At 44.1% G+C, this 142,723-nt stretch overlaps 7 protein-coding genes across 11 annotated transcripts in view; 3 read left to right on the plus strand and 4 right to left on the minus strand.

The window, feature by feature from the left end:
- Nucleotides 1-1,423: 1,423 nt before the first annotated feature.
- Nucleotides 1,424-22,514, minus strand: LOC118097836 (protein regulator of cytokinesis 1). The gene is made up of 11 exons (XM_035141095.2): nt 22,342-22,514; nt 20,873-21,005; nt 19,513-19,635; nt 14,226-14,459; nt 12,913-13,083; nt 11,207-11,359; nt 9,226-9,373; nt 8,826-8,962; nt 8,132-8,227; nt 7,128-7,268; nt 1,424-5,403 (listed from the first exon to the last, which is right to left on the minus strand). Exons 1-11 carry the CDS (start codon nt 22,362-22,364, stop codon nt 5,275-5,277), a joined length of 1,488 nt encoding a protein of 495 aa, XP_034996986.1. The 5' UTR covers nt 22,365-22,514; the 3' UTR covers nt 1,424-5,274.
- A 450-nt stretch (nt 22,515-22,964) lies between these two features.
- IDUA (alpha-L-iduronidase) lies at nt 22,965-71,899 on the plus strand. 4 transcript variants are annotated; one of them, XM_035140760.2, is made up of 14 exons: nt 22,965-23,288; nt 26,298-26,438; nt 50,499-50,581; nt 52,649-52,756; nt 53,793-53,888; nt 55,338-55,540; nt 56,487-56,666; nt 63,223-63,439; nt 64,595-64,801; nt 65,197-65,318; nt 67,036-67,161; nt 68,473-68,549; nt 69,698-69,798; nt 70,528-71,899. In XM_035140760.2, exons 1-14 carry the CDS (start codon nt 23,272-23,274, stop codon nt 70,623-70,625), a joined length of 1,776 nt encoding a protein of 591 aa, XP_034996651.2. In that variant the 5' UTR covers nt 22,965-23,271; the 3' UTR covers nt 70,626-71,899. The 4 variants fall into 4 exon arrangements, with proteins under 4 accessions (XP_034996651.2, XP_034996653.2, XP_034996646.2 ...); XM_035140762.2 differs by lacking the exon at nt 22,965-23,288 and adding an exon at nt 23,295-23,832; XM_035140755.2 differs by lacking the exon at nt 22,965-23,288 and adding an exon at nt 23,839-24,458.
- Nucleotides 27,714-41,639, minus strand: SLC26A1 (solute carrier family 26 member 1). Of its 2 annotated transcripts, XM_035140753.2 has the most exons (4): nt 37,974-41,639; nt 36,343-36,434; nt 31,769-32,380; nt 27,714-30,007 (listed from the first exon to the last, which is right to left on the minus strand). In XM_035140753.2, exons 3-4 carry the CDS (start codon nt 32,357-32,359, stop codon nt 28,505-28,507), a joined length of 2,094 nt encoding a protein of 697 aa, XP_034996644.2. In that variant the 5' UTR covers nt 32,360-32,380; nt 36,343-36,434; nt 37,974-41,639; the 3' UTR covers nt 27,714-28,504. The 2 variants fall into 2 exon arrangements, with proteins under 2 accessions (XP_034996644.2, XP_060125091.1); XM_060269108.1 differs by lacking the exon at nt 36,343-36,434.
- Nucleotides 71,900-73,958: 2,059 nt separating the features above from the next.
- LOC118075284 (purpurin) lies at nt 73,959-80,361 on the minus strand. The gene is made up of 5 exons (XM_035097188.1): nt 80,242-80,361; nt 78,730-78,866; nt 76,508-76,620; nt 74,975-75,187; nt 73,959-74,035 (listed from the first exon to the last, which is right to left on the minus strand). Exons 1-5 carry the CDS (start codon nt 80,359-80,361, stop codon nt 73,959-73,961), a joined length of 660 nt encoding a protein of 219 aa, XP_034953079.1.
- A 13,432-nt stretch (nt 80,362-93,793) lies between these two features.
- PDE6B (phosphodiesterase 6B) lies at nt 93,794-136,883 on the plus strand. The gene is made up of 21 exons (XM_035097189.1): nt 93,794-94,255; nt 102,006-102,158; nt 102,274-102,363; nt 102,630-102,770; nt 103,025-103,099; nt 103,182-103,246; nt 103,738-103,804; nt 104,124-104,171; nt 105,093-105,242; nt 107,751-107,894; nt 110,180-110,245; nt 124,733-124,879; nt 125,832-125,939; nt 127,567-127,676; nt 129,555-129,642; nt 129,908-130,008; nt 131,309-131,416; nt 132,980-133,043; nt 133,684-133,758; nt 135,233-135,316; nt 136,722-136,883. Exons 1-21 carry the CDS (start codon nt 93,794-93,796, stop codon nt 136,881-136,883), a joined length of 2,508 nt encoding a protein of 835 aa, XP_034953080.1.
- LOC132591263 (uncharacterized) lies at nt 111,051-114,420 on the plus strand. Its single transcript, XM_060269077.1, has one exon. The coding sequence runs from the start codon at nt 111,664-111,666 to the stop codon at nt 114,418-114,420; it is 2,757 nt and encodes a 918-aa protein (XP_060125060.1). The 5' UTR covers nt 111,051-111,663.
- A 3,271-nt stretch (nt 136,884-140,154) lies between the features above and the next one.
- The window catches only part of LOC132591269 (taste receptor type 2 member 7-like), a 4,403-nt gene continuing 1,834 nt past the window's right edge, over nt 140,155-142,723 (minus strand). Inside the window, exon 2 of the mRNA XM_060269099.1 lies at nt 140,155-140,271. Within this exon, the coding sequence (XP_060125082.1) occupies nt 140,155-140,271 (117 nt within the window). The remainder of the gene's footprint in view (nt 140,272-142,723) is intronic.

The raw sequence follows: 142,723 nt of genomic DNA on the forward strand, positions 1-142,723 counted from the left end.
CCTCCGCGGAATGGATCGCGTTCGTAAACCGAGGTTCCACTGTATTGGTTAGTTTTTTCTAATAAAGCTGTTCCTATACTATTTGGTACCATTGGTCCATGCTTACTCCTGACCTGACAGAGAAAAGGATGCTTCTGAGATCTCTACAGCTGCACTGGAAGAAACAGGGGGGTGGCAAAAAGGCTTGTTCTTGTATCACTAAACTATGGCTTAGCAGTACTTCCCAAAGAGGCCACAAGGCTTTGCTTGCTTTCAGTGACATCATTGTGTGGCCTAATAGACTTGGTTGCTTAACACTGTAACATCATCTCTTTCCTGGGTTTTCTCCAGCTGGGCGGGATCAGTTACAACCACATCAGCACCATCATACTACTTTAACAGTCATGGCTTGTCCCAAAGACTATAGATTGTTAAGGTTGCTGAGAGTTGCTAGGAGACCCCTATTGCCCTCACAGAGCTACAGTACAAGCAATTTCGTGTACCAATGCAAAACCATTTTCAGTGTAGTTCATTCTGACTGCTTTTCACAACGACTGCAACAGTGTCACTAAGTGGTGGGGATGGGAAAGGAGCAGAAGACAAAATGCTAATTCACAGGCCGCTAATTATCAAGAGCTTACAAGTTCATGTTGTCAACCTTCCTCTGATCCTTGGATGAAGGTCAGTTTATAAATTTAATAAAGAATAGTAATAATTACACGGAGACATTTCAAGAAAGGAATCCATCTTTGATCACTTGAAACTCTGCTAGGACCTCTCCGTCTGTAGAGCACAGACGCCATGCTCCCAGGGCCATGGGTTCGAGCCCCACGTTGGACGAAAGATTCCTGCATTGCAGGGGGTTGGACTAGATTATTATTGCTTTGGGTTTGATTTTATATGCTGTGGTCTTGTTTGTGAACTGCCCTGAGACCTCCGGGTATAGGGTGGTGTAAAAATTGAATAAAAAATAAAATAAAAAATAAAATAAAAAAGATAAACCTTATGGTCCCTTCCAACTCTACAATTCTGTGATTCAGCACAGACAAGATCAGATATGTTAAGCGTCAGCATAAACTCTCATTTATCCCAATGTTCGACTTTTGCCAATGTTCTCCAGTTCATCAGCAAATCCTCACCAACCTTTCACTGAGCAAGCTGTAGGTATTTCTGTTACCGAGAAACGGTCTTTTGATCTGTATTTGGCACCAATGTATATTTCCCCGTTACATAGTTAACATTTGGGACACTCAAATCCATTTCTCAATCCCAGTTTTAAAAAGTATTTTCCAACACTTTTTGATCCTGAGGTAGCACCTAGTGACTTATACCGGTGTAATTCTCCTAATCATATTTTTATACTGAATTTCTTGCTGCAAGATTATGGAAAAAAGAAAATTGAGAGAATAACAGATACTCTCTCCATGTTTATTATATTAATAGCCCATTCACAATTACCAACAGTCATTTTATTGACCGCATTTCTCTGAACACTTCCTTGTTCTGGTGAAAGGGGAAAAAATAAAGACAACTGCATAAATAGGATCATCTTACAGAATTCAGGAAGCTGTGCTAATTACTTGAGAACATAATTTTACTCAAAGTATCAGAAAGCATTTACATTCATTTGCTTCAATGTGCCATAAGAAAGCAGCTTATGCAAATTGCATATGCTAGTGAAGAATTAGAAGACATACTATACAAATCTTGTAACTTTATCATAGAGATTAAATGATCAGTTTGTCCTTTGGTCATTGTCCCCTTCACAGGAAATTCTTTAGTGGTTTCTGACTTCCAGTGTCATGGATACAAAACCTTATGTAACAGAGTCTTGCAAAGCTTCTATTACACAACCTTCACAATCCCATTAAGAAACTTTTTACAGAATTACTACAGGGTACTGGCTATTCAAATGCTATTTAAACATTTTAACAATGAAAACCTGCATTGTTAGTGAGCCGTTCTGTATTTTTTAGCGCGTACAAACCCATTGAGTGGAACCAAATGCTTGTTTTGTTGGACTTTGAAAGTCTGTGGACTATTAAACTTGAAGTGAACTCATGCATTCTAAATAAAAATAAAAAAAATCCTTCCAGTAAGCACCTTAGAGACCAACTAAGTTTGTCATAGGTATGAACTTTCGTGTGCATGCACACTTCTTCAGATACTACTTTCTAACTACTTGTTGTGTTTTCTACCATGCATCCTTCAAGAACTACGATCCCTCTCCCTAATGTTTGTGGAAACAATCATGTTGGATTTTGTTTTGAATAGTCATTACTTTAGTGCCGGTCTAATGTAAACACTGTCTGTTTAAGAGAAACAGGTGCAAGCGTTTCTCTTAATTGCTCACAGGCGTGGGCTCTGTTTTTTTTGTATATAAGGCTCTGCCAGAAAGCCTTCCTCATCTCTTTGCTAGATCTTGCAGTTTGATACATCTCGTTATGGATCACTCTCTGTTTGTTCTTAGTTTAAGAGATCCCTTTAGTTAAACCTTAGTATAATTACTTTGTTTGCTGATAGTTCTTGGGTAGTTTAATGAGAGTTTTGTGGGAGGTTTTGGATGTGGGAGAAAGTATTTATCTTTAGTTTAAAGCCTTTAGAGTCGGTTTGTTTTTCCGTTGAAGAAACCCAACAGTTTGTCTTTCATCTGTATGCTTTGACAAGCATACAGCTAGTAAGGGGTTTCACACAAGGCAGATTATACCCTACACTCTTGGTGACGTTTTGCTTAGCCAGGTCAACTTCTAACTGCGCATACATACTCTGCGTGAAGCATACTTTAAGGGGCCACTGGTAACTGGGTGATTTGTGTTTAGTACTCAGTCATTCCCAATATTATTTTTACTTTATATATTACATTTCAACACCTATTGGAAGGAGAAAATAAGAGAGGCCAACCAGAGAATATTGAAAAGCAAAGCCGCTAGTAAGCATGATCTTTATTAAACTGTTGCAACAGGGTGCTCACAACCACACGCTGGAGGCAGGAGGGGAACCCCGAACAATGGTGTGCAAGCCCTTATATAGACTTTTGAAATTGCCCACCCTGTAGCTCGAGACCACCCCCAAAGGCATCATATACATCACTGAAGGAGGCAGTCTACAACAGAAATCCTGTTTGGCAGGATACCCGATAATGGTCACTGATTGCTTTACCTGGGCAGCCTGGCCATTCCTTTTGAGATGTTAAATACTTAGTTCCTGAATCCAGGTCAAAGGCTCACCCTATTCATCATAGCTGCCAAGTTATCCCTTATTTTATCCCTTAAGTTATCCCTTATTTTATCCCACTGTTCAATGTTATTTTAAGGGATTTTCTCTTATGCTGAATAGGCTTCCTCACGAGAAAAGGGAAAACTTGGCAGCTATGTATTCATACACAAATACACCCTGAAGACAGGATTTGTGAGCAGAGACAATGCAGAGTCTTCCCCATTTCCTTCCTCACTGCAGATAATATCTGAGGTTACTGGAAGAGTCAAAATGGCTTCAGGATTGTTCTGACACTTATGTGTTTGCCTTGTACATTTATGAACGTTTACTTTATATATATAAGACCTTAGAATTTCTATAACAATATTTTCATCAAAGCAGAAAGTCTATTCATTGCTAAGTGTTCAGTGTTTTGTTCTCCGTTTCGTGTGAAGTAGACATCCAACAGTGGAATCCACACAAGCACACAATGTCTGGGGAGGCGGGGAAAAGGAAAAGTGGGTGAGGCTAGGAGGATGACGCATGTGCTGTAGCACTTTTCCCAAAGGGTGTCTCCCGGAGGGAAACATCTCTAGTTTATAGTGCTTCACGGTCAAATACATGGCTGTCTTACAGATTTTTTTTGAAGGATGTGTTTGTGGGAAAGGCTGCTTTCTTTATGATGCACTGCCATCTGGTGTTCATGAAATGAAATTGGACATCACCCTCCCTCGAGGGAGCTGCAACCCATGTAATATAGATATCCAATTAATGGAAACATTAGCAGAATTTTAACAAAACTTGTAACGTTGGATAATATGGATAGACCTAAAATATGGATGATGAAATAATATGCAGTTGAAAATGATAATAGGACCCATGGAGGGGATGGTGAGAAGTCTGGATATTCATAGAAATCTCTAAATTTGAGTATGTATTTGAGATAGTTTTTATTTGATTTTACAAGTATAAAGTTATAACTGTTAAAAAAAAAGGTCACCTGCCTTGGGACTTTATGGTGAAGGACAGGTAAGAAATCCATGGACAACAAGTTTCCTACAACTATCTAAATGGTATGAGTAAATTATTATTGTAATTCAAATCAGACTCTTGTTTGTCACATAACTTAAGATTACATATGAGCCAACCTGGACCCTGCAATTTTGTGCCTTCTTCATGAGAGGTCTGCAGGTTACTTCCTGCTTGCTGAATTCTCTGCAGAGATACTTGTCTGGCACTTTCATTACATATCCTCTTCTCCCAAGGCTTTGGCTAATTGTTTAATCTATGGCCTTTTAAACTGTGTGTGTGTGTGTGTTTGTTTTTGTTACTATGGTATGTAGTTTGTGTTTTAATTTTGTAAATTGTTTTGTGATCCTCGGATTAAAGGTGGTGTGGAAATTTAATTATCATCATCATCATCATCATCATCATCAGTAGTAATAGTAATAATAACAATTTAAAAAATAAAAAATTGTGCAGTAGCACCTTATAGACCAACTAAGTTTGTTCTGGGTATAAGCATTCGTGTGCATGCATACTTCTTCAGATACACTGAAACAGAAGTCACCAGACCCTTATATATAGTGGGAGGGTGGGGTGGGGTATTTCTCTGAAGGGTAGTAGGAGATGGGTGATTGTTTACCATATCCATTGAGTCAATCACCCAAGCTGTCAAAATGAAGGGGGAAGGGGGGAATGGCTCGGAGTAGGCTTGGGAGTTGTGGGCGGGCGGCATGCCGAATGTCACCCCCTTGGGTGAAGGCAACTGGGGCAATCCGCCCCCACCACCACCCCTTCCTACACCCCTGGCTTTACCTCATCCCAACCTTCAAGACATTAAAGACTGTTCTCACACCATCAAAAAACTTAACAAGAGCAAGGTAAGGGGAAGGAACAGAGGCAGGAAGGGTAACCATGGCAGATCACTATCTCCTTGATACATTTATGTATTCTGGATGAATTTCCCATACACACATACAGGGGTTCTGTCAAATAAAAGAAGGCAACTTGTCATTACAGTACTTTGCTTCTGGCTGATGCAAGCTAGTTGAAGAGGGCTACTTGTACTTTGGCTTCGAAGCATGCACACGATTTCTATCAGATAATTGCCTGTTGGACCGAAAGATTATTTACTTTCCGCATCTTGCTAGGAGGTGGCATGTTCACACCTCCTGCAGGTCTTTTATTAGCTGATTTGGGAGTTCCACATTCATCCCTCTTCACTGACTGCAAAAGAAAGAAAGTAATGTTGCTATAACTCTGTTAAACAATAATGCAATTCTTCAGTAGGCTCTCTGTTGCCTCTTTTGCCTCTTTCTACATTGGAGCAGCAGCTAACAGAAGGAGCCCTACCGAGCAAAAGCTCCACCCTGACACTTCCAAGAGATGTTCAGTATTTCAAAGGTAGCCCCAAAGGTGGAACTACCTTTGAAAGTGACCTGGAAACTGCAACTAATCCAGAATGCAGCAGCTAGACTGGTGACTGGGAGCGGCTGCCGAGGCCACATAACACCGGTCTTGAAAGATCTACATTGGCTCCCAGTACATTTCTGAGCACAATTCAAAGTGTTGGTGCTGAACTTTAAAGCCCTAAATGGCCTTGGCTCAGTATACCTGAAGGAGCATCTCCACCCCCATTGTTCAGCCTGGACACTTAGGTCCAGCTCCGAGGGCCCTCTGGCGGTTCCCTCACTGAGAGAAGTGAAGCTACAGGGAGCGAGACAGAGGGCCTTCTCGGTAGTGGCACCCGCCCTGTGGAATGCCCTCCCACCAGATGTCAAGGAAATAAGCAACTATATAAGTTTAGAAGACATCTGAAAGCAGCCCCATTTAGGGAAGTTTTGGGATGTTTTGAATGACTGATGTTTTAATGTATTTTTAATCTCTTGTTGGATGCCGCCCAGAGTGGCTGTGGAAACCCAGCCAGATGGGCGGGGTATAAGTAATAAATTATTATTATTATTATCATCATCATCATCTCAAAGTCCCCAGGGGCAGTAAAAAGCAATGCTGCAAGCATGAAGGATGCTGGTCCACATACATTTGCAGCCCACAGTTGATAAACAAGTGATCCATAACCTAGATTGTGTTCGGTCCACCCTTGAGAATTTGTAGAAAGGGTGTGGCACTTATATTTAGTGCTCCAGCACTTAACTTGTAAAATAGGACCTCTGGCTGCATTTCATAGGTTTCTAAGGAGCCAATGCACACCCAGTGATGCTTCAGTGACATAGTCAACTTTTGCATTCCACATATTCTGAACAGCTATGCTCTCCCCTGACAACCTTACTGTTTAGTACAAGCTCTGTCCTTGGGTGGCAAGGGTCAACAGTGCCCCAGAGGCCCTGTCTGCTTTCTACACATGGCAGCAGCAGCGTCACCATGTCCCTGTGGTCAAACTTCCCTCTTCGCACCAGGCACAGAGAAAAAGAAACACTCCTGCAGGGCTGAGAAAGAACGCCATCATAGGCTAACATTCAAGCACTCTGTGGATCATTTTGTGGGGGAAATGTAATGGTTCTGTGCTGCAAGGAAAATGAAAGCTTGCAAATCTATACCCAACCTGTTTGCCAGATCATTATACAGACAAGACACACGATTATGACATGGTCTGTGACGTACTGTATATAGAACATCTGTCATTTGGATGCGGGACTAGGCTGCTGGATCATGTGTTCCTTCCCCCTCAGTTGTAAACATTGGTGATGAACCACATTTTACGCTAGCCGGAATTAGCTCTGAATCTGGCTAGCTTCAAACGCTGGCTAGATCCTAGCTTAAGTGACTAACTTCGCAACAGCAACCAGACGAAAGTGAGAGCACACCAAAGAGAACATGGCAGACAGAGTCAATTTTTTAGTAAAGAACTGACAACACATCCCAAACATGGCAATCACATTTTTATCAAATAAATAATGTGCTGAATTAAGTGAATCACATGCAAAACTTACAATTTTGGGTTGATCTTTCTTAATTTTGTGATGCTGCAATTGAAGGGCCATGGAGTCCAGAAACCTCTGATTATTAACAAGGAAGTGTGAATTGTTTTCCTTCTCCCAGTCTTCAGTATCTTTCTTCAGTTCTTCCCCCAACTAGTTTTGGCAAATATGTTTTTTAAAAATAAAAAAATAAAAAAGTATACTACATAATTAAAATCTCAATGCAGTTCATCTAAAAATATTAATATAACATTTCCTAAAAACTAGATTAAAAGGGAAATAAAAATAAAGTACTTTATCTCATAATAAAAACTAAGCAGTATACAAAACAAAAATAAAATAAAACTTAAAGGAGTCAGGAAAAGCTTGAGTAAAGCTTGAATAAACCTTGATCAAGCCTGTTTTCACAAGGCATTCGGAGGTCATTACTGTTTCCGTCTCACAAATTACCCAAGGGAGTGCACTCCAGAGAGTGCGCTATCACAGACGTCAACTTGTGACAATTCACAGGTCATGGAATGGCCAGCAGCATCTCCTCTGAAGATCTTAAGGATATGCTCAGTCTATACCAGGAAGGTGGTTGGGACTTAAAATTTCAACCTTGAACTGGCAACCAATTTAGTCAATTTCAGGAAGACTTTAAACTTCACACTGCCACTATTCAAGACACTCTTCCAACTCAGTTTCCAGCTGAACAACTCACTTTCCTTTACAAAATTAGACGTTAGCTAGACCAGCCAAGAAACCACCAAGCATGCCAAGAACGTGAAATCATTTGGACCTCAAATTTGAGGTGCTGTCAATGTGCTTTCCAGAGGCAACTTTATATGCACAGAAAATACTTCCAAAGTTTATGAGATGAAAGCATTATCTACATGTCAGAACTGCGTTGCCAAGGAGTGTTAGTCAGCAAGGGGTTAAGTCTATTGTTTTACTTAGGTGTGTTCATGTGGATCAGGCACCAAATTTCACCCTAAATGGATGGAAACTACACAAAAAATGGCCCTGGGACTTACCTTTAACAATTGTTTTTGAAGCTTGGATCTTTCCCTTTCCTCTTTGAGTAAGGTACCCCCTCTGTTTAGAAGTCTGCTTGGATCTGTTGATTTTTTCTGAATACAGAATGAAAACAGGTTATACATTAAGTAACTGATTGTTTACCTATAGGACATGGGTGGACGAGTCTAAAAGCCCAGGACACAAATTTTTCACAGCCCTCTAGCGGCTATGGTGGCTCATTCACCAGAAGTAATGTATTTAGCATTAACTCTGGAAGCGTATACTGTACCCTCGATTCTGACCTAATTAAGCCTACTAGAGCAAAAACCTGAAGCAGACATGTTTTGGTTTGTGAACTTTGTCTTGGAATAAGAACATGTTTCGCTTCTTGTTGAGTGTGTTCCATTTGTAAATTGAGTCCCCCGCTGCTATGGGAAAGCACGCCTTGGTTTAAGAACGCTTTGGTTTAAGAATAGACTTCTGGAATGGATTAAGTTTGTAAACCAAGGTACCACTGTGTCTTGGTCCCAAATAATGAGACGAACTGGAAAGACCAAAGAGCAGCTCCAAAACAGATTGGGCTCCTACCCAAAGCTTCAGATACGAGTCGAATCTTGTGTCTGGTGCTCACCTAGATTTTACCCATATCTAAAAACAGCTTCATGTTTCCCTCTCTGCAGTGAGATAACATAAGCATTCAGTACTTCTGACCTCCAGTTCACCCAAACGCTCCCGGATGGCATTCCATTTGTGAACATTATCGTATAGGTGTTTGTTTTTCTCATAAACCTCTTTTATTCTCAAAAGTTCTTCATCGTGTTGACTCAACAACTCTTCAGAGAAATTATCTAAAGCAAGAAAGCAAGACTTAAGGTTTCTTTAGGCACATGACATGACTCTGCAACTAGAAGATGAGGATCAAATAGCAACTAAGCACTTTCACTGTGACCCAGCCCCAGAGGATTTAACAGAATTTTGCCTCATCAACCAGACATTCCGTTTTTTAAAATTTATGACAAAAAATAGTTTTACCCATCTTTAGTCATAAGTAGACACCACAGCATACAAAATATAGGCTTGTATTTGAAAGATAAAAGATGCAAGGAATTACCATTTAAAAGGGGCTGAAACGCAGCTCTTTGTTCCTCAGAATAAAAGCATTTTCCCCAGAAATCATGAAGTTCTTGCCTGACTCTGAAAGTAATTTGTTTTAAACTTTCCTTCTTCAGCACTTCCAGGTTCTCCAACTCCTCTTCCCACTAATGAAAACAAGTGTCTCATGGTTATTGCATTTGGCAATGGAGATCTTGCTTTCACTATTTCCAGACAATTACTCAGACTTCTCCATGACTACAAATTTGTTACAGCAAAGGCTGTAGCAGTGACGTACGTAGACTGAGGATATTCCTGAAATTGGAGTAATCTGATCTGACTGTCAGTTTGACACCAAGAGGCATTCACGTAGAATACAATTAACTCTTTAGAACTTTTTTTTTATAAAAAAAATGGCCATTTCCCCACACTTAAATTTAATGCTTCCATGTTAGCTGAGCTTAGAAGAACGGCACATGCTCAAAATATATTAGAGCAAGATGTTAGCCCCAGACAGTAAAATGAGATGGCTCCTGCATTATCTGATTTAAGGTATTACTACTTAGCTTTAAAGCCCTAAATAGCTTTGGGTTCAGATGCCTGAAAGTGTGCCTTTTCCTGCCTATGTCTTCTGGAAACACCCTTCTCTGGGGAACTTTTCTTTTAATCCAGCAGGTATTTTAACTGAAGCTTGATTCTATAGTTTTAAGCAACTACATACATCTCATATTAATGTACTGTATCTGAAGAAGAAATATTTTAAATACATGCAGCTGCTATTTCAGAAGCTTCAAAATTAAAATACCACTCACTGCAGGTGAGAGACAAAACTGGTGAGGGTCTAGCATCAAAGCAGATCCAGTGAAACAAATTAGGTGGTAAAGTCAGTAAAGATCAACATCTGGGAAAAAAACACTGGGTAGTAATCGACTAAGTTTTACTCAGACTAGACCAGGCACCCCCAAACTCGGCCCTCCAGATGTTTTTGAACTACAATTCCCATCTTCCCCGACCACTGGTCCTGTTAGCTAGGGATCATGGGAGTTGTAGGCCAAAACATCTGGAGGGCCGCAGTTTGGGATGCCTGGACTAGACTCACTGAAATTAATGAGCATGACTTAAGTTAATTTCAATAGGAGTGCCTTTTACCAGCTATAGCTGGTATGTGAACTACAGCTGTTCTTTTACAGGGGAAGTCTGGCCATGGTGATTCATGCAGAGATGAGGTCAAGACTTGATTACTGCAATGTGCCCTATGTGGGGCTACTCATGGCCCTGGAGGCTCCAGCTGCTGCAAAACATTATGTCTAGACCAGGGGTAGTCAACCTTTTTATACCTACTGCCCACTAATGCATCTTTCTTGATGGTAAAATTTCCTTACCGCCCACCAGTGCTCGATGGAAGGAGGATTCAGCTTGTGCCATAGAACCCCCTACCGCCCACCTAAAATCCTGAAACGCCCACTAGTGGGTGGTAGGGACCATGTTGACAACCCCTGGTCTAGCCTGTTGATAGGGAGTGACTATCACCAGGATGTAACTTTAGTGCTCCAAGGTTTGCACGGAGTGCCTGAACACTACACGACCAAGTTCAAGGTTCTTGTATTAATTTACAAGGCCCTTAACAATGTGGGTCTAGGATACCACAGGTACTGTCTAATCCCATATACCCTTGCCTGATCATCAAGGACTTGGGCAGAGTCAATGTTAGTGGTAACCCTATGGCTCAGATTCATGGCTTGTATCCACCAGGAGCTGTGAATTCAGTATTGTGGACCCAACTTTGTGGAATTCCCTTCCAGTTGAGGTCAGGCAGGCCCCCTCCCTGATGATCTTCCAGAGCCTACAGAAGACTTTAAAAAAATCCAGCACACATTTATACTGAAGTCTGCTTCTATAGTTTTAGCGACTCTTACCTTTCTGTATTGTAAATTGCATAGAGACCACTGTAGTCAATCTATTATTAATGAACAGTGCCATCAGAATTCTGATTCTATTACCATTTTTATTGCTTCAGAAATAGGACATCTGCTTGCCAGCATTGTGAGTTGCTCCTGCTTCTCTTGTGGCTGTTGAAGTCTGTCCCACAAAACTTGTACCTCTTTCTCCAGAACATCCCTGCTGGCAATTAGAGAGTCTTTCTTGACCTGCAACTACAAAGGCACATCTACATCAGTTCATACAAAACAGCTATGTGGAAAAGGCAGCAACAAGCTAAGTGAACTGTACCATATAGTCTCAAGAGCAAGTCAAGTCATATGTACCACTGCAGCATCTTATTCTTGTTCTTCTTCGGAAAAGTACATGCCAACACTCCTTCTTGATCATGGTACCAAAAATAAGCAATGAAGTATTGTGATTAACAGTTCCATAAGGTGGCGCAGGTTGGGCAGGGGGTGGGGAGAGAATGTTGGTGTTTTGAATTTAATATGCAGCTTGGAAGCTTAACTGAACACTGAATTACTGTTGGAGTAGAACACACTTTAGCCTGGATATTACACCAAGACTCTTGAGTTTGAAAAAAGATGGAAGCTAAGTTTATTGAAGGAAATACACATATAGTCGCACCTTGGAAGTCAAACAGCCTAGTTCTCGAAAGTTTTGCCCCCTAAACGATCGAAACCCGGAAGTGACTGTTCCAGTTTTCGAATGTTCTTTTGGAAGCTGAATGTCCAATGGGGCTTCCGATTGGCTGCAGGAGCTTCCTACAGCCAATTAGAAGCCGCACTTTGGTTTTCAAACATTTTGGAAGTTGAATGGACTTCCAGAATGGATTCCATTCGTCTTGCAAGGTACAGTGGTGCCTTGGGTTAAAAACGCTTCGGGTTAAAAACTCTGCCAACCTGGAAGTAGTACCTTGGGTTGAGAACTTTGCCCCAGGAAGAGAACAGAAATCACACACCGGCAGCGCAGCGGCCCTATTAGCGAAAGTGTGCCTCAGGTTAAGAATGGTTTTGTGTTAAGAACAGACCTCCGGAACGAATTAAGTTCGGAACCCAAGGAACCACTGTACAACTGTATAGGGAAGATGCAAGGATGTTTCCTTCCCCAAAGTGATGATGTAGAAAAAGAAGGAAATGAGATCAGGAACGGAAGGTCAGTACAGGTTAAAGGACAGTCTAGGCCAGGCATCCCCAAACTGCGGCCCTCCAGATGTTTTGGCCTACAACTCCCATGATCCCTAGCTAACAGGACCAGTGGTCGGGGAAGACGGGAATTGTAGTCCAAAACATCTGGAGGGCCAAAGTTTGGGGATGCCTAGTCTAGGCAACTTGGAGGTTCATCCCTCTATCTACTCTTTCCCATGGAGACAAATCAGCCTCCAGTTCAAACCGAGTTGCATCCCAACAGTTCCAACAGGGAACCTGTGCTCCACCGTCTTATTTCAAGTGGCTGAAGGCAGAGAGCAGGCAGTTAGAATAGAGATGGAACCTTCATTCACTATTACACTGCATGGGCTCACACATATCACCTTGTAGCATTAGAAGCTACAGAAGACCCATGCATTGGCCTAATGATAAGAAAGCACTTATACTACCATATTGGAGGACTTTATTGCACTTTGCAAGCCATGGTTATAAATAGCACACCTGTTGCATTTGCCCAACACTATTTAAGGACCATATTGGTTCTGGTATTCATGTGGGCTAAACAACCCGAGCCTCATTCATGTGAATACATCTTTTTTTACATTCAAAAGACCAACCTGATGAACAAGCAATTCGAGATCCTCAAGGTTCTTCTTTGTAAGGCAAATGCATTCTTCTTCATCGCCCAACATATCATTTTCCAGTGTCCCATCTGGTGTGTGTCCAATTTCTTTATTATACTGCCTGACTTTTTCCCTTAGTTTAAAAAACTCTTTCAATCTTTGCTCCTAAACAAATAAAATGATTGAAATAGTCAGATCGAACAGCTTTCAAATTTACTGCTGTCAGGAGGTTTCAGATATAAAGAACGTCTAAAAATCACGTTTAACCCAACAAAACAGATCGACAATATTCCTGACACTGTCCAACTTTAAGTGCAACATAGGAATATCAACCTAGTTTCAAACCTGCTCAACAAAAAATGAACAGATTCATTTATTGATTAAGGCTATTTGCTAGTTCTGGATAACCAGAATGAATCTGATGTGAATTAAATGCATTTTTTCTAGAACAAGCATTCAAAAGCAATTTGCTAGGAGATAAGAAGAAAGCAGCATGTTAAGTAAGCATGAGCAAGATGCCTATAATTTATACCAGGCTGGGTTAGAAGTAAGTTGAATTACTCCCCCTCTCCCAATGAAAAATATTTATTTCAGAGTGAATTCAAGTTTTAGGATTGCCGTATGGAATTTCCTGGACATATCTGTAATACTGCAGCTGCAAGCAATGTCGGGGCGTAAATGTCTGGGAAAATCCACACGCATGGCGGCAGTGTCATTTTGCAGATCTTCCTCAGAAATAGCTTCAATTTCTTTGTGATTTTGCAAAAACAAAGCAAAAAACAAAACTCTACAACTCTTCTGTCTGGATTTTCACTTTGTGAAATGTGGCAACCCTATCTTCACTTCTAACTCTTTACACAGCTAGAGGACCCAACATCGGGTCTCCTGGCTGCAAAAGTAACCATTTAGGGGCTGACTGGGGGGGGGGGAGAGTGTACGTTGCTGAGAATTCTTCTTAAATTTTAATTCAAATCGGAGAAACATTCAGAAGTCATACAATGCCTCCCATTTGGGGCTCATACCTGGGTAGGGTTGCCAGACTCAATAGAGGACAGGACTTCTGTGCCTTTAATTGCCCTGCTCTCTTTTGAGTCTGGAAACCTTAAAGAGAAACCAGCAGACCCTTTGCTTGGAAATTAAACAGAAGTCCTGTCCTCTATTGAGTCTGCCAAGCCTATACCTGGGCGGAAGCCCAGGAAGCCTCATCAGAACCTCTGATTTTTACTATATATTGGGTATATCAATTCAATAAATAAAAACAATTTTTCTCCTTAAATAATGCAAAGCGGGAGGGGTCAGTACTACACCTTCACTTTCAAGAGGTGCTGAACATGTTCGTCTAATTCTTCCAGCTGCAAACAACTTGGAACACTGCCAGTCGGTATGTAGTATGGAATAGCGTAAAGCTCTGAACATAGTGTCTGCTCCTCTAGCTGCAGCTGTTTCAACTTCGTCAGCCTCTCTTGTTTTTCTTTAAGGGCGCCTTCTAAAGCCAGACGAAACTCTTTTTCTAACTGGATGATGGATAAGCCATCACCAACCTGTAAAGAGTTACAAAGGGTTAGGTGCAGAAATGTACAGGCGTCCCCCTCTCTTACACAGGGGTTACATTCTGGCCCCTGCATGCTTAACGGAAATCATGTAAAGTTGAGACCCTCCTCTAAGCCCTTTAAAATGCCATCTTTGCCGCTCTCTCTTCAATCCATACAAAATATACTGTATCCAAAAACATCTACAACTATAAATGAAGCTTTGGAGCTGGCAGGAGGCTGGAGGCTGTGCAGGAAGTTGCTGCTGCTGCGCTACCCCGCACATCAGCTGTGGGGATGTGGGGAGGCTGAGCAGCGTAAACGAAGCCCTGCTGCACCTCCAGTCTCTTTGGGGCTTCCTCTGCTCTCACTGACAGCCTTTTCGGTCTCCAGAGACGGTCTCCTTGTGAGCCACGAGGACTCTCCAGCTCTCTCCTGCCATTTCCAGGTTTGAATCGAATCATTTAATTATTTCCCGGCACCATGCATTAGTGGAAGGATGCCTGTATTGACACTACAGTGAGTGGCAGTACTGAGCAAAGATCCCATTTTGACACGTCTGTACCGAAACAGAATTTATATTTGAACAGTAACCTTCCAGTCAACTGCCAGACCAAATATTGAAAGCCTTAATTCATTACAACAGTAAAAAGCAGCTCTGAAGAATCACATTAATTACAATTATACCCATCAGAGGGCTCTAGAGATTCTTTTATTTCTTCTTCTTCTTTTTTATAAAATATAAACTTTATTGAAGTTAAAATACATACACAAAATATAAACAACAAACAAAATATAGACAACAAACAAAAAGGAAATAAAAAATTAGACAAACAATACTAACAAAACTCAAATAACATTTAACGAATTACAAAGTAAAAAATAATACTTAATACAAACTTAATCTTAAGTAAACAAAAATTTAAACCTAAATACAATAAATCATAAATCATAAATAAATCCTATATGAATGTGTGTGTGTATATATATATCCTCTATAGATCATATTTTTCAACATAAACTCGAATTGTACCTCTAGGTTTTTATTCTGTCTGGCTGCATATATATATAACATCCTAAAAAATAACCTAAAGCAAAAGAAAAAAACCCTTTCCCCCTTCTTTTACCCCCTCCCCCCTCTTCTCCCTTTAAAAAAATTGACTTCCCGTCCCCCCTTTGCTCTTTTGTTTTTAATTATGTTCTTTATACATACTTTTTCTCCTTTCTTTTTCTTTTGTTCCTTTCTTGTGCCTTTTATGTATCCGCTAGAAGATTGGTTTTTTCTATTAATTTTTTCTGGTATTGCTTAAATAAATTCCATTTTTTCCCCCAATTTTTCTTCTTTTACTCCTTTTGTCCTCCCCGCCCTAATTGTTAAATTTTGGTAATTTATCAATTTTTCCACCCATTCTTCTTTTTTCGGTATTGTTTTACTCTTCCAATTCTTTGCGATTAGTGTTCTGCTGGCCACTGTTGCATGCATTATTGTTTTATCATTGGCTTTTATTTCATCACTTATTAACCCTAATAAAAACATCTCCGGGTCTTTTTTAAAGGGGTATTTTAGAATTTTTAAAAATTCTTTATATTTTTCATCCCAATTTTTTTTTATTTTTTTGCATTTCCACCAAATGTGTAACTGGGTCCCTGGTTCTTCTTGGCACCGCCAACAAATGTTGTTTGTTCCTTTATACATTTTAGCCAATTTGATAGGCGTCAAATACCATCTGTATTGCATCTTTAAGAAATTTTCCTTCAAATCATAGTTGGTCACATATTTCAAATCCCGCTTCCATAGATTCTCCCATTTGTCTATTGTTATCACCTTTCCGAAATCCTGTGCCCATCTAATCATTGTTTCTTTCGTCAATTCGTCTTTTGTTTCCCATTCCAAAATTAGTTGGTATAATTTTTTTATATATTTTCCTTTTCCTTCTATTATAATTTTTCCAAATTTTGACATTTCATTTTCAAATCCTAATTTATTATCCAATTGGAATCTTTGCCTTATCTGATAATATTGCAACCATACAACACAGTGGTTTTTTATTTCCTCGTATTCTTTTAATCTCCACTTTCCATCTTTCTCCTCCCAAGATCTCTTTATATGTCGGCCACTCTGTTTTCATATTAATTTTTCTTACAGCTTCTATTTCGAATGGCAACACCCACCATGGCGTTTTAGGTTCTAAATTTTTTTGGTATTTTTTCCAAACTTTGTATATTGATTTTCTTATTATGTTATCCATAAAGCAATTATGATTTCCCATTTTTTCTTTCATTAAATACTTGTGCCAACCAAATCCAAGTCCCGCTCCTTCCAAATCTAACACCAAATTATTTTTAAGTTCTATCCAATCTTTAGCCCAAGCCAATCCTGCCGCATCATGGTATATTTCCAAATTTGGTAAACCGAATCCTCCTCTATCTTTTGCATCTGTTAATATTTTATATTTTATTCTAGGTTTTTTTCCCATCCCATACAAATTTTGTAATTTCTTTTCACCACTCATTGAAACAATTCACCCGGCCCCCTAAAATTGGTAAATTTTGAAACAGAAACATTAGCTTTGGTAGTATATTCATTTTAATTACTGAAATTCTTCCCAGTATTGAGAGTTTTAATTTTGTCCATATTCCTAATTTTTGTTTAATTTCTTTCCAGACTTTCTTGTAATTTTCTTGATACAAATCTATATTTTTTGCTGTCATCTGAATCCCTAAATATTTTATTTTTTCATTATCTCAATACCTGTTGATTCCTGCAATTTTGTTTTTTCTTCCCCCTCTAAATTTTTTACTAATATTCCACTTTTCTTACAATTTATTTTGAATCCCGCCAATCTTCCAAATTCATTTATTCTCATAATCGCCACTGGAATGCATTCTAAAGGGTTCTCTGTTGTTATTATTATATCATCTGCAAAGGCTCGTGCTTTATATCTGTTTTTTCCAACTTTAATTCCAATTTCCTTGTCCTCCCTTATACTTTTCATTAATGTCTCCAATACTATTATAAATAGTAGGGGAAACAATGGACATCCCTGTCTGGTTCCTTTGTGTATTTCTGTTAATTTCCCATTTATTACAATTTTTGCATTTTGTTTTCGATATATACTTCCAATTGCTTTAGTTAATTTTTCTCCTAATTCTAATTCAAATAATACCTTTTCAAGAAAACACCATGATACGTTATCGAACGCCTTCTCTGCATCCACTGATAAAATTGCACCTTTTTTGCTTCTGTCGCTTTCCAAATATTCTAGAATATTAATTATATTTTTATATTATCTTTTATTTGTCTTCCTTTAATGAATCCTGCCTGATTTTTGTGTATTATTTCACCTAAAATTAAATTTAATCTGTTTGCCAATACCCCCGCATAAATTTTGTAATCGCAATTTAGTAATGATATAGGCCTATAATTATTTGGTGATTCTGCATTCAAATTTGGTTTTGGAAGCAATGTTATTGTTGCTTCCCTCCAACTCTCTGGAATATTTTCTTTGCTTGGAAGTTCATTTATTGTCTTAGGGGCGTTATTATAATCTCTTCCAGCTCTTTGTAATATTCTAGTGGAATGCCATCTGGGCCTGGGCCTTTTTTCATTTTTTGCATCACATCCCTAATTTCTTTATCTGTGAATGGCTCATTTATCAAATTAATCTTTTCCTGGGGAATTTTTGGAAATTAATATTTTTTTATATATTCTGCGGCATCCTGCTCGTTTATTTTTTCTTTTCGGTAAAGATTGGTATAGAATTTTTCAAACATTTTCCTTATTTCTTGTGATTTTCTATTATCTTATTCTCCATTCTTATTCTGTTTATTAAATTTTCACTCCTTCTTTTCTTTAGCTGCCAAGCCAGAAGTTCTCCTGGCTTGTTAGCCCATTCAAAGTTTCTGTATTTCCATAATTCCAAATGTCTATTTACTTCTTCTTCTAACGTTTTTTCATATTCTGATTGCAAAATCTGTATCTCTTGGTTTATCTCCTTCTTTCCAGTTCTATATAATATCTTCTCCTTTCTCTTAATTTCTTCCGTTAGTTTTAGTTTCTTTTCTTCTCTTTTTAGTCTATCTAATTTATTTTGTTTGATAAAATACCCCCTCACTACCGCTTTCCCAGCCTCCCACACTGTGCTCGAATCGACCTCCCCATTACTGTTTATTTCAAAATATTCTTTCATCAGTTCTCGGGCTCCCTGAACAACTTTCGCATTCCTTAATAAAAATACATTTAACCTCCACCTTTTACTTGTGTCTTTTTCTTGTTCTTCCAATGTTATCGCTACTGGGTTGTGATCTGATATTGGCTTTGCTTGAATTTCCACTTTTCCTAATCTTATAACTAAATTTTTACTTATCCAGATCCCATCAATTCTGCTCGCCGAATTATGCATTGCTGAATAATATGTGAACTCTTTGGTTATTGGGTATTTGTATCTCCATGTGTCAACTAATTGTAAATTTTCCACCATATCAAAAAAAAAATTTGTTTTCTCTCCTTTTGGATTTGTTTACTGATTTATCCAGTTCTGGGTTCGTTATTCCATTGAAATCCCCCATTAATACTATATGTTCCCATAATTTTTCTTCCAATTTTCCAAAAAAAATTACTTTACTCCCATTTGGTGCATAAATACCTACTATTAACCATTTTTCCCCCTCCACCGTTATTTCCGTTATTTCTACCATTATTATCCTCCCTTCTTTATCTTTCCATATTGTTTTGGGTTCCAATTTTTCTTTTATATATAGCACCACCAGAGGGCTCTAGAGATTCCAAGTGTTCAATAGAAACCTTACACATGCAAAGCAAGAGCTCCACATTTTCAAATGCAATGGTAATGACAGAAAACAGTGCTGAGAACAAAAACTCATCATGGTGGCAGATATCATCAGCCTATTGTTGTTAACAGTGGAATTGTATACAAGTCTACTCAGATTTAAGCACCATCAAACTTAATGAGGGTTGTTCCCTGGTACACCAAGTGTAGGATTGCAGCCTAAGTGACATCTTTGTGCTTTGTTATCCGGAATAAGCAGCAGTGAAGCAACTTGCCTGGTAGGGGTCCAGCTTGAGTTCATATCTCACGATATTCAACTGAGATTTCTGTCTTTCAATGTCATTTTCAATTTTTTCTTTCAAATTACTTTCTTCCTCAATCATTTCATTCAACAGAGCCTATCCAAAAACCCATACAACAGAAGTGTGAGTACAGTTCCTTATCAGATTAACTGTTAAATTAAAACATTGCACCCATAGCTAATTTAAGAATTTGCGCCACATTAATGTTCTGCATTTTAAAATACATACCAATCAAGTTTGTAACAGAAGAAGTGTTTCTGCCATATAAACTACTATCTCCCAAACTCAGTAACTGGAGTGTGGTCTGGTAGGCTTCCTGGGACTTACTGTTTTTTGCATTATTAGCTGGCTGGCTTTAAACCACGTTTACACACGGCTACTTGTCAGTAGCAAATAACCCCCCTCCCAGCCATCAGGAAAACTGGGGGTAGAAGTTTCTATAAAATTAGTTTTTGTCAGCAAAGATATGAAGGCCTGCAACTAAATTGAAAGATTCAGGATCTGCTAGCACAAGAACCTGTGTCCCTCCAGATGTTGCTGAAATACAGCTCCCTTCATTCCTTGGTGGGAGCTGGGTCATACTGTCAGGAAGGAGGGTGTCAATGTAAAGACTCACATGGTAATTAGCACAGAACAAAACAGATTTATCTCCCAGCGACAGTCTGAGCACTGGACTTAGAAATTGGAATTTCCTCCCAAAAACTCACACCGCTGCTTTAAAGCAACAAAATATTATCTATATATATAAAAATGTAAAAGGTGCATGTAGGTGACACAGCACCTTTCTCAGAAGCCGCTTGACTGATTCTGTTCAAATTTGGACACAATGTTTCATTCCACTGTGCGGAGGTTCCTATACAGGTTGCGTAGACAGATGTCACACCTGGGTCATGGAAAACCCCGTGTTTCAGAACTCACAAATCATACGAAAGTGCATGCTGGGAATACAAGAGAGATTGCAACACAGCGTCCTCTAGTGACGGCTACACTGGTACTGCACCTGGGAAAGCTTCCCTCACTACAGTATCTTGGCTCGGCTTTGCAGAGGTGGGGGCTTGCCTGGGTGGGGTAGGGGGTGGGGTAGGTCATGGGTCGGAACAGGGTGGGGGGAGACACAGGGATGAGCCTATGTGAGTTTGAAGCGGGACTCTGAGGCTCCATTTAACAGACTGAGCCCCAGCAACATGTGGCAGGGCCAGCTAGTTTGGAATAAAACACAAAGAGCGTCCTAAAACCCATTAATATATAAATAGACAAATGAAATAAGTCAACTGTTTAAGAGCATTTGGAGTACAAATCACACACACACACACACACACACACTGTGCCATACCTCAATGTGCGCCTTAGCTGTCTGCATGCGCTCCAGCTGCAGTTCTCTGCTGATACCCATTTCGTTCCATAAGTCTATAAGCTTTCCAAAAGCCTGGGTCACACTATTCACTAGGGAGGAGGCCAAAACCTCACTGTACAATAATAAAATAGAAAATGGCACATGAGAAACTCCAAGCCTTGCTTTCAGTCAATCACAACCCCCCCCCCCCCCGTTTCCTACATTGGCATCTGTTCAACCATATTACATGAGTTGTGCTTCACAAACATTCCCTTTGTAAGTTTCTGTTCTGCCTGGAATGCACCTGGTTAGTTTCAAATGCTGCTCCCGAAAGGTTTAGGATCAGAGTTTTTCCTTCTCCTAGAAGGGCTACCTTCTCAGGTTGACGAGCCCCACCTGCCCCTCGACAACAGGTGCAGAAACTGCCTTCTTGCCCATTGCCCTCACTCTTGGTCTTGTCAAGTCAATCCGCCAGATCTTGTCTCAGTGAGGGTTGGAGACTCACCGGCTGCCATCATCTGGTTTAGCCGGGCAAAGCCGTTCCTGGGGAATGGCCCCTGTCACATGCTGACAGCTTCTAGGAGCCACAGGTGAGAGCTGAGTGCAGGGTGGGGACCAAAGGCCGACAAACGACCCCTGAAGGCGCACAACCTGTCCCCACCCTTCCCTAACACTTCATCATTACCTTCCCTGAATTTGTCTAATCCTGATCTGAAGATGCCAAAGTCAGTGGCTACCACCGCCCTCCTGTGGTGAGGAGTTCCACAGACTCACTGTGTGAGGCAAAGCTTTCTTTTTTAAATTATTATTATTTTAAAAAGTCCTTTATTACAAATCAATTTACATCAAACATAGACAAAAACAATAAACAACATACACAAACCATAGACACTAACTAACAACATATCCTTTGACATTAGACACACTTTAACTTCCGGCTCACTTCATTGTGCTTTTTACACCATATTATTCTATATGCACTTCTTTATTATTACTTTTTCCCGTTACTTATCAAAAGAAATTTTTGTTATTAAAGTTTCCACACACTTCAAGATTCAATTTAAATCTGTCAAGACTCCGGAGCATTACATTATCACAGTACTTTTTAAGATATTCTTTGAATATTGTCCAATCTTTACTAACTTTCTGATTTGATTTTCCTCTTCTTCTCCCAGTCATTTTCGCAAGTTCTAAATATTCTATCATCTTCGCTTGCCAGTCAGTTTTTGTGGGGATTAAATCGCCTTTCCAGTCTTTAGCTATTAAACTCCTAGCATACATAAAATGGGTTCTAAGGGTTTTTGGTATTTCAATGGACATAATGCCTAACAGAAAGGCTTCAGGTTTTTTTAAAAACAAGAATTTGAAAATCTTTTCAGCTTTCTTTCTTCCCGCCCTGAATCTCCCAGCGTTCAGCTTCGGGTCCCCTTGAGGCCCTTCTCCTTCCCTCAGAGTTTTCCCTCTCTCACCTTTCCCTCGCCGGCTTCGCCATCACCGGTGGCCGTATGGCTATAGGGAGGCGTAATTAAAACAACGAATAATTCCGAATAAGAAACCCGTCTTCGGCCGCCGCCAAAATTCAAAACAAACGGCGAAGGAACCGCCTAGCAACAGGCTCTCGCCACCGCGCCTCTTAATTGGATGGCGGACTGAGCAATCAACAAGCCACCTCCGGTTCCCATTGGCCGCGGCGAAGGGCGTTTCTATCCCTCCCAATAAATGCCCCTCCGTGCGCCTCTATTGGAGCTCACTGAAGCTTGGCAAAGCGCTGATTGGTCGCCCTAAAAGCTAATCAGCAACAGAGGGAAAGGGGATGTCAGTGCCGAGGTGGAAGGCGGCGACGTAAAGGGGCGCAGAAGCCTGATTGGCAGAAGGTGACGTCACTTATGTAAATACCGCTGAGTTCAATGGGGGTTTGGTCAGGGAAAGGCTGTACAGAGCAGAACTGAAAGCGGCTGACGTGCGTGTAGAAGGTTCGATCCCGGGATCCCCCCCCCCCGGCAGGGCTGAGAGTGGATCCCTATGTGACGCCCTAGGGAGCCAGCGCGGACAACACTGAGCTAGATGAACCAAAAGGCGTCTGACTTATGTTCCTCATGTTCTTATGCCGTGTTTAAGATCGCAGGGTTTTTGTTGTTTAGTCGTTTAGTCGTGTCCGACTCTTCATGACCCCATGGAGCATAGCACGCCAGGCACTCCTGTCTTCCACTGCCTCCCGCAGTTTGGTCAAACTCATGTTCGTAGCTTCGAGAACACTGTCCAACCATCTCGTCCTCTGTCGTCCCCTTCTCCTAGTGCCCTCCATCTTTCCCAACATCAAGGTCTTTTCCAAGGATTCTTCTCTTCTCATGAGGCAGGGTTTTTACCCATAAGTAAAATGGAGCGTCCTTCCTACCCAGATGCTTAGAAAGCCGAGGTAATTTTAATCTGTTGCAGTACTTTGCCTTTTAAAAAAGTTAGGTTTTCTGCTTCCCCACCCCTTGAGAACCGCTTTGAGGTTGTTGGTTGGGTTGTTGTTTTACAATCAAGCGGTGTCATGAAATAAATATTTTAATGTACACAAGCTCAGTTGGTTAATTTGTGGTGCTGGTAACACCAAGGTTGCAGGTTTGATCTCCGCAGGGGAAAGCTGCATCTTCCTGCATTGCAGGGGGTTGGACTAGATGGCCCGGCCTCGGGGTTCCTTCTAACTCTACAATTTGTACACCTGCAAAGCTAAGCAGGGTCCGGTATGGTTTCAGGTTGGAGGTGGCACCGCGCGTGTTGAGATTCCCGCATTGCGGGAGCTGGACTAGAATAGATGTTCCTCGGGGGTCCCTTCCAAAACCTACGATTCTATTAGTTTGAATGGAACTCCTTTCGAATTGCAGCCTGGGGACTTCCTCCTCCAAACCGACCGGCACACTATAATTTTCTGGGCAAACCAATTCCACCCTAAAGGCAATGCGGCTGTTTGCCAGGTACGCGTTTTATTATGCATTTTGTGTTCTCACTTTGTGATTTCCCCACACCCCTGTTGTGAGCCATAGCCTGCAGCTTTAACCGCGAGTAAGCCCCATGATCGATTCGCCTTTGCTTTGGGAGAATGCAAGTTCCTGCGCCTCTCTTTCGCGGAAGAGAAAACTAGGAAGTAAAACAAACAGGAGCGGCCATGTGTCGTAGAAAAAAAGGGGTGGATGGGGGGGACTTCGTTGCAACTTCGGAAGAAAATTGCAGCAGGCTGCTTCTCTAGGGATCGTCTACCCCCGTCGCTGAGACCCAAGATCACAGATCCAAAGTCGGGAACTTTGAATGTAGGCAGCATAAAAGAAATAGCCATGAGAGAGGAGATGCAGCGCCTCCCCATCCCCTGCGTGAGGCATAGAGTACGCCGCTGAGTGCTTTGGAAACACACGATGGAAGGGCGGAAAAGTCCTTGCCTCCTTGGGGTGCTAATTTGTGGTCGGATGAGATCCTGCAGGGCATGGAGCCTCGCCGCGCTACTGGGTCTAACAGTTCAAATAGCCTCTGGGGCTTTCCTGATAAATGTGGACGTCTCACAGACCGAAAGGGAATTGAAGCACTTTTGGAAAAGCACAGGATATTGGTAAGACAGGAACTATATTTACTAACGATCAAAAGAAGTCCCCGTTATGCAGAGCACAAGCAGTATGCAGCCCGTGGTTTTGTTTTGCTTTTGCAATTTTTTTTGCTGCAACTGTACCTCATTTTCCTCCCTTAGCAGCTCAAGGCAGCGCAACACGGTTCCTTCCGCTTTGTTTTATCCTCCCAACAACCCTGTGAGGTTCTTAGGTTGAGAGATAGTGACTGTCCCAGGGAGGTTCCTGACCAAGTGGGGTTTGAACCCTGATTCCTTCCCGCTGCCCTAGCTCAACAGTCTTAACCATTAACTGCATCACTCATTTTCATGCTCATCATTTCTCCGAGTGATACAGCATTTCAGGGGATCAGCTTCTTAGAAGTCAGAGAGCATTGGAGATTAGCACTGTACATCTCTGCATGTTTTCAAACATGCACAGAGCTTAGAGAGCAGGAGCACCAGTCTTGGCTCACCAAAAAGCAAACATTTTGCATCTGTGAAACACTTGCATACACCCCTTGCAAAACTCAGATTCTGGGTGACAATAGTATATTGCAGAGCTTTCCAAACCATGTGTTGCAACACATTAGTGTGCCGGCTGCAGTGTGTAGGTGTGTCATGTGAATGCTCTTTGCACTCCTCCCAGGGCTGGTAAGGGCTTAGTTTAAACTCCAGTTTACTAGTAAAACTGAATTACTGTGTTGCAAAACGATGCACGTCCAAAAAGTGTGTCAACAACATGAAAAGTTTGGAAAGCTCTGGTATATTGACTATAAAAAGGTAAAGGACCCCTGACAGTTAAGTCTAGTCGCAGAGGACTCTGGGGTTGCGGTGCTCAGCTTGCTTTATAGGCTGAAGGAGACGGTGTTTGCCCACAGACAGTTTTTCTGCGTCATGTGGCCAGCATGACTAAGCCGCTTCTGGCGCAACAGAACATCAAAACCAGAGCAGCACATGAAAACGCCGTTTACCTTCCCGCTGGAGCGGTACCTATTCATTTACTTGCACTGGCATGCTTTTGAACTGCTAGGTTGACAGGAGCTGGGACAGAGTGACGGGAGCGCACCCTGTCGATTCAAACTGCCGACCATCTGATCAGCAAGCCCAAGAGGCTCAGTGGTTTAGCCCCCACACAGCGCCTCTCGCATATTGGCTATACTAGCAAGCAATTTCTTTGCAGTATTCCCTGCCCCTGCAAATGTTGTGTCTGGCTTAGCTACCAGTAGTACTCACCAGCCATCAAGAGCCATTTGTGCATCTTTTATTTTCTTTTTTAAATTAGTTTTTATTGAGGATTTTGTTGTGTTACAAAACAGACAAATAAGCAGGCCTGGGAAGAAACCTTACCCCATGAATTCAATAGGCAAACCCATGCTGTTCACAAATTCAAAAAATCGTATCTCGGATCTTGAAGCAAATATACACAAGCTTTCTGACCGCATACACAGCTCCTTCTTGCTAGTTGTAGTTAAACCAAAGAGTCTTTAATTAATCATAGTTTCCTGTTCCATGAGAACAAGCCAGAATATTAAACCATGCTTTGATGTTGGTTTAAATATCCTGCCATGTTCCAGAACTGCTAACCATAGTTTTTTGGTTGTACAAAATGGGAGGTTATCAATAATGGAAGATTTCCTGGTTCATTTGCTGGCAGCATGAAGGGAGGAAAGAAAGGCGCCAAACACAGCCACCCCCACCCCCCATTGCAACCCTCACCTGCAACATAGAGAGAATACTGACCTGCCTAGCAAGGGTGTTGGAAGGATTGCTGAAATAATATATGTGAAGGTATTTGAACAATCAAAAGCACTATTCTAATTAATATTATTTCCCTCATCTTTTCAGTCCTCCTCTGCCACACAGCAAAGCAGATTTGTTTGATCTCAGTAAAGACCAAATAATTAACCTGGCTTATATTTCTTCTGTGCCACACAATGGCATTGAGCAAATTCGAATCCACTGGCTCCTGGAACTTATTCAAGTCAGGTAAGTTAAATTCTGTCTTTCTTTTCTTTTCTTTTTGCCTAAGTTGTTGAGCTTTTGGGGCAAAATCACCGGGGGGGGGGGGGAGAGATGCTGCTTCTGAGCTGTTTTTATGGAAGGACAGCACTCCCAACATGGGCTACTGTACGTCTGGATTTTCCCAGAATCCCCCCCCCCAATTTCTGTCCAGACACTGCTGCTGACTGCAGTATTCTAGATATGTATGGCAACCCTACTATAGTCGTTGTTAAACAGGACTGATGGTGGAACTATTCCGTCTTTGGAGGGAGCACTTTAGTGGAAGGGTATTTAAAAAAGGATTTAACTTTAACCTTTCAAATAAATCCACAGTACAGGTTTGCCTGGCTGGACACAAATGGGATGGGATTTCAATTTTTTAAGGGTTCTAAATGGTGTGCATTGGGAGCTTATCAATATAAAAACAAGTAGTTTCCTGAAGCTTCATTGGTTCCCTGCATGAACTTCAAGGCTTTTCACGTGCCTTAGAGTTGTATGCAGCATGCAAGGGCTCTGTGGCAGAGAACCATAAGCATTTTTGACAGTAAGGTTTATTCTGATAGAAACTTGACCACGTGCTATCTGTTAGAGACCTCTTCTAACAGCATTGAAAAAATACAGAATCATCTTGTTTTTCAATGGTATCAAAGATGCTTTGTTTTCAATGATAGACATGCATTTTATGGCATGACAAAGAATGATTATTCGCTTTCTTGAGCATGACTCCTATTTATATGGGATGCAAACAGGAATCCAGCTATACAACTTCTTGCTCAGTTCCACCCTACATTCTGGAAGAATGTGATCTCTTCGTAGCATTCAAGAACATAACACGACAACAGTACTCTTAAACGTTTTATATTTTCTGCCAAAGTGTACTATTTTGTTATTGTTGATAAGTCCATCTGAAGGTCAGTTGCTGCCAAGAATACAATACATTATTTTTTTATAAAAAATATTAAAAGCACAAAGCACATAGCAGCAACTCGCTTAGAAAAGAACTCCACATCAAGAAATGAACTTGCATATATAGGAGGCAATAGTTTACTATGCAGTGAGCAAAACAAAACCTTTTCATTGTTAATTTTTGCCAAGTTCTAAGTAATATTATGATTTGAAAAAGTTCTCCAGTTTAATGTGTATTTAAAAAGCTTTGCCAATACTGTACTGATTCCAGATTAATTTAGTAATGTTGGTAACACTGTGATAAATCATTATGTACGTCGTTATGGAATAATTTCCAGGGCTTTAACTGGTTGCTTTTTTGGGAGGGTTAAATAGAGGTGTTTTAGAACCCAAAATATAAGAAATAGCTGAGTTAGTACATTGCAAACTGAAATGTGCTGGCCTTACCTGTTTTAAGAGGCTGTACTACAGATTACCTGGTGGTGGTTTTGCTGCACACTTGAGTGTTGCTGCAAATTAAAATAACAACAGCATTCTTCACATGCTGTACTCTGAGGTATGCTAGTTGACTAAGCTAGAACCACTGAATTGTATTCAGCATTGTGCTAAGTACCGGTAAATAGTTCCATCAGCGCAAGGCTTTCTCATTGTACAATAGAACTTTCCCTCTTCTCCTCCCCTCATACACCCCCTAAATCTTCTCTAGGGGTTTCCCCTAACCCTCCAAAGTAGAAAGAGGAAAGGGGAAGGAGTCTGTGGCAGGCACTGCTAAATCCCCAAGAAGGCTTTTCAGTGGTTTGTTTAAGGCCAGCAGAACCGAGAGAAGAGCACAAATTTACAGATTGTTCAGAGTCCACAAAGTGGATGGAAGTGGAGAAGCACTTCCGCCGCACATTCCAGGTACAGTAAACAATGGTGTAATGTTATGTCTGAACAGGTGCTATGTATGTTTACTGACCTAGCTTTTAAGATGAAAATACATTGTGTTGCATTTGTAGTACTGGGTATCCATAAAAGTTGAACACTTTGAAAGTGGTCCCATATTTCACCCTGTGCTTCAAGGAGGGCTCCAGGTCTCAATGTGTTGAAGACAACCTATTGGCAGTGAATGCAGAAATTCTCAGCTGCCAGTGGAGGGCCGCAGACTATACAGTTGAATCGTCCATTAAAACCTCCCTCTCTCTTACAAACTGGACAGCACTGTGCACGCTGTGAAATAGCAATTCGTGCTTGTCTTTGCTTGCACTTCCCAAGTAGCCCCCTCTTTCCAGAGAAGCTATCACAGAGGGATTGCAGCCAGCTAGAAGGATGCTGATCTGCAGGTCCCGGTGGTCTTTCAGTGTGTCTTTTAATGCACTAACACCAGCTGTGTCCAAAAACGGAATGGAAGAGCAGTCTATGACGATAGCCTGGAAGTCGCTGTGTTTATTAACCAAGCATGAAGTTGTATCTCCCTGTCCAAATCCCCTTTCAAGACTCTGTTGCCCTTTCCTTTTGGCTTTATTCCTTTTGGCCATTTCCACAGCAGGATCCAGCCCCGTCCTGTTGTGGAGGCACTTCAGGAAGAAATCCTTATTTGCATAATAAAGCGGGGCTTCGAACCGGAATATCTTGACCCTTGGCACAGGAAGGAGGTTTTTGTATTCCCCTTCATCTTCATAGAAGACAGTGCTCCCAATCTGCCCCAGCAAGGCAGCGCGAGGGCGCTGGGTGCGGCCGATGATGCACAGGATGGAGAAAACGGCCCCAACCAGGAGCCCCAATTCGGTGCTGATCAAGGCGGAGGAGAGCATGGTGACGCACCACACCAGGGCATCCGTTCGGTCCAGGCGGTAGCGCTGGGGGACGTCTCTGAATTTCCGAAGCGCTCCTCTCAGGCTGACGATGATGATGCACGCCAGAACGCACTTCTGCAAGTTGAAGAAGAGGGGGGCGAAGAAAAGCAGCACCAGCAACACAACCACGGCGCTCACGACACTTGACACCTGCGTCTGGCACCCAGTCGATGCTTTGACCAGGGTTTTCGCCAGCGCCGCGCTGGTGGCAAAGCAGTGGAAGAAAGCCGGGATGATGTTGCAGAAGCCGATAGCAAACATTTCCTGGTTGGCCCTGACGGTGTAGGCGTACTTCTTGGCAAACATTTCCGAGAGAGAAACAGTGAAGGCGAAGCCGACGATGGCGAGAGGGAAGGCGTCGAGGGCGACTCTCTGCATGAGGCGTAAACTGGGCACCTGGGGAGGGATAAATCCGGTGGGGATTTCGCCCGACACGCTGGAGGAGTAGACTTCGTTCAGGCGCCCGTAATGGGAAACCAAGGTTGCCGCCACAATCACCACCAGCTCCGTGGGGAGAGGGACCTTGAGCCTGTGCTTATACCTGTCTCCCAGTTCCTTGGCGGTCACCAGCACAGTGATGCAAATGGCGCTCGTGATCACATCGCAGAGGTTGGCCTGGGCGATGTTGCGCAAGACATTGACCCAGGTGGTTATCAAGATCCCGTATCCCTGGGCACGGGGGATTTTTACCCCGATGAGATACTTCACTTGAGCTGTTAAAATGGTCAAGGAAGCGCCGGTTGCGAACCCGTCTAGCACGGGCTCGGAAAGATACATCGAGACGAAGCCTAAGCGGAAAATCCCCATCAATACCTGTAAGGAAAAACGAGAGGAAGCATGAGACACAGCTGGGGGTTTGGTTAAGGACAGGAGGCTGCACCTGCCTCCCTAGCTTATTTAAGGACAAAGCTAAAGGCCAAGAAGGAGGGAAGGGGAGATCTATGGAGCCGAGAGAGAGTAAAAAACCCAGCAGCAGTAGCAGAAGGGAGTGGGAAAAGAAGGAAGACAAGGAAGAACGAAGGAAAAATCCCTTCCAAGTTGGCGTTCCCGCCTCTTCTCTTTTGCCATGCCTGGAGCAGCTGGCAATATAACCTGCAGTGGAGATGGCAGGAAATCGAACTGGAGGGGTCTCTGACAGATTTTACTTCCTGCTAGTGGAGAGATGGGTGGAGACAACCCACACAGCATCTCATTTCATCCTTACAGGAGAACGAGAATAAGCGTAAGGTGCAATAGTGACTTTGGTTAATGGTGGGAGGCTGCCCCTGCCTCTCTGGCATTTTAATTTTATTCCCCTCCCCTTGTCTGTCTTGTACAGAAAAAATGGAGTCCTGCAAGCAATATCTGCGGTGGCAAGCCTAGAGCACCTCATTTTTTAGCACAATTTTGCGGCTATACTCATACGTGAGAGGCAGGTTTTGGGAGTAAATCTCAAGAAAGAATTCGTACCCGCTGCCCTGTAGGACATCAACTTTGGTCAGTGGGTAGATCACTGCCAGTTTGCAGTCTCTTGGGAGTTGGACATACCTGACAGTACACAGTACACTGGCTCCAGCAAATTGAGCAGTAGAGACAGACAGTGGCTCCAATGGTCAAGAAGGCAGTTTCTGCACATGCTGCAGAAGGAAGTGAGGGGCAGAGGGGGCTCATCCACCTGGGAAGGTAGCCCATCTAGGAGAAGGAAAACTGATCCCAAACCTCTGTTGCTTTGTGGGATATCTTTGGGAGAAGAGAAGTCTGAGGAGTAAACCCTACACAAATCCGGAGCGGAGTCCCTAAGGGTTGGATGGCATCTTGTACACCTCCTTATGGAAACTCCTGCAGCCAAGCTAGTGCCAAACGTACTGCTCTGCTTTCCTTTGGACCCCATCAGCGAGACCTCCATACACACTGCCCCCCAGGCTTGCACCCCAGGGAGGTCACTTCAGTGCTGCTAACGCAACAGTTTGACTTCATCCCCGGAGGCACACCCTATTGTGTCTTGAGACAGACGGATGCCAACGACAACAAAGAAATACATGGGGCCATCTGCAGAGAGAGGGTATGCTTTAACATTGGGCTACGGCTCTTCCCCAAATGCTTTTTCCGGTTTTATGCTGTCTCCTTGAATTTTTTGTGCTTTTGGATTTTTACTGGCTTTGGATATTCGGCTAGTTTGAACTGTAGCTCCTCGTGATGGTTGTCTTGATTTTGTCAGCCTCTTTGGGTAGGGTGATGCTGGGGCATAGTTGGGGGGGGGAGCTAGGGGACTGTGGCCCTGGGTGCACAATTTTTGTGGGGGTGCACAGCCTGATGCTCCTCTTCGTCCGCCAAGGGGTGCATCGGCCAGTCGGGCTCCCCCCTGTGTGGGTGGGCAGGTGGCTCAGCATGTCCCTGCTTTGCTCTGGTGGAGGTGGGATCACGGTGAGGGCTGGACTGGTGCCCCCTTCCTAGGCACACATCCGCACCACGCATGCCCACCCATCCCGGGTACCAATAACTGCTGCTACACCACTGGGGTGATGGAGGATTAAATAAACACACATGCATACATCATACTGGAACTGCAACCGAAAGGGCAGGTGAAGACCTTACCTGATAGATGCCAGCCATTAAGGTCACTGCTGTCGCTACCCCAATGGCATAGCAGTCTTTCCCACATTCGGTGCTGCTCATCACGTCAAGGGTAACATTGTGAAGCGTAACATTCGAGTGGCCTTCCTGAGAGTCGTCGACGTCGAATCCGGCCAGCAGCAGTTCTCTGTCCACCACCTGCCCGACCAGTAGGCTTAATAAGCTGAAGATGCCAACGGACACGTGTCGCGAGGTGCCCATGAGGAAGTAGATGATGTTGGCAAAGAAGGAGGTGTAAAGGCTATAAATGGGCTTCAGACCTGCCAGCAGGGAGTAGGCGATCGCTTGAGGTACTAAAATGATCCCGATGACCAGGCCAGACATGACGTCCCCCCAAACATATTCTTTGCAGTTGTATTTGGGAAGCCATTGCAACACAGGGAAGAAGTCCGTGACTGCCTTTTTCATCTGTTTTGTGCTGCAGGAGCAGTTTTTCCTCAGTTGGCTTTTCAGCATGTCTGTCTTCCTCATCTTGACCGGAGTCTTTCTTTCCATGTAAAGCTGGAAGGGAGATCCATTTTCCAGTCTGTCTGTCTCCATTTCCTTCTCCATTCTAGGCGTGTTAATCAGTTCCTAGGATGTAAACAGAATAACATTTGAATGGTCTGGTCGTGAAGCACATTTTCTATTTCTTTTATCATGCTGGAATCAAGCTAATGTATAGTTTAGCATGGAGTTGGTGTTTTTGGAAAAAGAAAGTATTATTTCTATTACTTGTGTATATACTATTCCACCACAAAGATTCTGGGCTATTTAAATTAATCATGGAGACATAGAATCAGTGCTTTTTTCTGGGGGTACACAGGGGTACACATACGTTTGGCCTCTTTGAGGGGCAGTATTTCAATATGAGTAGGAAAATGAGAGTACCCCTAAACATTTTTTTTAGAAAAAAGCACTGCATAGAGTTATAAGGGTCATCTAGTCCACCCCCTGCAGGAATCTTTTGCCCAGTGCGGGGCTCGAACCCACAACCCTGAGATTAAGAGTCTCATGTTCTACCGGCTATTTGCTTTCCTGGCCCTGCCTATGCTGCTCCTTGTGGCTTTTCATGTTGCATGCCTGCCCCTGTCTTTTGCCTGCTTGGCAAACAAGCCTTCCTCTGCTTTGGTGAGTCTCGAAACCTTAGCCAAAGAGCGAAGGGAGCTGTTTAGGTGTTGTATCATACGGCTACTCCTTTCCTCCTTTTTGTGTGCTGTGCTCAAATCATTACTAGTGAACAGTGTGTGGCATGAAGTGAGGGGCTCAAACACCTGCCATTAGGGGCGGCTGGAGACTTCACCTGTGGGGCTGGGGCTGCCTCGGCCATGTGGTCTCATGGCATGAGGATACGGTGGTGCTATGTGTCTTGGGGTCAGGGAAGCATCCTTGTGAGTTCATTGCTTCCTTCCTGCGGGGTGTGGGCTGCACTGCTATCACAGCAAGTGTTATGCAATTTTCTGCTTGTGTTTCCCTGCACTCTCTCCTCCTGGGCTGCTGTGGCGCTGTGGCCTAACCCACTGAGCCTCTTGGGCTTGCCGATCGGAAGGCTGGCGGTTCAAATCCCCGTGACGGGGTGAGCTCCTGTTGCTCTGTCCCAGCTCCTGCCAACCTAGCAAGTTGATAAATAGGTACGACTGCAGCGGGAAGGTAAATGACGTTTCTGTGCGTTCTGGCTTCCGTCACGGTGTTTCCTTGCGCCAGAAGCGGTTTAGTCCTGCTGGCCATGACCCGGAAAGCTGTCTGTGGTCAATCGCTGGCCTCCTTGGCCTGAAAGCGAGATGCGTGCCGTAATCCCAGACCTTTTACCAGCAAAGTGGTGGCATCTCTTTCCTCACTATAATTTCTCAGTTAAACAAACAGCCCAGTTAAAACAGCAAATATATTTATTGCTGCAGCATATACAGAAGGTTCAGAAACAGAAAATAATGGTTAGTGCTTAAAGCAGCACTGCATCCTTTTCTATATTACATGTCTAGTTGAAATAGAAAGTCTTCCAGCAGGGGCTGCTAGAGGAAAATGAAACCAACTTTAGGGCTTTATAGGTTCACCTCACAGCACCTTTAATCAAGGAATCATGCTAATTTTAAAAAAGAGAAATCAAAGCATCTGTGCCTTGCTTTTTGTTACTAGAGATCTAAATCTATTTCTATCAGCAGATCTTTGTTATATAGGAAGTCTCCCTCTCAATGAAGCCCCACCATTCAGGCACCAATTTTAGTTCTTCAGATTCAGTTGCCAGCCCAGAAACTGCTTGTGAACCCAGTCTTACAATTTCATTGCTCTATGACAGGGTCCCCAAACTACGGCCCCTGGGCCGGATGCGGCCCAATCGGCCTCCCAATCCGGCCCGCGACGACCCCCGCCGCCCGCTGCCATCGCCCGCTCTTACGGCGCGCGGCGCGGCGACGATCAGAAAAATCGGCAAAAAATCGCCGAAAATCCTTTTTGCGCATGCGTATGGGCCTCTCCCGACCCAGAAGAGGTCATTTCCGATGCACTTCCGGGTCGGGGGAGGCCCATACGCATGCGCACAAGCGATTTTCGGCGATTTTTTCCCCGCCCGTGTGCGTGTGCGCATGCGCACGGGCGCGCACTCCCCCGCCCTCCGGCCTGCTGCGCGCGCACTCCCCTGCCCTCCGGCCCGCCGCGCGGTCGGCGCGGCAGGCACCGGCCCACTGCGCGGTAAGTCTGGGGACCCCTGCTCTATGAGCTTGGCATGGGATATAGGGAGGCACAGAACAGGATAGTTAACAGGGAATATATTACACACACACACACACACACACACACACACACACACACACACACACACACACACATTTTTAGCTATTTGCAGCTCTCCCATAATGCATCACAACTTAAGGGGAATATTATTTCAGTAAATCAGAGGTTTCAATTTGAGACTCTGAGCAAGACTATAGTTGTTAAAGGTTAAAGAACACTGCTTTTATAGTGTTTTGTTTAAATTTCCGCTTCAAACAACCCATTTTTTGCTTTGTTTAGCCATAAATGATGTTTATTGCTTTCTGTGAGATGGTACAGCGCTGCTTAATGATTTTCTTGGAAGCAGAAATGTACCCAAGTAAACCAGTTAAAGAATCAGGGCAATTAAAAAAAAGCTCTGAGAAGTTCCCTTGACCTAACTTGCTCCGTCTTGCTCCTATTTTTGTGTGCTGAATGTTAACTACTAAGTCAAATGTCAGGAAACTGGGAACATATAACAGCATTCCAGCTGGCAGAAAATTATCTAAAAGGAAGCCACTTGGAAGGCTAGAACTTTCAAGTAAGGCTTAGAATACTAACAGTGTTAGGATAACACACCAGTCTTTAAAGAAAAAGAATCCTCTTTATAATATATATATAGCCCCAAGCTGGGGCCAGGCATATTGCTCTGCTTTCCTTTGGGGCCACATCAGTGAAACCGAGAAGGGTGTCTTGTCGTCGGGGCAGCCCAGGACCTCCATCCACACTGCCCAGGCTTGCGCCCCGGAGACGTCACTTTGGTGCTGCTAACACAGTAGTTTGACTTCACCCCCGGAGGCGCACTCCACTGTCTCTCGAGACAGATGGGTGCCAACAGCATAGCCCCATATATGCCGACCCAACAGCTTCGATCGGCAGAACTGGTGCTGTTACAGGTGCCATATAATTTTCAGTCTGCACTTGTAATTTCTTTGTGTGTCACTTTGGAACTCCCTGCCTCATGAAGTCAGGGAGGTGCTTTTCCTGTATTCTTTTCAGTGCATGCTAGGCTTGTTTAGGCAAGGCTATCCAGGCATGTAAAATATTGACATGTGTTTTAATCTGGTTTTTAGCTTATCGGCGATTATTTTAAATAGCTTTTACTTTTTTACTGATTTTTTTTTTTACTCTTCACAAACCGCTTTGAGGTTTTATTATAACCCAGTGGTCTATAAAGCTTGTGAAATATATAATAACATAAAATAATGAAAAATGGAACAAAGCACACTTTTATAGTGTCTTGTTTGACCATTTTCTCATCACAAACCTTCAGTTGCCACCTTGGGCTGACTCAGGAAATAAGGCATAAAGGATTAGGACAGGCATCCCCAAACTTCGGCCCTCCAGATGTTTTGGTCTACAATTCCCATTTTCCCCGACCACTGGTCCTGTTAGCTAGGGATCATGGGAGTTGTAGGCCAAAACATCTGGAGGGCCGCAGTTTGGGGATGCCTGGTTTAGAGTGTGAGCGGTGAGCCAGGAAGTAGCTGGGACAGGGTTACAACTCATCAACGAGTGCACTAGTGCTTCAGGCAACTTGTTCTCCCCATCTGCTATGTGGGGATAATATTAATTTAACCTGACTTTTGATATTTTTTTAATCTGATATTTTTTTAATCTGACTTTTCAGAAGCTCAAGGCAGTTTACAATCATTAAAAGCAGAATGAAAACATGCACACATCCTGCTAATAATTATAAAGCCATTTCAAAAGTCCCTATGACTCCAAGCAGGCAGGCAGGCAGGCAGACAAATAAATAAATAAATAATGCCAGCAGATTTCCACTTAATAATTCAGCTTAACACAATCACCTAAAGGCTTGCGGGCAGAAGGTAATCCCATGGTCACGAGGCCACGACTGAACAGGCCGCCCTCCTTGTTGCAGATGACTGCACCTTCCAGGCTGAGGGAACAGAGAGAAAGGCCCCTAAAAATGTTTTCATTGAACCATAAAACCATATTCCATTACAAGGTTATTGCCATCCAGGATAGCCGAGGTCCACATCTGTGGGGAGTTGATCTTTCAATGGGTTGTATCCAAAGTAGCACTTGGATTTCCGCTTGCTCAATGAAGCGTTCCCCCTCCCCCTGCATTCCCCCTAGATGTGTTCTGGGGGTTCCCGCAACCCTCCAGAGCAGATTTAGGAAGGGGGTGTGGCGCGCACAGCGAGAGAGGGAGGGGAGTTCTGTTGCACAAGTATGAATCATTGTGCTAGCAGTGTTTCTCAAACCTGGGTTTCCAGCTGCTTTTGGACTACAATTCCCATCATCCCTGACCACTGGTCTTGCTAGCTTGGGATAACGGGAGTTGTAGTCCCAGAACAGCTGGAGACCCAAGTTTGGGAAACACTCTTAAAGGAACAAGCGCATTGACTACTGCCTTATGCTTTGCCATTCCCTGCCTATTAAGATTCAGGCAGGCACCTTTCTTGTCTTCTTCTAGACCTCTCCTAAACCCTTTTACTTATTTATCTCGGCAAGCCTATCCAGACATACAATTTAGTTTACAAATACTTGTTTTTAAGTTTTACCGATTTTATCTCTTTATTATTTGACACTGATGCAAACCGAGAGATTTTTTTTAAAAAATGAAGCCACTTGCAAATTCTTCTAAAGAAGTTAAATACTTGGAACACCCAGAAAAAATGCTGCACGAATGCCTACTGTTATAACCAAAGCTGGTTTTCATGTACCACAAAGAGAGCGCCGAAAGCATTTTGCAGAGAGGAAATGGCATGAGCAAGCACCTTGTTGAATTGAAATTAGTGGCACTAAAAACAGTTATCTCAAACGGGCACAAGACTGGCTCCGATCGCTAATGACCTGATCAGAGGCATATTCTCTTATTTTGAAGCTACCCTCTTCATCAGGGGTCAGCAAACTTTTTCAGCAGGGTGCCGGTCCACTGTCCCTCAGACCTTGTGGGGGGCCGGACTATATTTTAGAAAAAAATATGAACAAATTCCTATGCCCCACAAATAACCCAGAGATGCATTTTAAATAAAAGGACACATTCTACTCATGTAAAAACACCAGGCAGGCCCCACAAATAACCCAGAGATGCATTTTAAATAAAAGGACACATTCTACTCATGTAAAAACATGCTGATTCCCGGACCATCCGCGGGCTGGATTTAGAAGGCGATTGGGCTGCATCCGGCCCCCGGGCCTTAGTTTGGGGACCCCTGCTCTTCATCCTCTCCAAAAAGAGCTAAGCCACACATCCTGCAAAAACAAACCCACCAGCGTCTGACACTCGAAACATGCTGAAACCTATGGTACCTTCTTGAATGAATGAATGAATATATATATAGATATATATTCCAACAGATCTATTGTTTTTTGCTACTGTATTTAGATTTATGCCGGTCCCCTTTTCACCTGTGATATCACACAGACATTTAAGCTCTTGCAATGCGAAAGAAGAATATGCTTTTCTTACCTGTCTTGTGCATGTGAAGCAAGTAACAAATGAGAATCACACCTGCCTTCCACAATCTCTGCACCCAAGGGCACCCAGGCAGGTGAATGCTAAGGACGGAGGTGAATATGCTTTAATACTAGTGGGCAGTACCTTAAGCTGTGCTAGGTAAATATTGAGTGGCGTAAACAAAGGACCACAAAGTACAATCCGAAACCTCTCCTGTGATTCCACTTGCCCTGTTCCCAACTATAAACCATTTGACCTCAGCTGTTTACTTGTTCACTTTTCAGTGGCAAACATTAGACAAGCTATAATCCTTTAAAGTGTAGCCTGTGTAATAATTGATCCGAGAAACCTTGTCTCTGACAGTAGCAATGACTTAAAGGAGGACTCAGGACAACTTGTTTTGTTTGGCAGTGGGACTCCTTGCAAAATCCAACTATACGTCTCTTTTTATGGGTGGCTTAATGTATAACTGGAACTATCAGAAACTCTGATGTATTTAATTTACAAAGATCAGATTGTATAATTGGCAATGCGGACTACAGGACAAAACTGGGTGTGCTAAATGCTGAGATAAGGCTTCATTTACTATGAGCCACAGAACATTAATAGCTAAATGAGCATACTTTTTACACAATAAGGAACTGACGCGGCATTCTTTGGGTCCAGGACTAGTTGGATCTTGACTTGCTGTTACATGAATGGAAGGGCTCCTTCTGTTTGTGGAAGAGACTCTGATCCAGCAGAAGCTTCTGCTGGAGGAATTAAGAGAGAGGCAAGTGTCACCAGTTATCTCTGCCTCCCCCCACCCAGTGCTGTTCTGGTGTGTCCCCCAACCCTTTGGAGCAGCATTAAAGGGGGCTATAGGTGGAAGGAGGTGCTGGAGGAGACTCCTGAGAGTCCCATGGACTGCAGGAAGATTAAATCTATCCATTCTTAAGGAAATCAGCCCTGAGTGCTCACTGGAAGGACAGATCCCGAAGCTGAGGCTCCAATACTTTCACCACCTCATGAGAAGAGAAGACTCCCTGGAAAAGACCCTGATGTTGGGAAAGATGGAGGGTACAAGGAGAAGGGGATGGCAGAGGACGAGATGGTTGGACAGTGTTCTTGAAGCTACCAACATGAGTCTGACCAAACTGCGGGAGGCAGTGGAAGACAGGAGTGCCTGGTGTGCGCTGGTCCATGGGGTCACGAAGAGTTGGACACGACGAAACAACAACAAATAGGTGGAAGGAAGAATAAGGGGAAATTGCCTTTCTCCTCTGTCCAAAAAAGTGTTACATGAGTGAAAGCGCCGAGCAAATCCTGGATCCATCCCACTGCTTGTCAAAATAATTTTTTAAAAAAACATGCAAGAGGTCTGGCTGGCCTCAGGAAGTTGGATTTGTGTATTCTGTAAAGCCAGGAGCAAATACAGTCGTACCTTGGTTGTTGAACGTTTTGACTCCCGAACGCCGCAAACCCGGAAGTGAGTGTTCCGGTTTGTAAACGTTCTTTGGAACCCGAATGTCTGGCGCCGGTTCCGATTGGCTGCAGGAGCTTCCCGCAGCCAATCGGAAGCCGCGCCTTGGTTTCCGAATGTTTTCGAAGTCGAACGGACTTCTGGAACGGATTCCGTTCGACTTCCGAGGTACGACTATATAGCTATCTTGTTGTAGGATAGGCACTGCCAATTTCCTGCTTTACAGTATAAATTAGTGGATTCTCAAGTTAAGGCTTCCGAGTCAATTTTCAAGTACAGTGGTACCTCGGGTTACAGACGCTTCAGGTTACAAATGCTTCAGGTCACAGACTCCACTAACCCAGAAATAGTACCTCGGGTTAAGAACTTTGCTTCAGGATGAGAACAGAAACCACGTGCCGGCGGCAGCAGGAGGCCCCATTCGCTAAAGTGGTGCTTCAGGTTAAGAACAGTTTCAGGTTAAGAACGGACCTCCGGAATGAATTAAGTTCTTAACCTGAGGTACCACTGTATTCTCTAATGGAAATGATAAAGGAAAAGAGGAGAGGGAGTTTTCTTCGAGGTAACCATCACATGCTGAAGAGCAAACCCTTAGCTCTAAATAAGGATAGTTCTAAATAGGGACCTGCATTTTTTAAAAAAGAGCTTGCCTCTTCACCAGTGCAAGTGGCTCCAGCAAAGTACCGTAGAAAGAACCTCTTGTCTGCGGCCCCACCTCACCCACCCACCCCGGTGCACTTAGCCTGTGCTGAATTGCAATCCTAGAAGAAAAGTGCAACAACCGAGTTTAAAACTGGGCTGCCAACTATTTAATTTAGAGACGATGGTCTTCAGTATAAGACAGCTTAAGAACCACTAATATAAATCACATGGAGCAAATTTTATGATGTCTCCTGTATATTTACTAGTGTTTGGAATTGTATGCCTGCACAATTATGTTTCTGTGAACACGCAAGCTTGCATCTGCTGTTTTTCTGTCTCGAGTTTCTCCTGCCACTGGGGAGCCAAATTGCTCCTCAGCCTTATAATTACGATTATAATAACGTAACGAGATGAACGACAAAACATTCACTCGCCAGGTTGTTTCAGACAAGATTCCTACTGACCCATGAGATAATTGTCTAGCCATGCCCTTTTAGCTGTTGTCTGCACATATTATTCATCTCCAGATGTTGATCACTGGCCATCCCGAGTGGGTCCAATGAGAGCTGGAGTCTAACAACATTGAGAGGGGAGCACATCTAGAGTTTGTGTTTCTGCCAAATTGGCCAAACATACTGTACTTTCCCGTGTATAACATGCCCCTGTGTATAAGACGCCCCCTATTTTTTTTGGGGGGGGGGAACTCCAATTTTAGAAAATGACCCAAAGTTGTTGAGTTTTTTGGGGGGGAGGATTAGAGTTGTTGAGCTTTGGGGGGGGGGAAAGGAATGCAGTAAATAACTAATCGGACGGTTACAATCGGTCGTGCCGCTCGCGTCTGCAACAAGCGTCTGCCCGATCACCAACAGCAGAAGTAAATAGCAAGCACAATTGCTGCAGCGGCAGCCAATCCTTAGCAGCCCTTGACGCAGCAACCAATCACACACACATTTATCCGCAGCCAATGCAAATAAACCCTTGCCGCAGCCACCAATCACACACCAAATCGCCAATGACAATCAGCAGCCCGTGGCTGCAACCAATCACCCGTCACCTCTACCCACTACCCGTGTATAAGACGCCCCCAGTTTTTTAACCTTATTTTAGAGTAAAAAACCCTAGTCTTATACATGGAAAAGTACGGTATATTTGCGAGCCTCTTGCTTTTGATGCTATTCCTTCACTGATCGCATTCATGAGCCATCTGATCTGAATCCCATTCAGTGCACGAGTAACCACAGAGGATGTCCTTGGGTGGACGTTCTGCTATATATTTCCACCGGTTTAGTACCATGAAAGGACAAGTCATAGCAAGGCTGGGAAAACCCACTGCCAGCCAGGGCAGACATTACCAAACTAGATGGACCAATTGCCTCCCTCGGTATTCAGCAGCTTCATATTTATATACAGTACTTAACTGGTAGAGCAAGAGACTCTTAATCTCAGGGTTGTTGGGCAAAAAGATTCCTGCATTGCAGGGGCTTGGACTACACAGGCAGGGCTGTCTCAAGCACGTCGGGCGCCCGGGCGCCGTGGTGCGGAGATTGCTCCGGCGCCCCCGTTTCTTGCCATGGCTGGTGGGCGGGCGCAGCGCGGTTTCTGCGCGGCTCCCCCCTACTGGGCCGGCGCCCCGTACCACCCAGACTACTAGAGCCGGCCCTGTAGACAGGATGACTTGTGTGGCCCTTTCAAACTTTACAATTCTATGATTCTATGACTATAAGCCACTGCCATGGGGGTGGGGAATCTAAAGGGCCTCCCTAGATGCTGTTGGACTCCAGCTCCCATCAGCCCCAGCCAGCATATTCCCATGCTCAGGGATGATGTGAGTTGGAGTCCAGCAACATCTGGAGGTCCACAGCTTCCCCAGGAAGCAATACTGACGTGAGCAGTGATTGAGAGTGCTCTGCCAGTGCAATGAAGTATTCTGCTGTGAAAAAACATGCTAATCAAAACAGGAGAACTTACCTGGAGTATGTCCTGGCCTATAAGAATAATGGATGCTAGTTTTTGCCCTGTGCCCTGATGTACCACCCTGTACGACGTGTCCACCTGGAATCGTAGAATTGTAGCGTTGCAAGCGTCAACTAGTCACAACACCCTGCAACGCAGGAATCTCAATGGGAAAATCCAGTAAGTCTAGCTGCCATAAATGGAATTAATTCCCAGGGTAAGTGTATAGAAGATTGCCACATCGTTGTAGTGATTACTTGTGGCATATATTATTTGTTAAATTCTTTGTCATTTTTATTTGTGGACGCCCAAATAAGCAATTTGAGCAGTGCAATTTAGATAAAGGCCAAACAGATATAATTGAACTTTAAACCCACTTGCTGGCTCACTTTTCCTCCATGTGATGCTTCCCTTAGCAGAGGATTGTCATGGGTTCTGCTCACTAGTTGTACAATTTGTGTGTTCAGCTAGAGCCAATCTGTGGCTAGCTATGCTGGATAACAGAGGTGAAAGCAGCACCAAAGAGGTTTAAGCAGATGGGGCTACTGTGACGGAAAAGATTGTTTTGCTGGGCAGGTTGGGTCCCCAAATGTTTTCCTTTCCTTTTCCCCTACCAGCAAATGGTTAACGAATGGCAGCCTCTGATTGGCTGGGGTTCCAGGAGAGGGGGTTGAAAAGGAGAGGATTTGGAGAGACAGTTTTTGTAGGTTGGGATAGAGCAGGGGTCAGCAAACTTTTTCAGCAGGGGGGGCGGTCCACTGTCCCTCAGACCTTGTGGGGGGGGGCAGACTATATTTTGAAATAAAAAAATAATGAACAAATTCCTATGCCCCACAAATAGCCCAGAGATGCATTTTAAATAAAAGCACACATTCTACTCATGTAAAAACACCAGGCAGGCTCCACAAATAACCCACAGATGCATTTTAAATAAAAGGACACATTCTACTCATGTAAAAACACCAGGCAGGCTCCACAAATAACCCAGAGATGCATTTTAAATAAAAGGACACATTCTACTCATGTAAAAACATGCTGATTCCCGGACCGTCCGTGGGCCGGGTTGAGAAGGCGATTGGGCAGGATCCGGCCCCCAGGCCTTAGTTTGCCTACCCATGGGATAGAGGTTAGGAGATAGGTAGGGAGTGAGAGGAGAGTTGGTTCTGAGTAGAAACATCCACTCTGAGGAATACATCACAAGCTAGAGAAAGGAGTCTCTGAGCTTAGTGTGAAGGGCAGTGTGTGGTGTCCTGTAAGACAAGGAATTACGGTAACTGGGAGGCTGAGGCTGAGCCAGGAGTAGAAGTTGTGAGTCTCCTTAGGTCTCATTCTAGTCAGGAGGGGAGAGAGTCTTATACAAAAGGAGAAGACTCCCAACCCAGTTAAGAGGGGTGTGGTGATCCCTTGGGTCTGTTACTTGGTGTAGGGTTGTCTAAGGCAGTGTTTCTCAACCACTGTTCCGCGGCACACTAGTGTGCCGCGAGATGTTGCCTGGTGTGCCGTGGGAGAATTACTTTATATATAGTCAATATAGGCACAGAGTTAATTTTTTTAACATTTTCTAATGGTGGTGTGCCTCGTGATTTTTTTCATGAAACAAGTGTGCCTTTGCCCAAAAAAGGTTGAGAAACACTGGTCTAAGGGGTGTGTAACTGACAGAACCAAAGTATTAAGCAGCAACAGCTGAGAACGAACTGAAGTGAAATAACATAATCTGAAGTATCCTATGTTTTACCCACTTGTGTCATAAACTTCCTTCGTTTCATAAAATCTTTCTTGTTTGTTTGATCAAATCCTGCCTGAGACTCCACATTATTACCGTAGGTTTTCCCTCACACAAGTCCCCCACAAGGTAATCTGGGGTAGTTTGTGGGAATCTGTGTTCCGTGAGGTGGGTGCATTATATTTAAGTGAGGGCGGGCCCAATGGCGCCAGGGGAGAAAGTGCCACCGCAGCTACATATTCAGGCCCTCCAAGTGTCCCCATTTTCCAGGTCCCTGATTTACAGAAGCCGTCCCGGTTTCTGATTTGTTTTCAGAATGCTGTGCTTTTACCTTAGGATGTCCCTGTTTTCATCTGAGAAATGCTGGAGGGTGTGGATTTATGCACCCCTGAGCCAAGGAGATAACAAACTATGCAGCTTTTAGGAGACACCTGAAGGCAGCCGTGTATAATGTTTTATGTTTTTATAGCGTATTTTTGCTCCATAGGACGCACCAGAACATAAGACTCACCTAGTTTTTAGAGGAGGAAAACAAGACAAAAATATGTTGCTTTCTTTAATTGTCCTAGGTGCAGCTCTGGCTCTGGGCGGGCTCTGGCTCTCGCATTCGCTCCATAGGACGCACAGACTTTCCCGCTTTGCTTTTGGGAGAGAAAAAGTGCATCTTATGGAGCAAAAAATATGGTATATTTTGGAAGCCAGAGTGGCTGGGGCAACCCAGTCAGATGGGCGGGGTATAAAATCTGGAACAATCTATCTTAAATTCTATAAATGCTGACAGCATGTGGGGATCCCCAAATCTCTGCTAGGAATAGTGAACATGTGAGTCACTGGGTGCCATTTCTGTGTCACTGTTAGCTGTACTTGCCTCGCCGATTGATATGGGGTCCCGTGACAATGCCTTCATTGATGGGTGCCATTTTCTCCTTGCTGCTTCAGAGTCCCCAATAGACTTGGCAAGCATTTATTGGCCTTGCTGCTGTGCTTTAAAAACAAGAGACAGTTTATCAGCTGAGGAAATTGAGTATGGTTTGGATAAATCATGAGGAAGGAGTTTAAGAAACCAAGTCTTAAACTATGGCTATATACACTCTGCAGAGAAACAAATTAAAATCTCACATCTAGGCAAACCAAATAATCCAACTGGTCTAAATTTTGTAAACCGTAAATTGTTGTGTTTTTTGTTTGTTTGTTTTGCATGATTTATTCTACATTTCTCCATTCTTTTGCCAAATTTTATCTTAGTTTTGCAAATTATGTGATGGGCGAGCAAACAGATTCAGCTGCAAGGAAGCCTTTTTAAAAATCAGATATTTTGGAAACATTAAACCCAAATTCTGTTTCTTAAATAAGTCATGAAAGCTAGAAGTTTACCCTGAAATTGCGTCTTTTTTTGAACAGCTTGTCCCAAACTGGCAGCATTCACAGGATGGGCAGATTTGTAAGGAATCTTCCTTTCACTATTAATTTGAATATTCTGTTCAATAATATCCAGAACGTTTATTACTTTGCCCTTTGAACCCATCCAAGGAAACAATAGATGTTGCTTGTTTTGTACCTTGGGCCTTCTAAATGAATTGACTTCGGAATCTTGGTTCTAGTCCCAGTTCCTCTTAATACTGTATCCAGTATTTATTACATTTATTATTACATTTGACCCAGTAATTGTTAATATTTAATTAGTGAATCCATATTTATAATCCAACACTTTCCTTTGCTTTTTAACCAAGAAATGGGTTGGCAGACAAGTGAACTTACTGGCCAGATATTGCCCGTTTATTATCTATGACATGGCTGTGGTTTAATATTGTCAGATATTCAGTGAAGCCAAGAGTTCAGTTTACCAATTTTTATTTAATTGTGACACAGTTGTGTTTTGTTTTTGCTTTTGTTTTGTTTTGTTTTAGCAGGAACAGGGTTAAGGGCTTCTGGTTTGTTACCCCTGCAGCAGTCGGGGCTAAAACTAATAGCACAGCTCCTTCTGATCATCTCCTATAAATAACTGGTGGTATCTCCAAAGAGGCAGAAAAACAAAGAAAGGAAGGGGAAGGAGATGGTGATGATGATGATGATGATGATAGTAATAATAATAATAAATAATTGCTCAAGGTCAACGTTTTGAAATACAGTTCTGAGATATTTGCTTTTGTGATGTTTAACTTGTGGCCTTAAATTGTATCTTGTAGTGTTATATGTGGCTTGTAAACTGCTTTGGGAAGACTTTCTTGAAAAGCCGTATACGAATTATACTACCTACATGCCTACATACAGTTCTGCATAGAAACATCAGATGTAATTTCATCATTTCAAATCTTTTGGCTCCTGTGTGTGTGTGTGTGGTGTGTGCGCACCTCCCATGAATGGATTTTTGGTTTTTACTTCAAGTTTGTTCTTAGAAGTGGCATTCTTAAATGCTACCACAAACCTGCTTGTTGTTGTTGTTGTCATGGAGGGTGATACATTTTCTTCAGCATTTTAAAATCAGTTTGACATTATTTGTTGTTGAATACTAGATATTTTCTTTGAGCAGTATCAGGAAAGTGGGTGAAAATAGGACAGGCTCTTAAAATTTAGTATCTACACTTTCCCCATGCTACTCAAATGCTTTCTTTTCCAATCCAAGAAGATACTGGGTTGTTGTTGTTGTTGTTTTGGGTGGAAGCTGGTAAAGCTATGTAGCACCTGTTACATTAAGGTGAAACGATGCAAGCATTCAGCCCAGATATTATTCAGAGCAGCAGTTCCTTTGCCAGCAAGCAGCATGTAAAACAGAAATGCTATCCAGAGTTCACTTATAGACCTTTTCCGAAGCCATATAGATGCTACCCTAAGACCAGTATCTACTAGAAAATTAATATGTCAGTGTATGAAACTAGAGGAAGAAGAATCCATTTTGTGTCATCCTGCAAAAGTCTAGAGTAAAATAAATGAATACAATTAGAAGGATATCCAGGCTGAAATTGCCTTACAACCTTGCTATCAAAACTGGGCGATGTGTCACAGTTCAGCATTATCCTGATGCTCAGCTCAGATACAAATTCCCCCGCCACCCGCTGCCCAAATACGGAGGGATGATTTATCTGATTTAGGGCTGTGCTTTTTAAAGCCGGTTGGCTTTTGCTTCTGTTGCCTGTTTTTCTCCGTAAAAATCACGACAGCCTATGACTTGAAATATATTTAACGCTCGCCCAGAAGCTCACTCACCTCCATCGAGCAGGGAGCTAATGATTCTTTTGTTTTCATCTCTCTCCTTATGAAGCCCGCCTCTCGCACAGCCTCCTTCCTGCGGCACACACATTGCTGAGGGAAGCTCCGAGGATCAGCTTAACAGAGCAAGGCTGGCTCTGTTACTGGGAAATCGCAGGCCTCATATTTTAGCAGCTTGAAGGCTCTCATTGTTGTGCTCGCAGTTCCGTCCCTCGGATGCACCCTCCTTTATTCATAGGCATTTCACAACGGTGATCTTACAATATCGTTGGGCTTTCGGTGGGGAGAAACGGGGAATATTAGCAAATCCTGCGTGGGAAATTAAAACCACAACCTTCCCCCTGGCAGTTTGAGATTAAATGTGAGATCTTCCCTTTGTAGCTTGACCTTTGCTCCGTGATTTACTTTTAAAACTAAGGGTGGAACAAGCTTTTTGTGTCTGTGCTACTTGCCTTTAGATTAAACATCAGGCTGAAATGCCTGAAATGGGGGTGGTTTAGACAAGCTGTCAGGTCAGTTAGATTTCAGCACAGCTTAAGGAAAATCCTGCTCATCCCGACGTTCTCCTGTTCCATCTTGCTCCCAAGGCCACGTAATTCTGACACTGAGGCTTGGTTCTGCTTATCCAAACATCTTCTGATTTCAAAAATAGTGGCTCCCAGGCCAGATCCACGGAAAGAGCCTGGGCCGAATCTGATAAATAAGTTTCAAAGATGGGAGTGAAGCATGGTAGGATCTGACAGTTTCCTGACTTTTCAGACCCTTGTATTGGTTACCTGTGATTACACCATTTTTTAGAGGCCACTTAGACCAATGTTTCTCAAACTTGGGTCCCCAGCTGTTGTTAGACTTACAACTCCCACCATCCCTGACCACTGGTCCTACTAGCCAGGGATGATGGGAGCATAGCTGTCAAGTTTTCCCTTTTCTCATGAGGAAGCCTATTCAGCATAAGGGAATTTCCCTTAAAAAAAAGGGAGAACTTGACAGCTATGGATGGGAGTTGTAGTCCAACAACAGCTGTTTGAGAAACACTGACCTGGATGCTAGTTGGCTGGCAACCCTAAGGCATTGGCATTGCTTAATCTAGTACAGTTGAGGGGGAACGTGTCTGGAAGTTATATAGCAGCCCTGGAGTTCACGGCTCCCAGCTTTTTAAAACCTGCCAGCTCTCACCTAAAGAGCAGGGAAAGTTGGACATTTGAGTTGGCTAGCACTTGTCATGCTCGGGTTGGAGGTTGGACCCCACAGAGAAGGCAACATGGCTGGTGGACCATGGATAGCTCTGACAGAAGTTGAGAGTTGACTCTCAACTTTTAAAGATCCTGACTTTTAAAGATCCTGACTTTTAAAGATCCTGACTTTTAAAGATCCTGGTTCTAGGCTACCTTGCGCAGGTGCCACTCCCTGGTGGCTACCTTTCGGTTCACAAAGGGCCAACCCTCTGATCAGAGGATGGGCACTCCTCCTGGCATGCTTCTTGAACCGCAGGACCACTTAGGTCCATTTGGAGGCATTTGGTTCCTATGGGGTAGGTGCCTGTGGTGTCTAAGCTCTGCCCCTACAGAGTTCTTGGGAAGTTCTTCTGGGGGCTCATGTTCATGAGGCTGTGGTCCCCTGATCACCAGAATCGAGCTCGGAGCCCTGCCCCTGGTCTGGATCCATAGCTGGAGACTCTGCAGCATCTAAGTCCAGATGGACTCTGGGGTTATGACCCCACCGCTGCTTGGTTTGGCTTAATGAAGCAAAATCCTTCTTTGTGAGGTGCTCTCCGAGGTCCTGGAAAGCCTTATGTAACGGATTGACACGGTTTTGAAATATTTATTCCTACCTGGCTGGAAAAGAGTTAATCCACCTCCAGCCTGACTGACATAACATTCTGGTGGGGGCGGGACTGTTCCCAGTTTAAAAGGAGGGAGCAGGGGTTTTGTCAGTTGAGGAGAGGGAGAGGGAGTGGGTAGGTGGGAAGAAGAAAGTTGAGAGGCCAGGATAGTGGGGATCTAGATGAGGTTCAGGAAGGCTCGATGTTAAATGTTTGACAGAGATTATCTGCAACCGTAGCTTATAAACGTAGCTTATAAACACATGAAAAGTGAAAGAAACAACTATGTTCTAAGGTTAATAAAATTCTTCTCTTTTGTGCCAAGAAGTATCGTGATTATTTTTCCAGCAAGGTATCGGGACTCACTGAAGTGGTATCTCATTAGAGGACAAAACTTACCTCAGGAAAAGAGGCGAAAGTTTGTGTCTTAGAGTAACACTGAGGAGGCTTAGAAAGATAACCCGGGGTGTCAACAAGTTGCCAGCGTGGAAAGGGCAAACTTTTACAGTAGGGGGAATCAAGCCGAGAGAGAGACCCTTTACTGGTGGCAGGAGGTTATTCTATTAAATAGCCTAGATACCCGGCCACGTGAGCTGGAAGGAGAGTCTCTTTACTTATAAACCCACAAGAATAAAGGGGTTTATTTGGAGGAGGCGGGAGAAGAGTGTGTGTGGCTTCACCTCTGGATTCCTGTGTCGCATTTTAGTAATAGAGAGGGGGACATTCGTCGCACCTTCCCTTGTTCTTTCCTACATGAACTGGACTTTCCTCAGCTCCCTGTAGGCATTTCATCTGGCTGGGGAAAGGAGATATGCTGTAACCAGGCCAGATCGTGAGCTTGTTGCACAAACAGTTCAGCTACACTGATATAATATTGTTGCCGTGATGCATAAAATATAATGTGCCTGCAATCCCATCTCACATGTCCAAATACCGGTGCCAGTTCACTCTTCTATAAATACACATGATATGATAAAAATCCTCTCACGATAGATTTCTTGCATTGCCAAACTCAGTAAGATATTTTGATGTCCTCCACCTCCTTTTGTGAAGCCAGCACGTGCTGTATTTGGCTGACACAAAACTAAAGTTAATTATTTCTTTGCTTGTTCACTGTGTAAGTAAATATTATAATAGTACATAGGGGAGCATCTGGCAGAGACATAGCTAACTTCAGGGTACAGAACTGCTTCCCCCCCAAAAAGGTGCACACTTCCTTAAATGAACATCTTGAAAGTTTTGCTTAATTACCAAAAGTGGCTTTCTGGTTATCTATGGTCATTTTCAGAAAATTGAGGCCATGTGGTTTGCTCATATTGCGATGTTTAAGACAATATTTATTTCATTTCTTGCATTTGCATATTGCCATGTTTAAGGCAATATTTATTTCATTTCTTGCATTTGTATGCCACCTTTTCTGCTAATGCACCCAAGGCAGTTTAAAATTTGAAGTAATAAGATAAATGATAACATGTAAAATTGGGGTGAAGGAAATCAGTCGGACTGGAGCAGAGCCTGATGCTGTCTGTACCTGCCTTCCTTCCACTCTTCTTCCTCAATGATACTGGCGACAGGAAAGTCATGCCTATGATCTTGGAAGTCTGATGGGTCATTTGCACATGCAGGTTGTCATTTTATGAGTAAGCATGATTGCTCTGGCCCAAAGTCTTTGTCTTCAATGGGGAATTGACTTGGTTTGCAATTGATCTAATCAGATGTTTTCTGCAGGGAGGCCAATGGGACACTTCATTACAATTTCACCAACCTGGATAACTTCATGGATCTTCTTTGGGAAAACAAGCTACATCCAGGTAAATCTAGTCACTTGGTGTTTGTTTGTGTGTGTTTTTTTTAAAAAAAACCACTGCCAATTTTAAGCTCTGTTAAACAATGTAATATACTGAAGTTGTTTCTTTGAGAAACAGCAGAAATTTAACACGCCAATGTTAAGTTAAACTTCCACCAACTTTAATGAGCAAGGGGCAAGGGCAAATTGTGAGTTTCTGCAATCTTTGCAATAATATAAGCACTGAAGTGTAGGCTCCCAACTCAGCTGAATGGTCACCTTTTACTTTGGAACTCAAGGGAAATGCATGGCTTGCCAGCAGTACATGTGAAAAAGGATCTAGGTTTTTTTTGTTTTTTTAGCTGAGAAGTTTAACATGAGTCAACAGTGTAATGCAGCAGCAAAAACAGCTAATGCTATTCACAACTGCATCAACAGAAGTACAGTGTTACGATCAAGGGAAGGAATAGCTCTGCTTTATTCCGCCTTGGTCAGACCACACCTGGAGTCCTGTGTCCAGGATATTGACAAGATGGAGCATGTACAGAGGAAGGCAACCAAGATTATCAAGGATCTGGAAACTAAGCCTTATGAGGAACAATTGAGGGAGTTGGGGATGTTTAGCCTGGAAAAGAAACTGAGAGGAGAGATGGTAGCAATCTTCAAATATCTAAAGAGCTGGAGCAAGCTTGTTTTCTCCTGCTCTAGAGGGTAGGACCCAAAGCTTCAAGTTGCAAGAAAGGAGATTCCAAGTCAACATCAGGAAGAACTTTCTGACAGTAAGAGCCGTTCAACAGTGGAATGGACTCTAGAAGGTGGTGAACTCTCCTTCCTTGGAAGTTTTTAAACAGAGTTTGGATGGCCATCTGCCATGGATGCTTTAGTTAATATTCCTGCATTGCAAGAGGTTGGACTTGATGACCCTTGGGGTCCCTTCCAACTGTAGAATTCTATGCTGTCAGGGGCTGGACTGAGGAGGAATGGTGTGGACCGCCCCGGGCCCTTTCCTGCACTTTCCCAAGAACAGGACAGTATAGATTTAGAACAGTGGTTTGCAGAAGGCCATAGTTAAGAGGCTGGAGAGGGGGAAAGCTGGGAAATATTGGGAGAGGAACAGCAGAAAGAAGAAGCACCGGGGGAGAGACAGCTGACAAACTTGATGTCTTTGGAAAGCATTCCTGATACCCCCTCTCCTAGGACCAGGCGGGCATTGAGAGTAGTACAGTGGTACCTCATTTTAAGTACACAATTGGTTCCGGAGGTCTGTACTTAACCTGAAGCGTACTTAACCCGAAGTATGAGTGTAATTGGTTCTGGAAATCCGTACTTAACCTGAAACGAACTTTCCCATTGAAAGTAATGGAAAGTGGATTAATCCGTTCCAGACGGGTCCGCGGAGTATTTAAACTGAAAATACTCAAACCGAGGTGTACTTAAACTGAGGTATGACTGTAGAACAGAGAGCTCAGAGGCAGAAAGCTCAGATTGGCTGGCGCAGGGATGACGTAGAATAGAAGAGATGGAGCGGGTTGGACTTCACTCAGAGCAACGCCATTATTTAGTAGAGACTGCATTCCTTCATCTCTCTCTGTGAATACTGAATAAATCACGTGGTAAGAACTCTTCTTGTTTATCTGCTTCTTGGCTGCCACCGGGGGAGGGATCTGATTCTCTGAAGTCTGACACATGCTTATATTCTGCCCCTTCTCCCAAAGGAGCCCTAATCCACTCAGAGTATTTGTATGATCAAATGGAAAGGTGGCATGGCCTTGGACCGAAAGAGCTGTTTTAGATGTGCCCAATAGATTTTGTGTCTTTTTTTTAAAAAAACTGCTTGTCTGAACCTGCACGCTGTGCCTTTATCACCACTTGTTTAACACTTTCCTTTCTCTCTCTTCTCTGCAAACTGCCAAAGTGATGCAGAGAATGGCTGGCCCCTGCTGCCAGACTCCCCCGTCGCCTACCCGTGTTCACGGCCACATAATTTTTTGGCTCTTGGCCCATGGTGCCAAGAGGAGACCAATGGATGCTTTGCACCTCTCAATTCAAAAGCACTGAACAGGTTTGTGTGGGTTCCCCCCCCCCAACTCAGGATTCGAATTGATGGGAAGTCCCTCGGGATACTTCACTGACTTTGAAGATAAAAGGCAAGTGATACAGTGGAAGGACCTGGTTACACAGTTGGCTGAAAGATATATAGGTGAGTTAACAAAATGTTAATTTGTCAGCTCAGCATTTCCACAAACACGTCTTAAAGGGCAATGTCCAGGGAAAATGCTTTTTTAAAAAATCCTTGAACCTTTCTTTAAATGACCCTAAGTTAGTGTGCTTCGTGGCTTATAATTTACTAAACTGTGTACAATTCCAGTTGGGTGGCCAAGAGAACAACAACAGGGAATTCCACAAGCAACTACAGACATACCTTGGAAGTCGAACGGAATCCGTTCCAGAAGTCCGTTCGACTTCCAAAACGTTCGGAAACCAAAGTGTGGCTTCTGATTGGCTGCAGGAAGTTCCTGCAGCCAATGGGAAGTTGCAGAACCCGCATCAGACATTCGGCTTCCAAAAGAACATTTGAAAACTGGAACACTCACTTCTAGGTTTTGATCGTCCGAGAGCCAATTTGTTTGGGAGCCAAGTTGTTCAAGATCTAAGGTATGACTGTATAGGACATCAAACTTCAAGGCAAGATTAACAATTAGACGAGGAATGCTCTAGAGCAGGGTTTTACAAACTTGGGTTTCCAGATGTTTTTGGACTACAATTTCCATCATTCCTGACCATTGATCCTGCTAGCTAGGGATGATGGGAGTTGTAGTCCAAAAACAGCTGGAGACCCAAGTTTGGAAAACCCTGCTCTAGAGCATGGATGGGGAAACTTTTCATTTCTGTGGAAAGACATTGACTCATGGGGAAATCAATTGGGGGATGGAACCAGAAGAAAAAGTTGGGGGAGTTCCCCCCCCCCCCGCCACCCCCTTTGCATCTTATCCTGTAAATCAACATCCAGCCCATACATTGGGCCCTGTCACAGAATACTAATCTGTGGAAGTGGCATCTGTCCTGGTTTGTGGGTGGGTGGGTGTGAACATGCCCCCTAAAGGCAGAAATTCCTCTTAAATGAATAAGAGGTGGTTTGGGACAATAGCCTTTCAACTGAGATTTCCGTGTGCGGCTAAATGAAAGTGTACTGCTTAATATGACAAAGCTGTAATTAGTGCAAGTTTGATTTCCAGAGCGTTATGGATTGAAGCATGTTTCGAAATGGAATTTTGAGACTTGGAACGAGCCAGATCACCATGACTTTGACAACGTGTCCATGACAGTGAATGGTAAGCTGCTTTTGAATCCTCCCGGTTTTTAACTGTGAGCAGAGTGGGGAAAGTTCAGAGATCAGGGCTAATGAAAACAAGATAAAGAAAAGATAAATGAAGGATAAATGAAAACAAGATAAACCCTGTAAAAAGCTCAGCACAAATTGCCTTCTCACAGAGATATTTTTTTCGTCGTTCAAGCTCTTAAAAGCTAAATCAACACATGCAAGTTACCAAACTGGGCACCGGGGTTACAGCAGGAATGTTGCCTAGGAAAAACTAAGTAAATTATAGAAATAAAGTGTTTTATAGCAACACTGTGGTAATATTCTTTGCTTAGCCGTTTTTCAAAACCATACATCTTTTGACCTACTGTGTTGCTGAGAATGGAACTATGGGTACCTCAGGTTGTTGTTGGCATCTGTCTCGAGAGACAATGGAGTGCGCCTTTGGGGGGTGAAGTCGAACTGTTGCATTAGCAGCATCAATGTGTCCTCCCTGGCGCGCAAGCCTGGGCAGTGTAAGTGGAGGTCCTGAGCTGCCCAGTTGACAAGACCCACCACTTGTCCCCTGTGGTCCAAAGGAAAGCAGAGCAATACGTTTGGCACCAGTTTGGCTCCAGGAGTTGCAGGAAGGAGGCATACAAGGCACCATCCAACCATCTTAGGGACTCCACTCCGAATCTTTGTCTTTTAGGTACCACAATACCCTTCTTTGTGTTTGTGCTAGCAGACAAACACGTATGCATGTATCCAGGCTCACTACAATTATGACATGGGTGGCGCTGTGGTCTAAACCACTGAGCCTCTTGGGCTTGCCGATCAGAAGGTCGGCGGTTCGAATCCCTGCGATGGAGTGAGCTCCTGTTGCTCTGTCCCAGCTCCTGCCAACCTAGCAGTTTGAAAGCATACCAGTGGAAGTAGGTAAATAGGTACCACTGCGGCGGGAAGGTAAACGGCATTTCTGTGAGCTCTGGTTTCTGTCATGGTGTCCTGTTGCGCCAGAAACGGTTTAGTCCTCCTGGCCACATGACCCGGAAAGCTGTCTATGGACAAATGCTGGCTCCCTCACCTGAAATGAGATGAGTGCCGCAACCCCATACTTGCCTTTGACTGGATTTAACCATCCAGGGGTCCTTTACCTTTTACCTTTTACTATTATGAGGGATAGAAACACGCTTTAAGAATTCTGTGTGTCAGGATTACATTGCAGCTACTGGAATCTTCAATGGGTGTCTATAGCCCATAGCATGACCTGCTCACAGCCACACAGATATCTAGACCTCCTGCTTATATAAACAGCCCATAATTGGTTGATATTTGCAGAGCAAATGCGGTATGTTATGGCCTTATTTGCCCTGTTTCACTCCAGTACGTTCTGAAGAAACGAGACACTTTCCTCTCCTCGGAGCTAGATACTACTGCCGAAACACTAGGCCTATTGTTGACTGTTCGATTTTGCTCCTAGGATTTCTCAACTACTATGATGCTTGCTCTGAAGGTTTAAGACAAGCCAGTACTCAACTGAAATTTGGAGGTCCTGGAGACTCCTTCCACCCATTCCCAAAGTCCCCTATGTGCTGGAGCCTCCTTTGTCACTGCCACAATGGAACTAATTTCTTCACTGGAGAGACTGGAGTCCGGCTAGACTACATTGCCATGCATAAGAAGGTCAGCGCCCTGCTCAATTTGCTGTTGAATTCAGGGCACATGAAATGTGCCTGTTCCAAGTTAAGTGTTCACATTTAATCGCCTCTTGTGCACTAAAAAAAACCCCAAACACTTGCTACATGGTGCAAAGACACTGAATTGAATTCAAACGTTGACAACTGCTTCTTGCAACAATTTGTTTTTTAATTCCACATAGCATCTGTACACCACTTTAGAAAATCCCAGGTGCTTCAATTACATGATCTTGCTGTTACCTTTGGTGGCGCTGTGGTCTAAACCAATGAGCCTTTTGGGCTTGCCAATCAGAAGGTTGGCAGTTCAAATCCCCGCAACGGGGTGAGCTCCTGTTGCTCTGTCCTAGCTCCTGCAAACCTAGGAATTCAAAAGCACACCAGTGCAAGTAGATACAGTGGTACCTCGCTAGACGAATGCCTCACAAGACGAAAAACTCGCAAAACGAAAGCGTTTTGCGATTTCAATGGAGACTTTGCAAGACGATTTTTTTTTGTCCCATAGGGTAATCCCCCCCGTCTTGCGAGGCACCCTATGGGAAACCACACTTCAATGCGTTCCTATGGGAGCTGCTTTGCAAAACGAATTTTTCGCTATACGAAGCGACTCGTGGGACGAATGAAATTCGTCTTGCGAGGCACCACTGTAAATAGGTACCGCTGCGGAGGGAAGGTAAATGGCATTTCCATGCGCTCTGGTTTCTGTCGCGGTGTCCCTTTGCGCCAGAAGTGGTTTAGTCATGCTGGCCACATGACCCGGAAAGCTGTCTGTGGACAAATGCCGGCTCCCTCGGCCTGAAAGCGAGATGAGCGCCACACCCCATAGTCGCCTTTAACTGGGATTAACTGCCCAGGGGTCCTTTACCTTTCCTTTTTTATAACTGCCTTGCGAAATAGGCTATCTATCAAAAAAATAACAACAGCTCTTCCCACAGGGAGCTGGGCGGTCGCTGTACATCTTAGAACAAGAAACTGAAGCAGTGGGACAGATCCAGAAGCTCTTTCCCAGGTTCACCTCTCTGCCTGTATACAACGACGAGGCAGATCCACTGGTGGGATGGTCAGTTCCGCAGCTGTGGAGAGCGGATGTCACCTATGCGGCCATGGTGGCTAAGGTAGACTTGAGCTGCATTGCTTTCTGCACCTCTACCATCTTTGCTGTTGCCCCGGTGTCCATCCTCATTTGTTTTATCTCTATAGGCCTCTGTTTAAACATAGGTGTGATTTCTTTAGTGTATCAGCTCTCCTTTCAAGGCCCACAATGAATTCCTTCTTCTGCTGAAGCCTTTGAATTTCTCAGCCCAATGGTGTAGCTTATAAACGTAACTTTTTGGCGGGTAGATAAAAATCCCTGTGAAGCCTATGAATTTCTTGATTCAATGAGGTATCTTATACAGTGGAACCTCGGTTGTCGAACGTAATCCGTTCCAGAAGACCATTTGACTTCCAAAATGTCTGACAACTGAGGCGCAATTGCCCGTTGGCAAAAGCCATTGAAAAAATGGAGAAATGTACCTCAGAAGCCTTTCGACTTCCGAGGTGCGTTAAAAAATGGAAGCGTTCAATTCCGGGCAGTCAGCGTTCGGTTTCCGAATTGTTCGGCTTCTGAAGCGTTCAACAACTGAGGTTCCACTGTAAACAAGAACTTTGGGGGTTTTTGGTGCAGGGAGGAAATATTCTTGCGAAGGTCTCGGAAAATACCATACGAGTAAGCTGAGAATTCTTATTGGACAACTCCCTTGTCTGCACAAAGGGCTCTACTGGAGTTGAACAGGCACTCAATGGGCCTGATGAATGTTCTGTCGGTACCTCAGAAAAATCAATACGTATAGCATATGACTGGTGCACCACCTAATGGAGAGAATGGACACTAGCAGCTAATGATTTTGCAATCACATTGATATTTAGGCCTCTGAGAGTTGCTTCTCTCCATCCTGTGGTCTAATGACAGAAAAACACTGATAAACCACCTCATTATAAGGCTTTAACTGTGGTATGTGACCTCTGGCTCAGTCATAGCTGCCACATCACCACTGAATCATGGGAGAACGTTGCTTTCTGTGAACCGCCCTCAGAACTGCTTATATAGGGCAGTATATAAATTCAATTCATCATCATCCAAAAGAGAGGCCAATTTGTTGAATCTTCTATGTACTTGCGCATTGGAGATTTGTCATTTCCAGACTTTCTGGCAAGCACTGGAGGGGAGCAAGGATCTCCTTGATCGGGTCATTTGACTTGACTTAAGGATTCTCTGAAGTTCAGGGCCAGCCCAAGGCATTTTGGCACCTGAGGCAAACTGCAAAATGGTGCTCCCCTCCCCACCAAGGAAGAAGGAGGGAAGTGAAGGTCTACATTGGGACGACATAGGGAAGAAAGATTTACATCAGGATCTACTGCCCTTATGGAGGGGAATCGCCTGGCCTGGCCTTGTGGGTTAGGATATTCCTCTGCCACAATATCCAGCACATGGACTGCTGGTTTCTGGCCTCACAGACAAATGGCTCAATCCAGCCTTGGATGAGTTTTGTTCACACATTCCCCTGAATGTCATCAAAGGTTGAGGGGGCAAGTGAGGAGAAATCAAGTCATTACATGCACGTGCGAAGCAGTGAAGCACGTTCTTCACCTATTTTAACCCTTTTCACCCCTAAATTTCACCATCCTGTCCTCAAACCTTTGCTTGCCTGACTCCCCTAGTTAACATCGTGCACAAGCCTTTTTGTCCTGAGCCCTTGAGCCGCTGGGAATATTCAGGCCTAGACAGGGTATCTCCATAGCACACTCCTATTTCCTAGCTTGTGGGGTTTATGGGCCAATGTGCAAGTGCTGACAACAAATATTGAGCAACAGCAAACTGATGTTAATTAACTTGGAGCTGCTTTGGCTCCTGGCTGTGGCGTCTCCAGAAGCATCACTCCAAAAAGAGGCATTCGTTTCTGGATGTGTGAGACCAATGGATAGTTTCTGAGTCGGCAATGAGACGTTTTATTTATTTGAACAAGCATATACTGTTTTTCAAGTTTGTGAAGATCTACCAAAACGTTTTAACGCAATAAAACCACAATACAAGATACAGCTGCAGCTAAGGTGGCTCATATCTCCTCCAACTGCCACCAGGGGGCCACTGAAGGACCATTTTGGCCCCGAGAGGAAGGGAAAGAGAGCAAAAAGACAGAAGAGCCTGGGGAGATGTTCAGTATCTCTAGCTTCTGGTTTTTCAGCTGAGATGGATCCTCCATTGCACACCTTCCACCAGAGGGCGCTCTTAGCCTAATGGGAGGAAATATCTAGCTCTTTGAAAAAGGAAATATTGTCTCATCTCTCTTTTGCCCTTTAACGTAAACTGCTTTGTGCATGAGGCTCCCTTGAAAAGCATTATACTGATACCTTAAATAAATAAATGGAAGACTAAAGCCACCAGAACTGCCCTGTCTGCACACCATGTTGCTGCTGCCCTGTGCCCAGGTTACGTTTGCTAACTCACCGAGGTGCAAGAAGCAGGCGAGGAGACAGTCTGGCTGCCTTCTGCGGAGGGAGCATTTGATTCTCAGAATGTGCCCCTTGCCTTTTGCCCGTACAGTCATACCTTGGAAGTCGAACAGAATCCGTTCCAGAAGTCCGTTCGACTTCCAAAATGTTCGAAAACCAAATAGCGGCTTCTGATTCCGAAGCCGCGGAACCCTGTCAGACGTTTGGGTTCCAAAAGAATGTTTGCAAACCAGAACAATCTCTCCCGGGTTTGCGGCGGTCGGGAGCCAAAACGTCCAAGTTCCAGGGCGTTCAGGATCCAAGGTACGACTGTATAAGCAAAGGATTGTGGAGAAAAGTAAAATGCTGCACTTGGTGGCCACCTGCCCTCTATGGCTGACTCAAGGGCCTGAACCCCATCTGCCAGGGATCCCACAAGAGAATCAGTGGAGGGGAGACTCTTAGGGTCATGGGTTTGAACCCCACATTGAGCTAAAGATTCCTGCATTGCAGGGGGTTGGACTAGATGACCCTTGGGGTCCCTTCCAACTCTTATGATTCTGTCTGTCTACACAGTGTACCCCTTGGGTTATTGTACTATTCAGGCCCCACCTGTCACAGCAGCCAGTTTCCTAGCATTATTTATTTGTTAATGTGCAGGGCACTTGACAGCCTCTAAGAGGATAGTTCCCTGTCCTGCCTGGCTGAGCTTATAGCCTATAATTCATATCTTTTGTCGTCTCAGCGAAAGAGGAGGGCAGTGGAGAGGGGGCTAAATCGGTGAAGAGTATAGGTTAATTTTATTTGCATGTAGTAAACTAGGAGTGCTAGAAATTATCAAAAATGGTTTATAACAATTTTTGTTGTACAGCCCCCGATCCTCACTGACTACTACTTGAACTCCTCAGTTTCCAATTTTCGAAAGCATCTTTCTGGAACTCCTTTCTGCTCCTTTCAACCTAACCTGCTCCTTTGTGTATTTTGTTACTGAGCGGTAATCCTTTTATATCTGATTAGTTACACCGCTGCAATCCTCCTCTTAAGTTCCTAATTTTAGCAAGGCTTGGGAATTAGGTCAGCCAAAGCTACTGGAAAGGCTTCTTAGTGGATCCTGACTGCAAATTATTATGCTGCATTTCTTGTTTTTAAGATGCGCACAGTACAGCTTCCCACATGGATTTAATTTCTTCCACAGCCAGACATAAACACTGGCGTCTTGCCCTTGGTACTGGGGTAGAATAGTGGGGAGAAATGAGGCAGTTTAAAGGAAAAAAGGGTTTGAAGAGTCATGCACTAAAGACAGTGTCCATTCCAGCATCTTGTAGGAACACAGAGAAGCCACAGAATGTGATCCTGGGTCCAGAAGATAGCTGAGGATTTCAGCTTTTATTTTTAAAAACAAGAAGAGCTCCCCAGTCCTTATGGTTACAGAGATGTACTTGAATATACATAGTGGACAATGCCTTCCAAAATCCCAGAAATCAATTGGGTTCTCCACCCCCATTGTTCAGCCGGACACCTTCTGGCAATTCCCTCACTGTGAGAAGTGAGGTTATAGGGAACCAGGCAGAGGGCCTTCTTGGTAGTGGCGCCTGCTCTGTGGAACGCCCTCCGTTCGGATGTCAAGGAAATAAACAACTATCTGACTTTTAGAAGACATCTGAAGGCAGCCCTGTTTAGGGAAGTTTTTTAATGTTTGATGTTTTATCATGTTTTTAATATTCTGTTGGGAGCCACCCAGAGTGGCTCGGGAAACCCATCCAGATGGGCGAGGTATAAATGATAAATTATCACCATCATTTATTTATTTCCACTGCTTAAAACTTTTCCAGTGGTGCATGGGCGTAGGCAAGGGGGGGCAGGAGGGGGCAGCTGCCCCCCCTAGAAGCAAAAAATTAATGTATTTTACAGACCATAACCAGCACTTTTCCCCTCCAAAAACTGAAGTGGAAAGGGCTTTGCTTTAGCAAGAGCAGCTAAGTCTCCGCTTGCTGGGGGGGACGGGACACAGCTGTAACAAAAACACATCAAATAAATAAAGCAAAGTGGCTACCAGTAGTTAAGCAGTTAAGACAATGGAGCATATATCCCCAGACAAGATTCGATAGCTGACCATTTCACCCTATTGTTCTTAAGTGGGAGTTGTTAATGAGCATTCAGGAGCATTAAGAGTTCTATTGGCGATTTAATGAGGGTGCAGACTCAGAGGATTCAATTTGACTAAGGTGGCTCTGCAAGGCTAAAAGGAAGTGAATAAGAAAGGGGGGGCTGTAGCTTTGACAGACACAGTGATGTTTATAAAAAGCAGTGGTGTTCCAGTCTGCCCCTCCTCCTGCATCTGTATACTGTAAATCAGGGGTGGCCACCTCCCAAGAGACTCTGATCTACTCACAGAGTTTAAAACTGGGGGTGATCTACCCCCTTTTGGGGGATTCAGGTCAAAGCTGTTGAGTTTTTTTAAGGAAGGGAAGCCCTGTTTTTTGGGGTTTAGGTCAAACTTGTTGAGCTTCTTTTAGGAGGGAGGGAGGCCCATTTTTGTTTAGGGCTTCAGGTTCAACTTTTTTGAGGGAGGAGGAAAATTTTGGGTGAGCTTTTTTTTAGGGGTGCCAGTGACCTACCAGTGATCTACCACAGACATCCAGTGATCTACTGGTAGATCACAATCTACCTGTTGGACGTGCCTGCTGTAAATCAAGCAGAGAGAAAGCTGCTTACAAGGCTCCTGTACATGCAGAGTTCCAGCATCACAGCGTCATCCAGAGACACCCACAAATATGAGTTATCCCTCTCTCTATTTCTTCCTTCCTTCCCTCCCTCTTCCATCCTTAATAAAATAGGGGGGGCAGATAAGCCCCACATAGAAAGCCCATCAACATGGGGGGGAATGACTCTTTCAAATATGGTATTTACCAGTAATTTGGGGGGGGGGAGAGGCACCTAGGCCTCTAGGAGTTGGCTGCTATGGCAAGAAAGCAGAATGATGCATATGCTATGGTAATATATCAATAGAATCATAGAATTGTAGTCGGAAGGGACCACAAGGGTCATCTAGTCCAACCCCCTGCAATGCAGGAATTTTTTCCTAAGGTGGGGCTTGAACCATGGTTGAAATATTATGCTGATATGCAGCAACGCCTCGGAGCTGTCGTGGCTACGGCCATGCCTTGCCTCGCCCTCGCCCGCCCTGCCACCCCCTCTCGACTGCCCGACCCTCCCGTCCTCTCCAGCCAAGCAGGGTAGCCGCCAACGCTGCCAGCCCCAGAAGCACAAGGTGGCCGCTGCCTCCGCCACTGCCACGATGTCAGCAGGCCCGCTGGCCTGTAGCCCCGCCCACATTCCCACTTCGTGGCCCCTCCCCTCCCGTGCCTTGGCCCCGCCCCTGAACGACCATGGCTTGCCCCCCCCTAGTTTTGATCCTGGCTACGCCCCTGCAGTGGTGGACAGTACCAAAGGCAAAAGGGGAGTGGTTCCAGAGGCAAAAAGTGGGTGTGGAGGAGGTGTGGCCTGGGGCACAATCGTTCAATCTCCAGACCTGACGTTCCTCATCCCTGGATTAAAAGGGTGGATTGTCTGTGCTCTACATCATCCCCCAATCCACTCCACTGCCAGCTAAAGCATAATGAATTCATGCCGGCTAGCACAACCAAAGAAACAGTTACCATACTCAAAATGAGAGAAGTGCAAGGCTATTGAATGCACACAGGTCACAAGGTATGGGCTACCTTGGTACAAAATGCAGATTAAGTGCAGGACACACGCCCCTGTTTGTTCTATCATTGGAAAGGAAAAATCAAAAATGAATTTTTGGCCTGCCTGGAGATTGTTGGATCTCGGCAACTCCCCAGGAAGGTACAGTACAAGTCCCACCTACTGTATAGGTGGGGCTAACACAATCACAGGTTTATTTAAGCTTTAAAGATGCTGAATGGAACGGAGCATTGTGCTCTGCTGGACATTGGATCTGCACAAGCATTTCAGCTTGCCAGACGGAACAATCCTCCCTTTCCCCCTTTCCTCCTCCTCCCATGTGCTGTTCTGGGGTCCTCCTGAACCACCACACCTCAAGCCAATTTGGGCAGGGGGGGGGGGACAAAGGGGACAAAAACCTCGCTGTAGAAGCGGAGGTCCTTGCGTAGAGTTTGCGCTGACTGACAGGGCTTGTTTGGCGGGTCCTCTCCCTCTGCCCCTTTTCCTTCGCAGGTTATTGCCCAGCACCAAAACCTCCTGCTTGCGCGAGCCAACAACACCGTCAACTACACTTTGCTGAGCAACGACAACGCGTTTCTGAGCTACCACCCCTATCACTTCACGCAGAGGACGCTGACGGCGCGCTTTCAGGTGAACAACACCAAACCGCCGCATGTCCAGATGGTGAGGAAGCCGGTGCTCACGGTGATGGGCTTGCTGGCTCTGCTAGGTACAGCAAACCACTCGTCCCGTTTCCTGTTCGCAAGAGGAAAAGCAGGAGAGGCCTTTGGGTGGCGGCGATACACTCTCCCATACTTGGGTCACCGCAGCTTACCTGGACTTGGTTGGGGCAGAGTGGTGGCAAGGTCAGGATTGCATAAGATCAGGGTGGATTTGATTTAAAACAAATCGATTTAAATCACGATTTAAATCACTAGTCAGTAAGACGTGATTTAAATCATTTTTTAATAATAATAATAATAATTTATTAGTAATACCCCGCCCATCTGGCCAGGTTCCCCCAGCCACTCTGGGCGGCTTCCAACAAAATATTAAAATACAGAAAAGTTCACCCTTTCTGGCATCCTCTTAATATTACAACCAGGTGAAGGTTTCATTTTTGGAATAATAAATTTTCAGAGTTGTTTTTACAGTTATATCAAAAATTACTGATTTGGTTCTACTATCAGAAATACATAGACAGATAATTATGAAATTATTGCTTATATTTGGATAACTTTTCTGCTGTACTTTATTGGAAAGAGAAAAATAATCGTTTCTTTAATAACAATTTGAACAATTTATTTAGCTAAAACAGTAACATTATAGCATATGTATCCATGTTTGTTAACCGATGCAGTTAAACAATAAAAAAAAAACCCATAGACTGAGTTTTAGCACACATGAAAAACTTCAAACAAATCCTTATTTCCTGATGAATAGCCTTTGGACTATAATGTAACTTAAATAGAAAACTATCTTTAGAAAGATTTTTCCTCCAAAAGCATTTTATTTTAAAAATCCGATTTGAATAATAATAATAAAAAAAACTGATTTAAATTTTAAAAATCCGATTTTTTAAAAAAAAATCTTTGATTTTTATCCACCCTGCATAAGATGCATATTGGTGCAATTGCACAACCCTGACCTCACACCCACCTCTCTCTCACCACAGGAGTGACCGCTGCTTCAAAAGTCATTTTTCTTCAGTGCCAAGAGTTTATATGTGCGTGTTACTGGCCACTCGATGTCAACCAAACTGGGGCACAAACCTGTTACCCTACTTCCCACGAAAGTGGGTCTGCTTTTGAGGAGCACAGGGTGGGGTGTAATAAAACAAGGCCAAGTTCAAAGTAAGATACAAGTTTCTCTTCCTCCCGTGTAGGAGAGGAGCAAGTCTCTGCCAACATCTCCAGCCAGGAATTGGAAGACTATGACATTCTTGGAGTACTAGCCAGTGTGCACCGACCTCGAGAGCACCCACTCGACAGCTGGCAGGCCTCTGTATTGATCTATGCCAGCAAAGATAATGAGACCTCTTCCAACGTCAGTGTCGTGACTCTAAACATAACCAGTTACCCCAAACACAAAGGTATAGTCGTCACTGGGATTGTTTTCCTAATGGGTCATTACGCGAATGCAAGCGATTCTATGATTTTATATTTACTGCAGCTATTGAATGGCTCACCTTATTTTAAAAGGACAGCTGGCCTGGAATAGCCATTTCATGCAGCCTAAACCATTGTGCCATGGTAGCATGACACAATCATATATTTCGACAGTAACTTTCTTCGGTTCCTCTCGCGAAAATCTTGGTTTGCAGCTTCTAAAAAGCTTGCGATTGGATCCAGCTTCTTCTGGTCCTTACTTGGACTTCTTGCAAGGCTATGTTGAATAACAACACCATATCTGGAAGCCTCGGTCTCTGGCCTAATGTTCAACTAACAATCAGAGTTTTCACGTTACGCTCCCTTTGTCTTCCCAAAGGACTTGTGTACATCACTTACTACTTGGATAACTACCTGACCAACCCGTATTTGCAGTGGAAGAAACTGGGAGCTCCAGATTTTCCTTCCCCGAAGCAACTGGAGCAGATAAGAGCTGCTGAGGTACGATGCGTTTGTTGTACATGCAATCCTCACAGCAGTTCTTGTCTGCTATATAGCAGGAATGGACCACACCACCATCAGAAATCCTTCCCTTCTCCTCTGGTAAAAATATAATGGTATATATTTTGACTCAATATAGTGTGATCACAGGGCTACTCTACACTACAGATTTAAACCGCCATAATATCCATTCCCTCTCCTCAGGGAACCCTGGGAGCCGTAGTTTTTGTGGAGTGGGAGAAGCAGAAGCTTGGGAGAGTCAGCACTCTCACCAAACTACAATTCCCAGGGAGCTTGGGGAGAAAGCCTCGGTTATTAAACTGGTATAGCACTGATATATGTTTGTAGTGTGGTTAGGGCCTCAGAAGCGTCCCAAAAGTGAAGGAGATGCCTCTTCCCCACCTTCAACCCCCTTACTTACCTACCACTCGTGCCTCTGGTATCCCGTTCCTTGTGAGTACCTCAGAAGTGAGGAGTTGGCGAAATTTATTCCGTCCCTTTTATGCTGTCCAGATGTTGGCTTCCTGCTGGATCAACTTTTATGTAGAGCTGACTCCATAGTACGCTGTCGGTGCTACATAAATATTTGTTGTAAGGATATCCGAACGAGCAAGGCCAGTGGAAGGCCCACCACTTTCGCTTTGCTTTTGATCTTTAAGCCGGTTCTCCTTCGTAAGCACATACCTGCGCACTGGGGGATCTCTGCCCCACTGATCCCCCTCAAGGAAACCTAAACCCTGCCCTATGGATATCTTTTAAAAACGACGTGGTTGGGGTTTTTTGGGTTGTGTTTTGACTAAAGGAAGAACTGCAAGTTTCCTCACCGCACACATGTTCTCTAATGTAGGGTCAGGGAGCATTGCAGCGAGGCAGGTGTTTTTTCCCTTCTGCGCCTGCCAATTTTCCACTATAAATCACAGCAGAAATCCTCAGTGGGGATTTTCCGCCACGGCTCTCCAGCTGCACCATACATTTAAAGCATGTTTATGCCACCTTAGCAGCCATGGCTCATCACCCCTCCACCCAAATAATCCTGGGAAACATCCTTTGGCATTCTACAGTTCCCAGAATTCTTTTTGGAGGTGGGAAGGCATGATGCTACAAATGTACTTTATATGTATCGTGCAGCTGGCGTTTGCAGGTGGAAATCTGAAAGCATGGGGAAAGTACAAAGGGAAAACGTGTTTTGAAAGGCGGCTGAATAAACAGTCTTAACATCCTACTTCCCGAATGCGCCAGGCGGGTACCTCCAGTAGTCCCAAGAGCAAGCCATGAAGGCAATAGCCCTCCCTGCTGTTATTCCCCAGCGCTGGCATTCAAGTGAAATATGCTAACCCCAGATCTCTCCTTCAAAACAACCCACTTCAGGTTTTGCATTCTAACATGATGAGCTGTGGGTGTGCTCCATCCTATGCACACATTCCCCACATGAAGGGGGGGGGGAGTTCCAAAGAACTGGCTCCAAGTCACCTTTCAGAAGCACTTTTTTGTTCAAAAGCACTGTTGCACTTTTTCTGATCTTCTTTCAGAATGCTCCGAATGGCTAACTTGGGCACTGCTGAGTGATGTTCCATTCAGGCTGAGACTTGCTTACCTGTGCCAGTGGATCATGTGCTCTCTGGCCCCTGGACAATATTTAACATATCACCATGGTTAATACTGATAGGCTACTGTAGGGAAGTTTCTCCTCATTAAGCATTTTTATTTTATTTCATAGGACCCTGTGGTGAAAGGACCATTTTCACTCCCAGCAAAAGGCTGCTTGGTGCTGAAACAAGAGCTCCCAGTTCCATCCGTCTTCCTCGTCCACATCTGTGCAAAGCCTTTCGCTGCTCCCGATCAGGTAGGCACAACATCCTGTAAATTGTTTCCTTAGATGTGTGGCACCTCTAATCCAATTTGAAACGAACAATTTTCTTTGGTTTATTTGTTTTTCTGAGTCCAGCTTAGGGTGTTGGAGTTTGGAAGCCATTTTGTTTCAGATAAATACTATTGGCTCGGTGCTTTTGTTATCATAAGCCACTCTTTATTAGCAAATCATATAAGATCACTCTTATTATTAATAATAATTTTATTATTTACACCCCGCCCATCTGACTGGGTTAACCCAGCCACTCTGAGCAGCTTCCAACATATATAAAAACATAATAAAACATATAAGCGAGTGTCTGTTGATTTTGTGTAAATCAATGTGCTTTTTTATTTATTTTTGGCTATATGTAAGTGTTCAGCCCTACAGATGGCTGCCCTCTTCCCACATCCCACTACAAATGTGGTCTCTTTAGAGAAGCTGTTGGCAGCCTAGGCTGCAAGGAGAAGCACCCTCTTGTCAGCCACTCTGAAAGCTTGTCCCGGAAGGCCTAGTGTTCCCTTAGACCATTTGCTTGCATCTCAGTTTTTCTGCTTCTGGCTGCAGGTGGCAGAGGCGGTTATAGGGTAGCACGACTGGTGTGGTGCAGGGGGCTTTAGGATGGAATGAGAGAGGCGGGGGGGGGCATCACACAGGGCACTGCTGCAGTTTGGGAGGCCATAGTCCGCCACTGGATGTGGACTCGTGATGAAACTCTCATGAGAAACCATGCCCACTTTTTGTTTGTTTGTTTGTTTGTTTCCAGTTTATCAGCCATCCCTAGTGGCCTCATCATTTGGTCAAATTGATCCATTTTTTTAAAGCTCTCTTACCTCTTGCTTTAGTGGGGGGAAAAATACATAAAATAATGTTGTTATGTATTGGTTTAATTTGTGTACAGTACATGAGTTTCTCTCCTGGTCCTGTAACTACCTTTCCCGCTCCAGGGCGATTCAAATGTGTGCGGTGACAGTTGCTATTGGTTATTGCTATTAGCACAATTTGGATCCTCACTCTGATAGGTTCCCGCCAAAATCTAAATGTATCCTTTCCCCAACCCCTGCTCCTGAGAGTATAAAAGGAGCTCACCCTTTCCCTCCAGTCAGTCAAGATTCCTACTGCAATAAAGAAGACTGTTCTTGTTATACTTGACTCCTAGCAGTTCCTTGCTAGTATGCTGAATCACTATTCTGAGCTGACTTCACGAAGAGCTGAAATCACACTCACAACATAATGTAATAAATAAAAAAAACCTCACTCTTTTGATACATGCCATGGTAACCCTGAGCTAATCTGTCTTGTCAGGTGAATGGTGTTCGCCTCATCCATCTCACAAAGGGACAAGTTTTGGTAGTGTGGGATGACAGCTGTGTCAATTCAAAGTAGGTAACTCACACCTAAAGGAATGCAGAACTGTCTCGGTTTTAAATCCATCTTTTTCAAATTCTTTGTGTAAAGCAGTAACTAAATAGCAACTGTACATTTTACAAACTGGGGGCCTGTGAGGAATCAGACTGGAAAATCCAGAGGGCAATAGCTGAATATTGCTGAGCTCTGGGGCCATATGAATTGCTTCTTGGTCACCTCGCTTAGAGTCTAATGGCCTAGTGCAAGGCAGGTGGGGGACCTGTGACCCTCTCGATGTTGTTGGACTCCAGCTCCCATCAGCCCTGTCCAGTACGACCAGTCACTGAGGATGATGGGAGTTGTAGTCCAGCAGCGTATGGCAGGCCCAGACTCCCCACCTCTGTTCTAGCACTGTAGTGAGCCTGATCGGTACAGTATAGAGAAGGTGTTGTTTTTATTTATTCCCCCCTGGCCCCATGGCATATAAAGGAGAGGATTGGGGTCGAGTGATGTGTGCCTCCAAACCTGCTTTTATATGCCGCTCCTAGATCCTTTAAACTTTTAAGGGTTTTAGCTCTTTTGCATCTGAAAGAGTTAAAAGGGATATGGAAAAGGCAGTTAAAAGGCAGAATATGTGGTAGTGGGGCTAGGCAATAGGCCTTGAGGGGGCTTGATATACCACCATCACTCTGGTCAAAGAGGTCCTCCAACAAAACCAATCAGTGACCAGGGTCTAGAGTTGAAGACAGCCTTTTGTCCAGATACACCAGATGATCATTGTGGCCAGGATTCAACCAAACAGTTACTCTAGCAGACGCTAGTGCGATGAATCCTCCTTATTCCCCTTTATGCTCCCCTGATCAGCTCTTGGGGCTTGGAGGAACAACAGACGAGGAGGGAGATCATTCCATCTGACAAGTAGTGATGGAACTTTCAGAATAGAGCAGCGCTGGGTACCTCTCATTATTTTAGAAAGGTGTGTTAGAGACCTGATATGGGATGAAATGGAGATAACTCAGTAGACATACCCATTGGGCTCAACTTTGCTTTGGAATAAATAGGTTTGGAACAGTTGTCTTTAATTTCTGCTTATTTTCCTCTGAAAACAAATCACTTTTCCTTGCAGGGTAACAGCAATAAGCTTGCAAGTCTCTGTGATATGTTTGTTTGTTTTTCTTCATAGGTGCCTGAAAAAATTCGAAGTGTTTTTCTCACAGGATGGAAAAACATACCACCAGATCAGTGTCAAAGACAGTATATTTACAGCATTGGTCTACAACCCAGGTAATGTCCAGTGTCTATCTTTATTTTTAATTTTAGAACAAAAGCAAACTAAGATCATTTCAATTCTTCCACACAACCTTTTTTTAAAATTCGCAGCTTGGTTTTTTTGAAGCAACCTTGAGGAACTGTAATGTTTCCTATATGCCACTGTTTATAGATTCAGGTTCCCAAACGCCACTGGTGTGAAAGAAGGAAGCTTTTAATATTTGATGGATTATTGTATTTTAATATTTTGCCGGAAGCTGCCCAGAGTGGCTGGAGAAACCCAGCCAGATGGACAGGGTGTTAATCATCATCATCATCATCAAATGGTTGCTTTGGGTGGTTGTTCTGCTCAAGAAGAGCAAAACTTTATGGGAAGATTAAAGGTACATAGTGAGAAGTTCCACACAGGTTTACAAGGGGAAGTTTTGTGTAGGAAGGTTAAAAGTACACAGAAGGATCAAAGATTCAGTCTAGGGACCTGGCAGTTTTAAAGGCAGACAGCTTTTTTTAAATATTCTTTTTCATTCTTGTCAAAACAAAAACGGTCTTCAGTTATTGCCACAAAGTACAAATGGTTGGCACCTCGCTTATGGTTGGCACCTGGCTTATCCGAACATTTGGCTGCAGAGATAAGCATCTACTTAAAAAACACACACCAAAACACAGGCATTTTGTCAATGTATATTTCCCCCCCCAGTTTGTCTCAGTATAACCAACTAACTTTGTGTTGGACTTTCTCTACAGAAACAACAGTCGCAGGGTTTTACAAAGTGCGAGCTGTGGATTACTGGGGCAGAGCAGGGCCGTTTTCTCTCCCGGTGTACTACAACGAAGCATCTTAAGAAAGGCCAAGAGCACCTCAAAGGCAACCCAGAACTTACAGAATTAGGCTTGCACTTTGTCAGGCTACAAGTCCTTAAAGCAGTGGTTCTTCATACTCTTTAACTCAACTTCCAGGGCATCAGAGGAGAAATGAGAAGAGCGACTGGAAGCCACTCCAGAGCGCCAAAAGTTTCTTTTTCAAGAGATAATTTTGAAAAATAAGTAGCACCCTAAGGCAGGCAACAGAATTGCCTCCCCCCACAATCCAAGGGATGCCAGCTGCTGATGTAAGCACTTGTTCAAGCCCCTACAGTAACTAGTTTCGAGAGTCAACTGGATTAGAGAAAAAGAAAAGTGAATGGGCTGGAACAGGGGTTGGCAAACTACGGCCCGCAGGCCGGATCTGGCCCAGTTGCCCTCTGGATCTGACCCATGAACGGTTCTGCAATCAGTGTGATCACCATTTCCCGCCAATTTTTTTCGGGTCCCATTTTTTTGTGAACCCCCCCCCCCGGACTACATCTCCCAGCATGCTCCAAGGTTGCTCAGACTTCCGTGACGCTGGCCAATCTGAAGCCTTAGGAACCTCAGACCTCTCCTCCATTGGCCAGTTTGATGTGAGCCAGCGGCCAATGGCGACCCTTCACGAGACTCGCTCCTCCAATCGGGGCGAGGCGCAGGGCAGGGCGCCTTGTTGATGTCTAGCTCCAACAAGGGAGGAGGAGAAGCGAAGGGGAGGGAAGAAGCGGGAGCAGAGAGCCTGCGAGGAGGAAGAGTAGGAGGACTCTTCTGTGCTGCTCGGCAGTGGCACATTAGCAACACGGTCATGGACATCCTGGGGTGGGGGCCCTTCCCGGCAGAATGGCTGCGGCCCCTCCGCGCAAGCCGAGACCCAGCGCCGGCGGGGCGCCCCCTCCCCTCCCCAGCCCAGCCCGCTCTGTCTGAACGTGGTGAGTGGAGGTATCTCAGCCGCTCTTGACTCCGAGGGAAGGCCTGTGCGCATGCGCATGCAGGGTCCGGCCCGTCACAAGTTCTGAGGGACAGTGAACCGGCCCCCCCGTAGGAAAAGTTTGCTGACCCCTGGGCTGGAAGAATAGCATCCTGGGAAAAGTGCTCAGGAGTGGGAAGATGCCAAGTGCCAATCTTTTTAAGAATTTGGTTTTAGAAGTAGGTTTGTATTTTCTATGCTTGTGCAAAACAAAAAGTTGATTAAAGGTACTCATGTTGAGCTTGGATGCTACATGCAACTTTTGGAATCTCTCATTTGAATAAAGATCTGCTATATATTTCGGAAGGTTCTTTGTCTCTTTGTTTGTTCTGTAGGCGATTGGATGCCTAACATAGCATAACCAAATTTTGCATGACAGCTCCTAAGATCAGGGAGCAGGTGTTTTTTCTCTACGCTTGGATACAATTTGGACACCATTTTGAATCCAGATGGAATGAAACTTTCAAAACTGCACTGAATTGTTTTAGTTTCTTAGCATTCTTGAGCAATGCTGGGTACTTTCCACTAGTTTTAAGTAAATAATACATTGCATCTCTTTGACAAGGGAGAGTGACCACAGCGGTTGCTGATATAAGTGCTACCCCCACATCGATGGGGCAGCATACCTGTGCCATTTTGTGGTCTTTTAGATGCGGCAGCCATTTTGTAACTGGTATCCACAGCACTTTTTTGAAATTCAAAGTACCCATTGCCCAGCCCACCAAAAGTTGGTTTGTTTTCGAACTTAAAAAAACTAAATAAAAGGAGGGCTTTAAATCTCATTGTGTTTGGTAAACTGGAACAGACTAGTCTGGTCCAGCTCTGGGAGCCACCTCTAAAACGTAAGAGCCAGGGCTAATAATTTACAGAGATATGATGCCTCCCAGGACTGGCTGCTCTCACTCTCAGGAGCAGTTGAAGAAAATGAAGGACACACACACACACCACCTCCAGTATTTACACAGTCTCTCATACTACTAGTTAGTGCTCAGGATCCTTACAAATACTAGGCCTAGTACGTGACTGAGGCAAGAGAGCTGCAATATTTCTGCATACAGAATGGATTTTATTATTGGAGGGGAGGGGAGGGGAGGGGAGGATGAGGACCACAACCAAGTCATTACTTGTGTAAATGTGTGCACATGAATGGATGTGGTTGTCTTATGTTCGGAAAGGCTTACATATGAGTAAGTCTGCACAGGATTGCACTATACTTTATTCACCTGCTTCCCTGCCCTCTCTTCATCAATGGTCTCTGCCTCTGTCTGTCTGACAGAATGACTCCTTTAGGCCTCAAACATTACTTTAACTCTCGCTTCATTTGTTACTTTGCTCCTGCTGCTCCCCCAACATGAGAACAGCTTTGGCACTTACTACTTATGTGATAAGTGGATCCCATTGACCTGGACCACTTTACACACAAAACTGGCACCTGAAACTTGAAACCCGGTGCTGTGCCACGAAATAGGACTGCCAGTTCTGATGGCAGCCCACATTCTTTGAAACACTTTTGTTTCTTTGTGTTGGGTTAAGTGTGTGACGAAGACGAAAGCCACAACGTTCCCGAATTGCCCACAAATGTCTCCAAGCCCACACATTTGCCCATGTGAACACAGCATGAGGAGGCAGTTTAAAAGATTACTTAAAAACATTTATTGACAAACATTAACACAGTTCTTTTGAGTTCAGACAAGCGAGGTGTGTAGTACCCAAGTGCCATAAAATAAAAACAACAAGCCAACACTTAGACGTGTTTGAGGAAAAGCTCTAATCCAAACACTACATGGACGACTTCAAGATGCAGAGATCAGGCCTCTGCTCCTCCAACTCTGAAGGAGTCTTGATTTAACAGGCCCCTATGGAGACAAGCAAGAACGGCGCACATTAGATGTTGCATTGTAACCACGATGCAAACTAGAACATTTTGCATTGTTTTCTATTTCAAGGTATGGTTGAGCTCCAGTTGTTTTATTTATTAACTGCCTCAGAAACCTCCATGCAGAAACCACTCACACACATATACACAAAAGTGCAGTGGTAGAACAAATGCTTTCAACACACACAAAACATCCAAGCAAAGCTGCTTGGAGAGAGAACAATTGCTAGTGAAGAGAGAGTGAGTGTGTAACTTTTCCCTAATAACTCTCTTCCTGCTCCAAGCGGAAAGTGGAAGCAAGTGGGTGAACACTTGCCTAGAGCTCCCCTAAATCTTGAAGCTGGTCTGGCTTCTCAACTTGTACATGTGTAAAAATATTATTTTTTTAAGTGCAGAGCTTGTCTCTGAGATTTTGCTTTGAAGCCTCTCCTCATCACTACGTAGCAGAGACCGAATTGAAATCCTGGTTTCAAAACTGCCACCTCCCTCCTATGGATCAAACTCGAAAGCGAACAAGTTCCACGACCCAGCTATGCACACCATGTACTGGAGAAAAACTGCCCCAGCTGAGGAGCAAGCAGCAAGGAAAGAACTTTATGAGGCCTGGTGCAGAAGGGCTGGCCTTTGGGGTCACTTGACTGACCACTCAGGCAGGTTAGTGTTGCAGCCTAGCTACTGCCCCCAAAAGTCCTGAGGTAGCCGTGTGTCCTACTTGACAGAGGGGCAGTCCTAGTCCAAGTTAAAGGTTCGAAAAACCCCAAGAAGGGAGCAGAGAAGGAGGGGACTGGAAGTGGCCCATCAACTGAGCATCTGGACAGCACACTCAGCAGGTACTTGCCTATCATGTTATGATGAGATGCATTTATATTTAAATTATAGTCATTATTTCAATATATAAGGAAGTAGACGCCAATTCAATGCAGATTTGTGCCTTTCATTCCCGTTTGTGATTCATTTCCTCTTTGTTGGTGATGCAAAATACCGAGCAGGCCTTGCCACAGAAACGTACGGCTGGTACATGCTGGTAAGGTGCCAGAACCTGGTCCCAAGGCAGTCTTCACAAAGGAATTCCCTCTTTCTTATATGCCTTACAGCAGACATGGCTAACCTGTGGTCCACCACTTTTACTGGTCCCCATCACCTATCAGCCCCTGCCTACACGTGGTCTAGGATGATGGGAGTTGCAGTCCAATGGTGTCCGGAGAGCCAGTTTAGCCCAGTCCTACCTCACTCAGATGTCAAGGAGATAAAGAACAATGCAAGTTTTAGAAGACATCTGCAGGCAGCCCAGAGTGGCTGGAGAATTGTTCCTATCCTGCCACAGACAGGTGAGCCTTTTGTGAGCCAAGAGGGTCGTGTGTGGCTCCTTTAGGTTGTCTGGTCCCATGACCGGTTATTCTTGTAGGTTGGCTGTCCACATGACTGTTTCACAGATGGTGCAGAAAGGAGCAAAATTGTGTGTGTATGTGTTCAAGAAAGGAGCAAAATTGTGTGTTTTTACATACCTGACTGTAGCACAGGCTGGAACTGGCCAGACATGCAGATTTCTTCCTGCTTCTGGCGCACAATGCGCTGAATGGCTGGGGGGAGACCACGAGGGTTGCGAGAGAAAATAATGGAGTAGCCGTCATCACAGGAGCCATCCTCTTTCAGACTGCGGCAGGCATAGGTGATGGCATAGTTGTCGTAGTCTGTGTCAATCACCCAGTAGTTGTCACCTGAAACCATACCAATGGTATGTGGTCACCTGAAACCATACCAATGTGTTCTGCAGCCAGGGCTGGCTTCAGACACAATTCCCTCCCACCCCAACCCTGAGTGATGGAAGAATGAAAACGGGCATCTGTGTGCAATGCTGATGTTGACTATCCGAGCTTGGCTGCATGTTGTTGTTACTGCATAAGTAGCAGCCCTGCCAGTTCAGAACTGTGACAGCTCCCTCCTGGCAGATGGAGAAAGCTACAAAGGTCTGAGGTTAAACTCTGTAGGAAAGGAGAAGCAGTGGATCAGAGTTCTCCTTTGGTTTTATCTCTGGCTACAATTGCTCTACGAGTCTTCTCTAACACTTGGGAGGGGGAGAAGAACATTAGCTCCCAGAAAAGAAAATAAGATACAAAGCAGACACTTGAGCAGAGCTGGTTGAATTTCTTTGGATTTTAAGAGTGTGTTTCTTAGTGTGTCTGTCCATTGGGAATTTACAAAGCAAAAGCTTCTTTAAGCACTATACTCAGGGTTTTTTTTCAGCTGGAACTTACCAGAACTCAGTTCTGGCACCTCTCAGGTGGGCCCCGTTGCCATTGTAAGAGAACGAGGGAGGTGTTCATGGTGAGTTCTGGCACCTCTTTTTCTAGAAAAATAGCACTGACTAGAGTCAAAGGGTGGGATCTAAATCTGAGAGGTGGGATTCAATTAATGAGTCCTGTCAACAAATTGGATCTGGAAGAGGGTGTTGAAATAACCCCTGGATAGGAGGGGGGACAGGTATTCTGTCTGGCAAGCCAAAATGCTTGCACTGATGGAACAGTCAACTTGGCGCAATGTTGAATTCCTCCCAGTATAAATAAAGAAGTGGGATATGATACAGTATAAGAAAGAGAGCGCTGAGGCAACAGCTCCTCTTTCCTCTGGTGAGTATGAAAGGTATATTGTGGGCTCCTCCCAGGTGACCTGAAATGCAGGTCTTTTCTAGCTGCGGTACCCAAGATTTGGAACAGTCTCCCAAGGGAGGTCCACATAGCCCCATTGCTGAGTTCTATTCTTAATGTGTGTTTTAATTGTGTTCTTGATTTTCCCCCATAACTCTTCATTTTGTTCTTATTACAAGCCACTCTGAATATTTTATATTAAGGTGAGACGTGTTTCAGTAAGAAAGAAATCAAAGCAGAGTGAAGGAAGGGCTTCTACACTGCTAAGATAATGTCAAAAGGGGCCACAGACATAAACCCGCCTCATTTGGGATACAGAATGAGGCACAACTCTTTGACATTTCCCCTTTCTCCACATTCTCACCCACAAGCAACAAGGGATATCTTGCTCACCTCCGCTTGACAAATAGCTTGCCAGGCCTTGATAATTCATGAACATTTTTGCTGGAGTGGTGGGGTCAGGCACTGAGTATTGGGCGGCCATGTCAGCGCAGATCACCCAGAACCTGAAACAGGAAGACAGGAAGAGGAATTCTCGTTAATTGGAGCCAGCTCTAACTTTAGGCAGAGTGAGGCAGCTGCCTCAGACAGGAGATCATAGAGAGGTTGTGGGAGCCAAATCAGGTCTCTCAACTGCTCCCCTTTGTTGGAGGCCAGAGCTGTGTGTGCCTGCAAAGCTACTTTGCTGCCCTCAAGAGTGGTGGTGTGAAAAAGACTATGAATTGAAAGTGGAGACCCTATATGTACTTTTCTTCTTGTTCGTTTGTTTTTTACACAAGAAAATATTTAATAAAAACTAATTTTAAAAATGGAGAGTGGTGGTGCACACTGTCTCATTGCCAGTATTGAAATAGGATTCAACTGCTTCTGAACATGACACCCAGACCAGGATCCTGCTCAGCTCTCATCTGATTCTGCATTGCTATCCTAACCCTACAGGCCTCTTCCTGCCCGCCATTCCTGTAGGTCTGGCTCCATGCGTGCGCATTCCAATCCTACTTGCTTGGTCTACTCTTACAACAGAGATGGGGAAATCTATGGACATCCAGATGTTGTTCAACTTCAACTTTCAGTAGCCTTAACCCGTGAACATGTTGACTAGGGCTGATGGGAGTTGGGAAACCAACATCTAGAAGTTCACAGATTCCTCCACCATCTTTTGCCACTCTCTAATACAATCATACCTCGGTTTAAGTTCACTTCGGTTTGAGTACTTTCAGTTTAAGTACGCCACGGACCCGTCTGGAACAGATTAATCCACTTCCCATTACTTTAAATGGGAAAGTTCGCTTCAGGTTAAGTACGCTTCAGGTTAAGTACGGACTTCCAGAACCAATTACACTCATACTTCGGGTTAAGTACGCTTCAGGTTGAGTGCCCTGCGGACCCATCTGGAACGGATTAATCCACTTTCCATTACTTTCTATGGGAAAGTTAGCTTCAGGTTAAGTATGCTTCAGTTTAAGTACTCCGCGGACCGTCTGGAACGGATTAATCCACTTTCCATTATTTTCAATGGGAAAGTTCGCTTCAGGTTAAGTATGCTTCAGGATAAGTACAGACTTCTGGAACCAATTGTGTACGTAAACCAAGGTACCACTGTAATCTGAATCCAATTTACCCCATCACCAAAATGCTTTTGGCCTAGGGTATGTCTTCCTATCTCCCCTAACTGTGTGACTTTTCAGAAGCCCATCTTTTGTTGGCCGTGTAAGGACTTAAATCTTTCCTTTGAGAGGCTCACATCCTGAAATGTGGCCATTCGAGAATCATGTAGACCACACAATGACATTTGGTCCATTGGGTGGTAAGATCAAAGCGAGATTATGAAGCACTGATCTTATAGGCTTTTCTGATTACAGTGGAACCTCGGTTTATGAACACCTCGGTTTATGAATTTTTTGGTTTATGAACGCCGCGGACCCATCTGGAACGGATTAATTCATTTTCCATTACTTTCAATGGGAAAGTTCACTTCAGTTTATGAACGCTTCAGTTTATGAACAGACTTCCGGAACCAATTACACCCATGCTTCAGTTTATGAACGCTTCAGTTTAAGTACTCCGCGGACCCGTCTGGAACGGATTAATCCACTTTCCATTACTTTCAATGGGAAAGTTCGCTTCAGTTTATGAACGCTTCAGTTTAAGTACTCTGCAGACCGTCTGGAACAGATTAATCCACTTTCCATTACTTTCAATGGGAAAGTTCGCTTCAGTTTATGAACGCTTCAGTTTATGAACAGACTTCCGGAACCAATTGTGTTCATAAACCGAGGTACCACTGTATGTAGCAAATCAGATTTGGGTATGTGATAACATCACCAGTCTAACCAGAGGAAGGACAGTGTTTCTTGCACTATCTATGAATGGATGAACATTTTTGCCCTGTTTTGCAGGCCCCCATACCCAACAACTACTGGAATTGGAGCTTACATTTTGCAGGGGGGCAGGGATTATTTTGTAAATGCACTTTCCCCCCACTTCGGCTCAGCCCTACAACCTAGTAGTTGCCACAACACTTCCCATCTTGATCACAGGAATGGAATACAATGTCATTGGAGCAGGTGACCAGGGATACATGGAAGCCTAATTGAGGTCATCCCGTGACTTACCCGAAAAGCTTCACTCTGCCTTTGGAAGATGCAATCATAGTGCCATCCTCCTCAATGGTATATTCAGCTGAGATGTTATCTTGTAGAAACAGGCCTTCTGGGTCTTTCTTGGCCAGCGCATACCATTTACCTGCATACTAAAATGCAAAGGACATTGAAAGTTACCAGGAAGGACAGTGACCACATGGCATCAGGCTAGAGTATTTTTTTAATTTTTAAAAATACCTTTATTAACTTAAAACAAATTTAAAACAAAACAATATAAAATACAAACAAAATATATACACAAGCAAACACCAATACAAATTTGAATACAACCTGCCCTGATTTATACCTTACTTCTATCCTCTTTACTTATACATCTTCATTTCAATAGTCCAGTACTCTGCATCTTCCATTACGCATCGACTTCCCCTTATCTCTATCCCGGGCTACATTTTTTACTTTCATACTGCTTCGCTTCAATTTCATCATGGGAATTCTACAGAATATTTGTTTTAAACCCAAGTCCTTTTAAATATATTCCAATTTCCCCCCCAATTTTTATCAAATTTCTTATTTGAACCACCCCTGATCAAATCAGGCTAGAGTATTAATTGAAGCTGAGTTACCAGGCATTGCCTGAAAGTTCAAAGCAAAAAGACTTCTATAATCCAAATCCAAACCCAAATTTCAAACAATTAAGCACTGGTTCATGGATAAAGCCTAATTCTGGAGCCCTTTCAAGTAATTGATGTGGCAACATCTGAAGACTAAGGCTCAGTTTATCAGCAGGATTTGCACCGCTTGAGGCTGCAGGTGGGAGACATCTCTGGCCCTGCCAGTTACCACCAATGACATTGAAACAGCTCCAATACCTTTGCATGCCAGTGGCATGTGTACTAACCCTTACATGACAAGCTAAGGGAAGCATGTTCGGAAGCAGAGAGTGAAGCCCCAAAATTGAGAAGCAATCAAGGACGACTAGCAAATTGGAAAGAACGTTTCAGAAACTTAATTGTCATTCCCATCACATTGATACTGTTGTGAGTTTGGTGTGCATGTGTTAAATTAAGCACCAGACTCTTCTATCCCTGGATCCAGCAAGTGTTAAAAGCTAATCAAACCTTCAAATTCCAGGAAACAGACAGGCTAGCTTCCTGGTGAGGTGTAAAGAGACCAAAGGAAGAGGCTCCGTGGAAGACAGCACAGCAAATGGGTGGGGCCCCAGCCTCAACTCTCAGGAGGAATAAAGCAAGAGTTGAAATTTGGCTGCTTGTGAGCTAGAAGCTGGAAGCAAAAGCAGCCAGCTGGAAAGCCAGAGAGGCAAAGCACGATGTTTGATTGAATCCAAGGTTGTGACTTTGAGAGAAACAATACCCTTATGGGGTGTTGATACAGTGAACCCCTCCACCGTAGGCTCACGTTGTATATATGTGTAAATAAACCATATACAATAAAGACACCACAAAGACAAAACTGCATTGCACGAGCTCACTGTCACCCTTTATGTTAGAAAGTATTCATAGTTACCCTCTTGGGGTCAAAGTCTTCCTTCACAGAGAAAGATTCCACTGCACACGAAGGCTGCGCCGAGGAATAATCGATAATGGAGATGATCGTCACCAGGAATGTGTACTGAGCGTATTTCATTCTGTGGAGCAACAGTTTGTTCAGCACTGGTTAGAAACTTCCTCACGTACCTGAGAAGGAGGAGGAGCATGGAATGTCTCCTCATCCAGATAAATGTATGGTCAGGGCCGGCTCTAAAGCAAGCCTGGGGGGCGCAGGGCCACCAGGGGGGCTCCGCACAGCTGCGCCCGCCGCAGCGGTGCTGCGCGCTGCGCCCGCCAGACAGCCGCAGCGAGAAACGGGGCAGGAGGGGCGCCAGAGCGATCATCGCACCACGACGCCTGGGCGCCCAATATGCTTAAGACGGCCCCGTGTATGGTTTTCATTCTCTGATGTTATACTAGCGGCAGAGGCAGAATTAGTGGAGTGGAACTGGTTTGGTTGCACAGGGCACAGGGCACAGGGCGCAGAGCTGGGGCAGGGGGGGGGCCCTTGTCAGTGGATGCCACAACTGTGATTTGGAATGGAGTGTGAGAGGCAGGGAGGCACTGAATTTTGCTGTCACACAGGGCATCACTGAAATTTGAGATCCCAAGGTCTGCCACTATTGGCAGTGGGCTCAAGGGTGGAATTGGGGACAACCAAATCCTAGGAAATGCATTTAACTAAGGGTTCTTGGCACACTGTGAGTTCTATCTGTAGCAAGGTCTTATGCCAACAGCGAATTCATTTTCCAAAGTGCCAAAACAGCGCCATCCTTTCCCAACAGAGAGGTGTAAGCAATCTTAGGGGAACTTCAGGGATCTCAGAAGTCCAAAAATACTTAGGGGCAAAATAAAAATAAAAATCTAAGGGGATAACAACACAAATCGCTGCCATCTACAATGAGAGAAGCTAAATTATAGAGACTGACTCATCTGCATTTATCCAGTAGAGATGGCTGCTTGAATGTATCAAGCAACCGGATAATTGTCTCACAAGTAATGTCTGTTTATTTTATTGCCTAACACATCATATATTAGGGAAGTTTTTAATGTTTGATGCTGTATCGGTTTTAATATTTCGTTGGAAGCCGCCCAGAGTGGCTGGGGAAACCCAGCCAGATGGGTGGGGTATAAATAATAATAATAATAATAATAATAATAATAATAATAATAATAATAATATTTTGCAAATATTCTGCTGCAAATGTCTCTCATGTTCCCTTTGCCTCGTTGATTTAAGTATGCTTTCCAGTTACTTTCCTTGAAACTTGACATTTCTGAAGCCCAATTTCATGCATGTTTACTCCAAAGAAAGCTCCATTGAGTTAAATGGACCATAGGTTTACTGCCTTGATGTACGCCCTCTCTGCTGGTCAATATCCAGAACGCCAGTCCAGCGACTACTGCGTGCAAGTTGTTACTGAGATCTCGTTCTCGCTAAGGTGGTCAAGCTGTTTCTAGCCTGTGCCATTTCAGTCCGCAGGTGGGGACTTAAATGACAGAATGCTCCTCCATAGGAAATCCAACTAGATGGGGGAATCCAGCCAGATGGGCAGGGTATAAATAACAAAATTATTACCATTAATGTCCCTGGTTCGTCTTAATGAAGGTGTTGCTGAAACTGAGCTCTAGGCATGCCCTTCCCCCTCTAGCCTCTCACTCTGGATCCCTCCCAAGCAAATGAAGGCTGTGCCGAGGGGGTCGGCTCCACTTCTGGGCTTGTCTGGTGCATTGCTCAGCAACGTGCAGGACCCTCCTTGAGTGGGGAGTCAGAGGGGGAGGAGAGTCAGCAGGACTGGGACTGTCTGCACAAACACTGTGACTCTCAGCTTCTAATCCTTTCCTGGAGTGCCCTCTTCCTGAACACCCTTGATCGCTCAAATCTCCTGCTTCTATCAGCTCTCAGCTCACCCTTTCGGTTTACTGCTCCTCAATGTCCCACCACCAGGATCCAGGCTCTAAGGCAGGCATCCCCAAACTTCGGCCCTCCAGATGTTTTGGACTACAATTCCCATCTTCCCTAGCCACTAGTCCTGTTAGCTAGGGATCATGAGAGTTGTAGGCCAAAACATCTGGAGGGCAGCAGTATGGGGATGCCTGCTCTAAGGTGTCCTCCTGGGAGGGGGATGTATTGGGAGGCAGGCTCCCAGAAGTCTTCTTCATCCAGCCAGTCAGAGCCCTTCTTGGAGGGCTCTTGGGCTGGTGGCTCCCACCACTCCTCCTCATCCAGCTGGTCCCTAACAGGGCCTGGCTGTGCATTTTCCATCTGTTTCCCTAATCCTACAAGGTGATCTGACTCCGGTAGTCTGCTACGTGTGCCCATCTCCTTGCCTTGAGCATTAACAAGCAAGGCAGCCACCACATGGTTGATCAAGCTGCGAGTATTAAGCAGAAGACGGAGGTTAAGCTAATCTAAAGTTGAGAGGAAACAGATTTCCATAATCCAAGCTGTAAGCAACGAAGCACTAGGTTGGGTGCAACATCCAATTCTGTCCCCTAGAATCCTTCCAAAGGATTGATGTGGCATTGCTGAGAGTTAGTAAAGGTAAAGAGGTAAAGGACTCCTGGACAGTTAACTCCACTCAAAGGCGACTATGGGGTTGCGGCACTCATCTCGCTTTCAGGCTGAGGGAGCCAGCATTTGTCCACAGACAGCTTTCTGGGTCATGTGGCCAGCATGATTAAACGGCTTCTGGCCCAACGAAACACCATGACGGAAACCAGAGTGCATGGAAATGCCATTTACCTTCCTGCCACTACAGTACCTATTGATCTACTTCTGGCATGCTTTCGAACTGCTAGGTTGGCAGAAGCTGGGACAGAGCAATGGGAGCTCACCCCGTCGTGGGGATTCAAACCACCGACCTTCTGATCAGGAAGCCCAAGAGGCTCAGTGCTTTAGACCACAGCTCTACCCACGTCCCCTGAGGGTTAGTGTATCTAGTCAGCAAACTCAAATGCTGAAGCTTTCCTGGACTGTAACATGTCAGGATAAAGCTGAAGTAACCGGAATCCCATTACTGGCCTAACTATGTACAGTAATTGCCATTCTTCAGGTTGTTACTGTTAGCAATCTGGAAACAGCCACTTTGCAGTGACCCCCTCATATCCCTCCAGGCAACGCATGTATCAGGCCGAACTTGTTAAACCAAAGGGTGGACATCTTTTAGCCAACACCGTGCCATGAAATTCAGGTATCTGATCTGCACCGTAGCCCAAACCTCATGGAAGCCAATCAAAAGCAACTTACACCATCTGTGTAGTGGATCACACCACTTTACATGGAAGCTGGGCTTCCCCATCAGAGATTGTATTAAAAACTGGCCAAAGGCAGTGAAAAACTAATTATCTATGTAAATAATGAATGCATCTCAGTAGATGGAATAAGAAGACACCTCAACGAATCAGGAATAAAATGACACAAAATTGCATCTTCTACAGCTATTGAAAGACCTACCTGATGGATTGTTGAGTCTTCTTGAACTTATTCCAAGCAATGTGTTCTTGTTGCTCTGAAGAGGCCTGACTGTGGATAGCACTGTGCTGGCTGCCTTTAAATAAGGTGTTTGGAAAGGCACTAATTGGCTGTCTCCTAGACTTGAGTAAGATGCTTAAAGATGGATAATCCATTATGTAAACAACTTCACCAGTAATCCCCACACTGGACCATCAGCTGTTATCAAACACACATTGCTTTTACCTAATCCAAGAAAGCATCCCAAGCGATGAGCCTAAATAGCCAAAGCAGCACCGCTTCCATGTCCAGCCCTCTGTCTCCTCTGAAGCACATGGCCTGCTAAATTAGAAACTCATGCATCCTAAGATGGTCAATTCAATAAAATTGCACTGGAACTTTCCTCCAGTGATCTCAAATGTAGATATCTAAATAAAAACAACTGTATATATCTAGGGGTGCCACCTTTGTTCTGGCAAAATACGGGATGGGGCAGTTGGGGGCAAAATAATAATAATTCAGTTTTGTGCTTCAAAAGCAATCCATTACAATCTATTGCAGCCTAACAGGTTGGGCGCTCTGGAATTTGTCACATGCAGAGACATGAATTTGTAAATCTGTCTGTGCTCGGCTACCCAGAGCTTAAATACATGACCTTTCACACACCTTTTCAAACACATGAATCTGGAGAGCATCCCTAACTTGGCAGAGAGAGAGAGAGAGAGAGAGAGAGAAAGAAAACCTGAAATACAGGACAAAATAGTATCAATACAAGATGTAGCATTTTGCACTGAAATACAGGACAATCCTGTATTATACAGGACAAGTGGCAACCCTACCCCACCTGAAGTCTCCTTATAACTTGTTGCCTGAAACCAAGAAGATTTAAAAACTTGCATATATTCTGCATGCACACAACTCAGTGGGGGCTCCATCCCTGAGTGACAGAATTTAAATTCTGAGATCCTCAGAGCAGGGGGCTATCTTTATTTATTTAATTAGTCAATTAATTAATTTGTATACCATCCTTCATCCGCAGATCTCAGGGTGGTTCACAACATAAAAATACAAGGTAAAAACACAAAATCTTCATTGCAAAGCACCAAAAACTTGGAGGTTACCATGTTCTTTTTAAATAGTTTACTATTTCCAGTATAATTATTTTGAAAGCCTATTGACGGAAACACAGATTAAGACCAAAATAGTCTAACGAAGCAGTGGAGTACTAGTTCATGAGAATTCTGCATAAGATATTTGGCCAAGTTCAACAATCCTCATTTTTTTGGTTGAGTTCATCTGCTTGCATGCTTTGCACTCATATAATATATACACACATCAGTGGTCTGTGTCACGAAGGGTCTTTTTTGCCGTTAACTGCCTCCTTGGCAGTTGTGTTGGGATGGGTAGCAAGTAGCAGGTGGGCTGTTTAAATGGGCACTGATCCTTACCCTCGGTCCTGTGCCAACCCCTGATTACTTTGCTCTAATTGATAAAGTTGTGGCCTGTTTTTTAATACCCACACACAAAGATATATGCACACAACAAACTTACATTTGTTTTATACTAGTTTATCTGCTGCGGTTTACCCAAACAACTCTGGAAACTGTAGATGCAGTTTTTCCCCCATAACAATTGTATTAAAGTTCCCTAGCCCCCTTGCAGAATTAGAGCTCCCTGTGTAGATATGCCCCATAGAGTAGACCACTCTGTCTTATTCCCCTCAGGGATGGAACAATGCCTTTCCGGAAGTTTCCCCTTCCAACCAGAATGCAGAGAAATGGCCTTCAAGAACCACTCTTTACCGGTTTCAAACATCTGTCTCTGAGGGCTAATCCACAAGCCACTAGATTGTCATTAAAAGGTCGCGGCTTGTACCAGACTTTGGAGATCAGCAGCGACCCAGGGTGGAAACGCACTCCGCTGCCTCACCCATCCCAGACACAGTATCAAGATAAGCTCTCTTAGTTCAAGCACAGCGTATTACATAAGGCCTTGCCACACTCGTGAATGCTCGCTCTTCTTGACCCTTCAGTCAACTCTGAATGGTGGTGATCCTCTTGGCATTTCCTTTAGTGACAATATTTGGCCTTCAAGTTACTTTTCATGAGACCAGACCATGACCTCTTCAGTCCTAGACTCCAAATTTGGCAACATATTTACAGCAAGGATCCACATTAGGGGCTGAAAGGTCAGGGGTTGGGATGGAAGGATGTGTCCATTTCTGTCCTCTTGGTTTCTCAGTTTCCCCACATTTAAATTCTCCCTTGCTCTCTCTGCCTGTTCATCTGCCTTCTCTGAGTGTACAAACAGTGACAAGAAGATGAGTTTCAGCAGAATCTTGAACATGCCTTGCTTCTTCTTCTTCTTCTTCTTCTTCTTCTTCTTCTTCTTCTTCTTCTTCTTCTTCTTCTTCTTCTTCTTCTTCTTCTATCACTCGTAGCCGAGTAAGATTGTCTTCCATAAACACGGTTTTGACAATGGGTCCATAAGTGACTGTGGAGGCCAATTCTGGATCCACACGTCCTTCCACAGTGGGGACATTGGTTTCCAGGCGGGAGTTGATCACGGTGTGGATTTGCCAAGCGTGCCTTCCTCTTAGCACGTTTCTCCCTTTTGTCCTGAGTTCGAGCATCGTCAAAGCCCATGACACCTTTGGTAAAGGCTGTTCTCCAGCTGGAGTGCTCGCAGGCCAGTGTTTCCCAGTTGTCAGTGTTTATACTACATTTTTAAAGATTTGCCTTGAGACAGTCTTTAAACCTCTTTTGTTGACCACCAGCATTATGCTTTCCATTTTTATGTTCGGAATAGAGTAGTTGCTTGCATTTTACTTGGATGATCCCTCTGGACTGTTGTATGCATTAGGCCCAGAGGAGAGAGGAGGCAAAAGAACAGGAAAAAAGTGGCAGCAGCAACAAGAAATATATCTGGGGTAGGGGTGCTGCTGAGGGTATCTTGCCCAAGCCCCCTCCCCTCAAAACTAGAATCGGCACCCTTAATAAAATCTCATTTGCTGACATAATTTATGGAGCCAGTTCTTTATTTTCATGGGTAAATATAGATATGAGAACACAGGGCAATAATTCCAGATGACCTGTTTATTGAGCATTCATCCTGATTTGTTTGCTGGGACATGAGATAATGGACTTGCTTTTCTGCCACACTTTCCAGAGACAAGTCCGTGATTTAAAGCTCCATGTCAGAGTGGGTTTTATTTTGTTTTTGTCCGGGCTTTTTCCCTGGGAAGCCCCACATTTTACTGTGAAAAATCTGATTGCCATTAAAAATGTTAGAATTGATATGTTTTTCTTTTTTATGTTTTCTTTTTCCTTTTTGTTTTCTTTTTGTTTTCTTTTTGTATTTTGTAGTGTTTGAAAATGAATAAATATTATTGGGGGGGGGAAATCTGATTGCCATTTGCAGTTTTTCCAGGGAAAGTGGTGGGACAAAAACAAAAACACGCTTGGTGCTTGGATACAGAGTTTTGAAGCCTGGAGTTGTGCCTAGAAATGAGGCACAAAAGGAAGTCTGGACATGCCCAATGTTGTGACACAGCAAACGTTGTCCACGCTTTCCAGTGCATTTCCTCGTCACTTTCCTTCCTGCAGAAAGTTTGATTTTCTGAAGAAGTAAGCCTATTGCACAAGATCTCACAGGCAACAACGATTTCACAAGCTGATTTTGCTGGCGGCATGTGATTGGGTCCCACCCAAAGATAGAGGCAGCCACAGCTTCACAAACACACTGACTCTTTGAGTTGCACGCAGTCAACCCAGAAAGCATCTCTTGAGCTAGTCGATTAAGCTCATGGCATGACCACTCCTTCCGGGCCATGTGTCTGAGTGCTTTACAGAGCTCCATGAGTTGTCAGCCTGCTATGGGTAAGCTAAGCTTGCTTCTGTCTTTATTGAGGCTGGATTTAAAAAGATAAGGAGTGAAACTGTCAAAGGCTAAAGAGTTCCATCCCCAGCACGTGCTGCCAGAGAGAGGATGCCCTTGGCCAGATGTCTATTTGCGCTAATGAATGCCACTTCAGAGGGGAAAGAGAGACACAGGTCACAGAGAGTCTAGACCAGAGAAGCTGACAGAGCTACCACAGGACAAATGTATTTTGAAGCGGAAGGTATGGTTTAATGAGCAGCCGTTGTCCAAAACTGACGTGTAGCATCCCTGCCAACATTTCTCCAATGAAAATGGGTACAGGGTTAGCCTACTCCATGGGTGGCCAACTCCTAAGTGTCTGCGATCTACTCACAGAGTTAAAAACTGACAGTGATTTACCCCCTTTTTTGGGGGGGGGTTCAGGTCAAAGTTGTTGAGCTTTTTTAGGAATGAAAGTCCTGTTTTGGGGGTTTCAGGTGAAAGAGTTATTGAGCTCTTTTTTTAGGGAGGGGAAAGTCCCATTTTGTGGGGGTGCGGGGGAAAAATGTTGAGCTTTTTTTTAGCCGAGCCAAAGTTGTTGAGCTTCTATGGGGGGAGCCAGTGATCTACCACAGACATCCAGTGATCTACTGGTAGATCACGATCTACCTGTTGGACGTGCCTGGTTCCATGCCCCCCAACATTTCTCCAACGAAAATAGGGAAGTCCTAAGGAAAAGTGGGTCATTCCAGGATCAAATCAGAAACCAGGGCAGCTTCTGTAAATCCAGGACTGCCCCTGGAAAATAGGGACACTTAGAGCATGCGTAGGCAACCTAAGGCCCGTGGGCCAGATGCGGCCCAATCGCCTTCTCAATCCAGCCCGCAGACAGTCCGGGAATCAGTGTGTTGTTACATCAGTAGAATGTGTGCTTTTATTTGAAATGCATCTCTGTGTGCTTTTATTTGAAATTCATCTTGTATGTTATTTGTGGGGCCTGCCTGATGTTTTTACATGAGTAGAATGTGTGCTTTTATTTAAAATGCATCTCTGGGTTATTTGTTGGGGCATAGGAATTCGTTAATTTCCCCCAAAAATATAGTCTGGCCCACCACATGGTCTGAGGAACGGTGGACTGGCCCACGGCTGAAAAAGGTTGCTGACCCCTGATTTAGAGGGTCTGCATGTAGAATGTCAAATATGCCCTTTCTATTCTCATTTAGGGTGGTGGTTTTAGGGCTTGACACACTGGGCAACTGTTTGGGACCCCACACTTTAGGAGGCCCCAAAATCTTGTACAAAACCCTGCCTAGCCCTCTTACAGCCTGTCAGTCTCAGTTTGCCTTGCTATCACTCAGCAGCATTGAGGGTGAGAAAGTCCCTCTCTACAAAAACAGAGGCAGAAGGCAAAGCTTTCAGCTTTGTAAGCCAAACCAATCCGCAACAATAGTTTGCTACTTCCTTGGCTGGGAGCTGTTCTTATGCCTTTTTACCTGCACATGCACAATTGCCCAGTTCTCTCTCAGCACATCAGGAGGAGGAAGCCAACATTTTCTTTTAGTACACGGTGAAGGGAAATTCATGATTCCACAGGGATTGTTTCACAACAAAATCTCAGCCGAGTGGAGAAAATATTGTCCTTCAGTCTTTTCTGCTGGCTGAAGAAGATCTCATTGAGAAAAGCTGAAGAAGATCTCATTGAGAAAACATTCCCAGAGCTGTGTGTGAGAAAGTAACACAGACTTTACTAGATGAAACATCAGAAGACGCCACTCTTGATCCAAAAGACAAATCTTGCATAGAATTCTTTGAAGTTGTGGTGGATGAAACAATTGCTCACCTAAATGACAGATTTAAGCAAATGGTACAGTTTAAGGATAAGCACGGATTAATATTTGATGTTAAATGTATGGCGAAAATAGGAGGTGATGACCTTACAAAGAGATGCAAAAATAATCTTTGCACCTTAAACATTCACAGAGGCGGAGCTTTCTGCTCCAGCACCTGGAACAGCACACATGCTGTGCACCTGGGGGCGGGGCTAGCTGCCCGCAGGGGCGGGGTGAGCATCCTAGGGGGGCGGGGCAGCAATGTCACCCCCCCTCAGGGATGACACCCAGGGTGGACCGCACCCACCACACACCCCTCCTCCACCACTGAACTTTCAGTAAGGTTGCTGACTGAAATCATGTGGGGTTTTTTAGTTTATATAATCAACCTCACAAAAGAATTGTAGCACAACACTTACAGGTACAGTGGGAATAAGTACTACATGTAAATTGGGGTAGTTTAATAATCAACATACAGTATCTACCCCAATTTACATGCAGTACTTCACAGCGTTCTCACTGTACTTGTAAGTGAGAGGTTGTTTTCAAATTTGAAATGGTTTCTTTTTGTTGATGACTTGCATTCATGTACTTAATGTGCGGTGTTGATATAATGTATTAAGCAATGTTTGCCACTCCACTTGTAATAGAAACTAACCACTGTGAATGTGTTACGATATATCCAGTGCTTTTTTTCTTGGGGGGGGGGCGCAGGGGGCCGCATACCCCTAAACATTTTGTGAATCTAAGTTTGGCCTCATTGGCGGGCAGTATTTCAAGATGAGTAGGAAAAGGAGAGTAACCCTAAACATATATTTATTTATTTTTTTAAAAAGCACTGGATATATTTATCCATACTTCCATGCATAGATTAAAGTCAAATCGTATGCCTGTCTTGCTTTCATACCTATAAGGGTTCCCAAATGACTCTCTTCCACAGAGACCCCCAAATCCCAGAGCCACCACAGGGGTGGGGGAAATGCATCTTGTTTCTACCAGTATGTTTCCGAGCACAATTCAAAGTCTTGGTGTTGACCTTTAAAGCCCTAAACGGCCTTGGTCCAGTATACCTGAAGGAGCGTCTCCACCCCCACCGTTCAGCCTGGACACTGAGATCCAGTGCCGAGGGCCTTCTGGCAGTTCTCTCGCTGCAAGAAGCAAAGCTACAGGGAACCAGGCAGAGAGCCTTCTCGGTAGTGGCACCCACCCTGTGGAATGCCCTCCCATCAGATGTCAGAGAGATAAACAACTACCTGACATTTAGAAAATACCTAAAGGCAGCCCTGTTTAGGGAAGTTTTTTATCTGTGATATTTTAATGTATTTTAATGTGTGTTGGAAGCCGCCCAGAGTGGCAGGGGGTGCTCGGCCAGATGGGCGGGGTATAAATAATAAATTATTATTATTATTATTATTATTATTATTATTATTATTATTATTATTACCTCATGTGTGTGTAAATACAAGCAGGGCCGTCCTTACCTAGGGTGAAAGGGATGCAGAGCACCTGGGTGCCAAATTCTGAGGGGCGCCCAGCACCCGCCGCTGAAGCCAGCTAAGCTCTTAACTATCTACCTGTTATGAAATAACAAATAATTCTGATCAAGCTAAAAAACCCCAAAATACATATATACCTAGGTATTACCGAAATGTATACCTGCTGTTTTACTAAAGGACTTTCGACTTTGTGCACTCATTTACCAAAGACGTGCCACACCAGTGCGGCGCTTGTCATTTACAACGGTGCCGTGCATGCAAAATTGGGGGGACTAAACTAAATTTGGGGGAGCTGGGCAGATCTTCGCACCCCAGAGGCGCATATGCTAAAGACAGCGCTGAATACATGCCTATGTACACTACAGCATCATGACACATTTTGTCCATTTTCATACTGGAGCTGGTGAGATGCATTTAGAAATGTGCATCATCTTTACAATCTATTCAGTACTTCAGGGTACAACATATTAAATACAGTGGTACCTCGGTTTAAGTACACAATTGGTTCTGGAAATCTGTACTTAACCTGAAGCATACTTAACCTGAAGCAAACTTTCCCATTGAAAATAATGGAAAGTGGATTAATCCAGGGGTCCCCAGACTTACCGCGCAGCGGGCCGGAGGGCGGGGGAGTGCGCGCCCGTGCGCATGCGCACACGCACACGGGCGGGAAAAAATCGCCGAAAATCGCTTGTGCGCATGCGTATGGGCCTCCCCCGACCCGTAAGTGCATCGGAAATGACCTCTTCTGGGTCGGGAGAGGCCCATACGCATGCGCACAAAGGATTTTCGACGATTTTTTGCCGATTTTTAAGATCGCAGCCGCGCCGCGCGCCGTAAGAGCGGGCGGCGGCAGCGGGCGGCGGGGGTCGTCGCGGGCCGGATTGGGAGGCCGATTGGGCCGCATCCAGCCCGGGGGCCGTAGTTTGGGGACCCCTGGATTAATCCGTTCCAGACGGGTCCGCGGCGTATTCAACCTGAAGCGTACTTAACCCGAAGTATGAGTGTAATTGGTTCTGGAAGTCCGTACTTAACCTGAAGCGTATTTAACCTGAAGCGAACTTTCCCATTGAAAGTAATGGAAAGTGGATTAATCCGTTCCAGACGGGTCCGCGGAGTACTTAAACTGAAAGGACTCAAACCGAAGCGTACTTAAACCAAGGTATGACTGTACTCGGCACAGCTTTAAACTATTGATTATTTGTTTCATAAAATTTATACACCGCTTGGTTGTTTTTTAAAGCCCTCAAAGTGGTTTACAAAAAAGATAAAAGCATAAAATCAGGAAAAAATGTAGAGCGATAATGTAGAGCAATCATGTTTTTCTGTTACCTCTTTAAACAAAGGTCTGAACACTGCCTTTTCTGTAATTCAGAATGGACAAGGAAGGCTCACTCACTCACTCACTCACTCACTCTCACACACACACACTCATAAGCACCCCCAGTGTTGCCAAGATCATGGCCATTATCACAATACACAGGTCACAATTCCCTGATCAACATATACATAGCGTATTGCTGCCTGGAACACCTCTCCAATGTGCTACAAGGTCATTTTGACAGACACAGCTGCTTTTTGGACCAGTCGTTGTACTATGGTGCCACCCAATGGCCAGATCAAGAAATGAAATACTGTGAACAAGACACTATGCTTATTCTGTGTGCAATGTATGTGAATCATTCCTAAGCAAGAAGTTTCACCTATGAGCCTTTAAGCCTCTCTTTCTGTGCACATGTATGAATAGGAATAGGAATGGGTTGCACAGGAGCATGATTTTAAATCGTCTGTGCATGCTATCTAATGTAGATTTTGCAATTGCATAGCTTCACCTTTTGAACCTGAATGTACCTCCCACCCCAATGAACAGTTGCAACTGACCCAAGTGACCCAGGCAAGAGCCTGCATGGACTGGAGAGTGGGGTGGGTGAGTGGAAGGTGGTTTTTTCTGAACCCACAAGCATGGATTTGAAGAAGTCTTAAGGAAATGGGAATCTGACTTAAAAAAATAAAATGCATCCATGTTCTTTGGTTGCTTCTCCAAAGTGGATCAAACCTCTAGGCCAGAAATGACTCAAAATATTTTGGTGCCTTGGGCAGCAAATCCAAATTAGTGCCCCCACTAGAAACTGGTGGGAATATAATAATAAACTAATAATAAACAGTTTGCATTTTTATGCTCCCCAAATACGTCAGCCTGAGGTGAGCCACTTCACCTCTGTTTAATGCCAAGGCTAGGTGCTTAGCCAATAGGAAAAATACAAGGTTGTATCTAATGCTTGTCCTACTCAGAGTAGACCCATTGAAATTAACAGACATAATTAACTTAGGCTCACTATTTAAGTAAGCCTATTCTGAATAAAAACCTAGTTGGAGACAACCCATTATGTCCAATAAATATTTCCTCTTGTTGACAGTCTGTACCAGTCTGTTTATGGAATATATATACCTTATTTGATTTCAGGTTTGCTACAGGTCCCTTCTGAGAGCAGGAATAATAAGATATTCACCTGGTTAGCTAAGGATTAGAACGGAGCAGTGTATGTTTAATTAGGTTTTGGAGAGCTTATTTGACTCTTAAGACCACCACCAGGAGAGAAAAAATATCTCTCACACACAACTTTAAAAATGAGGAAGAGAATAAAGGCAGTGCGTTGCAGAAAGCTGTTCCTTCTAAATATGAAAATATAATAACTGATCTTACATCTGCGAAGAGGGGGCTGGGAATTATTTGCGGCTTTGGGACAGGTCATCTGTTTGCTTGAGACGATCTGCCCTTCCACATACTCAGCTAGTTGGTGGATAATCACCCCTCACAGATCATTGTCTCCATGTTTTACACGGAGACTATTGTTGTGAAAGGGTAACACCCAGAATCAAAGGAAAGATAACATGAGCATTAACGCAGGTGAAGTCGAAAGATTCCTGGACACCCACCCAGATTTTGCTAGGCAGTATTTTGAGGAGAAAATGGGGAGTGGGACCCTGTGTGCCACGACAAATAGCCACCAACGCTTGGAAGAGTTCACTGGGCTGGGCCAGGAGGCGGAGAGCGAAGCGTTTTTCGAGCTGATCCAAGACATGCAAGAAAGCATCAACATGGAGAAGGTCGTCTTCAAGACCCTACGGAGAATCAGTGCCCTGATCCACGCCGACCGGTGCAGCCTCTTCATGTTCAGGCAGCGAAATGGCACCCCGGAGCTTGCAACCCGGCTGTTCAACATTCATAAGGAGAGCGCACTAGAAGAATGCTTGGTAGCCCCTGACTGCGAAATTGTCTTCCCTTTAGACATTGGTGTGGTAGGGCACGTTGCTCAGACGAAGAAGACAGTGAACATCCCAGACGTTGGTGAGGTAAGGCTACCAGTTTGTTTGCCAGTTTGTTTCTGGGACCAATTCAAGGTGCTCACATTAGTACTATTTAAAGCCCTAAACGCCTTAGGCCCCAAATCTCTGGAAGACCACCTCCTTCCCTACAGAGTTCTTTTTAAAATGCTTTTAAAAGAATTTTTTATGTTTTTATCTTCTTTGGGGTGGTAGGTGGGAGGGATTTTTAGTTGGGTGTGGGAATCTGTTAAATTTTAGTGTATTTGTAATTTTTATTGTTTTTGGTTTTATTGTTTTATTGTGTTTGGGGTGGTAGGTGGGAGGGATTTTTAGTTGGGTGTGGGAATCTGTTAAATTTTAGTGTATTTGTAATTTTTATTGTTTTTGGTTCTATTGTTTTATTGTCTTTTTTGTGTTCTTCTTTTGTTGAGTTCTTTGCTGTTTTTTACAGAGGTTTTATTTTGTTTTTAAGGGGAGGGGTCAGGGCTGCCTGGGAGGGGGTCCCAGCAAGCAAAATGGCTGGGGCAGATTCCACAGGGGGGGGGTGCACTGGAACAACCGATCTCAGTGGTCACGGGTAGGAGGAGGAGTTACGCTAAGACCAGACCATGTCATTACCGAGGAGGCAGACTTAGTCGTTGTCTGAGGACTATCCCTGCCTCCAGGTCTGGTCCTGACCGGACGGATATTGGAATAGGCAAGGGATACCCACATGACCTGAAGGTGCTGCTGTGCAATGCCAGGTCGATGATGAATAAGACCACCGCCATTCACGACCTGATTGTGGATGGAGGATTTGACCTGGCATGTGTGACAGAGACCTGGTTGGAGGAAGCCGATGGGCCCGTTCTTGGCGCTGCTTGCCCACCAGGTTTCTCTTATGCACAGCAACCCAGGCCATCTGGGCGGGGAGGGGGGGTTGCAGTGATTTTTAGGAAGTCATTAGTTTGCACCAGGCGTCCTATTGGGAAGACCCAGTTCTCTGAGTGCATGTTCTGGAAGTTGGGCAATAGAGGCAGTACAGGATTCCTTTTGGTGTACCGACCTCCCCGCTGCACCAAGGATTCCCTGCCCGAGCTGCTTCAGGTCGTGTCGGATGTGCTCCTGGAGACACCTAGCTTGGTTGTCTTAGGGGATTTTAACATCCATGCCGACACGACCTTACAAGGAGCCGCTCGGGACTTCGTGGAAAGCATGGCCACCATGGGGCTGTCCCTGAATAAGTCTGGCCCAACTCATAGCCGCGGACATGCCTTGGACTTGGTGTTTACCTCTATGGATGTTGGTGATCTGACATTAAGTAAAAGCGAAACAAAAGAAGTGCCATGGTCAGATCACTTTCTGGTGCAACTGGACTTCTCCGCAACCCTTCCCCTCTGCAGGGAGGTGGGACCGATTCGGATGGTCCGCCCCCGCTACTTAATGGATCCAATTGGCTTCCAAAGAGTGGTAGGGGATGTTTTATCCCATGTCGATGGCCTTTCAGCTGATTCCCTGGTGGCCCGCTGGAATGCAGAGTTAACCAGCGCTATTGACTGTCTGGCTCCGAAGCGCCCTCTCAGATTGCATGGAGCCCGGACAGCCCCGTGGTATTCCCCGGTGCTGAGGGCAATGAAACAGTCGTTGAGACGGCTAGAGCGCCGGTGGCGGAAAACTCATTTTGAATCAGACCGGACACGGGCTAGAGCTCAACTTCGAGCCTACCAAGTGGCAATGGCGACGGCGAAGAGGACCTTCTTCACCGTCTCCATCGCATCTGCAGAAAACAGCAGCAGGAGACTCTTCCAGGTGGTTCGCAATTTAGCGGAACCACCTGCTCCATCCGGGCCCAGTACGGGCCACATGATCTCCTGCAATGATTTTGCAAAGTTTTTTGCAGATAAAGTCGCTCAGATTCGGGAAGAGGTAGACTCCACCGTGGGAGCAGGGCCGGGGCGGGGGAATGCTAGAGTCCTGTCTAGTCAAGTTTTGTGGGATCAATTTCAATCTGTTACCTCCGAGGATGTGGACAGGCTGCTTAGACGAATGAAACCAACCACCTGTCTCCTTGATCCTTGCCCATCCTGGCTTATAAAAGCTAGCCAGGAAGGGCTGGGCGATGGGCTTCGTGGGTTGGTAAATGCTTCTCTCCATGAGGGAGCCTTCCCAGACCCGCTGAAAGAGGCGGTTATTAAACCGCTTCTTAAAAAACCATCTTTAGATCCGGCCAATATGGCCAACTATCGCCCAGTCTCAAATCTTCCATTCTTGGGCAAGGTGATTGAGCGAGTGGTTGCGGAACAACTCCAGGCACGCCTGGAAGAAGCGGACCATTTGGATCCCTTCCAGTCAGGATTCAGGCCTCATCATGGGACTGAAACTGCCTTGGTCGCACTGGTCGATGATCTCCGGCGGGCTAGGGACAAAGGTAAGAGCTGTTTCCTTGTTCTGCTGGATCTCTCAGCGGCTTTTGACACCATCGACCATAACATCCTTCTGGACCGTCTAGAGGGCTTGGGAGCTGGGGGCACTGTCATGCAGTGGTTCCGCTCCTTCCTCCTGGGCCGTGTTCAGAAAGTGGTGGGGGGGGGAATGAGTGTTCAGACCCCTGGGCGCTCACTTGTGGGGTGCCTCAGGGTTCTGTCCTCTCCCCCATGCTTTTTAACATCTATATGCAGCCGCTGGGAGAGATCATCAGGGGGTTTGGGCTGGGTGTCCATCAGTATGCTGATGATACCCAGCTCTACCTCTCTTTTAAATCAGAACCAGTGAAGGCGGTGAAGGTCCTGTGTGAGTGCTTGGAGGCGGTTGGAGGATGGATGGCGGCTAACAGATTGAGATTGAATCCTGACAAGACAGAAGTACTGTTTGTGGGGGACAGGAGGCGGGCGGGTGTGGAGGACTCCCTGGTCCTGAATGGGGTAACTGTGCCCCTGAAAGACCAGGTGCGCAGCCTGGGAGTCATTTTAGACTCACAGCTGTCCATGGAGGCACAGGTCAACTCCGTGTCCAGGGCAGCTGTTTATCAGCTCCATCTGGTACGCAGGCTGAGTCCCTACCTGCCCAGTGACTGTCTCTCCAGAGTGGTGCATGCTCTAGTTATCTCTCGCTTGGACTACTGCAATGCGCTCTACGTGGGGCTACCTTTGAAGGTGACCCGGAAACTACAACTAATCCAGAATGCGGCAGCTAGACTGGTGACTGGGAGCGGCCGCCGAGATCACATAACACCGGTCCTAAAAGACCTACATTGGCTCCCAGTACGTTTCCGAGCACAATTCAAAGTGTTGGTGTTGACCTTTAAAGCCCTAAACGGCCTCGGTCCGGTATACCTGAAGGAGCGTCTCCACCCCCATCGTTCTGCCCGGACACTGAGGTCCAGCTCCGAGGGCCTTCTGGCGGTTCCCTCATTACGAGAAGCCAAGTTACAGGGAACCAGGCAGAGGGCCTTCTCGGTAGTGGCACCCACCCTGTGGAATGCCCTCCCACTAGAGGTCAAAGAGAACAATTACCAGACCTTTAGAAGGCATCTCAAGGCAGCCCTGTTTAGGGAAGCTTTTAATGTTTGATGGATTTCTGTATTTTAGAATTTCTGTTTTTTGGAAGCCGCCCAGAGTGGCTGGGGGAACCCGGCCAGATGGGCGGGGTATAAATAATACATTATTATTATTATTATTATTATTATTATTATTATTATAGACCTTCTTGGGTGTTAAGTTCAGCAGAAGGAGCCCTCTCGGTACTTCTACCACCCTCAGAAGCTCAGGGGTAGCAGTGCCCGGACGAGGGCATTCTCTGTAGCATCTCCTAGGCTATGGAATTCCTTCCCCACGGAGGTGTGACTAGCACCTTCATGATATAGTTTCTGATATATGCTGAAGGTGGACCATTGTACCCACTGACACCTGATATATGTGTTTTCAGGATCCACCCTCTTCTTGTTACTGTGATTTGTCTTAACTGTTTTAAGATTTAACTTTAAGTTGTGACCTGTCATGAGTCCTGCTAGGGAAAGGCAGGTAATAAACTGAATCATTATCATCATCATCATCATCATCATCATGTATCATTTGTTGCTCTGTTGGTGGTAGGCCAATGGATAAGACTGCACTATTATTTATATTTGAAAAGAGTTATTAATCTGAAATCCCAACAGGCCACCAGTGCTATCTAGGATTACTTTAATTGCTGTTAAGCAATTAAAAAAACCAAAACAAAAACTTGGTCATTTGCTCATCGCAGATCTATAGGTAGAATACCCAAATACTGTAGTCCAGGGACTCCAAACTAAGGCCCGGGGGCCGGATGCGGCCCAATCGCCTTCTCAATCCTGCCCGCAGACGGTCCAGGAATCAGCATGTTTTTACATGAGTAGATTGTGTCCTTTTATTAAAAATGCATCTCCGGGTTATTTGTGGGGCCTGCCTGGTGTTTTTTCATAAGTAGAATGTGTTCTTTTATTTAAAATGCATCTCTGGGTTATTTGTGGGTCATAGGAATTCGTTCATATTTCCCCCCCCAAAAAAATATACTCTGGCTCCCCACAAGGTCTGAAGGACAGTGGACCGGCTCCCTGCTGAAAAAGTTTGCTGACCCCTGCTGTAGTCTATCCCACAAATAACCAAAAGCCTATATAACTATGGTATCTTTGTGTCCCCCTTTTCTCCAATCAGTGGAATGTTCTGGGCTGACATTACTGTATAAATTTCCTTTGGAGAAGGGAGCAGTCTAGGATTGCAGGGTCCGCAAGACATTATTTACAAGTGTAGAGTTAGAAGAGGAGTTACAGGGGCACAGACACAAGTAGAGAGCAAGGCAGTACTAGCATGCTGCATGAGCATAGCAACGTACCCTCCAACATCCCTCAGATGAAAATAGGGACATTTTCATCCGAGGACAGTTGGAGGTATGTCTGCCCTCTGTGTTTTTAAGCTGTTCTTATCTTTATCTGTAAGCTACCTTGAGTCCCTGTCAGGGGGGAAAGGTGAGGTACAAATAAATATATAGCAATAATAACAATAATAAAGTTACAGGTAGGTAGCCATGTTGGTCTGAGTCGAAGCAAAATAAAAAAAAATTCCTTCAGTAGCACCTTAAAGACCAACTAAGTTTTTATTTTGGTATGAGCTTTCGTGTGCATGCACACGTCTTCAGATACACTGAAACAGAAGAGCCAGACCCTTATGTATATTCAGAGGGTGGTGGGGGTGGGTGGGAACGGGTGATGGGCTGATAGGAGTGGTAAACCTGTTGATGGCTGTTAACGACTGCTGATGACTGCAATAGTTCCTGCGGGGAAAAAGCAAGGGCTGAGGCGCTAAAGAAAGCTTGATCATGCATAATGAGATAAGAATCCTATGTCTTTGTTCATCCCAGGTGGCTCCATGGTTTTAAGCTTGGTAATGAGTTCCAATTCAGAAACTTCTCTTTCCAGTCTGTTTCTGAAATTTTTCTGTAATAAAACAGCTGCTTTGAGATCTTGTACAGAATGTCCTGGGAGATCGAAGTGTTCTCCTACTGGTTTCTCTGTCTTGTGGTTCCTGATGTCAGATTTATGTCCATTTATCCTTTGGTGTAGGGTTTGGCCTGTTTGTCAGCTGAAGAAGTGTGCATGCACACGAAAGCTCATACCAAAATAAAAACTTAGTTGGTCTTTAAGGTGCTACTGAAGGAACAATAATAAAGACATAGAATAAAATAATGTCTAATACACCCCCCACCCACCACGCACAGCCCTTTGCCTCCCTCCGCTCTGGCACCTGGTGCTGACTGCCCTTGACTCCTCAAATCCCACCACTGCCCCTCTCCCTTTGAAGCTATTGCACCTCCAGCCCCCCTTTCACCCCACAAAGAGCCCTCATGCCTCCGTCCCAGTGCCCCTGCCAGCGGCTCTCCCAGCCAGCGGCCCCTGATCACTGGCTGGGAGAAATCGGGGCGCCCCGGCATCAAGGCAGAAGCCATAACGGTTTTAGTCACTCCAGGGCCATCCCAGCAAAATCGGGACCGTTGGAGGGTATGTTACAACCACCACAGAATTGCAAACACTGTCTCTTTCCAGAAACGTCTAAGCCAGGCCGCTGTCCAGCTTCAGGGACATGGGTGGCACTGTGGTCTAAACTACTGAGCCTCTTGGGCTTGCTGATCAGAAGATTGGCGGTGTGAATCCCCGCAATGGAGTGAGCTTCCGTTGCTCTGTTCCAGCTCCTGCCAACCTAGCAGTTCAAAAGCATGCCAGTGCAAGTAGATAAATAGGTTCCACTGTGGCAGGAAGGTAAACGGCATTTCCATGTGCTCTGGTTTCCGTCACGGTGTCCCCTTGTGCCAGAAGCAGTTTAGTCATGCTGGCCACATGACCCAGAAAAGATGCCTGTGGACAAACGCCTGAAGCAAGATGAGCGCCAGTGGCGTTGCAATGGGGGGGGTGCGCTCCCGGTGGCATGTCTCCGAGGGTGACAAGGTGGCGCCCCGTCACGGTGGCATGAGGAGCCATCACGCTGCTGCAGCCACATGTAGAGGATCCTCCATTCGTGGCTGCAGCTGTGAGCAGAGGATCCTGCCCCTCCCTCCCCAGCTCACCATAAGCAGCTCCTGCTTTGCCGCTTTACAGTGAGCCAGGGAGGGAGGGAGGGGAGCCATGGCTCCCATCCACCCCTCCCTGGCTTGCCATAAGCGGCTCCTGCTTTACTGCTTTACAGCGAGCCAGGGGGGGGGGGCGGACAGGAGCCACGGCTCCCCCCTCCCTCCCAGGTTTGCTGTAAAACGACAAAGTGGGAGCCGCTTACGGCGAGCCGCCCCCCCAGCCTCCCTCCCACCCTGGCTCGCCGTAAGCGGCTCCCGCGTTGCTGCTTTACAGCGAGTCGGGGAGGGAGTGGAATGGACGGGACCCATGGCTCTCAAGAAGGCGCAGCTTTGCCAGCATCCCGGCAAAGTGGCGTGGGGTTTGTGTGACAAATAAAATTCCGCACTGGGTACCACCTGGGCTTGCTATGCCTCTTATGAGCACCGCAACCCCATAGTCGCCTTTGACTGGACTTAACCGTCCAGGGGTCCTTTAACTTTTTTTAAAAAAATAACCTTTTTACTGTTCAACCCTTTCACATGCAGTCTGCATTCTGACAAAATTTGTTTGAGCCCCCATCTCACCCAGCAGGTGGGTGTGACCTGAATCATCGATCCCGTCAATGATCAATCAGCTGTCCACCTTGAGGAAAGAAGCTTCAAAATAGGACAGTATGGTTGTGCCAGGTCAAAGATCTGTTACGATTTCAGTATAATTTACTTATTGTATATGTTCTATGATGAATGGAATGTAGAAAGGCTAGCCTATCTCAGCTAGATGGATTAGTTCAAAGTTATAGCCTGCTTAATTTAGTAATTAATTTAGTAATTACCCCCCACATCTGCTCTGGAGGTCCCTCAACCTTCTGGAGTGGATTTAGGAGGTGGGGGCTGCAAGAAGGATGGAGAATCACTCAAAATCGCTTACCTACTGTTCTACTGATGAGAGCCTTGCTATCAGCTAAGCGACACTCTAGGATATAACTGAAGGTTTTTGAAATAAGTGAAAATCCAGTATCACTGGAGCTCATTTCTAAGCTTTGTAAGCTTTCAGAAAATAAGTTGATGCCTAACCTGTTGTCTTGGGCAAGTTAGAATTGTTCAATTTGCTGTGTGTTTTTCTGCTACTTTTAAGGTATTTGCGCACCATGTCATTTCTATCTTACTTATTTTGAAAAACCTGAAATATAACTGTTTGTATTTTTTTAAAAAAATTGTAATTTTTAATTAAAATCAACAGTGTGACCATTTTAGTACTTTTGTTGACAAACTCACCGACTACACTACAAGGAACATCCTTGCAAGCCCAATCATGAATGGCAAAGATGTGGTTGCTGTGATCATGGCAGTGAATAAAGTTGGAGGTCCATTCTTCAGCAGCGCAGATGAAAGTGTAAGTATGAATACAACTTGTTAGGGAGAATCTCCTTGCCCATTAACGTTGCCTATAAGCATTATAGCATCGCCACACCTTGTTGAACTGATTGAAGCTTTCTTAATGTTCCCAGATTTTCCTGAAGTACCTCAATTTTGCCTCTTTGAACCTGAAAATTTATCATCTGAGCTACCTTCACAACTGTGAAACTCGAAGAGGTCAGGTAAGGAAAAATATATTTCTGAACGCAAGGTGTCTTTCCCCCACTCGGCCTAAATTTAGATAAATAACAGCTACTGTTTCTGCCCCCAGTTTACCTGGTTTTCGTCTCCTACTCCTGCTTGTCTGAGGATGAGGGCCAATATTTTTTAAAGTCAAATGCTGACACATGTATTTCCTGCACACATACACAGCTTGAAATTTCAAATGGTGCTCCTGGAATCTGCTATGTTGTCGAATCAACTAACATGACGATTTGCCGTTCTGCAGGTTTTGCTGTGGTCAGCCAATAAGGTATTTGAGGAACTGACTGACATTGAAAGGCAATTCCACAAATCATTTTACACAGTGAAAGCCTATTTGAATTGTGACAGGTATTCTGTAGGCCTTCTGGATATGAGCAAAGAAAAGGTAAGCTAAGTTTCTAAGATTTTTTAGTAAGAGTGGTAGAGTACATGCTTTGCATGGAAAAGGAACCTAGTCCAGTCCTTGACATCTCCAAGACTGTATTCAATGTATATATTATTATTATTATTATTATTATTATTATTTAAGAATGTCACACCTGGAATTATTTAAATCATGGGAGGCATTCACTTTCTTTCTTTTTGGTCTTCATATGGCCAAAACTGACCTTCTGTAATAATATTTATCTCCCTTTCCAGGAATTCTTTGATTTGTGGCCAGTTCTAATGGGTGAAATCCCCCCTTACTCAGGACCTCGGACTCCGGATGGCAGAGTAGGTCATTAAACTGACAATAAATATCTCGTTTCACCACTTGGTCACTTGCTATGAATTCCCATTTCTGTTCTATTTGTAGGAGATCATCTTTTATAAAGTCATTGATTATATCTTACATGGAAAGGAAGAAATCAAAGTCATCCCGTAAGTAAAAAAAAGAAAAGAAATGATCTCATGGGCAGTGCAAAACTATTAAAAGTACAGGAGCCTTGTTCTCTTTTTCATCTGGCTACTTTATTTGCAAAGTATATTTGTAAGACAACATTAGGAACTCTTATTGAATCATACCCCACAACTGTCCCAGGAAAAGCGGGGCACACCATTTTTTCCACACAAGAGCACAGCAGCCATTTTGGGTGCTGCAATCTCGCGGTGAAAAGAACATGGGGTGGGGGTGGGGGGCTGCGATCTCATGTGGGTCATGTGACTCACCCGTGAACGTGGCCCAGAAAACATGCAACCCGGTTTTTGGCCTGGACATGTTGGAGGGTACGACATGTTAGAAGTGAAAGCATCAGGAGGCCGCGATTGCAGTAAAGCTCTTTAAGAATTTCAGCATGAGTAATTTAAGTGTGTTCTGTTTGCATCCAATCCTAATTTGATCAATGTTTTTGTGCATTTTCCTTTCCATTTAGAAATCCTAAGCCCGATCACTGGGCATTGGTTAGCGGCCTTCCAACATATGTTGCAGAAACTGGTTTCGTAAGTATTTACATTAGCATATTTCCATAATTCATCAAGGCAACGTTGGCCAAGAGCTAAAGAACCATGGGATGACTTCCGTGTGACCAAGAGAGCTTTGGATTGGTTCTTTTCAAACAGCCCCCGCCCTGTGCCGCATAGCAAGCAGCCATCTTGAAGTGAAGGAGAGTTTCAAAAGTAGTTTATGCTATGACCTGGAGGATGTGTAAGACCTTGGGTGGTCTTGGTAGGAGGGCTTAAATAATTCTACTTTAGATTTAATTAACAGCATGTAAAAAAAAATACAGATGGAAACTAAACATTTCTGCATTTTTTTTAGATTTGCAACATTATGGGTGCAGCTTCGGATGAAATGTTTACGTTTCAGGTACTGTGATCGCAGCTGTTCATGAGGGTCCCCCATTGGTGTATCTTGGGAAGAAGGAATGAATGCTAAATCCATTTAAGTTTGCTATGCCCCTAGCAATGCGGTCTACGTGGGACTACCTTTGAAGGTGACCCGGAAACTGCAATTAATCTAGAATGCGGCAGCCAGACTGGTGACTGGGAGCGGCCACCAGAACCACATAACACCGGTCCTGAGAGATCTACATTGGCTCCCAGTACGTTTCCGAGCACAATTCCAAGTGTTGGTGCTGGCCTTTAAAGCCCTAAACGGCCTTGGTCCTGTATACCTCAAGGAGCGTCTCCACCCCCATTGTTTAGCCCGTATACTGAGATCCAGCGCTGAGGGTCTTCTGGCAGTTCCCTCACTCCGAGAAGCAAAGCTACAGGGAAGCAGGCAGAGGGCCTTCTCGGTAGTGGCACCCAGGGCTGGCTCTAGGTATAGTCCTGGTGGCGCCGGGCCGTCAGGGCAGGGGTGCCGGAGCAATCTCCGCGCCTCAGCGCCAGGGCGCCTGACCTGCTTGAGACTGCCCTGGTGGCACCCGCCCTGTGGAACGCCCTCCCGTTAGATGTCAAAGAGAAAAACAACTACCTGACATTTAGGAAATACCTAAAGGCAGCCGTGTTTAGGGAAGTTTGTAATCTGTGATATTTTAATGTATTTTAATGCATGTTGGAAGCCGCCTAGAGTGGCGGGGGGGGGGGGACCAGGCCAGATGGGCGGGGTATACATAATAAATTATTATTATTATTATTATTATTATTATTATTATTATTATTATTATTATTATTAAATATGGTACTGGCCATACGACATCCTCCTTTACATTGGCTGAATAATATCACTATTATATTGAGAAAATGTGCAATTTATAGTGACATATACTTTGTATGTTGCTTTAAGGAAAGTCCTGTTGATGAATCAGGGTGGATTATCAAAAATGTTCTCTCCATGCCCATAGTCAACAAAAAGGAAGAGATTGTTGGTGTTGCTACCTTTTACAACAGAAAAGATGGGAAGCCCTTTGATGAACAGGATGAAACACTAATGGAGGTAGGTCTCTTTATTGGAGCTGGAATTGAAAACAGATCTTCTTTTGCCCCATCTTTTTGTGCCTGCCAAACATGCTTATGATAATATTTTATTCTCCTGTGAATTATGCTGTTTTAAACGTGCGTTTTATATTTGACTTCACTTAGCAATTTTTTTTAAAAAAAAGTTTACGTTGTTTTGTTGTTGTTAACTTTGTTTGTGTTAAATATGTATTCTGCAGTTGACCTCCTTTGTAATGTTTTATTTTGAAATCTTTAAGGTAATATTTTAGTTTTCCGTCAATTATGTTGCTTTGACAGATTAGTTTAATGGTGTTTTAATATGCTGAAAACAGCTTTGAGATTTTTCTTAAAAATATAAACTTGCATAGAAATAAAAAAAATAAAAAAAATAAAATAAAAAATAAAAGACAGTTGATTGCAAAATACTAACACTTGCCGATGATGAGAGTGGCCTAAATATTATTTCAATACTAACACAATTCTGCAATAAATCAATAGAGCCTTAGGTTCCTACTCCATGCAGTATGCAAAGAAATGGCTACCTGATGTATTTCTTTCCATTTCTTAAATGGTTAGTCTCCCACTTCTTCTTTTTATGCTTCTTCCATCAGTACCCAGCTCCGCTACAAACCCATTTTACCCACAAGTTGTGTGTCTCTCACACACCCTTAGGCCACTCTTGAACTGGCTTCCTGTACCCTATCGTGCTCATTTAAACCTTCCCCCTTGACTTGAGATAGTTACTGATTCTCCCCAGCTATTGTATCATCTTTTGCTTCCTCCAGCTCCTCTTCTCTTTCATTGTCGACAATTAAACTTTGTTCCAAATCCATGGTTTTTATGTGCATTTCCCTTAGCTTCTTCTGCATATCATCTTCAGGAAGCCGTCAAAATAGCCTTCACCAACCAGGAGCCCTCGATATGTTTTTGGACTGAGTTGCCTAACATCCGGAGGGCACTGGGTTGGCAAAAGCTGATCTAAAGCCTTATCTCTTTCTTCTTATATGATATCATTCAGAGGCGGATTAAGGGCTGCACGACCGATTCCCTCCCCCCCCCAACAGGGTGCAGGAGCCAAGGGGGGCATCTCCCTGCCTCCTTCCTGCCTCCTTCCCAAAGCCTAATAAATGCTGGGCTTTGGGAAGAAGGCCTGAGGGCTCTGGCAGGGTCCTCCGGTCCTCCTGTCTCCTTCCCAACGCCTAGGTCAGGGGTTCCCAACAAAATTTGCTCGAGGACCCCTCATCGAGCCGCTATTGTGACAAGGACCCCCATTAATTCCTAATCCTAAAATTAAAAAGTGAGAGCCAAATTAAGAGTCTTTTTATATTTTATATTTATACATTTTTTACAGTTACAACAGAGTACTCCATCCGTATACAGTTAGTTTTAATTTTCAGTTCTTAATGAGATGAGTTAAATCTGTCCTTTGAGTCCATTATTTCTGAAATATTAGGTTCCAAACTTGAAACTTTCACTCTGAAATCCGACCGCATGTCGACGTGAACTGTAGCTTCCGCGAAAAACAATGCTTTGTTTACAAACACTACTGTTTTGCAAAGAGGCAGCGCGCGCCAGGGAGGAGGGAGGGGAATGGAGAAGACAGGGTACCTGCGCAGTAGCGCACAAATGAAGCTGACGCGCACAAAGCATCTTGGGGAGGTGAGCGTTAGTAGAATGTGTGCGCTGCCTCTTTGCAAAACAGTAGTGTTTGTAAAGCGCCACCTAACGGCATACAGCACAACTACTGCCTCTATCTAATTCTACTTTTGCGCTAGACTCTGCTCATGCAGGAAGCGGCCAAAACAAAAAATTTGTTATCATACGAAATATATTTAATATATTTTTTATTCTAATAGCATCTTGCGGACCCCTCTGGCATAGCTCGCGGACCCCTGGGGGTCCCCGGACCACCTGTTGGGAACCACTGGCCTAGGTAGTGCTTCCCTAGCTTTCGGAAGGAAGAAGGAGGGCTCTAGGACCCTGCCACAGCCTTGCGCCTCCTTCCCAAAGCCCAGTGCCTCCCTCACCTGGCTGTGAGAAAGCAGCTTTGGGTTGGTGGGGGGAGGGAGCATCAAATTTTTGACCTCACACAGGGCACCATATTACCAAGGTCCACCTCTGTATCATTCCCTCCAGTAAGGGGTTTGTAGTTGTTCTTTTTAATTTGCTGCTGGGTTGCTGTTTTTTTACAGCATTTTTGTTTTTAAAATAATTATATATATATATATATATATATATATATATATATATATATAAACAAAACTTTATTGATTTTTTTACAAATTACATTTTTGTTTTTAAAATAATGATATTGCTAGTCTGTTTTTAACTTGTGGTGTTAGCCACCTTGACTGTAGGAAGGCAGAAAAAAAATCCTAATAATAGTTAATAAACACATACATATCACCACCGTATTAGTACTGTTCTTTAAGAGGCATTACTGGGATCTGGGAGAGGTACAACTCCTGTTGCAGCTGTAATAGTAACTTTTGTTTTATTTCCCAAGTCCTTGACACAATTCCTTGGCTGGTCTGTGCTCAATACTGATACCTACGATAAGATGAACAAACTGGAGAATCGAAAGGACATCGCACAGGACATGGTGCTCTACCATGTGCAATGCGACAAGAATGAAATGCAAGCAATACTGGTATGGTTCTTAAAGCCCTTGTTGTTTTTTTCCTCACTCCACTTGTTAATATTTTAAACATTCAAATCCAGGCTTCTCCCCATTTCCACTGTTGCCAATCATTTCAAATTAGTGTTCTAGGACAACCTCCACCCCCATTTTTTTTTTTACTTTAATCATCATTTTCGGGAAACCAGTGTTGCTTTCACCCTGCCACAAATCAGGTCCTCCCTAATAAGAGGGCAGGTGTTGCGGTGGAACCTGGCAATCAGACCCTGCGTTGTGGGTGGGAACATTGGAGCAGCCACAACACCCTATTGGTGGTCCCTTGATCCTGGGAGCAATTGGGCTAGAGGGGCACCAGTCAAAGCGACCGAGGGACCACAACTTAACCCGCTGCACGTGTCCCTGAGCTTCCTCTTTTGGGTTCAGGGCATCGGAAGACCTGCCCACCTCTCCCTATGTTTAGGGCTTGCGCTTGACCTTGTTATGCCGTCGTGTGTCGCCTGTCGTTGGGACAGGGGCACGGCAGGAATTTTCCCCATTTGGTTGATTGGCTGGTGCCACTTGGGTTTCGCCTGCCGCGTAGCAACCGCCACAACTTGTAAGGTTGCGGATAGGCTCTGGTTCTGGTGATAGGGGTGGCAGGATGCCTAGCCAACCCTATGCGTTGGGTATTCCTTTAAGATGGAATCCACGGACTCATGGTTGGTCTTCCCCATGCGGGGTTGTGCCCTGAGCCTGAGTCCAGGGCTCATCTGGGTGGAGGTCGAGCAGGGCTCCTGCTTGCCACCGTCCCAAAAACCAAACCAAAAATTTGAGTTGATCTGAATTTATTTCTTGGGGATGGCTAAAAGGTCTCCACACGCAAAAACTGGCAACACTGAAATAGAAACTCACACATCCATGAGCCCTGATCTTGCAACCACATGACAGATATCCAAGTACAGTCATACCTCGGTTTAAGTACGCCTCGGGTTAAGTACGCTTCAGGTTCAGTACTCCGCGGACCCGTCTGGAACGGATTGATCCACTTTCCATTACTTTCAATGGGAAAGCTCGCTTCAGGTTAAGTACACTTCAGGTTAAGTACTGTACGGACTGTCTGGAACGGATTAATCCACTTTCCATTACTTTCAATGGGAAAGATCGCTTCAGGTTAAGTACAGACTTCCGGAACCAATTGTGTTTGTAATCCGAGGTACCACTGTAATACAAATACATGTAATAAAGGCCCAACAGATCTTGGCTTTTGGTTTTTCACTGGAAAGCAGCACCAGAAGCCTGAAGTTTTGAGCAGAGTAGGGGGAAGTGGAGATGGCCACCCCTTTCATGTTGGCCGCTCTCCTAATTAAATCATCCTCACAAACTGCTTTGCCCCCCAGCCACCTGGGTTCTAGATGCATATTGACCTTTCCCTAGAACCCTGAAAGCATCTTGGGTGGCCAATTTTGAGTGAGAAAATGGTTGGTGGAGAAAGGGATAAACAACAAGCCCTCCTTCCCTGCCATTCCTCCATTCAAAGTGTACAGGCTTATGAGGCTGCTTTTCAATTATGTGTACTTTACCCATTGAAAAGAATATTTGCTTCAATGCTGCAGACTGAAGGATTGAATAAACTTCCCAAGTAGGGACGAGGAGGACATGTAGAGGGAGAGAGGGCACCTTTGTAATAATTTGGGTGTTTAAGTTGCCTTTAAAGGGTTATGTAAGTTTGCATGAGGAAGAGTTGGCAAGCCTCACTCAGTAAGCGCCTTTAAATATATACTTAAAAAACCCAAATATGTCTGTGCGCAGATAAAGTTGATCTCTGTGACTGTGTACACATTTCCATTTACTCCGGCTCTACTGCCCTCCCACTGCTGTGGGCACATTGAGTTTGAAACTGTGGACACATTATGTGAGCCACAATCCATATTTATCCTGCTGTTTCTTGAGAACGGCTCCTGTCTTATGTGTTTTCCCTCAAGCCATCTGATTTGAAAATGTAAGTCACATTCACTTCACAGTTAAGCTGAGGTGTGTACATTTGAGACAGCTGCTGCACATGCTCAGTGGGCTACTTCCTGAGTAGGAGTTCAGGGAGGCTTACAGGCACAGGGAAAACCTAATGTGTACATTAGCCTTTGCACAAGTGGTATTTCAGACACTTGTCAGTAGATGCCAGAATGACATTTGCTCAGCAGCCTCACACACTCTGTCACCAGTAGCATCCTTGTAGCATTAGATCTGCCTTAGGCACCAAAACGTCTTGGCCCATCTCTGAGTGCTGTCAGCCATAATTCAACTTCTCTATGTCTCCACAGCCGACACGACAGAAACTTGGGAAAGAGGTTGCTGAGTGTGATGAGGAAGAGCTGGCTGCAGTTCTAGTGAGTGTCCAACATGGCTTGTTCTGGGTTAATACCCTTCTTTTGAAATTTCGCAGTTAAACTTTCTCCCCTGCCAAAGTCATACAACGGAGATTATAATATGATCAGGGGAAACAACCAGGTGTGCAGGGCGTATCAGCAGTGTCCAATATCAAAGAATATGATCAATACTATTGGGGTGGACAATAAATGGCAAAAGTGGTGTTGTCTCCCAGCCCAGTTCCTGGCAGCTGGTCCATTTTTATGGTGCAGCTCTTACATGTAAAAAAGCAAAATTGATTTTTAGTGTGGGATTCCCCCAACCAACTCTGTCAGCGAAAGAATTTCTGCTTGCTTCCTCCCCTCAAAAACCCCTCAAAAGAATCTGGAAGAATCACTGTGGGGGGAGAGGGGAGGGTGTGTTGTTCTGTCTTGCAAACTTGAATGCTTGTGCAGATGGAACGATTGGAAGAACGCAACACTGAACTCCACTTGTAAAAAAGAATAGAAGGGAGGGAGAGCTGTTCTTTACTTTAATGTTACTTCTTGGTTAAGTGTTGGTTCTATTGTCAATCTTTTTCACTCACTTGGAGGTTGGGTTGTGTAGAAAATAGCACTATTTGGGCTCCTAAGAATACAGGGTAACTAAACTTCCAGTAGCTACTTCAATTGCTGGCTGTGACGGATTGGCCTGGTGGGCAAAAGAACTCCAGGGTGCAGAGAGTTAAACCCCAACCTCCTGGATAAATGACGCATTCCATTCCTGAGGGGCGGGACTGCCAGGAGTTTAAAAGGAATGGGAGGGAGTTAATTCGGTTGAGAGAGAGTTGTGGGAGCGAGGGAGAGGTGGTTAGGCAGTTGGCAGTTGGGAGTTAGGGAGTTGGTAGAGAGTGGGATGCAGGAGCTGTATGAAGAAAACTGTGTTAAATAAAAAGAAGATTTGTGCTTTTAAGAACCAAAGAAACTCATGTTTAGAAGTTAAATAATAAAGTCAAATGTGCTTAAACGTTCACTGACTCGGCAGTGTCTCAGTACCTTCAGAGGTGTGACAAAGAGGGGAGAACAAAGCTTTCCTGGGGAAGAGGAAACTGTTTGCTGTTTCTCCTGTCATACAAAGGGCTGGTTAGCGAAGCCGAAGGAGCCACATAGTTGCCTAAGGGAGAGGCACACTGTAGCTGTAGGGAACCCAGGGAGGAAGACCCCACTGGTGGCCATAGGTTTCGAACGCAGAGCCTGAGGTACTCTGGAGACAAGTCCAGTTTGGACTCTGGAGGTTTTTTTTTTTCTCCCGTTTGTGGAGAAGCACAGGGAGAGCCTCTGAGGTTTAAGCAGTGAGGTGGGGGATCCATCACATTATTGGTGGCAGCGTCGTGATCTGAATCCACAACCAAAGTTGAAGTTTGTGGGAGTTTTAAAACGATATTTTCCAGAGAAGGAAAATGGCACATTTAAGAAAAGCAAGAGAGGCTAAAGGGGATGAGAGGACAGAAGGGGCTGAGGGGAGCCCAAATTCTGAATTAGAGCTTATGAGATTGAGAATTGAGATGTCTAGAATTGAAAGTGAAAAGGAGAAGGCTAGGATTGAAGTTGAAAGGGAAAAGTTAGCGGCTGAGGAGAGAATGCAGTCTGAGAAATTAAAAACACAATTGGAGCAGGAGAGATTGCAAGCAGAAAAGGAGATGCAGCTGGGGAGAATGCGTTTGGAAGAGATTCAATTGAGAGGAGAGGTATCTCCAAATAGAGAAAATGTGGAGGTTACCTCAGCAAACCTCAAGAGATTCCCAAAATATGTAAATGGGGATGATGCCGAAAGCTTTCTATTCAGTTTCGAACGCATTTGTCAGGAATTAAAAATAGCTGAGGCGGACTGGATGATGTATCTGAGGCCTCAAATATGTGGCATCTTGAGTGAAATATACTCAGACTTAAGGGATACTGAACTATCCAGTTATGAGATATTTAAGCAGCGGGTGAGAGTACGCTGTGGGCTAACTGCTGATCAAAGCCGAAAAGCCTTTAGAGAACTAAAAAGAGGTCCCAAAGAGACATTTTCTCAGCTGGCAAGCAAGCTAGATCGTTTGCTGGACAGGTGGATTCAGGGGAGCGGGGTGACCAGCTTCCAAGAATTAAAACAGCTAATTTGTGTGGAGCAGTTTTATAAACATGTCCCTATGAATCTACGCTGGTTTATTAAAGACAAAAGGCTGATGGATGTGTCCAAAATGGCTTTAATATTAGATGAGATTGAAGGAGATTGTCCTGAAATGCTGATTCCAAGGCAGTGGCCAAAGAACAGGCAGATGAAGCCTTATGAAAAAGGGGAGAAAGCTGACCGGGCTCCTGACAAAGTAGACACTCCAGTAGTCAGAAAAATATCTTGCTATTTTTGTGGATTAGAAGGTCACATAAGATCAAGATGCCCGCAATTAGCAAAAAAACAAAATGCCAACACGGCTACCAAGTCAGTGAAGTTGCTAACCCAAGCTGAGGTAAAAAAATCACCTCAGGAAAGTAACCCCGAATCAACTGTCAGTGCCTCAGAGACTGTGGCTAACATAAGGCAGGTCTGGAGAGCTGATCAGGGGATTAATAAAGACTTTATGGAGCCAGTGATTTTAAATAATCAAGAATATTTGGGTTTACGTGACACAGGTGCAGAAGTGAGTCTGGTTAGATCACACTGTGTGACACAGGATCAGTACCTTAAAGACCAAACTTTTAGTCTAAAGGGAATATGGGGACCTGAGTTCGAGGTTCCGGTAGCAGAAGTGGATATAGTTTATAATGGCATGAGGAGAAAATGGAAAGTGGGCGTCTGGGATAACATCGATACACCATTTCTGATAGGCAATGATGTAATCAAGCCTGAATTTAAGGTTCAAGTTGTCACTAGAGCCCAAACCGAAGCAAAAGGGAATCCATTAACTGCAGTAGAAGAGGCCCAAGCCGATCCTGAGGGGAATGGAATGTTGGGGAGAATGTCAGTTGTAACCACCATAACTGCCAACAGGGCCCAGTTCCTGGCAGAACAGAGGGAGGAGGAAACTCTAAAGGGATTGTGTGGAGAAGCTAAAGGGCAGTACAGCACAGTGGTGTCAGTAGAAAAGCCCAGGGTTTCTTGTATAAAGGAGGAACCATTAATTAGTAAATCTGAGAGAGGCAAAACTGCAGCTGGGTGGGAAAGCAAAGAGCAATCGGTGATGCCAAAGAAGATCAGTCTGCAAGAGCCGCAATTGGCACAGGATGCCCCCACAACAGCGCATTTTGAAATAAGCCAAAAGGAGAGAGTCCAAGACCAAATTTACTGGACTGCTATAAACAAAGACACCAGAGGTTCTAAAAGGGAGAACAGTTTTATTTTAGACCTTGGGGACAGAGCCCTAAGATTACCAGAGGAGATTCCTCTGAGGGAGAACAGAGATAAGACTGTGTTCAAAGTCAATGGAAATGATTTAACAAGACAGAGCTTACCTAAGGAGCTCATAGCCGACTTGGGTATGAAGGAGGTGTTGCCACTTGGCGGAGTTAGCTGTGTAGGGACTGCAAATAACTTTCTGCAAGCCAAAGAGCTTGGTAAAAAGAAGGAGGGAACAGCAGCCTCGTCTGTAACACCTTATCCTAACCACCAACAGTACAGTGTGGATGAGCGTTGCCAACCATTTGTGTTAAGTTTCGACTTGATTAGTCAGGAGAGCGGATACAGCCCTTCTGAGCTGGCTGATGGACAGCAAACCAGTGCACTGTTACATCTATTACTGCCTGAAAGGAAGGAGGAAGAGAGCGTGGCACATCCAGTGATTATATCTAGCATACTGGAGCTGCCTTGCTATGTGCCAGAGACTGAAAGGCAAGCTGTAAGCAGAGTGCACAGGGCACAGCAGTGCTTGGAATCAGGGGGTGCATTCCTAATTACAAATGGGAATCCCTTGCATGGCAAAAAGGAAGCTCGAAAATGCCAAGATGCTGCGCATCCGTCATCTTGTTGTCCTGCTGAGGCCGAATATGATCCTGGGGGGAGTCGGAAACAACGAGAGGCCCACAGGAAAATGATTGCCCGAAAGCGAAAGTGGCTTGAGATTTGCTTGCGCCGGACTATTGCACCGAGAGGCATGTTCCAGTACCATCTGAAACTGTCTGCAGAGTCGTCAGTGCAAGGCAGAAGATCTGCTCAACGCATGGCCGGTGCAGCGCAATGAAGGAAAAGCGACGCGGCAGGAGGAGGAAAAAGGACTTGTTAAAGTGCAACAATTTTCTTCCAATGCAGAGTCGTCAGGAGTCCCACTGACTAACACAGCTAAAGACAATCTTATGCACCACTTATCGAGACTTATTCCTTCTAAAGTCATAATTGACTGGTGGGAGGAGGGTTTCTTTTTATTTATTAGGTGTCGCAAGAAGAATTGCTGAGAACAAGTGCCTTCATCATTTGGGGAGAATCTATTGTGCTTTTGTTGAAGGTGACAACTTGATCTTTTTATGACAGCAGTGTATTTCAATGTTGCTAGAATTTTGAAAATGTTTTTGATGGTATGGTATCAATTCTGTTTTGGTTGGGACACATAAATGTTTAGTGTATAATTTTTGGGGAAAACCCTGATTTTTGAATAGAAGGAAAGGTTTAATTTTACACTATATATACATAGGTGGGTATTATTGGGAAAATGCATTCTATTTCTTTTGAAATGTTAAAGTGTATAGTGCATATGTAAGCGTGTATATCTGAAGTCTAGGTTAACTGCAGGTATAGGGGTAAGTTTAGCAGGGGAATTGAGAGTTGCAACACAGGTTTGTGTAAACAGCGCACCTGGGGGGAAGGTAAGCCAGGAAATTCACGACTCTATCTCCCTGCTTCGGCATTACTCTGATATTTTTGAGTATGCCTGCGCAAGGGTTTTCGGGGGAGGGGAGAAAATGTGACGGATTGGCCTGGTGGGCAAAAGAACTCCAGGGTGCAGAGAGTTAAACCCCAACCTCCTGGATAAATGACGCATTCCATTCCTGAGGGGCGGGACTGCCAGGAGTTTAAAAGGAATGGGAGGGAGTTAATTCGGTTGAGAGAGAGTTGTGGGAGCGAGGGAGAGGTGGTTAGGCAGTTGGCAGTTGGGAGTTAGGGAGTTGGTAGAGAGTGGGATGCAGGAGCTGTATGAAGAAAACTGTGTTAAATAAAAAGAAGATTTGTGCTTTTAAGAACCAAAGAAACTCATGTTTAGAAGTTAAATAATAAAGTCAAATGTGCTTAAACGTTCACTGACTCGGCAGTGTCTCAGTACCTTCAGAGGTGTGACAAAGAGGGGAGAACAAAGCTTTCCTGGGGAAGAGGAAACTGTTTGCTGTTTCTCCTGTCATACAAAGGGCTGGTTAGCGAAGCCGAAGGAGCCACATAGTTGCCTAAGGGAGAGGCACACTGTAGCTGTAGGGAACCCAGGGAGGAAGACCCCACTGGTGGCCATAGGTTTCGAACGCAGAGCCTGAGGTACTCTGGAGACAAGTCCAGTTTGGACTCTGGAGGTTTTTTTTTTTCTCCCGTTTGTGGAGAAGCACAGGGAGAGCCTCTGAGGTTTAAGCAGTGAGGTGGGGGATCCATCACATTATTGGTGGCAGCGTCGTGATCTGAATCCACAACCAAAGTTGAAGTTTGTGGGAGTTTTAAAACGATATTTTCCAGAGAAGGAAAATGGCACATTTAAGAAAAGCAAGAGAGGCTAAAGGGGATGAGAGGACAGAAGGGGCTGAGGGGAGCCCAAATTCTGAATTAGAGCTTATGAGATTGAGAATTGAGATGTCTAGAATTGAAAGTGAAAAGGAGAAGGCTAGGATTGAAGTTGAAAGGGAAAAGTTAGCGGCTGAGGAGAGAATGCAGTCTGAGAAATTAAAAACACAATTGGAGCAGGAGAGATTGCAAGCAGAAAAGGAGATGCAGCTGGGGAGAATGCGTTTGGAAGAGATTCAATTGAGAGGAGAGGTATCTCCAAATAGAGAAAATGTGGAGGTTACCTCAGCAAACCTCAAGAGATTCCCAAAATATGTAAATGGGGATGATGCCGAAAGCTTTCTATTCAGTTTCGAACGCATTTGTCAGGAATTAAAAATAGCTGAGGCGGACTGGATGATGTATCTGAGGCCTCAAATATGTGGCATCTTGAGTGAAATATACTCAGACTTAAGGGATACTGAACTATCCAGTTATGAGATATTTAAGCAGCGGGTGAGAGTACGCTGTGGGCTAACTGCTGATCAAAGCCGAAAAGCCTTTAGAGAACTAAAAAGAGGTCCCAAAGAGACATTTTCTCAGCTGGCAAGCAAGCTAGATCGTTTGCTGGACAGGTGGATTCAGGGGAGCGGGGTGACCAGCTTCCAAGAATTAAAACAGCTAATTTGTGTGGAGCAGTTTTATAAACATGTCCCTATGAATCTACGCTGGTTTATTAAAGACAAAAGGCTGATGGATGTGTCCAAAATGGCTTTAATATTAGATGAGATTGAAGGAGATTGTCCTGAAATGCTGATTCCAAGGCAGTGGCCAAAGAACAGGCAGATGAAGCCTTATGAAAAAGGGGAGAAAGCTGACCGGGCTCCTGACAAAGTAGACACTCCAGTAGTCAGAAAAATATCTTGCTATTTTTGTGGATTAGAAGGTCACATAAGATCAAGATGCCCGCAATTAGCAAAAAAACAAAATGCCAACACGGCTACCAAGTCAGTGAAGTTGCTAACCCAAGCTGAGGTAAAAAAATCACCTCAGGAAAGTAACCCCGAATCAACTGTCAGTGCCTCAGAGACTGTGGCTAACATAAGGCAGGTCTGGAGAGCTGATCAGGGGATTAATAAAGACTTTATGGAGCCAGTGATTTTAAATAATCAAGAATATTTGGGTTTACGTGACACAGGTGCAGAAGTGAGTCTGGTTAGATCACACTGTGTGACACAGGATCAGTACCTTAAAGACCAAACTTTTAGTCTAAAGGGAATATGGGGACCTGAGTTCGAGGTTCCGGTAGCAGAAGTGGATATAGTTTATAATGGCATGAGGAGAAAATGGAAAGTGGGCGTCTGGGATAACATCGATACACCATTTCTGATAGGCAATGATGTAATCAAGCCTGAATTTAAGGTTCAAGTTGTCACTAGAGCCCAAACCGAAGCAAAAGGGAATCCATTAACTGCAGTAGAAGAGGCCCAAGCCGATCCTGAGGGGAATGGAATGTTGGGGAGAATGTCAGTTGTAACCACCATAACTGCCAACAGGGCCCAGTTCCTGGCAGAACAGAGGGAGGAGGAAACTCTAAAGGGATTGTGTGGAGAAGCTAAAGGGCAGTACAGCACAGTGGTGTCAGTAGAAAAGCCCAGGGTTTCTTGTATAAAGGAGGAACCATTAATTAGTAAATCTGAGAGAGGCAAAACTGCAGCTGGGTGGGAAAGCAAAGAGCAATCGGTGATGCCAAAGAAGATCAGTCTGCAAGAGCCGCAATTGGCACAGGATGCCCCCACAACAGCGCATTTTGAAATAAGCCAAAAGGAGAGAGTCCAAGACCAAATTTACTGGACTGCTATAAACAAAGACACCAGAGGTTCTAAAAGGGAGAACAGTTTTATTTTAGACCTTGGGGACAGAGCCCTAAGATTACCAGAGGAGATTCCTCTGAGGGAGAACAGAGATAAGACTGTGTTCAAAGTCAATGGAAATGATTTAACAAGACAGAGCTTACCTAAGGAGCTCATAGCCGACTTGGGTATGAAGGAGGTGTTGCCACTTGGCGGAGTTAGCTGTGTAGGGACTGCAAATAACTTTCTGCAAGCCAAAGAGCTTGGTAAAAAGAAGGAGGGAACAGCAGCCTCGTCTGTAACACCTTATCCTAACCACCAACAGTACAGTGTGGATGAGCGTTGCCAACCATTTGTGTTAAGTTTCGACTTGATTAGTCAGGAGAGCGGATACAGCCCTTCTGAGCTGGCTGATGGACAGCAAACCAGTGCACTGTTACATCTATTACTGCCTGAAAGGAAGGAGGAAGAGAGCGTGGCACATCCAGTGATTATATCTAGCATACTGGAGCTGCCTTGCTATGTGCCAGAGACTGAAAGGCAAGCTGTAAGCAGAGTGCACAGGGCACAGCAGTGCTTGGAATCAGGGGGTGCATTCCTAATTACAAATGGGAATCCCTTGCATGGCAAAAAGGAAGCTCGAAAATGCCAAGATGCTGCGCATCCGTCATCTTGTTGTCCTGCTGAGGCCGAATATGATCCTGGGGGGAGTCGGAAACAACGAGAGGCCCACAGGAAAATGATTGCCCGAAAGCGAAAGTGGCTTGAGATTTGCTTGCGCCGGACTATTGCACCGAGAGGCATGTTCCAGTACCATCTGAAACTGTCTGCAGAGTCGTCAGTGCAAGGCAGAAGATCTGCTCAACGCATGGCCGGTGCAGCGCAATGAAGGAAAAGCGACGCGGCAGGAGGAGGAAAAAGGACTTGTTAAAGTGCAACAATTTTCTTCCAATGCAGAGTCGTCAGGAGTCCCACTGACTAACACAGCTAAAGACAATCTTATGCACCACTTATCGAGACTTATTCCTTCTAAAGTCATAATTGACTGGTGGGAGGAGGGTTTCTTTTTATTTATTAGGTGTCGCAAGAAGAATTGCTGAGAACAAGTGCCTTCATCATTTGGGGAGAATCTATTGTGCTTTTGTTGAAGGTGACAACTTGATCTTTTTATGACAGCAGTGTATTTCAATGTTGCTAGAATTTTGAAAATGTTTTTGATGGTATGGTATCAATTCTGTTTTGGTTGGGACACATAAATGTTTAGTGTATAATTTTTGGGGAAAACCCTGATTTTTGAATAGAAGGAAAGGTTTAATTTTACACTATATATACATAGGTGGGTATTATTGGGAAAATGCATTCTATTTCTTTTGAAATGTTAAAGTGTATAGTGCATATGTAAGCGTGTATATCTGAAGTCTAGGTTAACTGCAGGTATAGGGGTAAGTTTAGCAGGGGAATTGAGAGTTGCAACACAGGTTTGTGTAAACAGCGCACCTGGGGGGAAGGTAAGCCAGGAAATTCACGACTCTATCTCCCTGCTTCGGCATTACTCTGATATTTTTGAGTATGCCTGCGCAAGGGTTTTCGGGGGAGGGGAGAAAATGTGACGGATTGGCCTGGTGGGCAAAAGAACTCCAGGGTGCAGAGAGTTAAACCCCAACCTCCTGGATAAATGACGCATTCCATTCCTGAGGGGCGGGACTGCCAGGAGTTTAAAAGGAATGGGAGGGAGTTAATTCGGTTGAGAGAGAGTTGTGGGAGCGAGGGAGAGGTGGTTAGGCAGTTGGCAGTTGGGAGTTAGGGAGTTGGTAGAGAGTGGGATGCAGGAGCTGTATGAAGAAAACTGTGTTAAATAAAAAGAAGATTTGTGCTTTTAAGAACCAAAGAAACTCATGTTTAGAAGTTAAATAATAAAGTCAAATGTGCTTAAACGTTCACTGACTCGGCAGTGTCTCAGTACCTTCAGAGGTGTGACAAAGAGGGGAGAACAAAGCTTTCCTGGGGAAGAGGAAACTGTTTGCTGTTTCTCCTGTCATACAAAGGGCTGGTTAGCGAAGCCGAAGGAGCCACATAGTTGCCTAAGGGAGAGGCACACTGTAGCTGTAGGGAACCCAGGGAGGAAGACCCCACTGGTGGCCATAGGTTTCGAACGCAGAGCCTGAGGTACTCTGGAGACAAGTCCAGTTTGGACTCTGGAGGTTTTTTTTTTTCTCCCGTTTGTGGAGAAGCACAGGGAGAGCCTCTGAGGTTTAAGCAGTGAGGTGGGGGATCCATCACATTATTGGTGGCAGCGTCGTGATCTGAATCCACAACCAAAGTTGAAGTTTGTGGGAGTTTTAAAACGATATTTTCCAGAGAAGGAAAATGGCACATTTAAGAAAAGCAAGAGAGGCTAAAGGGGATGAGAGGACAGAAGGGGCTGAGGGGAGCCCAAATTCTGAATTAGAGCTTATGAGATTGAGAATTGAGATGTCTAGAATTGAAAGTGAAAAGGAGAAGGCTAGGATTGAAGTTGAAAGGGAAAAGTTAGCGGCTGAGGAGAGAATGCAGTCTGAGAAATTAAAAACACAATTGGAGCAGGAGAGATTGCAAGCAGAAAAGGAGATGCAGCTGGGGAGAATGCGTTTGGAAGAGATTCAATTGAGAGGAGAGGTATCTCCAAATAGAGAAAATGTGGAGGTTACCTCAGCAAACCTCAAGAGATTCCCAAAATATGTAAATGGGGATGATGCCGAAAGCTTTCTATTCAGTTTCGAACGCATTTGTCAGGAATTAAAAATAGCTGAGGCGGACTGGATGATGTATCTGAGGCCTCAAATATGTGGCATCTTGAGTGAAATATACTCAGACTTAAGGGATACTGAACTATCCAGTTATGAGATATTTAAGCAGCGGGTGAGAGTACGCTGTGGGCTAACTGCTGATCAAAGCCGAAAAGCCTTTAGAGAACTAAAAAGAGGTCCCAAAGAGACATTTTCTCAGCTGGCAAGCAAGCTAGATCGTTTGCTGGACAGGTGGATTCAGGGGAGCGGGGTGACCAGCTTCCAAGAATTAAAACAGCTAATTTGTGTGGAGCAGTTTTATAAACATGTCCCTATGAATCTACGCTGGTTTATTAAAGACAAAAGGCTGATGGATGTGTCCAAAATGGCTTTAATATTAGATGAGATTGAAGGAGATTGTCCTGAAATGCTGATTCCAAGGCAGTGGCCAAAGAACAGGCAGATGAAGCCTTATGAAAAAGGGGAGAAAGCTGACCGGGCTCCTGACAAAGTAGACACTCCAGTAGTCAGAAAAATATCTTGCTATTTTTGTGGATTAGAAGGTCACATAAGATCAAGATGCCCGCAATTAGCAAAAAAACAAAATGCCAACACGGCTACCAAGTCAGTGAAGTTGCTAACCCAAGCTGAGGTAAAAAAATCACCTCAGGAAAGTAACCCCGAATCAACTGTCAGTGCCTCAGAGACTGTGGCTAACATAAGGCAGGTCTGGAGAGCTGATCAGGGGATTAATAAAGACTTTATGGAGCCAGTGATTTTAAATAATCAAGAATATTTGGGTTTACGTGACACAGGTGCAGAAGTGAGTCTGGTTAGATCACACTGTGTGACACAGGATCAGTACCTTAAAGACCAAACTTTTAGTCTAAAGGGAATATGGGGACCTGAGTTCGAGGTTCCGGTAGCAGAAGTGGATATAGTTTATAATGGCATGAGGAGAAAATGGAAAGTGGGCGTCTGGGATAACATCGATACACCATTTCTGATAGGCAATGATGTAATCAAGCCTGAATTTAAGGTTCAAGTTGTCACTAGAGCCCAAACCGAAGCAAAAGGGAATCCATTAACTGCAGTAGAAGAGGCCCAAGCCGATCCTGAGGGGAATGGAATGTTGGGGAGAATGTCAGTTGTAACCACCATAACTGCCAACAGGGCCCAGTTCCTGGCAGAACAGAGGGAGGAGGAAACTCTAAAGGGATTGTGTGGAGAAGCTAAAGGGCAGTACAGCACAGTGGTGTCAGTAGAAAAGCCCAGGGTTTCTTGTATAAAGGAGGAACCATTAATTAGTAAATCTGAGAGAGGCAAAACTGCAGCTGGGTGGGAAAGCAAAGAGCAATCGGTGATGCCAAAGAAGATCAGTCTGCAAGAGCCGCAATTGGCACAGGATGCCCCCACAACAGCGCATTTTGAAATAAGCCAAAAGGAGAGAGTCCAAGACCAAATTTACTGGACTGCTATAAACAAAGACACCAGAGGTTCTAAAAGGGAGAACAGTTTTATTTTAGACCTTGGGGACAGAGCCCTAAGATTACCAGAGGAGATTCCTCTGAGGGAGAACAGAGATAAGACTGTGTTCAAAGTCAATGGAAATGATTTAACAAGACAGAGCTTACCTAAGGAGCTCATAGCCGACTTGGGTATGAAGGAGGTGTTGCCACTTGGCGGAGTTAGCTGTGTAGGGACTGCAAATAACTTTCTGCAAGCCAAAGAGCTTGGTAAAAAGAAGGAGGGAACAGCAGCCTCGTCTGTAACACCTTATCCTAACCACCAACAGTACAGTGTGGATGAGCGTTGCCAACCATTTGTGTTAAGTTTCGACTTGATTAGTCAGGAGAGCGGATACAGCCCTTCTGAGCTGGCTGATGGACAGCAAACCAGTGCACTGTTACATCTATTACTGCCTGAAAGGAAGGAGGAAGAGAGCGTGGCACATCCAGTGATTATATCTAGCATACTGGAGCTGCCTTGCTATGTGCCAGAGACTGAAAGGCAAGCTGTAAGCAGAGTGCACAGGGCACAGCAGTGCTTGGAATCAGGGGGTGCATTCCTAATTACAAATGGGAATCCCTTGCATGGCAAAAAGGAAGCTCGAAAATGCCAAGATGCTGCGCATCCGTCATCTTGTTGTCCTGCTGAGGCCGAATATGATCCTGGGGGGAGTCGGAAACAACGAGAGGCCCACAGGAAAATGATTGCCCGAAAGCGAAAGTGGCTTGAGATTTGCTTGCGCCGGACTATTGCACCGAGAGGCATGTTCCAGTACCATCTGAAACTGTCTGCAGAGTCGTCAGTGCAAGGCAGAAGATCTGCTCAACGCATGGCCGGTGCAGCGCAATGAAGGAAAAGCGACGCGGCAGGAGGAGGAAAAAGGACTTGTTAAAGTGCAACAATTTTCTTCCAATGCAGAGTCGTCAGGAGTCCCACTGACTAACACAGCTAAAGACAATCTTATGCACCACTTATCGAGACTTATTCCTTCTAAAGTCATAATTGACTGGTGGGAGGAGGGTTTCTTTTTATTTATTAGGTGTCGCAAGAAGAATTGCTGAGAACAAGTGCCTTCATCATTTGGGGAGAATCTATTGTGCTTTTGTTGAAGGTGACAACTTGATCTTTTTATGACAGCAGTGTATTTCAATGTTGCTAGAATTTTGAAAATGTTTTTGATGGTATGGTATCAATTCTGTTTTGGTTGGGACACATAAATGTTTAGTGTATAATTTTTGGGGAAAACCCTGATTTTTGAATAGAAGGAAAGGTTTAATTTTACACTATATATACATAGGTGGGTATTATTGGGAAAATGCATTCTATTTCTTTTGAAATGTTAAAGTGTATAGTGCATATGTAAGCGTGTATATCTGAAGTCTAGGTTAACTGCAGGTATAGGGGTAAGTTTAGCAGGGGAATTGAGAGTTGCAACACAGGTTTGTGTAAACAGCGCACCTGGGGGGAAGGTAAGCCAGGAAATTCACGACTCTATCTCCCTGCTTCGGCATTACTCTGATATTTTTGAGTATGCCTGCGCAAGGGTTTTCGGGGGAGGGGAGAAAATGTGACGGATTGGCCTGGTGGGCAAAAGAACTCCAGGGTGCAGAGAGTTAAACCCCAACCTCCTGGATAAATGACGCATTCCATTCCTGAGGGGCGGGACTGCCAGGAGTTTAAAAGGAATGGGAGGGAGTTAATTCGGTTGAGAGAGAGTTGTGGGAGCGAGGGAGAGGTGGTTAGGCAGTTGGCAGTTGGGAGTTAGGGAGTTGGTAGAGAGTGGGATGCAGGAGCTGTATGAAGAAAACTGTGTTAAATAAAAAGAAGATTTGTGCTTTTAAGAACCAAAGAAACTCATGTTTAGAAGTTAAATAATAAAGTCAAATGTGCTTAAACGTTCACTGACTCGGCAGTGTCTCAGTACCTTCAGAGGTGTGACAAAGAGGGGAGAACAAAGCTTTCCTGGGGAAGAGGAAACTGTTTGCTGTTTCTCCTGTCATACAAAGGGCTGGTTAGCGAAGCCGAAGGAGCCACATAGTTGCCTAAGGGAGAGGCACACTGTAGCTGTAGGGAACCCAGGGAGGAAGACCCCACTGGTGGCCATAGGTTTCGAACGCAGAGCCTGAGGTACTCTGGAGACAAGTCCAGTTTGGACTCTGGAGGTTTTTTTTTTTCTCCCGTTTGTGGAGAAGCACAGGGAGAGCCTCTGAGGTTTAAGCAGTGAGGTGGGGGATCCATCACACTGGCATCTCTGAATACTGTAAACCAAAAGTGGTATTGACACAAAATTTTAAAACAGGAAAGCAGGATGGGTGATGTGTCTTTGATCCCAAGACCAGTTTGACTCTCAGGCTGTTAGTATTGTATATATTTATTAATGAAATTTGTGCAACAAACGTTGTTTGGGCAACCCCATAACAAAGTTCTCTAGACAGCCTACAAGAAATATCCATTGGCGGAAAGAGAAGATAATCTTGGGCGATTGATTCATCTCATTTGTATAAGCAAAATTTGCCCCCCATCACAGCAGTAAGCAGTGCCAACACAAATATTATTGTGTCGATCACATATGGGCGCATAAAAATAATTAGCCCAGCAGCCACATTGCGGAAGGGCTTTGAGAAATGCTTGGTACCTGGTCAGTGGGACTTGCACCACTTCAACCAATGCTGCAACTCTCCCCCTGCTCCAGAAAGAACAGCTTCCAGATCCTGCACAATTTGAGATCTACGATTTCCACTTTTCTGATTTGGAATGGACTGAACTTGACCTTGTGAAATGTGGCATTCAGATGTATTATGAACTTGGAGTGGTGAAAAAATTCCAAATTCCACAGGAGGTAAGTGACACCGTTAATCTGTGGGCTAATTCTCTCAGTTGTCCACGTGAGGATATTGTATACAGTGGTACCTTGGTTTATGAACACAATTAGTTCCGGAAGTCTGTTCATAAACTGAAGCGTTCATAAACTGAAGCGAAGTTTCCCATTGAAAGTAATGGAAAGTGGATTAATCAGTTCCAGACGGTCCACGGAGTACTAAAACTGAAGCGTTCATAAACTGAAGCGAACTTTCCCATTGAAAGTAATGGAAAGTGGATTAATCCGTTCCAGACGGGTCCGCGGAGTACTCAACCTGAAGCGTACTTAACCCGAAGCATGGGTGTAATTGGTTCCGGAAGTCTGTTCATAAACTGAAGCGTTCATAAACTGAAGTGAACTTTCCCATTGAAAGTAATGGAAAGTGAATTAATCCATTCCAGATGGGTCCGCGGCGTTCGTAAACCGAAAATTCGTAAACCGAGGTGTTCATAAACCGAGGTTCCACTGTACTGCATATATTCTTCTTTGACCTGTTGTTTGTCTGTAACATATTTCGGTCCCTTGACTATTAAATCCTGATTGATTGACTGGCATCTACCCACCTCTCCCAAGCTCCAGAAAATCCATGAGACAGCAGTAGCAGCAGCAGCAGCAACCTGCATGAGGAACCCACACTCTGACTTGCAGCCATTTGGGAGCTGCTGTTCTTTCCTCTGAGACCTGATGTGGCCCAAATATTTTGCAGTTAGAGCATCTAATGTCTAGGGGAAACCTGTATAGACTTTCCCCTCTTCTCAGTAACGTTCATTTAATTTATTGCAATGAAAACTTTGCTTAGCAGGCAGATTCCAAAAATACTCTAGAAAGGGAGCCGGTGGTTTGTTGGTTGGTTGTTTTATGACAATGATCTCTTCTGTTCCTGGCTGCAGAGTTTTCAAAGCCTGTGCTCACTATAGTTCTGTTTTCACAGGTCCTGGTGAGGTTCATATATTCCGTCAGCAAGGGTTACAGAAGGATTACCTATCACAACTGGCGCCATGGCTTCAATGTTGCACAAACCATGTTCACACTTCTCATGGTATCTTGGTCTTTACTGATGCTTTTCCTTCCCAAGATGCTGTTTCAGCTGAGATCAACTGCCCTTTCTTTACACGACTTTCATCCTCCCATCCCCTTGAGTTAGACTGCCTTTGTCCTTAAATGAACAAGGAATAAGTCTTACTGAAGGAAGAGTTATCAGCCTTTTCTGACGGTTTGCATAAGACACTGTTTGTTTGTTGTTGCAGAATTTTAATCCCACTCTTCAGCCCCAAAAGCTCCCAATGTGGCTTAGAGCCCCTACCGCCAGGGTTACACAGTGCTTTTTCCTCTTTAAAAAATGTTTAAGGGGTACTCTCATTTTCCTACTCATATTGAAATACTGCCCCTCAATGAGGCCAAACTTAGAGTCACAAAATGTTTTGGGGTATGCGTATCCCTGAGTCCCCCCCCCAAAAAAAACCCACTGGGTTTACAAACTAAAACACACACACACACACAACACAAAAGGAAAGTGGGTTGTGTCTTTTTTGTGAGGGGTGGGGAATAAGCAAACTCAGGTTCAAGTTCTTGGTTACAAGGTCTTCTAATGACCAGCTTGGGTAGAAAAGTTGAAGGGGGGTAGGTGCAAAAGTTGCTGGTCTCTCAGCTGTTATGAGTGGTCCTGTATCTGTGCTTCTCCCTAAACATATGCGGCAGCTTCTAGCTAATATTTTCTGCCTTTGCTGTCCTATCTATGAAGCGCTTAAGAACCCACAAGGGACTGTGGGATCAGTTTATACAGCCAGTGGAATCAAATAGTAAAAAATATCCTGGGCTATATACTAGTTCACACTACTTCACACCTCGTACCTATGGGACCGCCTCTCCTGGTATGTCCCACAGAGGAGCTTAAGGTCCATAAATAACAACACTTTGGAAGTCCCAAGCCCCAAGGAGGCCAGATTGGCCTCAACCAGGGCCAGGACCTTTTCAACTCTGGCCCTGGCCTGGTGGAACGCCCTACCGCAGGAGATCAGGGCCCTGTGGCAATTGACATCTTTCTGCAGGGCCTGCAAGATGGAGCTGTTCCCCCTGGCCTTTGGGCTGGACTCAGTCTAACCCCCCCCCCTTTTTTATGGAACCCCTTATATGGGATTTGTATATAAATTTTTCCTCGGCTCTTTTGCTGGCCCATGTAGGACCAGCATGGATAGCTGGCCCCGGTGAATATTGGACGTTTTCCCCCTTATGGCTTTGATAGGCTACCACTAAAACGAGGCTGCATTTTAAGCTGCATTTTAAACTGTATTCCAACTTATATTTTATATTTTAATCAACTGTTTTTTTGTTTTGTTTTGTTTTTAATGTTTTTACTGTATTTATATTTCGTGTTAGCTGCCCTGAACCTGGTCGTGGCTGGGGAGGGTGGGGTATAAATAAATTATTATTATTATTACCGTATTATTATTATTATTATTATTATTATTATTATTATTATTATTATGAATTGCATATTTGAATGCTTTTCACTTTAAATGCATCTTGCATTCCAAGTTCAAATTTTAGTTCTGTATCTGCCTAGTAGAATAGGTTTTTGACTAGCGGTACTAGTAAGTAGCAATCCCAAGTGAATTTTCTACTTGCCAGAAGCACTAATCAAAATCTGTGTTCCTTACATGGTGTAGACAGGCAATCTGAAGCAGTACTACACAGATCTTGAAGCACTTGCCATGGTGACTGCGGCTTTGTGTCATGATATTGACCATCGAGGGACCAACAATCTTTATCAGATGAAGTAGGTTCTATTGTGCTGCTGTTTGATGTGCGTGAGGTTTTTAAAGTATGCAAAGTCTAGCCAGCTTTCAAAGAATTTTAAATATTTGTGTTAATTCTTTACTGTCTGCAGTTTTAGATATGATTTTATTGTTCCCAATTGATATACCTTTTTGTTGATATTTTATTGTTGTAAATTGTTGTAAACCTCTCTGGAATTAACAATGAAGCATAGTATGAAAGTGTGCTGAGAAGAATACATCTATCATAGCTCAAGGGCACAGTTTCAGTTGGCCAGATGGAAAGATGGAAGGCCAGATGGAAGGAGCTGAAATGTAGGTGGGTTCCCATGAGGCAAGACACAGTGATAACAGCAAATAACCTTTATTGAACTAACAGAACTGGACAACAGGGGCAAAGCAACTGCTTATATACATTTCTGAAGGCCTGGACCACTCCCACCCCAACATTATTGGCTGTCTAAACTTCCAAGCTGCGAATCATGAATTTAAGGGCTGCGAATCAGAATTTAAGGGCCAATGGCAGAGGCCCAAATCCTGAAATGTTCTGTGATTGGATACCATGTATCGAATCAGAACACAGGAGCTCAGAATCCTTAGTCCAGACTCAAGGTCAGGCAAACACAGACCACTGAATACATAACAGGAGGGGTGGGGAGATTGTTCAACTGCTGTTCTGTGGGTTCTCCTCACTGAGCCAATTTGGGAGGGGAACCTTATTGCTCAAGCAGTAGTCCTTGCACGGACTTGCACTGACAGTATTCAGGCTCTTTGTACATAACTTTCACTGTCAAGCTCTTATTGAAAAGAGCTTAAACTCGTTGACTTCCGGTTCGCTGTGGAGGAATGGCAGCGTGCTCCGTGTTGTCTCTGTAAAAATGACAACGCTGTCCAGGCTGTCAGGGCTTCGGGGGTGAGTGCCAGGGCTAGCCCCCCCCAAAAAACCTCCACGGTTGAGTGGGGACCCCAGGGGTCCAGCAGAGCGTCAGAGACTCGCCGAACCCCCATCTCCCCGCTGTCGCCTTTGCGAGGGAGGAGGGAAGAGGCTTGAGTCCGCTCATGGCTCAATCGCACCCGACAGTCTAAAGCCACAAAATCTGCCACCGTAAGCAGTGGGCTTTCCAATCAGCAGGTAAAGACCAAACTAAAGCCTTTAGAAGAATTCGGATACCAATTTATTGATTTGGCAAAACGGAAGCAAAAAAGGAAGTCAGCTTCCGTTTTCTGTGGGTAAAGGCTCTGCAAGGGAACTTTTTGTGAATGGGAGCAGAGCGAGTACTAGCAGCTATGGAGACTATTTAGCAGCTTGAGAAATAAGAGACTTTCCCTTCTTTGGATACATTTTGGATACAATTATATGTGGATGCTCTTCAACAGTGTAACTTGAAATTATAAACTGACAGCTGGGCAGAGATACAATTCGGCAGACTGAGTGATACTTGGCAGAGAAGCAAAAGAGTAAAAGCCTCTGTTTTAAAGAGAGGCTTGAAAATATAAGGATTAAATCTTTAAAACCTTAAACCCTGGATCTTAGTGGTCCCAACTGAAGCTAGCCACTCCCACTCCCACTCCCAACGTTATTGGCTGTCTAAACTTCCAAGCTGCGAATCATGACTCAGAATTTAAGGGTCAATGGCAGAGGCCCAAATCCTGAAATGTTCTGTGATTGCACTGACAGTATCCAGGTTCTTTGTACATAACTTTCACTGTCAAGCTCTTATTGATAAGAGCTTAAACTCACAGTTTAAAAAACGAAAATATCTGGTTGCTATCTTTGTTTTGTTTCTCCAGTCCAAAAATAACATTTCGCATACTAAGCTTTGCTTTCTGTTTCCAACTATCCCCTTTCAATTTTGTCCTTTGGAAATATTTTCTAATAGATCACAACACTCGTTAGCCAAACTTCATGGTTCATCAATTCTAGAGAGACATCACTTGGAATTTGGCAAGTTTCTACTCTCAGAAGAGGTTTGTGATCCATACTTTTCATACCACATATTAGGAGAAATGCTGATTAGATTTCACATAGGTTTGTTTGCTTGTTTTTTTAACTGCAGGCTGATGTGGAAATCAGGAGAGCTGAACTTAACAGTGGGGAAATGAGAAACTAAAACTGACAGATTTGTCTCCATGTGGGACAAAGTATTAGGGGGAAAGATGTAGATATCCAAAATGATGCATGACAGACGAATTCTAGTCTTCCACTCTGATCTATGCATTTCCCCCTCTTTAGTCTCTGAACATTTACCAGAATCTTAACCGGAGGCAATTTGAGCATGTGAATCACTTGATGGATATTGCCATTATAGCTACGGACTTAGCATTGTACTTCAAGTAAGTGATTAATATATTTGCTATGGAAATTCAAGATGGCGGATGTTTTCCTTCAAAGCATTCATTTATATTCTTATAGAGGCACAGCAAGCTGAGGATGGGCTATAGGATTGGCCTTGTATCTCAAGTGCCCACACAGTCTATTTAGGATATGCCCTATACTTCTTTTTCTTTCAGGGACAATAGTTCCCCGGCTGTTGCTGGCAAAACAACACACACAAAAAGGGAATGGAAGGGGTGGAAGGGTTATTGCTGAGGCAAAGCAGCAGAGCCACACAGTTCTTTGTATGGAAAGTGGTTTATTTGCTTTGGTTCAAGTTAGAGCCAAGGACAGGAAGACAACTCTTTAAAAACTTCCTACGTGCATGCAGTCAGCTTGCAGAAAATATCCTGTTGACTTTCCATTTTAGAGACAATCTGGTCTGGTCTACAACAACAAAACATATAAAAAACAAATGGCAGTAAAACACTGCAATTTACTGCCTTCGAGTAGTGTCCAGATAAGGTCTCTGTCTAATGCTAGGACAGTCCCAGGGACGAAACCTTATCTAATACAGTGAAGGGAGTTTTTTCTCATAGGTTCTTTCTTGTTCTTCTGATCTTTGTGAGTGTATTTTGGAAGAAGGGTGAGAGAAAAGGAGAAAATGTGGTATATGAGCTAACTATGGCTATTCCCAGTGCTTCCCCTCCCCCTATAAAAATGAGGTGCCAATATTTGTATACTGATAAAAGTGCCACCAGCACAAAATGGCTCCCTTAGACACCAAAAATACAAATGTATATCATCACAAAACATGCACTGGCTTTCTCTAAGGAAAGAGTGATAAGCCCATAGGGAAATTCTTTTGGAGGACGCCACTTCCATGCCTTGTTTACTTACTCAAAGATGTTACTCATCTTCCAGAAGTAACTTGAGTGATAAAAAAACCCAACTTTGAAGAGCTTTTGTTCTTATTATTGGGCTATCAAAAGGTGATATGAATTCATATCAAGGCATAAAAAGGTAAAGGGACCCCTGACTATTAGGTCCAGTCGTGGACGACTCTGGGGTTGCGGCGCTCATCTCGCTTTATTGTCTGAGGAAGCCGGCGTACAGCTTCCAGGTCATGTGGCCAGCATGACAAAGCCGCTTCTGGTGAACCAGAGCAGCACACAGAAATGTCATTTACCTTCCCGCTGGAGCGGTACCTATTTATCTATTTGCACTTTGACGTGCTTTCGAACTGCTAGGTTGCAAGGCATAGAAAGGGTTTAAACTTCTTTCGTTTCCTATCTGCAACCTTGTTGTTGTTTTTTAAAGAAAGAGGACAATGTTTCAGAAGATTGTTGATGAATCCAAAACCTACAACAGTGAGAGAGAGTGGGTGGAATATTTGTCCTTGGAGACAACAAAAAAAGAGATTGTCATGTAAGTGATTTTTTAAAAATCAAAACGAAACAAAAAAAGTTTGCCGGAACAGATGAGTGGCAATGATCAACCATGATATCTGTTTCATATAATAAGTATTCATATTGAGGCAAGCTGTTCAGTAACATCCTGAGAGGGCAGATGATGCTCTTGAGACCACATACTTGGTGCATGCTACAGCAATACATCATGGGGGAGGGACAGGATCCCAGGAAAATGCATTATTATGCTTTGGACCACAACCCACCAATGGATGCCCTGACAAAGGAGCATCAGTATCCAATCCTTGTGGTAAGGACCTCTGATTTTTCAGGAACTGAAGCACAACTTAAACACAATTTTGTTCATTGGGTTTGTCGGCATTATTATTTACATCTGCTTAAAGAGAACAAGGCATTTGCTGTTTCATCTTCTGTGCTGATCCAGCTGTTCTAGGCCTTGAATCTGAAAAAAAAGATGAGGCTACGCCGCAAGGTGTCTAAATCTACTCTTCAAAGCTTTTAACGCTTCCCTCCCACTAGGACCCATGCTCAGAGCAGAGTGTGCTTCTCAGTTATTGAAACCAATTGGATTAGATGAGTCATTTTAGCAGCAGCTGAGGAACCAGGAGCCCTTTAGGATTGGGGATTAAAAATGGATTAAAAATATTAGGAACTACACTGCACACACACACACACACACACACACATGAATAGCACACATATAGGGTGGCCTTTGAGGCATGAAAGGAAATAACTGTGATTAGATGCATAGGCATAAAAGCTCACCCCCTTGTCTTTGCTACTAAATCTTTTATAGGAACCATAAACCCAGGATTAAGGAGATTTGACTACAAGGTCAAAAGAGGCAATTGTGTTATCTAGACATATGACAGACTTGCCACAATGCCGCAGCCAACTGTACCACCCCAACTAAATTTAATAAATATGATTTCGGTATAAAATGATACATATCTTGGTAGAATTCTGGGGTATAGGGCTGAATCAAGGATTTTTGCCGCCTGAGGCAAAGGACAAGATGGCTTCCCCTCTCCATTGCATCCACAGAAACCAACTGGACTGGCAGTTGAGTATTATCATTTCAACACTGGTCATGGGAGGATAGTTTCCTTCACAGCAGCTGAGGCAGCAATCTTGTTTGGGAAATGCAGGTAGGCCAGGCCATTATAATAGGTCCTCCGACGGAGAGGAAAGGCTGGGGAACTTCATAGAACTGGCCAGGGCGCTGCTGCCACTGCCCAATAACATCAGCTCTCTCAGGTAGGGCTGGTCCTGTTGCTGTAAAACACCAGGACCAAGTAGATTCTGCAGCCAGGAGAAACAGCCTTCTACACTCAAGTCTCCACTCTTTCTCCCTGCCAAATCCCACATTTCTCAGACTGATTCCACTCTGCCAGACCTCCCTGATGCCTTCTTAGTGTTGTAAGGGGGACTGCTTTTAAGATTGCTCGTAAGTTTAACATGTGCAAAATACAGCAGCAAATTGCTGCCCGGGATAGGGGGATAGGGGGAACAGAACTTCTATTACTTGTCTTAACTGCACTGATTCTCCCTTTCCCTATAGGGCTATGATGATGACTGCCTGTGACTTATCTGCTATCACGAAACCCTGGGAAGTCCAGAGTAAGGTCAGGTGCCTGATGCAGAGTGCCCATTCTTTAATGCACAGACTAAGAACACATTGCAGAATTCTAGGTTTCCTCATCTTATGGTTTATTACCCAACAGTTCCATCATTGTAGAAGGTACTTTACAGAGTTAAAATAAGCAAAAGGCAGGAGACAACTCTAGTAAGCTCATAAACTCTAACAGACAGTGTGGAATTGAGACTAATGGGTTGTTTTACTTCTCTTTCACTCATCAACGTGCTTCCACCCATTTGCGAACAGTATCCCAAAAGGTGGATATCATTCCTTTTAGTGTTACTATCAATACAATTCAAAGGGGGGGCAGCCTATGAGATTTAACGAGCATACATATCTCATCTGACAGTGTGAAAAAGTGTTCAGAGTCTAGTAGCAGAACCCAGAAGGTGTAAGGAATTCTTTCCATGCGTCAGTAGAGATGGGATTTTTAAAAAATATGATTAACTTCAATGAAAGCTGGAAACAAAAAGGTTTTTGGGGGAAAGTGACCATTGAAACATGTCACCCACCCTAATTATTCAAAAAGTGAGCACTGATAGCAGTAAGGGAATTTATTATCCAGTATGCAAGCTGCTGGACTGAAAATGCCCCAAAACTTAGGCATTTGTTTTTCCTGGATACAGGTGGCACTACTTGTAGCAGCTGAATTCTGGGAACAAGGAGATATGGAAATAAACATACTTCAGCAACAACCTATTGTAAGTTCTTTCCCCACACTTTTTAAAATTATTTTCGAAGTTGATGCAAAAAAAGAAAAGAAATCAGAGTGACTATATATGGAACAATCCAATAAAGGGGAAGTGAATAAATAATGTTATCAAGGATTAAAAAAAACCCATATAATTACAAACTAATAATGTAAAACCAAAACCAAACCAGTAACATGGAAACATGATTCACTCATAAGATCTATGAGATCTTGCTTAAAATGGCAAAATCCCACAATTTTACAAGCCATTCACACAGCTGTGCCATTTCCTTCTCCCCTCCCCCCTAAAAAATCAACAAAACAAAAACTTGACATAAACAAGTGCATCCTTCCCGCAACAACCAAATGAAGCAATAATTTCTCTTTGCCTTTTGGAGAATCTTTCAAGTATATTTATATAAAATGTTTGGAATCTACCCATATTCTGTAACCCCAAATCATTTGGGGTTTGTGTGTGTGTGTGTGTGTGTGTGTGTGTGTGTGTGTGTGTGTGTTTCTTTCTTAAAAGCTGTTCCAACCTTCCCTTCCAAAATTGCACACTGAAGTAGAAAAAATAGTGCAGAGTGCATTGTCTCTATTCTTTTCCTATAGGGAACAGGCAATGGTACAGCCGGGGGTAGCCTTGTTGAAACATGGACATCACACCAGAATCTTGATTTGAGTCCTTCCATGTGAGATAGCTGTCCCTCCCCCCTCCCCCTTAACCATAGGAAGATGAGAAAAATGAGGGGTGGAGGATCCCCATTCCTGTTTTAGTGGGAGCCAAATGAAAAATTTACCATAGTCTCCAATTGCATGATAATCCTCCCAGTGCAATACCAGAGTAGGAAACAGTAGCCACCAAATTATACGTATATGAAATAGTAATGGAGTACATTAAGAGGCATCATTCGTTGAGTGGCTCCAGGTTATCCCTTTTTAAATGAGTAGCCCATGTACAGTATCCTTCTTTACAGAGGACATATCTCTATTTGAAGGTTTAAAGATAAGGAACCATAAAAAGGACAGCAGGCAGCCCTGAAATTGCCTATCAGCATTTTGTAGCCCCCAGGGAAGCAGGGGAACAGGCATTCAAGTCACCCGGTGTCTTCTGTACTGTGGTTAGATGTATTTCTATTTAAATTACAATAATTATTTCTAAATTTCCACCTAATGGATATAAACCACCATATGCAAAATGGTGCCTTCCCCTTTTTTGGTGATGCAAATCCTCTTTTTTTGGCAGTGAATAACTGGCCACCCTGAGTGCTGATCTTTCCCCCTTTCCAACAGTCTTACTGGTTACAGCCCATTCATTTTGACCCACAAAAATTAAAGGAAGCCACTAAGAATAGTGTGCACTTTTATTTGTAGAATACAGTCCTGGTTTCAGTTTCTTGGCCAGGATATTATTACTAGAGCACAACAGAGACCAAAACAAATGATTATAATAATTTTTAAAGTCATTGCTGTTTTTTCCCTAGCCTATGATGGACAGAAGGAAAGCTGCTGAGCTTCCAAAACTTCAAGTTGGTTTCATTGACTTTGTATGCACCTTTGTTTATAAGGTAAGAAGTTAGTACTCAATATCTACTTAGGTAGATTATATTATATATAATTATATTATATATAATTAGGGTATCTGAAGAGGTGTGCATGCACACGAAAGCTCATACCTATGACAAACTTAGTTGGTTTCTAAGGTGCTACTGGAAGGATTTTTTAATATATTTTTTCCCGACTACTTCAGATCAACACGGCTACCTACCTGTAATCAATATCTGCTAGGCCCTTAAACTCTAGCTACTGGTAGTTAAGGCAAATAATTTTAATTAGAAAGAACATTTTCAAATATTTTAAAATCATGACACAATTTAGGAAACTAGGATTGCTTCTGCACTAGATGTTTCCTCAGCAATTACCATACTTTGTTTGCTCCCATATTATTGTTTTATTCTAGTACTTTCTGTGTTATCCTCCCTGTTTTTTTCAGGCCTGATTTGTGGCAAATCTTTGCAATGCAACCCAGTTATAGGTATTTTTTTTAAAAAAGATAAAGGACCACTGGGTGGTTAAATCCAGTCAAAGGCGACTATGGGGTTGCTGTGCTCATCTTGCTTTCAGGCCGAGGGAGCCGGCGTTTATCCACAGACAGCTTTTTCCGGGTCATGTGGCCAGCAGGACTAAACTGCTTCTTGCGCAATGGGACACAGTGATGGAAACCAGAATGCATGGAGACGCCATTTACCTTCTCGCCACAGCTGAACCTATTTATCTACTTGCACTGGCGTGCTTTTGAACTGCTAGGTTGGCAGGAGCTGGGACAGAGCAACGGGAGCTCACTCCATCACGGGGATTCGAACTGCCAACCTTCTGATCGGCAAGCCCAAGAGGTTCAGTGGTTTAGACCACAGCGCCATCCGCGTCCCAGTTATAGAACTACCATGTGTACTATGGATAGGCAAGTTGCTTTTGATGCTCTTAAGGGCTACTTAAAGGTTACCCTGAGATTAAGAATCTCATGCTCTACCAAGTGAGCTATGAACATATTTAGTAACCGAGCAATGGCTACATAACTTCTTACCTCTCAGCTGTCCCTCTCAGCTTGCTCTGGATGAGCTCAGTAAGGAACACACCTATGTTGCTAATTTTCTTGAAAACAAATCCACCACTTGGTTTAACAAGAAAGTTGGATTGATGTTGTGAATTGTATTTAAAATGTTAAAATATGATCTTTCCCACAGACATTTCTTAGCTACAGACTTACCACTGAAATTGAGAACCATTTTAGAAAATGGATGTATTGCAGATGTTTTTTATTATGGGTAATTCATTTTTAATCTGCTAAGAAACAAAAGTGCAACAATAAATATTTAAACACCATCAGCATTTTTAGTGATTGGTTTAAAGAGACAAGACAGCCAGAAAACTGAAAATGCTTTGGATTTCTGCTGCTTTTATTGTTTGCATCAGGAATTCACACGGTTCCATTCAGAAATTCAGCCAATGTATGAAAGACTACTGAACAACAGAAAAGAGTGGAAAGCCCTGGCTGATGAGTATGACGAGAAAATAAAAGCTCTAGAGGAAAAACAAAAGAAAGAAGAAGAGAAAATGGCTGCCAGTAGAGGTTAGAAAATAAATTCCATTTAAAATGTATCTGAAAAGGTTAATTTCCTCCATTCCTTTCCAGCTCCTGCTTTATATAAGCCCCACCTAAAATTCTTGTGTGCTTATTTCTGGATGCTGGATAAAACTAAGTACGGTGGTACCTCGCAAGAGAAATGCCTCGCACAACGAAAAACTTGCTAGGCGAAAGCGTCTAGCGATTCTTTGTTGCCTCACAAGACGAAGATTTCTATGGCCGCGTCTCGCAAGATGATTTTTTTTGCCGCTTTTTTTTTTTTGGCCGTCTGCCGTTTGTTTCCGCAAGACGAAAGTTTCATAAGACAGCACAATCCGTGGAACGAATTGTTTTCGTTTTGCGAGGTACCACTGTAACTAGATACAGACCACCCAACTTTTTCAGGACCCGTGCTGCAACCTCACGTGGAAAAAATGGGGTGTCCCTTTTTTCTGGACACTTGGTGGATATGTAGATATCAAGGCATCCTACCTGAGGCAGATTCATTAGCATATCAACAGAGCAAGAGCATTATTTTGTTTAGGTCTTAAACATGAACTACTAGTTCACACCCAACCCTCTTCTTCAGTCCTGAATTCATTTTCATATGCCCCAGTTTCATACACCTAATATACTTCACTGGGCAACAAAATATTTTGTTCGACATCAAAACCCACCTGCCAAAGATACCCCCCACTCAGCAATAGCTGCCCCCTTTCCTGCCCCTGCCCCTGCAATCTCAAAGCAAGCTCTTATGCAGAAATTAAGTAGGTTGTGCTTCGTAGCCACACAGCTTTTTAAAAATGATCCCCCTAAAGCAGCACACCCTAATAATGGCTGTTTTTTTTAAATTCCCGTAGGAACGATGTCAACCTGCAATGGGGAAAGGGTTCCCCCATCTCCAACTTGTTGCATAATTTAAGTCAACAAAGGTGTTTCAGGGATCATGCAACACCTGGCCTGGATTTGCCACTACCAACTGTAAACCAAGAGTCACAGACTGCCAGATGACTGCACCTGTATAATATATGTTATGTAATATGTGTGTTACACTTTGTTTTTATGTGTACAGTTGTACCTCTACTTACGTATCCCTCTGGATACGGAATCTTCGGGTTATGGCCACGGCAAACCCGGAAGTGTGTACTTCCGGGTTTCGCCGTGCGCGCATGCGCAGAAGTGCTCGATTGTGGCGCACGCAGAAGTGCACCCCTATTTACGTAATTTTCAGGGTGCGAACGGACCCCCGGAACGAATTAAGTTTGTATCCGGAGGGTCCACTGTACAGTGGAAACATATATAGCGAAAAAGAAATGCCATCAAATTTTCTGAGATTCATCCCCTAGAACATGGTGTGTGTGTGTGTGTGTGTGTGTGTGTGTGTGTGTGTGTGTGTGTATGAATATCTATCTAATCGGAATTGGTAAGAAGATATATTCGTTATATTTAATCCTCTAGAGACCCACATGTGTAAGTTAACAAAAAAGCTGGATGATTTTAAAATATTAGGCTAGCATGCGTATTGTCAGCAACTCTGAACATCTTACTGATTAAAGTAACCATTAAGTTTTCTGTCATAGCATTTTCCACCAACCTCCAAATCTTAGCAGATTTCTGCTGAGAACTGTACTTTAACAACCAGCCAGCAATCCTGGATCACACCCTTGTAAATGCAAATGCCATTCCCCCACCCTCCACATCAGGGAAGAAGTGGTGAATGAAGATCTGCATCACGAACAAGGAGGGGGTGGATCTGTGGATCCTGCCACCTGAGGCAGTTTCCCTGACCTCACCTTGCCTGCTGGGTGAGACTGCCCAGCCACAGGGTTTTATCATTAAATGCTCTCCTGCTTCCTTCATACACAGAGAGTGTTGTAATTGCTATATTGCACAAATTTAGTAACAGCAACAACTACTACTTTGATTTGTTGGAGTGGTTAATTTTTTACCTCTCAAGCTTGAAGTATCTTGTGCTGTTAACAGTCCTGAAGACAGATTTCATGCTGAGCTTTCAAAAGGATGTCAGATTTATTTTACAGACGTATTAAAGATGTCAAAACACATTCTTTTTCTCTCTGGTGTTTATTATATATAGAAGAACCACAGAAAGTAATATTTTTTAATAGGACGAGTATATACTATAGCTCCCTTTCAATCTGCAAAAGAGTCACAGCAATGAACAAGCAATGTTTTAGTCACGGGAAAAGTGACCAAGAACCTGTTTTCTTTAGCAATAAAGACACCATAAGGCCCCACTTCCAGGTTGGTGATGTGTATATGTGATGTTTTACATTTTCCTCTTTTAGAAGCATTGTGACATGTTACATTCCTTAGCTTCAGGGCTCAGTTCCGGCACCCCTCAGGTGGGTGCCATTGCCATGGGCGCCATTGCCATGGGCACCATTGCCATTATAAGAGAACAAGGGAAGCATCCCTGGTGAGTTTTTCTAGAAAAATAGCACTGCTTAGCTTAATTTCTTGAGGTGAGTTTGTTTGACAGAAGCATCAATGACCTGAGAAAGATGGCGGGACAGCTCTTCCCCGAGGGAAGGCAGGAGTGAGGGAGCCCAGACCAGGGAGCACACATACCATTAGCTTCTGACATAAACATCAATTTGTTCTAGTATTTTAGAATTGTAAACCAGCTCAGGCGCCTTAGCATGAATGAATGAATGAATGAATGAATGCTCCATGTATTTCAAGCTAACTTTGCCCATGGCTTAGGAAACATAGGACGTGCAAAGATCTTAGAAGGGTGAAGAAAAAAACCAATACATGGGCCATGCAATGCGAAAACCCCAGAAAGAGGTTGCATATCCGGAGGACATTTGCCCACCTGGGTTTACCTCATCATGATGGTGGCTATATAAGACCTACTGAAGAACATTTCATCCAGCTCTTTCTTTCATCCACTTGCGTTAACTTCACCAGGGTGGCAACCTCAGACTTCCTACAAATAACAGTTGGCTTTAGAGATAGGTGATATGAGGAGAAAAGAAGGACATATTTTGCATAAACACATTCGAAGCTCCCTTCGAACAGCTCCCTCAGAACAATGGTCTGCACTTAGGGTTGCCAGACTCAATAATGGACAGGACTTCTGTGCCTTTAATTGCCCTGCTCTCTTTTGAGTCTGGGAACCTGAAAGAGAAACCAGCAGGCCCTTTGTTTAATTTCCAAGCAATGGGTCTGCTGGTTTCTCTTTAAGGTTTCCAGACTCAAAAGAGAGCAGGGCAATTAAAGGCACAGAAGTCCTGTCCACTATTGAGTCTAGCAACCCTATCAGTAGGTCTTATATAGCCGCCACCATGATGAGGTAAACGCAGGTGGGCAAATGAAGGAAGACCTGTCCTCCGGATATGCAACAGGTTTCGCCACAAGCTTCATCAGTTCAAAAGGCTGCATGGTACAAATAACACTCAAATTACAATGTGTATTAATACAAAGAAATTGTAAAGCACAAATAACATGCTATATCTCACCCAGTCAGACAAAACAGTTTACACAAAATAAAAAAAGTATTCACAGGCACAGCTAATGTTCAAACTTGCTTCAAGCATTAAATATATTGCAGGTGAATGGAATCAATCATTACATGGTTACATGGTTAAAGGTACAGTGTCACTTTTCTGTTACCACTAAACAGTAGAATACATACATATTAAACTTATACATAACATCCCAAATCAAATTCAGTATTAAGACCCTTAGGATACAAGGTTCCAAGTTGAAATATTCATTTAGACTCCTTTTGTAACAACGCTCTTCGTATGTCCACAGTTCTAAAAAGTAATTTTTAAAGGTCCACAAAATAAATAAGCTTGATTTGGGGGGGGGGAATCAAATGTTTTTAATGGGGGTGGAAAGGGGGAAGGTATGGGGGGTGTACTTTAGCAATCCTACCTGTAAGCTTCCCAGAGTGGCTGGGGAAACCCAGCCAGATGGGCGGGGTATAAATAATAAAATTGTCGTTGCTGTTACCTGCCATTTAACCCAATGTATTTTGACTAAATGTGTTTTTGATTTTATGCATTATTCCCGAAGCAACTTACAACATGTTTAAAACACAAATATAATAATAAATAATTCCATGAGAACAATTCTCCTGCCCACTCACCAGCAAATAAACACAGTCTCCTGCAGTCTTCTTCCTTCTGTTAGGGCAAATGGCCGAATTTCTCTCAAAATGAAAGTGCAGATAGGGTTGCCAGACTCAATAGAGGACAGGACTTCTGTGCCTTTAATTGACCTGCTCTCTTTTGAGTCTGGAAACCTTAAAGAGAAGCCAGCAGACCCTTTGCTTGGAAATTAAACAAAGGGTCTGCTGGTTTCTCTTTAAGGTTCCCAGACTCAAAAGAGAGCAGGGCAATTAAAGGCACAGAAGTCCTGTCCATTATTGAGTCTGGCATCCCTACCTACTGAAGAACATTTCATCCAGCTCTTTCTTTCCTCCACCTGTGTTAACTTCACCAGGGTGGTGGCAACCTAAGACCAACTGAAGAATTTTCTATCCAGTTCAGTTTTTGCAAACTACCTTGAACATTCTTTATTTTTCTATTAGCATCAGGTAAGTGCTTGGACCTTACCCACTTGTTGAATGGTTCACATATTCAGACTTTAAAATGTTCACTGTGCATATAATTCATTCCATGTTTTTGGCAGAACCAGTATTGATCTGCATGTGGCATTGTAACACGTTTTTGTTTGTTTGAATGGTCATTAGTCTATCTTTAGTCCAGTTACTATCCCAGTAAATTCCCTTTTATATTTATTAGCCAGTTGGTGGTGGTTTGTTTTGGTTTATTCCTCTGATTTCAGACAAATGGAAATGCAAAGTCCCGAGAGATTCTTTTACAGCATTTCCATTTTTCGTTTGCATATTTGACTTTGGATACCTGGCATGCTCTGTGGTCACTGTAAACAAATTGCTGAATTTACATGCACTGTATCAACAGCTTACTCATTGTAGGAAGGTCAGGCCTACCTAGAGAGCAAAGTGAGAGCATACTAGTGATAAAACCTGGTGAGATGGGATGGAGGCATGGTTGTACCTATTGCCATGAAATATTGCCATGAAATATGGAAAATCATTGAAACCAAGGAAAAAAATACCATTGTATTACTACTTTATTGATAAAAATCATTTCTATACTGTCTTTCATTCCAAGGAATGCCAGAGCAGTTTACAGCAAGTAAAATGCCAAAAATAGGATAACATTAAAACCAAATAAGTAAATTTCATCACCATCTAGAAACACTAAAAATTATGGGCCAGTTAAATTAAAAATGCTTTAAAGAAGGAAAGAGATTTATATAAGTCGTAAATGAATGAACTTTACAATATTGTAAAGGAAGAGTTTGAAATCTCAGGGAAAAGGAGTAGATTACATGTTGTTATTTGTCATAATGGACAAATGATTAGAAAAAGTTCCAATGAACTAAATGACTAGGACAAGTATTTCCAGTATTTACACATATTTACACCTGAGTTTAGTTCAAGGGAATACAGAATATTACACACAAAGGTGGCAATGTGATAATACCCTTACTCTAACAGTGGGTTCCCCCTTTCACCCTATCTGAGGGTAGCAGTCTAGGTTTGGGGATGAAGGGGAGATTCTGGGCCACATAGCGCAGCATCCCAAGGATTCACACCACAACATCTGCACCTGGGAGCGGCCGCCGAGATCACATAACACCGGTCCTAAAAGACCTACATTGGCTCCCAGTACGTTTCCGAGCACAATTCAAAGTGTTGGTGTTGACCTTTAAAGCCCTAAACGGCCTCGGTCCGGTATACCTGAAGGAGCGTCTCCACCCCCATCGTTCTGCCCGGACACTGAGGTCCAGC

The sequence above is a fragment of the Zootoca vivipara genome, chromosome 16 (assembly GCF_963506605.1).
Source record: "Zootoca vivipara chromosome 16, rZooViv1.1, whole genome shotgun sequence".
In the NCBI taxonomy this organism is placed as follows: domain Eukaryota; kingdom Metazoa; phylum Chordata; class Lepidosauria; order Squamata; family Lacertidae; genus Zootoca; species Zootoca vivipara.

Coding starts and splice junctions, on each gene's coding strand:
- LOC118097836 (XM_035141095.2), bottom strand. CDS start 22,364: ATGGCGAAGCCGGCGAGGGAAAG. Junction 11,360..12,912: donor TCGAATTGCTTGTTCATCAG/GTTGGTCTTTTG, acceptor GTGCCTTTGTAG/TTGCAGGTCAAGAAAGACTC. Junction 8,963..9,225: donor GTTTCAGCCCCTTTTAAATG/GTAATTCCTTGC, acceptor TTCTTGCTTTAG/ATAATTTCTCTGAAGAGTTG.
- IDUA (XM_035140755.2), top strand. CDS start 24,268: ATGGAAGGGCGGAAAAGTCCTTGCCTCCTTGGGGTGCTAATTTGTGGT. Junction 63,440..64,594: donor GGGCTTGCTGGCTCTGCTAG/GTACAGCAAACC, acceptor CCTCCCGTGTAG/GAGAGGAGCAAGTCTCTGCC. Junction 67,162..68,472: donor CTTTCGCTGCTCCCGATCAG/GTAGGCACAACA, acceptor CTGTCTTGTCAG/GTGAATGGTGTTCGCCTCAT.
- SLC26A1 (XM_060269108.1), bottom strand. CDS start 32,359: ATGGAGAAGGAAATGGAGACAGACAGACTGGAAAATGGATCTCCCTTC. Junction 30,008..31,768: donor TAATGGCTGGCATCTATCAG/GTAAGGTCTTCA, acceptor TTTTCCTTACAG/GTATTGATGGGGATTTTCCG.
- LOC118075284 (XM_035097188.1), bottom strand. CDS start 80,361: ATGAAATACGCTCAGTACACATTCCTGGTGACGATCATCTCCATTATC. Junction 76,621..78,729: donor GGCAGAGTGAAGCTTTTCGG/GTAAGTCACGGG, acceptor TTCCTGTTTCAG/GTTCTGGGTGATCTGCGCTG. Junction 75,188..76,507: donor AAGCTATTTGTCAAGCGGAG/GTGAGCAAGATA, acceptor GTATGGTTTCAG/GTGACAACTACTGGGTGATT.
- PDE6B (XM_035097189.1), top strand. CDS start 93,794: ATGAGCATTAACGCAGGTGAAGTCGAAAGATTCCTGGACACCCACCCA. Junction 131,417..132,979: donor ACAAAAAAAGAGATTGTCAT/GTAAGTGATTTT, acceptor CTTTCCCTATAG/GGCTATGATGATGACTGCCT. Junction 135,317..136,721: donor TATGCACCTTTGTTTATAAG/GTAAGAAGTTAG, acceptor TGTTTGCATCAG/GAATTCACACGGTTCCATTC.
- LOC132591263 (XM_060269077.1), top strand. CDS start 111,664: ATGGCACATTTAAGAAAAGCAAGAGAGGCTAAAGGGGATGAGAGGACA.